Source organism: Trichomycterus rosablanca, chromosome 8 (genome assembly GCF_030014385.1).
Source record: "Trichomycterus rosablanca isolate fTriRos1 chromosome 8, fTriRos1.hap1, whole genome shotgun sequence".
NCBI classification, from domain to species: Eukaryota; Metazoa; Chordata; class Actinopteri; order Siluriformes; family Trichomycteridae; genus Trichomycterus; species Trichomycterus rosablanca.
The window spans coordinates 34,205,013-34,332,409 of record NC_085995.1 but is presented as its reverse complement, the minus strand read 5'-3'; the positions used below and the strand labels follow the sequence as shown (position 1 = coordinate 34,332,409).

Sequence of the window (127,397 nt, the reverse complement as noted above, 5' to 3'; positions counted from 1 at the left end):
ATACTTGCATAAGAATGTGTGTGCAATCAAAACTGTGTGTGCGGGGGTGCCCATGCCAAGATCAACATATCTTTGGACCTCTGAAACCTTCAAAAAGTCTCTTCTACCTCTGCTAATTGTTCTAAGAAAGCAGAAACTTATGAGTTTAATGCAAATAACTAATAAAATATAAAATTTCCAGTCACACGCTATACTATGGACATTAGCAAAACCAGGGGTTTTCAAAATCAGTCCTCGATGCCGTTTGCTTTGCAAAGACTTACGTTTCTGATAACCACAGAATCAAAAATCTGTTTGTTTTTTTCTTAAACAAAGAAAATCACAATTACTAATATTTTTTCACTGCAGGGAATGAACTTAATATGGCATTTGTGCTCATTTTAAGACAAATTATAGTTGTCTATTAATATCAGTGTTTTATAACAATCCAGATCACAGTGCTGTGAATTCTGTGGCTATTTTATGCCAATTTGCCTGACAAATCTTTACATGATGGAGCTTTGCAGGGTAGTTTAGTAGGTAATTTTATTTTATAGTATTTTGCACTTAAATTGTTAAAAGGGAAACGTTATGTTTGGCTGTTTTAAAAAGGCTGTGGAATACAAGAGCTTTGACAAAATTGTAATGTTGTTCTTTAACAACAACCCATAACCCTTTCCAGGGGGTGGTATCATGTTTTTGTAACTGAGAAAAAATTTTTCTTTAGTATTGCACCCCAAGAGTGCCTGGTGCCACAGCAGGTAATGTTCCTGGGAACCTGGGCTCGAACCTTATTTCTGAAAAGTTATTAAGTTAAGTTTTAATTTGGTATGTTCTCCTTATGAACAGGAAACAAAGTCAAATATGCCATTTCCTATGCACAAAACATATATATACATAAGTGCATCCAGATTTCTCTAAGACTGCAAGGGAAGCTCAGCTTCCCCTAAAATGTCAAAAATTAAATGCTCAAATATGTACAGTTGTGTTAACATTTCATTATATATATATACAGTGTATCACAAAAGTGAGTACACCCCTCACATTTCTGCAGATATTTAAGTATATCTTTTCATGGGACAACACTGACAAAATGACACTTTGACACAATGAAAAGTAGTCTGTGTGCAGCTTATATAACAGTGTAAATTTATTCTTCCCTCAAAATAACTCAATATACAGCCATTAATGTCTAAACCACCGGCAACAAAAGTGAGTACACCCCTTAGTGAAAGTTCCTGAAGTGTCAATATTTTGTGTGGCCACCATTATTTCCCAGAACTGCCTTAACTCTCCTGGGCATGGAGTTTACCAGAGCTTCACAGGTTGCCACTGGAATGCTTTTCCACTTCTCCATGACGACATCACGGAGCTGGCGGATATTCGAGACTTTGCGCTCCTCCACCTTCCGCTTGAGGATGCCCCAAAGATGTTCTATTGGGTTTAGGTCTGGAGACATGCTTGGCCAGTCCATCACCTTTACCCTCAGCCTCTTCAATAAAGCAGTGGTCGTCTTAGAGGTGTGTTTGGGGTCATTATCATGCTGGAACACTGCCCTGCGACCCAGTTTCCGGAGGGAGGGGATCATGCTCTGCTTCAGTATTTCACAGTACATATTGGAGTTCATGTGTCCCTCAATGAAATGTAACTCCCCAACACCTGCTGCATTCATGCAGCCCCAGACCATGGCATTCCCACCACCATGCTTGACTGTAGGCATGACACACTTATCTTTGTACTCCTCACCTGATTGCCGCCACACATGCTTGAGACCATCTGAACCAAACAAATTAATCTTGGTCTCATCAGACCATAGGACATGGTTCCAGTAATCCATGTCCTTTGTTGACATGTCTTCAGCAAACTGTTTGCGGGCTTTCTTGTGTAGAGACTTCAGAAGAGGCTTCCTTCTGGGGTGACAGCCATGCAGACCAATTTGATGTAGTGTGCGGCGTATGGTCTGAGCACTGACAGGCTGACCCCCCCACCTTTTCAATCTCTGCAGCAATGCTGACAGCACTCCTGCGCCTATCTTTCAAAGACAGCAGTTGGATGTGACGCTGAGCACGTGCACTCAGCTTCTTTGGACGACCAACGCGAGGTCTGTTCTGAGTGGACCCTGCTCTTTTAAAACGCTGGATGATCTTGGCCACTGTGCTGCAGCTCAGTTTCAGGGTGTTGACAATCTTCTTGTAGCCTTGGCCATCTTCATGTAGCGCAACAATTCGTCTTTTAAGATCCTCAGAGAGTTCTTTGCCATGAGGTGCCATGTTGGAACTTTCAGTGACCAGTATGAGAGAGTGTGAGAGCTGTACTACTAAATTGAACACACCTGCTCCCTATGCACACCTGAGACCTAGTAACACTAACGAGTCACATGACATTTTGGAGGGAAAATGACAAGCAGTGCTCAATTTGGACATTCAGGGGTGTAGTCTCTTAGGGGTGTACTCACTTTTGTTGCCGGTGGTTTAGACATTAATGGCTGTATATTGAGTTATTTTGAGGGAAGAATAAATTTACACTTATATAAGCTGCACACAGACTACTTTTCATTGTGTCAAAGTGTCATTTTGTCGGTGTTGTCCCATGAAAAGATATACTTAAATATCTGCAGAAATGTGAGGGGTGTACTCACTTTTGTGATACACTGTATATATTACACGTGCAAGAACTTTGCACATATTTTTCCCCAAATATGTTAAATTTAGCTATTCAGTAGTAATTGTGCATGATGTGCAGATGTTTGTTCCCTGTAGCAGATATAAGATTTATTTTTACATATAAAAAATAAACAAACCGGGCCACTCAGGTGGCGCAGCGGTAAAAACACACGCTGGAACCAGAGCTGGGATCTCAAATACATCGTATCAAGTCTCAGCTCTGCCTGCCGGCTGGGCTGAGCAGCCACATGAACGATTGGCCAGTTGTTCAGATATGGATGGGATTAAGCCGGATAGAGTCTCTCTCTCATAACTAATGCAGTTACGACCTCTGCTGGCTGATTGATGGCGCCTGCACAGATATGAGAAAAGAGTGCTCTCAGGGTGTGTCTCTCTGTACACAGTGCTGAGCTGCACTGCACTTGTCAAAGTGTAGGCGATAAGATGCATACGACATGCTGCCCACATGTCGGAGGGGACATGGGTTAGCTTCGTTCTCCTCAATCAGAGCATCGGCATTGGTGGAGAGGAAGCATGACGCAATCAGGCAATTGGACTCACTAAAGGGGAGAAAAATGCATAAACAAAAATAAATAAATAAAATAAACAAATCGTGGAATTTCACCATGCGTGTCCTCACAGTTGCTTATGATTGTAGATGGTTTGGCCACTATTATTATGAGTAATTCAATTGGACCCCTGTCCTGGATTTATTCCCTCTGTGGTACTGGTGTTTCAGGGTAGGACCTTCAGTAGCCCTGATCAAGTGAATGCAATTACTGAAAGTGCATTTTAAAACTCAGTTTAGAGTACGAAGTATTCCTAATGTGGTGCATGGAGTAGAATTTTGGCTCTAGTGGTTACATTGAGCTACAGCAGCAACTTCCGAGGCTAGGTCTTCAACAAGAAAAGCGGTAAGATTTATTATGCATCCAATTACCCACCCCTGGCAATCGATTGTATTTAATTTGCATTTGAATCAATACAAGTAAACACAGAACATTGAAATGCCTGGTAATGAATAGTGCATTATGCAATGTGCCATCCTGAACTTCAGCCCATAAATCAGTGTTTACTGTTGAAGCTGTTAAGTTTGTGCTCTTACAGACATTACACGATAATTAAATAGCTGTTATAATAGCAGCTCCATTATAGTTTACCAAGAGTGCTCTGCACAGCCAGTGGAAACTCCTTCTACTTACTGAGGTAAGCTGTGTCATACTGTGTATGTTAGTTGCTTCAGTAATCAAGCATACAACAGCATGCAGTTTTTATAGACCAACAATGACTTTAAAATTGATGCCATTAAAAAGTTAGTTACTTAAGTTCACTAACTGTCAAACACAGATGTCCAACAAGTCAGTACATCACGCTCAGCTTTGCTAGAGCTGCTCCAATGTGCTGCTGTTATGATGTTAAACCTCTAGAAGCAATAACAGCTCAGCTGTGAAGTTACAGGCTGCACAAGTGCACAGAGGAGGACTCGCACACAATTTTCTTAAAAATGTACTTAAACATGCATTGGAAGTTAATTCAAAACCTTGTAATGTGAATAAATGGTTTATTAATTTGGAAATGACACCATAAATTTCTTTCTAATGAATCTACTGTAATTAATCCTTAGTACATTTACATTACATTTCATTACAAGGGCCCAACAGCAGCAATCTGGCAGTGGTGGTGCTTGAACCAGTGACCTTACTAGTCCAGTACCTTAACCAGCAGGCTACAACGTCCCTAAATTAGTAAATGATGAATGAGCTGTTAAATACCTTAAATGCAAAATGAAGACGAGACTTGCTCACTACTGAGGGGTGGCACGATGGCCTAGTGGGTAGCACTGTCACCTCGCAGCAAGGAGGTCCGAAGATTTGATTCCCATGTGGAACGGTCTGGGCCCTTTCTGTGTGGAGTTTGCATGTTCTCCCACAGTCCAAAGAACTGTAAGTCAGGTTAATTGGAGATACGAAATTGCCTGTGACTGTGTTTGACATTGAACTTGAACTGATCATGTGTAAGTCTGTCCTGTCATGAATGTAACCAAAGTATAAAACAATGTTAAAATAACTCACACTACTGAGTCCCAAACTAACAAACTTGAGGCACAGGTGTTCCATGTGGTTATGTCTCTTTTACACCATTACTGGTCTTAAATTACCTTTGGTCTAACTTTTTAACATGTTTCTGGCATTAAACTAGTACTAGCATACACTGACCAGGCATAACATTATGACCACCTTCCTAATATTGTGTTGGTCACCCTTTTGCTGCCAAAACAGCCCTGCAACTGTGATGCACTGTGTATTCTGACACCTTTCTATCAGAACCAGCATTAACTTCTTCAGCAATCTGAGATACAGTAGCTCGTCTGTTGGATCGGACCACACGGGCCAGCCTTCGCTCCCCACTTGCATTCATGAGCCTTGGCCGTCCATGACCCTGTCGCTGTTTTACCACTGTTCCTTCCTTGGACCACTTTTGATAGATACTGACCACTGCAGACCGGGAACACCTCACATGAGCTGCTCTGACCCAGTTGTCTAGCCATCACAGTTTGGCCCTTGTCGAACTCTCTCAAATCCTCACACTTGTCCATTTTTCCTGCTTCTAACACATCAACTTTGAGGATAAAATGTTCACTTGCTGCCTAATATATCCCACCCACTAACAGGTGCCGTGATGAAGAGATAATCAGTGTTATTCACTTCACCTGTCAGTGGTTATAATGTTATGCCTAGCCAGTGTATATTTACAAATAATAATGAAGTTAATAAGAAAAAAACTATGATAATGACTTGTTTTGAGCTGTTGTAATTAACTACTTATAAAGGACATTTCCCAAACCACTGCTTTCTGGTATTATTTGCATTAATTTGCATTTGTTCCAACATTGGAATTGGGTTTGGATTAGAGAGGAAACTTGAGATCTGGTTTCTAAAAGACGAAACCGTCTGCATTTTGAAACTGCGACTCGATCAGAGGAAGCCATTAAAACGTTTACATTTTAAAGACAGTAAAGGTAGAGGAACTGTTAAAAACTGAACCACAGAGCTGCAAACAGCAACAACGAGCTAATGTGAACATTGTGAGGTATGTAAATACTTTCTTCCTCTGATAATTAGGTTTTTAAACATGTTGTTCATTTATAATGACGAAATTAGAAAACAGTGTGTGTAAACTGTGGTAATATGCAGTAAATACATTAAATATGAGCATACTAAATTAATGTTTGTTTCACACCACTGTGGAGCTTCACTGCCTTCCAGACCGAACTGATGAGCATCGCATTAACCACGTGATGCAGCGCCATCTGCTGGAGATCTGACCACATCAGCGACACATGTACAGTACAGTACAGGTCATTTATTTATTTATACACTGATCAGCCATAACATTAAAACCATCTCCTTGTTTCTACACTCAGTCTATTTTATCAGCTCCACTTACCATATAGAAGCACTTTGTACTTCTACAATTACTGACTGTAGTCCATCTGTTTCTCTGCATATCTTTTTAGCCTGCTTTTACCCTGTTCTTCAATGGTCAGGACCACCACAGAGCAGGTATTATTTAAATAGTGGATCATTCTCAGCACTGCAGTGACACTGACATGGTGGTGGTGTGTTAGTGTGTGTTGTGCTGGTATGAGTGGATCAGACACAGCAGCGCTGCTGGAGTTTTTACTAACTCAATGTACATACATTTTTGCATTTTGAGCATCCAATTCATCCTTTTTGTTTTTGGGAAGTGTAAGGAAACCAGAAAACTCACAAGGACAAGAACAAGAAACTCACAAGGACATGGGGAGAACATGTGAAACACCTCACAGACAGTGCCCAAAGGTAAGAATTAAACCCAGGTATCCAGGACCTATGTTACTGTGCGAAACCCCCATCGCTGCACCACCACCAGTACAGAGTAAATACAGTTAGAGAAAGCAATCACTATTTTTATTTTATTTTAATACTTTTTATGTAGTGGCAATTACTGTTATACAGTAGTATGACAAATTGCAACTATATATGAAAACACTGTATAAACTATATATTTACATTTACAGCATTTAGCAGATGCTTTTTATCCAAAGCGACTTCCAGTACTGTGACAGTATATTGTCTAAGCAGATGAGGATAAAGGACCTTGCTCAAGGGCCCAACAGTGGCAACCTGGAAATGGTGGGGCTTGAACCAGCAATCTTTCGATTACTAGTCCAGTACCTTACCCACTAGGCTACAACTGCCCTATATATATTTATGTGTTTGTAATATGTAATGTAAAGTCTAGTGCAGGAAAAAAGTAAAAGGAAAAAGGTGGGGGAGAAAGACCTTAGAGATATTGGGGAAGGGGTATACACAGGCAGTATACACAGCCTGTGTATACTGCTATTTTTATGAGATTTAAAATATTTCAATAAATTAGACCAATAAATGCAACTAATAATCTAAAACCCTTATTTAAAAACATTTAAAACCTAATAGTGATTATACCTCAAAGATGTTTGTTGATTCAATCCAAAGCTGTAGTTTATAGGTGTGCATTGGTGTACTAAAAATGTATAGAGGTGCACTGTCGGGATAAAAAAGGTACTGTACATTTTGTTCTTCAGAGTACAAATTATGTAAATGCACCCTTGAAGGTAAACAGTGGCCCCTAATACCCTATTATCTAGCTGAATAAAGTTTGAAGGCACAAGGTATTTACTTTCTCACCAAATTAAACATACATGATGTACCCTGACTGATCTGTAATGATTGGTTCATTTACTTATGCATGATATGTGGTGGGTAGTGCAGCACTAGGGTTCTGGGTACTTTGGGAGATTTATGGAGATTGATCCTTATTTCCAGTCTCTGTCTGGGAGAAGTGTGACATGTTCTTTCTGTGACTTTTGATATTCAAGGTTTCTTCCACATCTTAAAAAAAAAAAAAAAAGTATAAATGTTAAAAAGGTGCTCTGAAATAATAGTTTGGGCGGCACAGTGGATAAGTGGGTAGCACTGTCGCCTCACAGCAAGAAGCATCCCCAGGTGGAGCGGTCCAGGTCCTTTCTGTGTGGAGTTTACATGTTCTCCCCATGTCTGTGTGGGTTTACTCCGGGTGCTCCGGTTTCCTCCCACAGTCCAAAGACATGCAAGGTTAATTGGTTAAAGACAGGTGAGGTTAATTGGAGACACTAAATTGTCCAAGACTGTGTTCAATATAACCTTGTGTATTGATGAACCTTGTGAAATGAGTAGCTGAAATGACAATAAAGCCTCTCTTGAACTCTTGAACTCTTGAACTACCGTTCCTGTCATGAATGTAACAAAGTGTAAAACATAACGTTAATTGGAGATTTGGTGACCACAGAATGTTGCCACTTTCTGCAAATCTCTTGATTGATGCTTGGAGCAAATGTTTGCCTCTCTAACCATCCCCCTTATAGTGTGTAGGTGCAAAATACACGTACAGTGTATCACAAAAGTGAGTACACCCCTCACATTTCTGCAGATATTTAAGTATATCTTTTCATGGGACAACACTGACAAAATGACACTTTGACACAATGAAAAGTAGTCTGTGTGCAGCTTATATAACAGTGTAAATTTATTCTTCCCTCAAAATAACTCAATGTACAGCCATTAATGTCTAAACCACCGGCAACAAAAGTGAGTACACCCCTTAGTGAAAGTTCCTGAAGTGTCAATATTTTGTGTGGCCACCATTATTTCCCAAAACTGCCTTAACTCTGCTGGGCATGGAGTTTACCAGAGCTTCACAGGTTGCCACTGGAATGCTTTTCCACTCCTCCATGACGACATCACGGAGCTGGCGGATATTCGAGACTTTGTGCTCCTCCACCTTCCGCTTGAGGATGCCCCAAAGATGTTCTATTGGGTTTAGGTCTGGAGACATGCTTGGCCAGTCCATCACCTTTACCCTCAGCCTCTTCAATAAAGCAGTGGTCGTCTTAGAGGTGTGTTTGGGGTCATTATCATGCTGGAACACTGCCCTGCGACCCAGTTTCCGGAGGGAGGGGATCATGCTCTGCTTCAGTATTTCACAGTACATATTGGAGTTCATGTGTCCCTCAATGAAATGTAACTCCCCAACACCTGCTGCACTCATGCAGCCCCAGACCATGGCATTCCCACCACCATGCTTGACTGTAGGCATGACACACTTATCTTTGTACTCCTCACCTGATTGCCGCCACACATGCTTGAGACCATCTGAACCAAACAAATTAATCTTGGTCTCATCAGACCATAGGACATGGTTCCAGTAATCCATGTCCTTTTTTGACATGTCTTCAGCAAACTGTTTGCGGGCTTTCTTGTGTAGAGACTTCAGAAGAGGCTTCCTTCTGGGGTGACAGCCATGCAGACCAATTTGATGTAGTGTGCGGCGTATGGTCTGAGCACTGACAGGCTGACCCCCCACCTTTTCAATCTCTGCAGCAATGCTGACAGCACTCCTGCGCCTATCTTTCAAAGACAGCAGTTGGATGTGACGCTGAGCACGTGCACTCAGCTTCTTTGGATGACCAACGCGAGGTCTGTTCTGAGTGGACCCTGCTCTTTTAAAACGCTGGATGATCTTGGCCACTGTGCTGCAGCTCAGTTTCAGGGTGTTGGCAATCTTCTTGTAGCCTTGGCCATCTTCATGTAGCGCAACAATTCGTCTTTTAAGATCCTCAGAGAGTTCTTTGCCATGAGGTGCCATGTTGGAACTTTCAGTGACCAGTATGAGAGAGTGTGAGAGCTGTACTACTAAATTGAACACACCTGCTCCCTATGCACACCTGAGACCTAGTAACACTAACAAATCACATGACATTTTGGAGGGAAAATGACAAGCAGTGCTCAATTTGGACATTTAGGGGTGCAGTCTCTTAGGGGTGTACTCACTTTTGTTGCAGGTGGTTTAGACATTAATGGCTGTATATTGAGTTATTTTGAGGGAAGAATAAATTTACACTGTTATATAAGCTGCACACAGACTACTTTTCATTGTGTCAAAGTGTCATTTTGTCAGTGTTGTCCCATGAAAAGATATACTTAAATATCTGCAGAAATGTGAGGGGTGTACTCACTTTTGTGATACACTGTATGTCCAGTTCCAGTAGTGAAAGTGTTGCTGGATTTAAATTTGACTCTTGTGATAGTTCTAAATTTCCTTTGGGATCAATAAAGTATCTATCTGTCTGTCTGTCTAAACAAACTCAACCAATTGCAAGTTGTTTAAGTGCCAACTGAATTCACTGCAAATATAGACACTGCTTTGTTAATTCCATCTGATCAACTGTCTATAAATTTATTTATATGATTGTCAATGAAAGTTGATGTGTAATAAATCAATTATTTTAAGAACATTATGGTTCCAACTTTGCAGCAACAGTTTAGGGAAACATGAAGAGATGAAGAAAAGCTTGGTTTAAAGAAACTCCAGTGGTCTGCACAGAGCCCTGACCTCAGCCTGGCTCAACAGCTTTGGAATAAATTGGAACGTCATACAAATGCCATTCAAATGCTTTTTTGATTGGATAGGCACAAAGTCCCACAGACATACTTCAAAGTCTTGTCAGTAGCCTTTTCAGAGTTGCCATTATAGCTACAAAGAACACACAGAATATTTGTTTCTACACTCACTGTCCATTTGATCAGATCCACTTACCATATAGAAGCACTTTGTAGTTCTACAATTACTGACTGTAGTCCATCTGTTTCTCTACATACCTTTTTAGCCTGCTTTCACGCTGTTCTTCCATGGTCAGGACCCCCACAGGACCACCACAGAGCAGGTATTATTTAGGTGGTGGATCATTCTCAGCACTGCAGTGACACTGACATGGTGGTGGTGTGTTAGTGTGTGTTGTGCTGGTATGAGTGGATCAGACACAGCAGCGCTGCTGGAGTTTTTAAATACCGTGTCCACTCACTGTCCACTCTATTAGACACTACTACCTAGTTGGTCCACCTTGTAGATGTAAAGTCAGAGACGATCGCTCATCTATTGCTGATGTTTGAGTTGGTCATCTTCAAGACCTTCATAAATGGTCACAGGATGCTGCCCATGGGGCGCTGTTGGCTCTATTTATATTTTTGGTTGGTGGACTATTCTAGCAGTGACAGTGAGGTGTTTAAAAACTCCATCAGCGCTACTGTGTCTTATCCACTCATACCAGCACAACACACACTAACACACCACCACCATGTCAGTGTCACTGCAGTGCTGAGAATGATCCACCACCTAAATAATACCTACTCTGTGGTGGTCCTGACCATTGAAGAACAGGGTGAAAGCAGGCTAAAAAAGTATGTAGAGAAGTAGATGGACTACCGTCAGTAAATGTAGAACTGCAAAGTGCTTCTATGTGGTAAGTGGAGCTGATAAAATGGACAGTGAGTGTAAAAACAAGGAGGTGGTTTTAATGTTATGGCTGATTGGTGTATATATACAGTTTAATGAGACCACACAGCTGTTATTAGCTATAGGCAGTAAAGGTCGTAGCCTAGTGGTTAAGGTACTGGACTAGTAATCAAAAGGTCACTGGTTCAAGCCCCACCACTGGTTCAAGCCAGTTTGTCACTGTTGGACCCTTGAGCAAGGCCATTAACCCTCAATTGCTTAGATTGTATACTGTGACAGTTCTGTAAGTCGCTTTGGATAAAGGCTTCTTCTAAATGCCGTAAATGTAAATTAGGCTTTAAGTCAGTGGTGGTTTCCTTTGTTTCCTTTGTATTGAAGAACATGTGGAAATCCTTGTCCGTGGTAATCACATATCTATTACAGTTACAGTAGACAGCGGTCAGACTGAAAACCTCAGGAGTATAACTCTTCTCCATTTGACGTAGGCCTATTTATTAGGTAGGGCAGTATGTGCTTTTGGACGTAGCCCTTGCTCTCTCTCCCCCACACCGTCGTTATCTGTCTACAGAGGCGCAGAGAAGCAAAACATGGTCATCATCATCATTACCAAGATCAGCAGCAGCACGATCAGCTCGATCTCCGGCGCGCCCGAAGCCCCCGACCCGCCTTCCAAAAATAAGCAGCTGCCGCCATGCGCGCCAAGGAAGCGAAACAAGACGGGGGGTATTTTTAGGGCCGTTCGCGTTGACCACGTGCGCCGACGGTAAACCGGGGAAGGCCGGTGCGCAGTAGCGGCGCCTCGGCGGCATGACCCGGCGCCACAGCACGAGCACCACTACGGCGCGGACAATCATCGTCCTGCTGGGCTTTCTGCTCGGGGTCGCGTCCTCCCGTAGCACCAACGCGACCGCGCTCGAGAGGTGGGAAGCTCTGTTCGCGCGCTCCATGCTCGGGATCTCGGGGGACACCGAATATTTACTGGGCGTCAAGCGAGTGCGGAGGCTGTACTGCAACGTGGGCATCGGGTTTCACCTGCAGGTGCTGCCAGACGGGAGGATAAACGGTGTACATGACGAGAACCCTTACAGTGAGTTTCACCAAGACTATATCCACCTAACAGTGGGGTGCGAATGATTGGGAAATCCTTCTGCACGCTATGTTCGCTTTATAATGCATCATTAATTATTGAAGTTGATTATTTACCGCAATTAAACGCTAATGCGAATGCTGTAGATGACAGGAGTATGGCTATTTGGATGCTCCTGACTGGAGGATGCACCCGCATCCCATTTTGTTGCAACATATGTATCCAGATTTACATATTTCAGATATGCATGTGCTTTAATTTTATTGCATTATTTTTACACACAAAGCGCAAAGCGAATGCAGTAGATGAACTGGAAGTGCGCAAAATTAAAAGATCAATTTTGTCGCAACACTTGCATTTACAAACGTAATGCAACTGACGACGCAGTATAAATCATGAAAGTGCACGCACACACACACATATATGTATATGTATATATATATATATATATATATATATATATATGTGTGTGTGTGTGTGTAGTGTATATATATATATATATGTATATATATATGTATATATATGTCCCTTGCTTCTTGCAATAAATAAACATTCATATATATATACACATATATATACAAACATATATATATATATATATATATACGAATGTTTATTTATTGCAAGATGCAGGCTGTGTGCAAATCACATACCATAAATATGTCCCAACTGCAAATATACATCTATTAAAAAAGAAACCCGAGTGTCAATCATGCCTAAATGTTTTCCAAGCTTTCCAGCATGACACGGATGCTCGGACGAATTTAGATGCGAACTAATTTTATACTGCGTCCATCAAAAAACGACTGAACTAGTCATGCACATCAGAAATGCAGCACTGACAGCATTTATCCATGTGATACAATAACACCAACCACCATCAAAATGCAGGACTAAGTTATTCACAAGCTGCATGTAGTTTCATAAAGCCTGCAGTAGCAATACAGTACTGAACAAATCATTTTAGTACTGATCTGACTCTGGGCCTATCACGTGTGACAGAGCATGCTGTGTTCAATCAGGTCTGATAGAGATCTCAGCGGTGGAGAGAGGAGTGGTGACTCTGTATGGGATAAAAAGTGAGCTGTTTGTCGCAATGAACCATCGGGGAAGGTTATACGGAACGGTAGGTATGCACTTTATATATAACCCTTGACTCCTGACTGCTCATGCATTCATTAAAATGTGGTTTTGCATATATCTTAATCCCAAGTGTTGCAATAATGTTTAAAGATTATTCAAGAGGAATATTATATATATATATACAGTATATATATATATATATATATATATATATATATATATATATATATATATATATATACAGTGTATCACAAAAGTGAGTACACCCCTCACATTTCTGCAAATATTTCATTATATCTTTTCATGGGACAACACTATAGAAATAAAACTTGGATATAAGTTAGAGTAGTCAGTGTACAACTTGTATAGCAGTGTAGATTTACTGTCTTCTGAAAATAACTCAACACACAGCCATTAATGTCTAACTAGCTGGCAACATAAGTGAGTACACCCCACAGTGAACATGTCCAAATTGTGCCCAAAGTGTCAATATTTTGTGTGACCACCATTATTATCCAGCACTGCCTTAACCCTCCTGGGCATGGAATTCACCAGAGCTGCACAGGTTGCTACTGGAATCCTCTTCCACACCTCCATGATGACATCACGGAGCTGGTGGATGTTAGACACCTTGAACTCCTCCACCTTCCACTTGAGGATGCGCCACAGGTGCTCAATTGGGTTTAGTCCATCACCTTTACCTTCAGCTTCCTCAGCAAGGCAGTTGTCATCTTGGAGGTTGTGTTTGGGGTCGTTATCCTGTTGGAAAACTGCCATGAGGCCCAGTTTTCAAAGGGAGGGGATCATGCTCTGTTTCAGAATGTCACAGTACATGTTGGAATTCATGTTTCCCTCAATAAACTGCAGCTCCCCAGTGCCAGCAACACTCATGCAGCCCAAGACCATGATGCTACCACCACCATGCTTGACTGTAGGCAAGATACAGTTGTCTTGGTACTTCTCACCAGGGCGCCGCCACACATGCTGGACACCATCTGAGCCAAACAAGTTTATCTTGGTCTCGTCAGACCACAGGGCATTCCAGGAATCCATGTTCTTGGACTGCTTGTCTTCAGCAAACTGTTTGCGGGCTTTCTTGTGCGTCAGCTTCCTTCTGGGATGACGACCATGCAGACCGAGTTGATGCAGTGTGCGTCGTATGGTCTGAGCACTGACAGGCTGACCTCCCATGTCTTCAACCTCTGCAGCAATGCTGGCAGCACTCATGTGTCTATTTTTTAAAGCCAACCTCTGGATATGACGCCGAACACATGGACTCAACTTCTTTGGTCGACCCTGGCGAAGCCTGTTCCGAGTGGAACCTGTCCTGGAAAACCGCTGTATGACCTTGGCCACCATGCTGTAGCTCAGTTTCAGGGTGTTAGCAATCTTCTTATAGCCCAGGCCATCTTTGTGGAGAGCAACAATTCTATTTCTCACATCCTCAGAGAGTTCTTTGCCATGAGGTGCCATGTTGAATATCCAGTGGCCAGTATGAGAGAATTGTACCCAAAACACCAAATTTAACAGCCCTGCTCCCCATTTACACCTGGGACCTTGACACATGACACCAGGGAGGGACAACGACACATTTGGGCACAATTTGGACATGTTCACTGTGGGGTGTACTCACTTATGTTGCCAGCTATTTAGACATTAATGGCTGTGTGTTGAGTTATTTTCAGAAGACAGTAAATCTACACTGCTATACAAGCTGTACACTGACTACTCTAACTTATATCCAAGTTTCATGTCTATAGTGTTGTCCCATGAAAAGATATAATGAAATATTTGCAGAAATGTGAGGGGTGTACTCACTTTTGTGATACACTGTATATACTGTATATATATCACAGTCAATTAAAGGTCAGGAATCAGCCTGTCCAGTTAGGAATCATAAATGATGGTGCAACGTGGCATGAGGACCCGATGTCCTCTACTGGGATCTGTGCTCTGCTCACAACCCAACCTTGCAGCTTGGCAGCTTGATTGGCATTCACCAGAGAACACCAGAATTGGCATATGTGCAATTGGTGCCCTGTTCTCTTTACAGATTAGAGTACACACACTGTCACACTGTCTCACTGAGCACATGTAACAGAAGTGAAAGAGTCTAAAGATGCTGTGGTGAACGTACCTGATACCTGCAACTTCATCCACTATAAAGGTGGGGGGTCAGTGATGGTCTGGGAAGGCATATCCTTGGAAGGTTGCACAAGCCCTGACAGGATGAAATCCTAAAAGCCATTGTCGGACCTTATGCTGGTGTGGTTGTCCACATGTCTGTCTTATCAGAATTACTCAGGTTTTTATACTGCCCTTATCTGCTGCATCCAGCATGCTAGATGTAACTTGTATCCGCCCAACATTTAATATATCCCCACTTACAACATGCACAATTATTATTAAACAGATATTGCCATGGTCATGAGTCATGGTTCTAATGTTTTGGCTGATCTGTGTATATTTTCATCATTCATTCATTTTCACATTTTATGGCTAACATTAATTACAACTTATTTATTTGCCAGCTTTATTTGGCTTAGTGAAGTTAAAATGAAAAACAGTACTATGTAAAATCCGTTGTTGCAGACCTTTATGTAAGCAGGTAATTAAAAATACAAGTAGATTGTAGTTGCCTAGTCAGCATTATTGTGAGCATGAATAAATATAATAATTATTAACCCTAACCCTAGTCAACAAACTTATGGATTAACTGTTTTTAATTAATTAAGAAGGATTAACAAAGTGTATTTTGGTTAGGTTTGTTAGGTTTGTTCAAATGTCAAACTTAAGCCATTTATAAAAGAGAAAGAAATCGCATTTGGGACATTTATTCTATGCACTGTCCTGACAAAGTTGTACTCACCCTGTGTTCTGTGACGTAAGGACGCAGACAATTATTTCTATACAGTTACACAGGTAAAGTCAAGGTCAAAAGTTTATATAAACGGGCCGCTCAGGTGGCGCAGCAGTAAAAACACATGCTGGAACCAGAGCTGGATCTCGAATACATCGTATCGAATCTCAGCTCTGCCTGCCGGCTGAGGCTGAGCAGCCACATGAACAATGATTGGCCTGTTGTTCAGATATGGGCGGGACTAAGCCGGATGGGGTCTCTCTCCCATGACTGGTGCAATTACGACCTCTGCTGGCTGATTGATGGGGCCTGCACAGAGATGAGAAAAGAGTGCTCTCGGGGTGTGTCTCTCCGTACACAACGCTGAGCTGCACTGCACTCGTCAAAGTGTAGGTGATAAGATGCATGCGGCATGCTGTCCACGTGTCGGAGGGGGCGTGGGTTAGCTTCGTTCTCCTCAATCAGAGCAGGGATCGGCATTGGTGGAGAGGAAGCCTGATGCAATCGGGCAATTGGACGCGCTAAAAGGGAGAAAAAGGGGAGAAAATGCATAAAACAAACAAAAAAAAGTTTACATAAACTAGGGGTAACAGTGGTAAAATGCAATCTGTAAGACCCCGTCCCTAGAAGGTGAAAAGAAGCGATCTGCTCATAAGTTGGAGGGGGCGTGTGGCCTACGTAAACATTTCATTTGTCCAAACAGTTAAAATTTCCATGGATTATGCAACTGTCTTCTTTGACTAAATGAACATTCATTGCTTCTTTGTGCAAAAAACTTTTTGGTCTCAAATATTTGTATTTTTAAATACATTATTTTGACTTTCCAAAAATATGACATATCAGATTGGCCATAATATACATGCAACACATCTAATAATTGGTTATATGAACCATATGAACCATATGTCTCTTGGTTCTCCTTATCCTAATCAGATGCTTTTAATAGCTATCAATACGTTTTCGGTGGGATAATCAAAGTTTTGGATGGGTCAGCTTTCACCAGTGTCTCCAATGTTCTCCAATGTCTCACGTAACTTGTGGGATTTAATGTGGTTCAGTAGCTTATTTTCTGTTCTGGCTTTCTCAACACTTGTTCTTCATGGATGTTAAACAGACATGGTGAGACCTTACATCCTTGTTGGACTAAATTACAACTCTTACCCTGAACCAGGCTGATGTGTGATTGGCTGTTCTTACAGCAGAATGTTGTTGGCTATACAGATGCCCAGTTTGTTCATTTTCTCCCAATTTAGAGTAGCCAATTAGCCTTCTCTTGCTCCGAGGAGGGTATATTTGCCTGACACACACTCCCTCTGTTGCATGCACAGTCCACCAACCTCTTCCTATTCGCCCATACATCGGTGGATTCGTGCATGAGGCTTCTGTCCACTTCTGTTCAGACACAGAGTTGAAGCCTTTTTTTAGTCCGGTCTTTTCCCACACAGCAGACTAGTGGCCAGTTCTGACTACAGCAGGCACTACCCATTGTGCGTGCTAGGGGTACCCTGCTGATCGACAGCAGAACTGAGACAAACTGGTGTGCTAGTGGAATCCCAGCGCTGGTGTGCTAGCGGAATATCCTGCTCAGCCACCTGGGAGCCTACAGATTCCCATGTAATCATTCAGTTGTGTACAGGGTTTGGAGACTTTAGCTAATTCTCAATCTTCTTTGTTCATTCCACTTGCTGCAATGCACCAGCTCTTGAGTATAACACTACCACAACATTGGCTTTCTCTTTTCCCCCATACATACTACTGGTCACTGTGGGCAAATAAAGTGTTTTGTTTTATTTGGCCACAAAACTTCAGTGAAGCTTAAAGTTCCAGAACCTTTAAATTCATTGCAGACCTGTATTTTGCTGCTTCAGTATGAAATGACAGTTTAGGTTTCCAGCCTGACTGTGTTTTATATACTTTGTACTTATGGACACTACTTGTTTGTATAGATCCTCAGACCTGAACTTGCTTAGTGACTCCAAGTATACACCGATCAGCCATAACATTAAAACCACCTCCTTGTTTCTACACTCACTGACCATTTTATCAGCTCCACTTACCATATAAAAGCACTTTGGAGTTCTACAATTACTTACTGTAGTCCATCTGTTTCTCTGCATGCTTTGTTAGCCCCCTTTCATGCTGTTCTTCAATGGTCAGGACCCCCACAGCACCACCACAGAGCAGGTATTATTTAGGTGGTGGATCATTCTCAGAACTGCAGTGACAATGACATGGTGGTGGTGTGTTAGTGTGTGTTGTGCTGGTATGAGTGGATCAGACACAGCAGCGCTGCTGGAGTTTTTAAATACCGTGTCCACTCACTGTCCACTCTATTAGACACTCCTACCTGGTTGGTTCACCTTGTAGATGTAAAGTCAGAGACGATCGCTCATCTATTGCTGCTGTTTGAGTTAGTCATCTTCTAGACCTTCATCAGTGGACGCTGCCTACGGGTGTTGTTGGCTGGATATTTTTGGTTGGTGGACTATTCTCAGTCCAGCAGGGATAGTGAGGTGTTTAAAAACTCCAGCAGCGCTGCTGTGTCTTATCCACTCATACCAGCACAACACACACTAGCACACCACCACCATGTCAGTGTCACTGCAGTGCTGCGAATGATCCACCACCTAAATAATACCTGCTCTGTGGTGGTCCTGGGAGAGTCCCAGTGCTTCTAAAGTGCTTCTATATGGTAAGTGGAGCTGATAACAATGGACAGTGAGTGTAGAAACAAGGAGGTGGTTTTAATGTTATGGCTGATCTGTGTATATGCTCTCTGAGATACAGCGCTTTCTAGACTTTCCCATGCTTTCGTCTCAAACCAGTTAAACTATTCAGTCGAACTAGCCCTGTTTATATAGGCACAGAAAAGTCAGCAGGTAATCATTACCACCAAATACATACTCTACATTGCTGTATGTATATTTTAAACAGACTTTTAGCAGTTTTTTTGTAGAAAAACCTGTAATATATGTTTAAAATAATGTACATTTGTTATTGGACACAGCAGCATGTCTTCCAATCATTACTGAAGAAAAAAACATACAGAACTAGTTGATATATTGAAATAAATAATCTGAAGATTTTAATTATATTTAAATTAAAATTTAAAAAATGAACCTCAAGACATGCAAATTCCTACATGTATGTTATGTTTTACTTGTAAAAACACAGTTTATTATTTCTATACTTTAAATCATGTATGTAGCTCATGGGACATTTTATTGTAGTTAATCTCTTTTTTATTCATTTTTTCTTTCAGAAAGTCTTCCAGAATGAGTGCAAGTTTAAAGAAATGCTGCTTCCAAACAACTACAATGCTTATGAGTCTTCCATGTATAAGGGCTCCTATATTGCCCTTAGCAAACACGGCCGCCTGAAGAGAGGCTACAAGGCCACGCCGGCTATGACTGTCACGCACTTCCTTCCTCGAATATGAGCGAAACTGGCAATAACTCACTCATTTTGCACATGTTGGACATTATCACAGGTAACTTCTATATAAGTACAAGGCACGAAATGAACTGCAAACAAAAGATAGAGAACACTTATTACACTATTTATTCTTGTTAAATATATGTATATTTGGGTAGCTGTGTGTCTGACTTTTGTGTTAATGCTGTTACTTGCTGCTTTAATTCTGTTTTAATTCTATGAGGGACGAGGAGCTTTTTTTACCCCCTCTTGATTTTTATGGGTGCTTGCCATAAGTTAAGTGTAAACCTTTCCCTGTTATTGGAATGACTAGCATCTCCCGCTTTCAGAAGTGAAACGGATATGTTTTATTACCTCAAAGAGCCACGTCCGAACTGGGGAGGGGTGCATGAGTTTGCTTTGATTTTGACCTGTCACCATTTTGCAAGAGGGATGAGGACATTCAGACTGCTGCTTCTCTTTTTTCACAGTAGTGTCTTAGATTTCTAAAATATGGCATCTTTTAAATCTGCATGTTTGCATCCTGAAACAGAAACAGCCCTCTCTTGGGGCCTCAACCCAATTCCTAGAGGGCTGCGAGTAGCTTCATGTCATATTGCTGCCATACTTAGATCAGCTAAGTACCTGAGAATCTGGGACTTCCCGGAGATTGAAGAAGCTTGTATGCATGTTTACTGGGAGCTTAAGCTAAGGAAGATCTATTGATACTCCAAAGCAAAGAGAGTTCAGGACTCCGGCTTTTTATAATAACTGACCTTTCTAATAATCCCAAATGAAAGGTTAGGGTGCTTTTGTTTGAAGCTTGAAATGTTACATGGCCAATGACTTCAGAACAGAGCTGTTCTGTTTATGAGGTATCGAGTGAAAGCAAGGGTATCGAGTTGACCTTGGCATTTGCACCTTATGAGCCATAATTAGGTTCTAGTGTAGCTATTTTTCTTAATGATAAAAACATGTTACTTATTTAACTGTTCTGAGAAAAGTAAGCAACAGATAGAAGTACAAACCCATATATGTTTATTGTGGTTTATGTTTGTTGGAGGTTATATTTGTTGGCATCCACTTAGCTTGCTTTTATGTTGGGCAGTATAGGCCTCAGATGAATATGGGTGCAACCCAGATACACTTGCCACTTTTAACATAGACAAGGCTAAAAAAACTTTGAATATAAAGTTGTTAACACTTTTACCAGCTCTTACCCAAATTGTTGTGTAGCCTATTTAGAAAACAGCACTTGAAACCTCAATCACTGTCCTTTTTAGAGATTAAAATTAAAGAAGTTACTAGGTACCAGAAATTACTGGGTAGAAAAATAGCATCAAGTAAAGGAAATGTTGTTAGTTTACCTATAAGGTCAAACTCATATTTGAACCATGTGCAATGTGATCCAATATCATTTTCATTGTGATTCCACTGAGTGTGTTTACATACAGACTAACAATCCAAAACCTGCATTTTATCATATTAATCAACTGGCCATGTGCCGCTCAGGTGGCACAGCGGTAAAAACACACGCTTGAACCAGAGCTGGGATCTTGAATACATCGTATCGAATCTCAGCTCTGCCTGCCAGCTAAGGCTGAGCGGCCACATGAACAACGATTGGCCTGTTGTTCAGATATGGGCGGAACTAAGCCGGATGGGGTCTCTCTCCCATGACTGGTGCAATTACGACCTCTGCTGGCTGATTGATGGCTCCTGCACAGAGATGAGAAAAGAGTGCTGTCGGGGTATGTCTCTCCGTTCACAACGCTAAGTTGCACTGCACTCGTCAAAGTGGAGGTAATAAAATGCATACGGCATGCTCAATATGGCCCTCAATCAGAGCAGGGAATGGCATTGGTGGAGAGGAAGCCTGACGCAATCGGGCAATTGGACGTCCTAAAAAGAGAGAAAAAGAGGAGAAAATGCATTAAAAAAAATCAACTGGCCATGTGAAGATCTTACTATGGCTGTTCTGTTTTTTTTTTTTTCCAATTAAGTTAGTTGGTTTTCAGCCCAGTATTTAGGTTCTGCATGGTCACAGCATGGAAATTTATTCAACTGTACACGTGTGAGGAATCACTGATTGCTTGAATCTGACTGCAGTCGTTTGCAAAAAGAATGAGAACACTTGGCCAAATTGCTCATATTTTTGAATAGGCACAGTCTCTGAAGCAAAGTATTATGTATTTATTATTGTCAATTCATTTTTACAAATGACTTTATATTTGATTAAACATAGAAAGAATTTAGACAGTACTAGTATAGTAAGTGACTACATCTTAACATCACCAGTAGATGCAACTTCTGAGATCTGAGCTCATTATTTGAAATATACCTTTGCTGATTGTGGGCAAAGAGTTCCACGATTACTACAGAGCATTTTTCCATGATGACTTTGGCTTATCTAAAGATTGTTTTGCATACTTTGTGTTGAGACCACAGTAAGGTTCATGATCTACCAATCAGCTTGTGTAACCAATGCTATCAAGTAAAACAGTGCAGCACAGAATTTGGTTTAAGTGAATCCTCCTGCAGATCCTTTGCTAAAAGATTTCTGTTCTGTTTAGCATCTAAATAGTTCTATCTAAGGATTTATTGTATCTGAGTCTTCTAGAGCTTGCCCTGACCTCCACAGTCCCCCTTAACTGACATTTCTTTATGATCTCATATCATCTCATATCTTACAACAAATATAGGTAATTGTGTGCAACATTTGCAGAAAATTATTATTGCATAAATCATTAGAGGCACATTATGTTGTGTTTCCTTTTACATGACAAAAGATGTCATTGGCCAGGGGTGCACAATACTTTGCAGAAGTTGTAATAATAATGTTACTGAAGTGCGTACAGACGCTGGTTTCTTGTACTTATTTTATTAATCTGAAAGTAAACACACTCATTATGATTTAACTGGACAATCCACTCAAAACAAATGTGTTTTATTGTGGTTTGTTTGATGTATGAGTGTGTTGACATGCACGCTAATATTCTAATCATTGGATTTTAGCAATTAAGTGGCCATTCAAGTTAGGACTGTGCGATATGACGGCGATATACGATACGATATAATGTAAACTTAAAGTACAGTGGCAGACCACTGCTCATATTTTAGCTTATATTGTTTATAAGTTATCTTAAAAACACAAAACATTGTAGTTCTGATCAATTCTGACAGAATTACAGTGTTTATATTTTGTATTATTACAGGCTGTATTTGTATTCATATTGACAACATTTATATCAAACAAACCAGCAGAATCTCACATTAATGCTGTCCATTTTACTTCAAATAAATGAGCATCAAAAAAATCCAGAAAAAGTTCTGGACAATATTTAATAATGCATTGCTATCACTGCAAAGTAAAAGCGCACGTTAAACAACAGAACCACGACCCAGATCAACCACACAGCAGCATAAAATCATAACCGCTGTGTACCTGCGTGTTGTTCCATTGGGGATATAATTACCTTGTTTTTCTTCATGAAGGCCACCTTAAATGTTTCCAGAATATTTCCAGAATATATAAAATTGTTTCCAACTGTGTGATTGAAACCAATCAAGAGAAAGCTTGAAATTCAGCCCAAAATCTGATTGGTTTATACAGCCGTTTTTCAAGGCTTGAACCACGAATGAATCTCTTTCACAAATGAACCGATTCATTTGTGTGAGCAAAACGAATTAATCTTTACCATAGTCAAGAGCACAGCTCCCTGATTCGATTCCAATGAATAATTCATTTGAAAAGAGTCGTTTCTGACTCTTTACTCAGTGATTCAGTTTGCATGTGTGTGCGTGCACGTGCCCACCCGCTCATGCGCTAGAGAAAGCTTTTTAAATGCTCTCAAAAGGTTACCTGTGTATCCTAGACATACTCGATATATCGAATATGGCCATTTTTAACATCATGTAAAAAGTAATATCAAATATATCGATATTCGCGATATACCGCCCAGCCCTAATTCAAGTGGTCAACTGCATACATTTACTATTTGAAGTACCTATTTACTATAGTAAATAGTATCAAATTACTTTCACTTTACTATCAGAAGGCACTTGGATTTTGGTTAGTATTTTAAAGTGTTGTTGGATTTCTTTGAATTTCTATTAAAACATTTTAACATTACAGCCCAAAAACCCAACAAAGCATAAAATAGTGTATAACATTGGAAAATCGCCTATAGGTACATAACAAAAAAAGAACTCAAAAGAACACAACATGATGGATTTAAATCTGAATTAAAGGAAATACAGAAATCAAGGCTAAACATAAAACATCCTTGCTTACCAAACCTTCACTTTATGTATTTTCTGTTTATGCATGTTTCCCCCAATTTTCATTGTATCCAATTACCCGATCATAAATTGCCTCTACTGCTGCAGACCTCCACTCTTGACTAAGGAGGGTCACACATCCCTCTGACATGTGTACTGTACTGACCGCATCTTTCCACCTGCACAAGGCAGGTTCATATGGAGACCTGTTTTGTACACAGAGAGTCACACACTTTTCTCCATTATCCCCCGTCTCTGTGCAGACGCCACTGATCAGCCAGCAGAGGCCACAGTTGTAGCAGTTATTTAGCCATTGTGCCGCCCCTTACAGCCACACAGCCAATCATGTGTCTGATAAGTGCCCGGCCGACTGATAGCCGAGCTGAGATTTAAACTTAAGAGCTTGAGATCTCTGCGTTGATGGTCTAGCAAATTTTACGCTGTGCCACCCGAACTTTTACTTTAATACAAACTCTATTTCCAGAAAAGTTGGGACATTGACGAATTTGTCTGTTAAATTAAGGCTCAAAAGGATTAACAGCTCACAGATTCTTGTTTTTATTGCATTGTACCAAATGTCCCAGGTTTACTAGAAATGTGGTTTGTAGGCTTTATCATGATATCCACATAAAATAAAGTGCACCATACCAGAAAATGCTGATATCTTCATTCTAAAAGCCTCCTACCTACCAGTTCCTTGATTTCTTCGAGACCATTTGGAGAATTGAGACATTCTCGAAGATAAACAACTCTAATACATTTCTGGGTCATGGCCCAGAATCTATGAATCAAGAAAGCATCAGTTATTATTCTGAGATGCACCCTGTAAGGTTTGACATGATTAGATTACTGAATTGCTGCCAAACTCAGATATCTTGCAGTTTTCAGCATTTTTGTGTATGTAAAAGCCCTTGTTTTTTTCAGTGCGACAATACGAAAATCCATTTGCAGATGAAATGCAAAACATGGCTTCTTACCGATCCTTAGATGTAAAAACTATAGTACTGTCTTTAAAATGGATCTGTTGGAACACTGGGCTCTTATACAAAGATGTGAGCAGAAAGCTGACTCAGCTATAAAAATCAGTCAGCAAAATTCATGCACTGTTAAATCCAATCGTTTTAATGGCCTGGGGGTCAGGATACTTCAACTTGGATTATATTTTTAGAACAGCCACCTCCCCAGAGTCACACACACGTTACTCAATCTACCTAAAATAGAAGCCTATCATCTTCTGCTACTTTCCCAAGAACACTGGATGAATAGAATTGAGGTTAAAGTTTAAATAGGGAAAACTAACACTTTTAATTTTGAATAAGCTGCTGGCTTTGCATAATCTGTTGTGACTGCAGTAAATGTGATTATTATCAGTTTGCTGCAATATCCTTCCCACAAAGAAAAAGGCTGCAGGGACCAGTGATGGCTTTCTGCAAATCATCTGCAGTGTGTTAGAACTCTGCTGAGAACAGATTGACTTAATGGCATGAGGAACCACATTTTGTTCTTTCTTAGCACTAATCAGCAAGCACTAGGTAAATCAGCAGAACTAGTGTAGCAGCAAGATGAACAATATAGCAAAACACACTATATAGGCAAAAGTTTGTGGACACCCTTCTGAATAATTGACGCACAGTGTTTCACTTACACCTGTTACTTACTAATGTATAAAATCAATTATATCAAATAAATTACATGCTTTCAACATTGTGGCAGCAATTTGGCGAAGGCCTGTCTTATCAGACCCCTACATCAGACAGAGAATAGCAGATAGAGAAGCATGATTTTTCACTCCACAAAACACATTTCCACTGCTCCAGTTTTCTAGTATATTTGCCACCTGATTAATAAACTGTTAAAAATGTATAACCAGCATCATTGTTAGTAAAATTGTTTGTAAGTAAGCTAGCTGTTAAGTAGGATTAGGACACATCCAAAATGGATGTTTTGGCTATTTGAATCAATCACTCTTGACTGCATGTGACAAATGCTTGCCAACCTTCTCTTATCATGACAGGAGGACATGGGGGTGCTTTCCCTGTAAATCTTGCCATTTTTGAACACGGTTAAGATAATTTATGCCATTTTGGTATCTTCTTGGGCATCATAAATCATATTAAAGTATTTATTACTTTCCCCCAGAAATGCCATGTTCAGAGGCACTTTAAAACCACGCTGCTTCAACATAGCTCTAGCCCCTTTTACCCTTATATTAAATTCTGGTCATGATGGATTACTATGATTTTTTTTAATTTTGTACCTTAATGTAGGCATACAATACATTTGCTCGTGATAAAGTAAATATACTCTCCATTTTCATGGGTCTGTTCAATTACCAGCTTCCTTTTTGTTCCTGGAATGTAAGGAACTGCATTAAGGGCAAGTCTGGTGTTGTATTCAAGGTATGAAAGGCTTTTTGCATGGTCTTTGTGTGCTACAGTGAAGAAAAAATGTTGCATATGGAATAATGAGCCACTGAGCTACAGAAATGGCTTTGTCTACTGGTTTTCCTGTACTGTCCTGGCTGTATGAGCAATTTTAGAATGGTGACCCGAGTGGCGTGTGTGATGGTAGCGAAAGGTGAAGGGTCGTGCATGTGTGTGCAGCCTCTTGTAGCATTTTCTTCTAGTTTTGTATTCCTGCACTGAGGGGACTGTGCTTCCTTCAAACCCCCCTCCTCTTTTTTAACATATACCTCACCTTCTGCCTTAGTTTTGATCTGTTGAAACGATTGTAAGAGGAAAAACTGTTTTTTCGCCAGTCATTTTGTTTCTGAAAAAAAAAAAAGTCAGAGTTCTAATATATTAAGAAATATGTTTTCCTTTTATTTTTGTACGTATGTGCTGTGCACAGCAGTCAACTGTATAACTGAGGAGATAATAAAAGTTTGGGTTTTTTAAGATGTTGTGTCTGTTCTTACTGAGTTTTTTAATAGGTCAAGGTTGCATAAAGATTATAGTCACTTGAGGGAAAAATACAGTTGCTGCGCCATCAGCTGGCTGAAGTGAGAGAGACAAGAGCTGGTATCATTATATAATAAGAGTGGAGGACATGTGACATCATAGGACCGAATTCCAAATAAGTCTATATATAAAATATGTTCTAAAAAGCATATATATTTTACATAATAAATATAAACTAGAAGACACCACTGTCAAGAAAAATCAGCTGCTTTTATCAACATTTTATCTGCTCCAGTCTACTAATTGTCAAAATGGAAATGCCACTTACTGTTTTTAAATATCACATATCATTTGATGTTTTCCAGTTAAATTGTGACGCAGTTTTACAAATGAAACACACAACTGTCACATCACAAATACAAATCTGATACAGAATTCTCAACATTCCAACACAACATTTCAAACAGAACTCTTTAAAGGTTATTTTTGTCTATATTTTCTTTTTGTTTATATATTTTTCTCCACAATCAAATAAAAACTGCAAGACGTGGTGATTCCACGAATATCATTACCCAATTAAAAAGGTAAAGAAGCACCGACATATCATAGATACGATTTGTGATGGTCTCAGTTATATAACTCTTACCTTAATGTTGTCCCAAACATTAATGTACAAAGAAAGAAATTTGACATTATGTGATCAATAGCCATGTTAAATATGTGTACTTTGTTTCCTAATGTCCTTTTATCCCTGTATCACAGTGTCTAACACAATCTATTATTTATTGTGACAAATACACAACCGTTAAGCCAATCAGAAGGGGACAAATATTCCTTTGAAAGGCTGTATATGGAATGCTCAGACTTGTAACATTTAAAACAGAACTTTTTCTGCTGGGGGATCCCTGATTGCAGTGGAGGTGGGTATATTGCTGCCCATGCCTCCTCTGACCCGCGCGCAGCCCTTTGCGAATCCCTTTTTCACCTATGCACTCTGCACAGGCACCTCTCTATCTGCCAATCAGGGTCCTTACACAGTGTTTGAAGACCCCACCCACATAGTCCGATCATCCCGCCCTAGCAGAACCGTGTCTGCTGCAGGCACTGCCAATTATGCCCGCTAGTTGGGGCCCAGCCGACCGGTGGCAAAGCCGAGTTTCGAACCGAGGAGTTCAGAATCTCGGCACTGGTGTGCTAGGGATATCCCGCTGCACCACCTGGGCACCTTAAACAGAAATTTTAAAGGGGATTTCTATTCATATAAATGCGATTTAACACTGTGTGACCAAAGTTCCTAAAATATTCAGAAATCTGATGTTTCTTTATATCACATAATATAAGATTCTTTCTGAAAACAGCATATAAAAGCTTAAAACCACCAACATACTGCAACAAAAAGGTTGGTTTGCAAACAAACTAACAAAATAACCAACAACTGCAATAATTTAAATGAAATTAAAAAAATAAAATAAAATATACACAACTTTCTTTCAGAACTTACAAAGTTCTAATGTATATTTTACCTGCTGCCATTTTAAATACAGCCAAGCAGCAGTGGAATATTGCACACTTAAAATAATTCTACTGAAAGGATTTAATCAGAAAACATTTTATCATTTTAAGGTGACTTAAAAGCTTTTTATGTTTTTGACATTGTGCCTCTCATTACAACAATTTCAAATAAAAATTTAAAAGCTTTAGAAACTATGAAAACTTCTGAAATTAAATTGTCAGTCATGTAACATTTAAAACAGAACCAATAAACATGTCCATTCATAATGAAAATTTCACACTACTGTTTAACTGTTTAATCTATCAGTTAAAACAGCAACATGTTTTGAAAATTATTTATTTTTAACTGGTGACAGATACAGGAAAGCACATGTTTGACACTCAACAAACACTTACCTCTTCTTGCCCTAGTAAGCCAGTGTTTGCCTGTAAATTGCATATTATATTTTACTATCCAGAACATCTGGACACATCTCAGATAAATAATTAAGTCCTATTCTCCGTACACCAGTCCATACACCATTACAACAGTTCAGCTTTTTGGTCAGTTCGTACAATCAGATTCATTAAGAAAACAATCAAAACAAGTTTTTTGGTTTTGGGTTTAAAGTACATTTAAACCATTGAATAAGACTTAAGATTGGACTTCACGCTTTAAGAGCTGTCCGCAGCATGTCAGTCTACATTTTGGCTAAATGACAGATCAATGCCTTCTATTAAACTTTTATACCAGGTATGGCTGAATAATCTGAAGGACAACATAAAGTGTTCTCTCTGTTTCCTTTGATAAATTATAAACTCTAACTTTACCTGTACAACCCTACATACCTTTTGATGACATAACATAATGACATTGCATCAGGACACAGTTGGAGTTACATCAGCTTCAGTTCCCGCCTTCAATCTGAAATTGGCCAATTACTGGCCACTTCTCCCATTTCAGTATACAAATAAGAACGTTGGACTTTTTTTTTACCCAAATAAAAACAGACATACAAGGCTAACCCAAGTTGGTTATCATTCAGAGTGACAATGTTCTCACTCCTTCTGCTCTGCTGGGCTTTTCTTAAACTACACACTTCAGGCACATGCCACCCTTTGCAGCGGGCAACCTCATCCTTTCTTGTCATGGCACAGAACCCTAAAATGCACAGACAGGATAAAACTAAAACCTCTGGGCACAACTACTTTGGGGAGGAAAAAGGCAGTGAAGAGGCTGAAAAACAAGTACACCAAGGATTTAAAGGTAAGTCTGTAGTTCCATCAGATTTATTTTATTTGAAGTGCCTTTTAAGAAAACCATGGGCACTGTACAATAAAATTAACATGTACAGACATGCAAACACAATACACATATTTTAATTTCGGCTCATCCAGAATGTCAGATATGATGATAGATAAACTTTTGAATTATGTGATGATTACATTATTACATTACAAAATGTCTGTGAATTCATGTAGGAAACATCATCTACTGGAAGATCATGAAAAGTCAAGTCAAGTTTTTATTCATGAACTCCAAAGAAAGGTTTTACACCTTGGTAAGTATGTAAATACAATTTATAATAATGAAAGGCATCATCCAGTGTTTTTGGATTGTAGGATAGGAGTTAGTACAGTAGATAGTACAGTAGTTTTGATCACCTGCTAGAGCTAACTAGTAAAACAAAGTAGTCAAAGGAAAATCTTGGGAAGAATTTTTAGTTTCTATAAGCCTCAACAGTTTCAGTAGGCTGAATAGATTTGTCTGTTGGACTAATATCAACCTTGTAGTGACAATCCAGTAACAGTGCTGCATTTAAAACTCCAGCATAATTTACTACAATGTTACCATTTTGTATTATTGATGTGCTAAAACAGTGAATAATCCACAACCCTAATATCTGTTTAGTAGAGGTTCTATGGTGGCCCCTTTCCATGGATGTTTGCATGATGTAGATGACAAATTGTAGCAACAAATAGGCTACACTTAGGGACAGTATACTAAGATAGTATACCAAGTGTGTTAAACTGACATACTTGGAAAAAAGGCCATGGTATTAATACCAAACAATGGTATTAAAATGTATTGTTGGGTGGAACTCAAAGGGTACATATTTTGTACCTTAAGTGTTTACTCTTGGAAAATGATTGGCATGTACAGATGACCCGTTTAACCCAATTTTCCTCAAGATTTAGTCCTTGTCAGGCCCTGCTTAATTCATAATCCACTCCCCATACACAAGACAATTGTGTTTGAATAAGGGCTAGCATAGAAGTTCCATGCTTCCTATTGAAAGTCAATCAGCATTCAGGTTTTAACCATGGAGAGCTATGACATGATCATTCACATTGTTCTGTTTCCTGCTGACATCATTCACAAGTAACAGTTGGATTTCCTATGTCAAAAATATACATAGAGTAACTGAATTGAGTACATCACCTGTTTAACAAAACAGACCACATGTTGACATACTGTAGTAGTGTGTGTTGTTCTGGAATGAAGTGCAGGTATCAGGTGCAGCAGTGTTGGTAATTTTTAAATACTATTTAAACATATTGGCCTCTGTATTAGGAACACAAGCCCTCTTAGCATTCATTGTAGGTGTACTGTTAGAGACTAGAACTGTTTTCTTTTTGAATGCACTGTGTGTGTTAATCTTTCTGGACACTTTTTGATCTCAGGATACTGTTGCCTTTATGTTTTTGGTTGGCCATTGTCTTTACTGCAATTTCACTGGGGTGCTGCACCTGATATACACCAGAACAACACACACTATCATGCCATTACTATGTTACTGTGTCACTGCAATGCTGAAAATGGTCCACCACCAAAAAAAATCTGGTCTTTATGGGTCCTATGGGGGTTCCTTTTGACTAATATATAGGGTGCAGGGGGTCACAAAGTATTCAAAGAGATGGGCTACAGTCAGTGACTGTATAATCGTAAAATTCAAAAATTCATGTTCAAAGGGGGGGGGGGGGGGGGGGGTGTAAAGTGTTGGCTGATCAGTGCATATAATACATACCTTTTGATGACATAACATTATATGACATTGCATCAGGACACAGTTGGATTTACATCAGCTTCAGTTCCCGCCTTCAATCTGAAATTTGCCTGAAGTATTGGCGCTGGGTGGCTAAGTGGGTAGCACTGTCGCCTTACATCAAAAAGGTCCTGGGTTCGATTCCCAGGTGGGGGGGTCCGGGTCCTTTCTGTGTAGTTTGCATGTTCTCCCCGTGTCTGCGTGGGTTTACTCCGAGTGCTCCGGTCTCCTCCCACAGTCCAAAGACATGTAAGTAAGGTGAATTGGAGATACAAAATTGTCCAGGACTGTGTTTGATATATAACCTTGTAAACTGATGAATCTTGTGTAATGAGTAACTACCGTTCCTGTCATGAATGTAACCAAAGTGTAAAACATTACATTAAAATTCTAATAAACAAACAAAACAAACAAGTATTGGCGCTGTGAAAATGAAGTACTTAATGAAGCATGTGTACTTTTTTTTAGGTAAAGAAGCACAGTAAGGATTGCTGGTTTCACTATGTCAAACAACATAAACATCATGATGTGTTTCACCTTTGCTGGTGCAATACGCTGGTCAGACTTCAACACATCAAAACCAATCTTCAGTTATCTGAACTGTCCAGCTTTTTCTTTGCAAAACGACACAAAAAAGACAAACACCACAGGAGTAGACGAAGTCAGCACACTGATCCATCTGATCCTTTAGGATCTGAACATCCAAAAGTGAGAGCAATCAGCAACCGAAGGAACGAACAGGAGTACCACAGTAATGTATCAAAGGAAACTATTATTTCAGTAGATGATCCTTTAGAAGTGCTACTTTCACATACTCCACTAAGCCCAACAATAGAAAAGCACAGAATAAACAGAAAAGTCTGGTTCGGTTTTTAACGGTTTTTAACTATTTACTAATTACATTGTGGTATGTACCAGACTACAGTATATAGTAACTGTATATATTTACCTAAGCACTGCCAAAGTCTGTAATGAGAAATGTTCAGAGTATGTTAAGGACAGTGTAGTTTTTACACACCTTAAGAACAATGGTCATGGGTTACATCACTAAACCTATACACATTTATCTTAAAAATATAGATGCTTCTTGAACTAAGGTGCCTGTGTGTTTTGTTTAAAGGTAAAGATTTCCTACATGTAATTGTACATGTGATTGTAACTGACAAGTATGCCATAATTTTCATTATTTATACAACTTGAGTAAATACACTATATGGACGAAAGTATTGGGACACCTATACATTATACATCCAGAAGCTATTATTATTCTGTTTTTATTCTAAGGCCTATTTAAATTCTACTGCTATTCTAATTTTTAAGCACTTTTTTTAGAGAATTAATACACTGTATGGACGAAAGTATTGGGACACCTATACATTGTACATCCTGAAGCTATTATGGCACCCCATTGTAAATCCATAGGCATTATTATTATCTGGTTTTTATCTTAAGGCCTATTTGAAGCACTATCAATCACTGGCTGTATTTTTTTTAAAGAAAGCAATACTGTTTGTATTTGTTTTAAAGTAATTTTATTTAAAGTATTGTGTTTTTTTTTTATATATCAGATTTGTAATAAACAATTTGTACATCAAACTGCTGTCCTTCACAATTACTAGCAGAGTGCCTGTGGATCTTTATGAAGTTTCTTTTGTGCTGAAATGTATCAGCACTGGTGTGCTTCATTTCCTTCTGTTAAAAATGAACTGAATTTAAATTCACACAAATTCCACAGTAAAATATATTACAATACATAATCTGGAATGACATACACCAATCCACCATAACATTAAAACCACCTCCTTGTTTCTACACACATTGTCCATATTATCAGCTTACTTACCATATAGAAGCACTTTGTAGTTTTACAATTACTAACTGTAGTCCATCTATGTCTTTACATAACTTAGCCTGCTTTCATGCTGTTCTTCAATGGTCAGGACCCCCACAGAGCAGGTATTAATTAGGTGGTGGATGATTCTCAGCACTGCAGTGACAATCACATGGTGGTGGTGTGTTGTGCTGTTATGATGGAGTGTTTAAATACCGTGTTCACTCACTGTCCACTCTATTAGACACCCCTACCTAGTTGGTCCACCTTATAGGTGTAAAGTCAGAGACGATCGCTCATCTATTGCTGCTGTTTGAGTTGGTCATCTTTAAGATCTTCATTAGTGGTCATAGGACGCTTCCTACGGGGCGCTGTTGGCTGGATATTTTTAGTTGGTGGACTATTCTCAGTCCAGCAGTGACAGTGAGGTGTTTAAAAACTCCATCAGCATTGCTGTCTTTTATCCACTCATACCAGCACAACACACACTAACACACCACCACCATGTCAGTGTCACTGCAGTGCTGAGAATGATCCACCACCCAAATAATACCCACTCTGTAGTGGGAGAGTACTGACCATTGAAGAACAGCATGAAAGGGGGCTAAAAAACATGCAGAGAAACAGATGGACTACAGTCAGTAATTGTAGAACTACAAAGTGCTTCTATATGGTAAGTGGAGCTGATAAAATGGACAGTGAGTGTAGAAACAAGCAGGTGGTTTAATGTTATGGTTATGTAATGACATCCTAATAGCTTGAATAATAGTAGGGATTATTTATTTATTCAGAGAACACTAGTTCAAACCCTTCACTTGGATAAAATGCTTAAAACTGTATCAGGTAATCATACCTTGTATTGCATTTTTATAAAGAAAAAATGTTTATTTAATAGAAAAAGAACATTTTACTGTTTTTATGTTTTGGCTCTTTACTTAGTTGTTCTCAGTCTTAATATGGTCTCTTCGATTGACAAATACACAATTCATGCAAGACAGCAGAATGCCAGAGTCAGAAAGTTTTAAAGTCACAATAAATCGACACATTCCAGTGTTGGGGCAGGCTGAAAACACCTGAAACATGTTTGCCCCAGGAGGCACAGTGCACCCTAGGTCCTCTATAAAATACCGCATAGCCACTCGCATGTAAGCACCATGGCTCACCACAAGAGCATGAGCAGGCACATTTGAGACTCCATCATCTGGGCAACCTGCAATAGATCCGTCTGTGTCTCCTAGCTGGGCTTCTTCATATGGCAGTATTTTGTCTCTATGATTTACAACCATCTGCTGAAACATGGATTTAAGGAACTTGCTGATTCGTACCTTTACCTAAGAAAAAAATAGCAGTTGTAAAAATTCTGGATAGTAGATGCCAGTCTTGTGCTCAGAGTGCCACCTATACCACCTTTAAACTACTGATCAAGATAGGATATTGAAATCATGCTACAGATATTGAGAAATTGTTTCTAAGAATAAATAATTTAATCACCCTTCTTTTCAGAGTAGAATCGGAGACAAATGGGTAGAGCTAGAAATAGTTTAGACTATTGATTCTCCTCTTTATGATGCACCATACATTTTCAATAGCAGAAAAATCTATACACAAAATCACACTGTTCTAGTACCTGCAGAATGAGGTCAGGCATTGTCTTGCTGAAATAAACATGGACTTCACAGGAAAAGTCATTGTGGGCAACTGCTTGTGGGCAACTGCTTGATGGCAGCCTTTGTCTCTCTATTATCCCAATATATGCCTCTTGTGTAAATGATACCCTAACATAAATCATCAATGCCCTAGGCACTGATGCACCCCCATAGCCAGAAAGATTAGGGCTTTTGCACCTTTCACAATCAATTTTTGGCCGGAGAACCTGATGTCTCTTACACCTAAAACAAGTTGAAAAATCGACAGCATTTCTGCATAAAATCATATATGGCTTTATCTTTGCCTAATAAAGTTCCAGGTTGCATTTCTTGATGCACCAACAGCCTATGTTAAATGAAAACAGTTTTCTGAAGTACTCCAGAGTATGCCAAAGGTAAGGGCTCAAAAGTAATGAACATTTAAGAGCGTTTTTTTAGGACCTACACAGACTTTGTGTTAAACCCTTTTTCAGACAAAGTACAAGGAGAATTCTCTAGCTCTAGTCCTGGAAAATCAGGTTCCAGACCATTCTGGTAATGTTTCTGCGATGGACTGGCACCCTGATATGCCTACATTGCACCCAGTCTTTCTTGGTAGCCCATTTAAAGCCTTGTAGTTAGAAATAAGAATTTAAAAGAAAGATATGCAGTATTAAACTGGTAGCCAGTGAAGATTAAAAAGGATGAGAGTATCGTGGTCTCCGAAATTGAACACAAATTAAGACTCTTGCTGTTGAAATCTGTATGTACTGAAGTCTATCAACAGATTTATCTGGAAGGCCAAACAAAAGAACATTGCAATAATCTAATCGAGAAAAAACAACTGCTTGTATTAGCATTACAGCTGCAGGAGTGGTTATTGTGGGATAACAACTTAGATGGGCAACTGCTGTTGGGGGCTTGTTATTCGGCTTGGAATTAATGTAGATATGAATAGTAGCATAAAATAATAACCAAGACCATGCTTATTAAATTTATTGCCAAGAAGTAACATATAAACAGAAATGGGTAAGGGTCCCAGAACAGATCCTTGAGAAACCCCTTAAGCAAATTGCTGCCGATCAGAAAGGTAAGAATACAATTACTTTAAGGCCAGTTTAGCTTTACGAGTAAAGTTAAAGCTGCTTTAAGTGGATAAATAAGGAAAGTAAAATGGCATACTGTATGAAATGCAAATCTTATGAATAACTATCCACCTTAAGACCTTAAAAGATATTACTTTCTATAGGTTCCAGTTGCAATACATTTACATTTTCAGCATTTAGCAGACACTTTTATCCAAAGCAACTTACAGTACTGTGACAGTATACAGTCTAAGCAATTGAGGGTTAAGGGCCTTGCTCAAGGGCCCAACAGTGGCAACCTGGCAGTGGTGAGGCTTGAACCGGCAACCTTATGATTACTGGACCAGTACCTTAACCACTAGGCTACAACTGCAATAAACTAACTACTTTTATCACTGTATTTATTTTTGGCAGTTACTGTCTTATGTGTGCACTATGTTGCTCTTTTTTTACAATTTTATTTAGGTTTTAAAAAGCTAATAACTTGTCTGGAATATCAACGGCAAAGTGAAGATAATCTCTTTATCATACACACACCTGATCCACTGTTTCTCCACCTGGAGGTGTGAACTCTGGGATTGGCTGGCCAGCTTCTTTAGCCATGTTCTTCATGTTCTCTACTAGGCCTCCTTCCGCAACACCAAAGCTCTAAAAAACACTTCTGCTCAGACCTTTTACCATACAATTACTGCAGATTTAATGGGCAAAATACCTGGGAATCAAAGTGTCAAGTCATGCAAAACTATAGCGCTGCACAGTATCTGCCGATTCACATTAAAGTCAGACATATGATGCTGGAATTACAAAGGTGTCTGATCAAATTATGCTGTCTGAAAAGTAAACTATATATAAAAGGTGAAAGGGTGCAAAAAGTTTGAATAGAAAGACAAAGATGAGAGACTGTTTGAGAAGTCATGGGGATTACATACCCTGTAGTCTAAAACAAAACATCTAAAAATAAAAGTACCAGGAGTATAAAACTAGTATTTTTGCTTTTGGCTGCCTATAAGCCAACAAAGACTACACCCCAAATCTCATACCATCTGTGTAACATTGTAATGTAACACTCTATAAATATGTAACCTCATATGTAATATGTATTTAAATTCTACCTGCTAATAATGCTATTAAAGCTATTAGTTGCAATACAGTATGTATGATCAATAATTAGAAACATGGTCTTGATACAAACATTGGGCTTACAGTTACAGTGTGCATTAAGCATTAACACTTTACCTTTCTCAAAAAACAACATGTTTTTGCAGTCTCTAGACTTAATGTTTAAGATTTAGAGCACTTTTGCACTTACCCTCTCTTTAAGTAATGGATCAATCACAATGTCTAGATTGCCGCATGTCTTGTTTTTCCTCAAAATAATTTCAGCAGTCTGAAACGTGGATACCACACAAAGTAAATTATCTTGTTATTTGAATCTTAAGACTTAGCAGTGTTGATAAGGAATATCAGCAAGCAAACGTAAAATATTTAATCACATATGTATTTGTTCCAACACCCTTGGAGGAAGTTTTGGTAATATGCTTTATTCAGGGTCACAATGACTGCAGTCACAAGACAGGGATAAAGAGTTTTAGACCATTATATTTTGCGGTCAGTATTGTTAGAAAGGCCATGTAGTTACATTAGATATTTTTGGTCTCTAAATATTAAGCAGGGTTGATTACTGCTTTCAGTCATTTACATAATGTACCCTCTTTGGGTCTTCCTCAAAACCACTGGTGTATGACAAAACCCTTTGGTGCAAAACTCATATTGGTGACAATATATTTCACATTCACTTATTAATAAGTATTTTAGGTCTTTTAAAGTTTGCAGCATAAACTTTGTCTCTACTGCAGACCATTTTTTCTTCGCTCCCATCATGTCAAATTTTGTAAACTTTACTGTAATATAAATGCACATTCACAGAACACTTTCCGACTGGGAACATATTTGGATACAGGTGTTAATATGTTGATTATTCTACTATTTAACAGATTATTTTATTAACGGATTACCCACCTCGTCCAATCAGACAAATAGGTTATTAACAGATTATTGGAATGCATGTTAATGTGTCTACTGTAGCTTTGGTATCAGTTCCATAAGCCATAAGTCTGTCATAAACCTATCCTGCAACACTTGATCTCTGTTGACGCAGCTCACCTGCCTGGCACGCTTCATATCACTGGCAAAGACATTAGTGAAGTGGACATCTTGCAGATACTGGCCAGCAGCTTCGCCTTGCTGCACTCCGATGTCAGACAAAGACGAGTCTATTCCCTGGCCTAAAAAAGTGAAAAGAAATATTCAGCCTAGTAGAAGGTGGAAATGACAAAGCCAGTGCAGTTATATTTAAACAAACATATTTACCTTGTAGTAGTCCATCCTTGTTGTACTGCGTCTCACCACTAGCAAAGTCAGAGATTAAAAAAAAATACTTCATTTTAATTGTTTGAGCTAACAGAAGTTAATCTGGTTTTATAAACTTACATTTGTATGCACTGGCAAACACGTATTCCCTTATAAATAGTATAATTTAGTCAAATCGCTGTAACATTTGTAATTAACTGGCTTTTCATTAAACAATGTTTAATGTTTAACCTATTTATTTGTGTATATCAGTAAATTCAGAGTCTGAATGTAGGCCAGACTCTAAATTGGGACAGACGTGAGAGTACAAGCCCAGCTATAATAATGAAAACGTGATTTAAGTCCAAATGTATAACTTAAGCACAGAAAGCACTACCTACAATTCACCCTCAAATCGCAAAAGAAATCATTAATTTATTGTCTCTTTTACCACCACTTTCCAATTCACTGGGCAAAATGCAGGAAACACCCTGAACAGGTCGGCAGTCCTTTAGAGGTCAAACACACACACACACACACTAATAACTAGGACTATTTTGTATCTCCAATTAACCTGACTGCATGTCTTTGGACTGTGGGAGGAAACCAAAGGAAACCCATGCAGACACAGAGAGAACATGCAAATTCCACAAAGAAAGAACTCTCCACCTGGGAATCAAACCCAGGATCTTCTTGCTGTGAGGCGACAGTGCTACCCACCAAGCCTCTAAAAGAAATCAATAAACCAAACTTAGGAAAGACAGCTAATTAGTCTTAACTAGTTTTGGATCTTCATGTCATTCTTTAAATCCCTTTCATAATTAGGTTTTACTAATTACCATAATTAGGTGTGACTAACAAAAAATGTGAAAAAAGGTCCCCAGAATCCATGGCACTATGCAACATCCACCCAACCCCTGAGGGGCCACAGTGTTCGAAATATTTGATGTTAACCTGAAAAGGTTCAGATAGGCAAATATATTTATACAACAGGTATACCTGTTATACCTATAACTATAGTTCCGACCTTACAATCTGATTGGTTGAGAAGCGTTCTAACCGTGCTGATATTCGTGATAACAGCACGGCCTTTTCACACCACAGCTGTATTACTCCGCTGATGTGTTGCCAGTAACGACATGCTTCATGCACACAAACGCGCTCGCAGGCGACACAGACTTGTTTCCCGATCGCGTTTTAAATCCGTTATCTGATATACAATCTAGAACACTGTGTAGGAAACATAAATCCGCGATCTGATACACAATCTAGTGCACTATGTAGGGAACATTAATGTGTTTGTGACGCGAACAGTTAGCTTAATAGCCCAGTTAGCAGCTCATAAGAGTTCTGTTATCCTTTGGTGTGTGCAAGAGGTTTTTTATTTCCTTTTTTCCCTTCGGAGGTTCTTGCCTTCTTCTTCTTGTTGTGCTTCTTACCTCCCTGAAATGAGTTTTTGCAACTTGGGATGTCTGCTTTGTAGTGTTAAACTTTATATTCGTTGTGGAACTACTTTTTGGCGGAAGGTATTGTCAATATTAAAGCATATTTAATATGAAATTCAGGGCTTCTTTGATTTATTTTCTTTCTTTATTTTGTAAAAACTGTTGTATAAAAGCAATAGAACACTTGAGGTCGTGTGTTATTCGCGATAACACACTCCCTCTCGTGTTCTATTGCTTAAATATATATATATACAGTGTATCACAAAAGTGAGTACACCCCTCACATTTCTGCAGATATTTAGGTATATCTTTTCATGGGACAACACTGACAAAATGACACTTTGACACAATGAAAAGTAGTCTGTGTGCAGCTTATATAACAGTGTAAATTTATTCTTCCCTCAAAATAACTCAATATACAGCCATTAATGTCTAAACCACCGGCAACAAAAGTGAGTACACCCCTTAGTGAAAGTTCCTGAAGTGTCAATATTTTGTGTGGCCACCATTATTTCCCAGAACTGCCTTAACTCTCCTGGGCATGGAGTTTACCAGAGCTTCACAGGTTGCCACTGGAATGCTTTTCCACTCCTCCATGACGACATCACGGAGCTGGCGGATATTCGAGACTTTGCGCTCCTCCACCTTCCGCTTGAGGATGCCCCAAAGATGTTCTATTGGGTTTAGGTCTGGAGACATGCTTGGCCAGTCCATCACCTTTACCCTCAGCCTCTTCAATAAAGCAGTGGTCGTCTTAGAGGTGTGTTTGGGGTCATTATCATGCTGGAACACTGCCCTGCGACCCAGTTTCCGGAGGGAGGGGATCATGCTCTGCTTCAGTATTTCACAGTACATATTGGAGTTCATGCGTCCCTCAATGAAATGTAACTCCCCAACACCTGCTGCACTCATGCAGCCCCAGACCATGGCATTCCCACCACCATGCTTGACTGTAGGCATGACACACTTATCTTTGTACTCCTCACCTGATTGCCGCCACACATGCTTGAGACCATCTGAACCAAACAAATTAATCTTGGTCTCATCAGACCATAGGACATGGTTCCAGTAATCCATGTCCTTTGTTGACATGTCTTCAGCAAACTGTTTGGGGGCTTTCTTGTGTAGAGACTTCAGAAGAGGCTTCCTTCTGGGGTGACAGCCATGCAGACCAATTTGATGTAGTGTGCGGCGTATGGTCTGAGCACTGACAGGCTGACCCCCCACCTTTTCAATCTCTGCAGCAATGCTGACAGCACTCCTGCGCCTATCTTTCAAAGACAGCAGTTGGATGTGACGCTGAGCACGTGCACTCAGCTTCTTTGGACGACCAACGCGAGGTCTTTTCTGAGTGGACCCTGCTCTTTTAAAACGCTGGATGATCTTGGCCACTGTGCTGCAGCTCAGTTTCAGGGTGTTGGCAATCTTCTTGTAGCCTTGGCCATCTTCATGTAGCGCAACAATTCGTCTTTTAAGATCCTCAGAGAGTTCTTTGCCATGAGGTGCCATGTTGGAACTTTCAGTGACCAGTATGAGAGAGTGTGAGAGCTGTACTACTAAATTGAACACACCTGCTCCCTATGCACACCTGAGACCTAGTAACACTAACAAATCACATGACATTTTGGAGGGAAAATGACAAGCAGTGCTCAATTTGGACATTTAGGGGTGTAGTCTCTTAGGGGTGTACTCACTTTTGTTGCCGGTGGTTTAGACATTAATGGCTGTATATTGAGTTATTTTGAGGGAAGAATAAATTTACACTGTTATATAAGCTGCACACAGACTACTTTTCATTGTGTCAAAGTGTCATTTTGTCAGTGTTGTCCCATGAAAAGATATACTTAAATATCTGCAGAAATGTGAGGGGTGTACTCACTTTTGTGATACACTGTATATATATATATATATATATATATATATATATATATATATATATATATATATATATATATAAACTTCAAATTCTGCAGAATGAAAATACATCTCTGTAGTGTAAGGTTCTAATGTTAAAGGCAACAAAGCACAAGCACATACCTATTCACACATACTAAAACTTACCAGGGCCAAACTTCTGGGGAACTTTCATTAATTTATTTTTAAAAATAGTTTTCAAAGTTCTCTATAACTTGTGGTTGACTTGCAACATTGACCTTTAAGTAAGGCTGAGGGCTTTTACACAGCAGCCATAGAGCAGTAAACTGATACTATTTTAGCAGTACACATTCAGCAGCCTAAATATAAATATTGGTATGATCTAATAAATTATCGTATAAATATCATGAATTATTAATAAAAAAAACTAAACATAGAAAACGACAAGTAGAAACTTAAAAGCTTGTTGTTAATTCTTACACAGAAATAGCCAGGATAATTGTAATACAAATAATTTCAACTTACTGTCGGACTATTGTTAAACCGAACGACAGCATCAGGGTGTTAAATAAAAATAAAAATAAATAGTAAAAGGAGAAAATGAATACACTCAACAAGTCTCATCGGCTCGACCGTCTCTTGGATTCTGTTTAAAATAACACCCTGCTCCACTGCCCTGCTCCCTGTTCCCTAGAATTTGCAGAGTGCAGGAGTGGTGCACTGCTTCCCCTTGGCTAAATTGTTTGGACAGTCGGTTACTGCAATGCATTGTGTGATTTCATTTCTGGAATACACTAGATATCATACATTAGGCAACCTGTATAACTTATTAACAGACAGAGCTTATTTGCTTAACTTAATAACGCACTACGTGTAGAACTAGTTGTGAATGTGATTTCGGACTAGAGCTGGGCGGTTCCTGAATCACCCGGGTTAATGATTCGAATCTTTGCACTGAATCAGGAATCGCGAGTCCGAAATCTCAATTAACCCGGATCAGTTCTCTGACTGGCTGCTGATTTTTGGCCGGATTTCGCTCGGAGACTGGTCGGCGATTGATTTTCCGGGTCGGAAGCAACTCAGCGTTCGCTCGGCGATCAAAACTCGGCTCTCAGTCGCTAAGTGTGAACTATCCAACAACTCGACCCGACCGGCTCGCCGACCGCTCGGCGACTGGATCGAGTTTTCTAGCAAGCCAGATATCTGATCTCAGATGTACGACTGGAAATGAGTGACATGTCGAACAGCCAATGAGAACGCAGGATACAGCGTGAGGGGAAATGCAGGAGAGGATATAGTTTATATCAGGATACACCGGCACACACACGTTTTACAGTATTTCTGATTTGGTCCTCTACAAAACATAACACCCACGCTGCATTACAAAATTATTAATTAACCTCCAACTTACTACAGAACCATCTATACTGTTTGTGTTGCCAAATCCACTCAGATTCATTTATTTTCCTCTTTGATTTTACGCTGCACATCAGCTCACAAACTTTGATCACTCGCTACTTGTTGACGTGCATTTTTGGACGTGGTATCATTAAACCATTGGTCACTTCTCGTGTTTGTTCTCGTGACTAAACGTAGAGAAGCTCACCTGCGATTCCAGTTGGTGATGGATCGTGTAGTGTGAAACCCCCGATCGCCGATCAGTCGTGTAGTGTGAAATATACACTGACTGAAAGACTCCCGAGTGCAAGAGATTCAGTCGTGTAGTGTGAACTGTACAGCGACCTGACGACTGGGAAAGTCGTGTAGTGTGAACTTGGCATAAGTATACAAAGCGAGTGAGCAGGCTCACCAAAACACCACAGACTCAGATGATTTGGCTGAACCGACTTCACTCCAGTCCGTGAATCTAAGTAATAAGTTAAATATTCCAATAAACAAGCGGTTAAACACACTGGTGTTCGTTATGTGGCTGAAGTGTAAACTTGTCACTGACAAGAGAAGTGTGAGGTGCCAAGAGAATTAAGAGAGAAGGATTTATTTACAGAAGATGCGTGCATGTAAGAAGTGATATTTGGATGCATTTTCATGCAGTAAACCAATCGCAATCAGAATGTCAGTACAAGTGACTCAACTGACCCAAGTGAACCGGATCACATTACTGAGTGACTCAGATTAACCCGAGTCCCTAAAATGAACCGAATTTACCGCCACTATTTCGGACAAACAGTTGCTTAGTTTAGTGCGCTGTTCTGCCGTGACGTCAGATTTTCGCTATGAAATGTGATTGGTCGCGAGTGAACGCCCGTGCCGGTCTGCTCAGTTCTGCCTGACTACAGATTTTGTTCTGCTTTCTGATTGGCTCCTAGAGTGCGCTCGTGCACGTTTGGCGCGAACACTCGGTGTCGAGCTTCAAAAATCAGTTAAGATTTGAAATTGTTTAACGTTTGTGGTAAATATGAAGCGCCTGTGGAGAACTTTATGGTGAGTATATTTATATAGAAAGTATAGAATTAATTAATAAAACATATGACTTACCTCTCAAACACTATTTTAAGTGTAGAGTAGGGGTGAACAATTACATTTAAATCCTTTATCTAGATATATAGCGGGGCCGAATGTCGAGTACCACCAGTAAATATGCTTCTAGTGTACATTTTTCCCTCAAATTTAGTACAGTGTAAACATAACTTTTTAATGAACTATACGTATTTTTCAAATGAGCTTTTAAAAATACATTTTGCAACCTTGTATTCTTCTGAAAAGCAAGTAAGCATGGTAAAGTTTACCATATCAAATTCTTTTTACAAAAGCTTAGATTTTTGAGTGTTATACTTTCCACAATTTTTAACATCTGGATTTGATTTACTTATCAATCCCTTATAGTCCCTTAGTCTTGTTCAAGTCAATTAAGTTAACATTTTCAGCAATTGTAGGCACTCAGGTGGCACAGCTGGGTGGGGGATGATGCCAAGGCACTGTGATGGTTTGGCGTCAAGTCCAGGGTGTGTTACTGCATTGCGCCCAGTGATTCTGAAGAGACCAGGCCAACCGTGACCCTGAACAGGATAAAACGTTGGTAAAACATTAAAATGAAATGAAAATTTCCAGCAATTGTGCACCTGTTATAAATATAACCATAAAAAGTTTACTTTAGAAACTTTTCTTACAGCATTTGAACTAACAATCAAACCCCATCAAACTTTCCATGCATTTCCTCATGTAAACAATGTAAAGAAACTGACTCAACCTTGGTTCCTCATCTCTCACAAATGCTATAAATGTAAATGTACTTGGGTTTGCTCTAGGTGCTCTGGTTTCTTCATGTCAGCCAAAACATGCCAGAAATGGCTACTCTAAATTGCCCCTTTATGTGGCTGAGTAAATGAATAGGTGTTTGAAGTAGGGCTGCACCTAACGATTTTTTTCTTATCGATTAATCTAACGATTATTGTTTCGATTAATCGATTAGTCTAAACTTATTTACTGCTTATTTTAAAGGGGTTTATGTGTGCGCTTACATAAAATAATGAAAAACACAATTTATCTTAATGTTTCAATATTTTCTTTAATCTTCTCTTAACACAATATGCACTTCGGGGCAGTATTCTGCAAAAAAAATACCTGCAGTAATAGGTACTGTGGAGATTTTTGTTGGAACAACTTGACCTTTGGAACAACTTGACCTTGTATTCTTAATAATCAATAGGCCTTAGAATGAACGTGTAAGATCTGCACGTACACAGAAATATTAGCATAAGAAAGCGGAAGCTGCAACTGCACAAACTAGAGAAAAAAGATGAACAGGGTCAAGTAGAGTTTGCGGAGGTCAGCAGCCGGCCTAAGTGTTAGACAACAGACTGAACAAAGCATGTAAAAACAAGAAGTGTATGCTAATTCAGACAAACAACTTGAGTTAACTTTAAAATCTGCGCAGAGATAGAATGATTCTAGAAATCGCCATATAAGGTAACAACTAAAACTTCGACCAAGCATCCCGGTGGGGATAGCTTAAAAAGGGTCGGATTCTAACAATCGTAGTATTAGAGATAGACGGAGAGAGACAGAGAGAAACTTGCAGTGATCGATCACTTCAGAGCTCAGAGACTTCCTTTCTTCTTTTCTAAAATAAATAATTATATTTTAATTGCTAATTCTGAGGTTCCTAGTCTTCATTCAACAAAAGATTTCATCGGGATTCCCAACAGTACCTTTATTGTGATGTCAAACATTAAATCTCCCATAATATTAAAGGAAGAGCTTGTAAAATTCAAGTAAAGGAATATAGAATGCCTTTATTTGTCGTATATACATATACAGATGTACAGTACAACAGGAATTATTTCTTTACATATTCCAGCTTGTTTAAAAAGTCCTCCACACTTCTTTGCTTGACCCTTAAAAAGAGAAACATAAAGCTTATCAAAATTACACTGATAGTGGCATAATCACTATTGTATTGTCAGATCAGAAAAACACTAGACCTCAAATTTAAATTGCTGTGACAATTTTATTTTATCACTGCATGTCACAGCAACTCATTACCTGAAATATAGAATTCTACTTAAAAACTAGACTTCAAACTTAAATGGTTATAACAGGGAATTACTTTATTCTGGTGTTAAATGTAGTTACGGTAATCACTGGTAAACGTATTTTTACATCGATGAAGTGCAAATAAATAAATAAACTGATTTACAGGCTGTAGCGACAGGCTGTAATGTTAGTTTAAACTTTTCTCTTCCTCCAGCGCAACATTAAAGTAAACAGAAAAATATAAAATGGGTAAATAACAATCTTACATAACGCCCGGTGCTACATTACGTTACCGCTACAGCATGGTGCAGAAATGACTTTAATTGGTCAATTTATTTTACTAACATGGGGCGATGAAGACAGAGAATCTACTACTAACATTAGCACCGTAGCTACGTGTTAATAACACTAATATATAACGCTAGGGTGAAAACGTAAATGTAAACAAACTTGCCGGGGTGTTTTGCTGCCGTCTTGAAAATGCACTCCGGGATGCCTGCGCTTCGTGTGCTCATGCATAGCGATCGTACTGCTGCGATAAACCATCTTCACTTTGCGAAGTGTACAGAACACCACATTGTTGTATCTTTGTGAAAAACACTCCTAAACTTTAGATGCTCGTGTGCAAGTTTCCCTAGAGAAATCCATGTTTTTAGTGGGGTGGCCATCTTTGCGACGCGTCGACGCGTGTTCTTGCAAATCGACGTATTTTCGTAATCGATTACGGCGACGCGTCGCCCCACCCCTAGTTTGAAGTCTTGCAATGCTTTGGCATGCATAAAATTAGACAAAAGTTAGAACACCTTTCTGATAAATGACTAACAAATGTTAGTTTTCCACTACTACTTTACTGTCACCGTTGGGTCCCTGAGCAAGGCCCCTAAGCCTACATTGCCTGCATTGTATTCAGTTACAACTCTTGGATAACTTTGGAAATAAGCGTCTGCCAAAATCTACTCTTTACATGAAGAATCACTGTTGTAACACAACAAAAATGCACCAATTAGCATATATGAAGCATACAAGTACAGTAACTAAGTATTTCTACTGCATTACATCACTTAAAAGCTTGAGCATTTAGTTGAGACACTTTTGAAAGTAGATCTGTCATGATATTAAAATTTTAGCAGATTCTAAATCATACCCTACTAATAAAGATAAACTCTGTTTTTTTATTATGCATTGCATTACACATCATATTGTAATTGTAATCCTCAGTCAACAAAACTGATAAGTTAAATATTTAAAAGCTATCACTGTTGGACACAAAATTGCACATTAAACAGTACCAAAATTACAACAATAAATTACAAATTGTCTATAGTTTATGATAATGGATAGCAATAAGGATAAAACAGCACATTAATGTTATTAATTTTTAATTAACCTGATGTTTGCCAGCAGATGAAAATAAGGCTTTGTGTCATGTGTGAAACAGTAACCTTAAATAATCATAATTAAGTAATGGCAAATTGTTGTTCTTCAACAGGTCTAATATTAACCCCTTTATTCATTCAAGATCACCATAATGGTAGAATGACTGGTTTATTTCCCTTTGCAAACTTGCCTTACTGCATTTGAAAGCTAAGCCCATGTGCAGTGGATCTATTAACCAGTTATTTAATAAAAAAAAGACAGAAAAAGCACACATTGAAGCAAATATTTATTGAAGAGAGGTTGTGCAACAGACATAATTGAGGTACGTGACATGGTCATAGTGGAGGGATGAGATAGAATACATACTGTAAAATTTGACATTTAAATGTTTATTGGGTAACTTGCAGGCAGTGATGTGCTGGTGAGGCTGTCTTATTGGCAGTATGTCACAGTTAATACTAGAGACTGATGTAACTTTGGCATACCTGAAATATGTCTTGTATGGAGACTGGGATAAAGCAAGATGTGAACTGGTAGTTTATTAGTATGATTAACTACCATGTTTATTCAGATTTTGACTTTATCCACAAATGTACCCACAAAGATGCAAATGTCTGTTTAAATTGGCATTTACAGCTTAATGTAAATTATTGGTGAATTTTGTTCTCCTCCATCCACTACAAAGTCCAGGTGGGAGCCTTATGCCTTTCTTGGTCCATTTATTAAAGACTATTTAAAGTACATCCATCATAATATCCTCTGTATGTGGTCTTGTTGGCTCCCAAAAAACTGTGATGCTTTATGAGGTACTGAGAGATGTGTTTGTCCAGTAAACCTGAGGTACAGATATACCGTACATACAGACTGTGTGAGAAAAAGGAAAGCAGGAGAACATATAAAAAAGAGAAAAGAATCATGCTTTCAGAGCATACTGTACAAAGAGCATTTCCAGTCAACACTCATTACATTTGAAGATCTTCCATCACCCTTCTGCATTCTCAAAATATTTTGTAAGCAGTAAAATAATTATAATACAATAGTTTATAAAATAGCAGCACACTCAAGTGACATCACAACTATGTTATTTTTGTGTATAAGATGAAACAAAAATCATAGCTTTTTTAGCAGCGGAAAAACAACAATGAAAAATATTGACACTTGATTGATGTCTTCACAACCACTTCTACCTCTGTTCACTTTGGAATATCAACCCTTAAGAAGCAAAATTTTAGGCACAGTCAAAACTTGAACCAATTCAAATTTTATAAAGAGTATTAAAATTTGTTTTAGAGCTGAGCTGGGCAAACTAAGAAAGTCGGAAAATGCAGCACAATCAGATAATAAAGGGTCAAAGAAATGTGGACTATTTATGGAAAACAACTATTGTTTGTTTAACCCACGTATACAATAGGCTCAACAAAAAGACTGACTTCACCAGCTGCCCCCTACCTTAATGCTAGCTAAGAGACTAGTGCACAAGTATTTGTGTTGTGCTGTTAATGCACACTGCCTAAATCTTGGTCAGAGAGCTATGAATCATGTGAAACTTAGTAAATCCCATGCCAGCCCAACTTTTAAAGCAGCAGGTTTTAAGATGACTGGATAGTGGACATTCGGGTTACTTCTGTAGTCTGACCAATGCACAAAGGCACACAAAAATCACTTGTCACAAAGATTAAGGCACCATATTAAACAAGGCATTTTAACAGTGATAAAGCAGCTTTTACCAGTTCATTTTATATAAATAAAAAAACCCTACAGTGGGCAAATTACTGATGTTATGAAACCAATCAACATTTAAATGAACAGCAAACAAAATTTCAAGTAAAGAAAAGAGGATAAAAAAATCTATGGCATTTCCCTCCATATCTGGAAATGTTATTATGCTTGTTGTTGGAATGTCCACATTGGTATTACAATTTACTTTGTACAAAACACTACACCAACCCTCTTTTTTGGTAGGGAAGTATTTGCTCAAAGTGCTTTGCCGTTGAAACTGAGGAACTGCAGATACACAGATCAACAAATGTCCCCTCATCACTTCAGCTTCCCTGTGTATTACCTTCCCCTAAAATTAGCTGGCAGTGTCAATTAAACTGGTTCAGATACTGGTCTGATTTATTAATTTAAAAAAACTAGAACGACACAAACTTAACAGTAAAACAAGCAAATACATAAAAAAAACTTAAATTATCATGTGATCTCTGGAACCACATCTGATCTTCTCCTTTGGCCTCCTTTCCTGTATGCCAATGTATGTTCATCTCAGCAGCAGCTTATGTCTCTCCTTAAACTCACACAGCTTTATCATTCCCCTCATCTAAGCACAAATCTCATGCTGTTTTGCACTTTGACTTACTGCATGCAGAATCCACTTTCGCTAATCCTTACTAGCACCTTTTTGCAAAATACTCAAAAAAGTCTTCAGCTTTTTAAACCTATAACCACAACAAGCCAAAATGCACCTCACAACTGACAATTTAAAATAAGGTGTATTTCATGCAAGCTACTTTGTAATAGCCTCTATAGTGAAACCGTTTTACCTTAAAAACACCTTAACTAGGGTGGTCTTTTGCCTCCTCCCTCTGTTCCCTGTCTTGCCTCCTCTCAGAACTAAGCACTGGGCTGGGCACTGCCCCATGACCCAGGCCAGAAAGTAAAAGCGCATGTATAGAAGGCAATAATACAGGTGGCCAGTGGCCCTTCAAAGCAAACAAAAGCGCTGCAGACTTATTCACTACCTTCTGTTAAGTCCTTTAACTCTGTGTCCATCTCCATCTCAAACAACATCCAAGCGGATCTTTAACCAAAGCATTTACGCGTTTCTCTTCAAACACATCCATGTAACCACATACAGAAACACACACGCACACACACACAAGCAGCTTGACAAAAGCTTATTAAAATTGTATATTTTGATAATTCAGACAATAAATTGATGATCTGATAATAATAATAATAATATTACTAATAATAATAACAATAACAATAACATGTTCTCAAAACATGCTACTCCCACTGGGCAAGCTAATGCACTGTTCAGTTTCAATGCATGTATGAATTTGGTTGATACATTCAAAACTTCAAGCAATTATCAACAATGAAATCACCTTGAAAATTAGTTCTGCATGACTTCATGCCATTTAAACTTTTTAAAACACCGTCATGTGACTCATTGACAAGTGAAGTAAATTTAAAACATATCAAACCAAATTATATCCAGAGGGCCCTTTGGCCTAACAAAAACTGCTCACAGTTTTTGTGTAGGGCTTTGACACACCTGTCCCACTACACATTTCTGGGCCTTTTATCTTTACCACAACACCAAAATGGGGAATCCACAAAACAGTATCATGACAGCCCTGTGTGTGTTTAAGCTCAGGCTTTTCAAACATGAACCAAAACATAAAACAGAAAAAAAACATAGCCCTGCTTGTGTACCTTTACATACCAGTCTTTAGAAGTTGACTGTTCTAAAAAGCCTTTCAAACTCTTTAAAAACCTTCTTAATATAACGTTTTATGCAATCAAAAATAGTTTGCAAAATGCTATAGGCTTCCCTTATATTAATCTGGGGCACCATAAGGATTTTTGCATTAATATTAATCATTTAAAAAACTAATTTGCATTTAAAATATCTTTAAATTCTTTTGTAATGTTCTTTTTCTTCCATAATGTTTTTACTTTAAAAAAAGAATAAAAAACCTACAAAGACTAGCAAGCACTTTATGATGGGCTGTTTTTTGTCATTTTTGTTTTTTGTTTTTTTTTTCCTTTAAATCCAGGTGCCGCTCCTTCTGCAAGCTCACAAGTTGATGTCTCGCACATCGGTTGGGGTGCTGGACTGGTCCTGGTCTTCCAAGGTTTTGTTGCGAGGATTGCTCTGATCCTGCTGTTGCTGCTTGTGCTGCTGCCGATGTCCCTCTCTTAGACTGGTAATCAGCACACGTTCAATCTGCTCCTGACATTCCTTCAGAACATCCTGTAACCAGAACAGTTCTTGGATTATCTCACCAAAATCTATTATAGCATTGCTTGTTTAGTGCAAAGACATCACATGTTAATGCAAACATACATTATGTTTTTATTTCAGCGTTTCCCATGACAGCAGCAACAAGACTATGGAATAAAGCTATTGCTGTAATTTTAAGTATATCTAGATAAAATAAAAGGTGAAGTGCAAAAAAATGTAAATGTTGTTTGGGTAATACTATAGAAGAATAGTAAGTTTTATTGTTATGACAAAGCCTGCACAATGAATCATGTTTAATAATACATTACCTGTCCTAGGTAAATTAACTGAACCTTTTATGCTACTTTCTTGTTATCTGATTCTGCCATAGCAGTATTTACAAAAAATCCATTATACAAACATAAGCATTATATATATTATATATATAGTGTTGCAAATCTATATATGATCACACAGATCCATTTATGCTGACACAAAACAGCTTTCCTATTTGTGATTTTAATGCATAATGGTTTTGTTGTTCATAATCTAATTAATACAAATGCATAAAAATGTTTTTCTGTTTGGTTTAGAACTGCAGCGCACTCTCAACATCTATAAACAGGAGTGGCACATTTTCACTGAGGGTGAGTCACAATTCAACACTCATGTGTACCGCTAATGCATGTAAGGTAGATCTGCTTTCATTTGCTTAGCTCTCAATTAAAATCAGCAACCAGTTTTTGCAAATTAATTTCTGCCATTCTTCACTGAACAATGACTGTTTTCAATGTAAAACTACATGCAATAGACAGGAAGGTAAGTGCAATATCATTCATGTCATTACACCTGAGCCGAGAACCATACCTACGTACATACAGACAGAACGCCATACCAACCTTGGAAAATAAAGGCTGTGCAAAAACAGAGGATCCTACTCAAGCTTTTCAAAGAGCCAATTTTATATTGTCATTCATATTTAAAATGAATCAAAAACTATATTGCTTAACACTAAAGCAAATTTGCATGCCTACAAAAGTCACGTGTTCTTAAGGTGGATCTAATATTTTTAAAACATTCATTCTGAATGACAGCAATAATTGTTCTTCATGTAAGACATGTGTTTTGAATTAAGTCATGTCAGGAAAGAAGACCAATATGATTTTAGTAGTTGAACTTCCTGTCTGCAACTATTTAAAATATGAGCACTGGATGACACCCAGCAGCACAGGGTACCCATTTTACAATCTAACAGAAAGGTCAACGCCCTCTAGTGGAATAAAGGAAAATGACAGTATTGGCAGCTCTCAGCTCCTAGGTCATTGTGGGTCTGAATTACACCCGACATCTGGAAAAGGTTCTGTGTGTAGCCCCAAAAGCAAGGCTTGTAAAATATGTGTTGCATGTAAAAAGGCTGCATTCCTTTGACAATTACTTCTAATTAAAACTGATGTGCAGCATTGTAAAAACACATTATCCAACCAGGTCTTCCTTAAAGATATGCCATTTATATTTATCTTTAGATTTCTTTAAGAGCTGTTTTTTTTTTTTTTTTTTTTTTTTTAATGGTTACAAGTAGCCCAAACTTTAAACTGGGCGACTGAGGGATTTTGGTTCCAACATTATTTTCAGTAGGTTAATGTGATTTTTGTGTAGGAACAGCCCTGGTGCTGCTATTAAGCACACTTATCTCACTCTAGGAAAGCAAACACATTCTTTTTTTAAAGAGGCATCTGGCTTTTCATCACAATGTGATGTTATTAGTCATATAAATAAATTCCTCAGAGAAGATTAACTTAAGCATAAAACATGTAAAGGAACTGCCCTCGTCTTACCGCAAGAATGCCAGGCCTGACTTCTTAAAAGAAATTCCCCTCTGTGCCGCTGCTCTTTATAGAGGCATAGGCAAGTCTGCACCAAACCCCACAAGCTAAATCCAAGCAACTTTAATGACTTCAATGTGGGACTACTGGTCCCACTACTGGGACTATTGGAGACTGTGACTTGCACTAAAAGTAGGTAGGTTCCGCTGAAGAGTACTGCATTTTAGCTAGTTAGAAAGTTGACTGGATACCTAAGTTTCTTTTGTTTTACTATTTTTAGATACACTATATGGACAAAAATATTGGGACACCTACACATAACACCTATAGGCGATTTTATGACATCCCATTCTAAATCCATAAGCATGAATATGAAGTTGGGTTCCTCTTTGCAACTAACATCTTCCAGGGGTAGCAAAGTGAGTACAGCTTTGGGCTATCGAACGGAAGGTTATTATCATTTAATAAAGTAATTGATTACTTTCAACCTTTCTTGGTAAGCTTTCTAAGCTTTTTGCCTTCTAAGGAGCCATGCAATTAGCATCAGTTGCTAAAGCTAAACTTTCAGCCATCTTCTTTCAACAGGGAGTCCACTGATGTACACAACATACCTCACCAGATGTGCTTGAGGCTACACTCACATTACCGTTGGCTTGTTGGCCCTTTCACATGTCTGGATGCAAAAACCACAGGCATTGGAAACCACAAATGTCAGTATGATGCCTGGCTAGGAGATTGGCAGAGTATTTTAGCTGTTGAGGTTTTCTCATTTCTTCTGAATGTAAATCAATGGGCTTGAAGCAGATGTTGCCCATTTGCTGGAGTGTTTCTTTCAAAATCCCTGTTTGCATGGTAAGTGACTAGTAACACACTCATGGAACGGCAGTCATCACATGTGAAGACTTGTGCGTATGTCAACGTAAATTGGGGACCTTTGTATTCTGGGGGAAGATTGAAGAAAAAGAAGACAGCATCTTCTTACAACCTTTAACAGTCTTTCATTATGTAGGGAAAATTCCTGGCTGCTAGACACCTACTGCCTTCCCTCTGCCTGCATGTTTTTTAAAAGGTATGGTTTGTTGGCATCTATGAGTGTGAAGAGTTGATCATGGAGAGGGCAGTTCATTTCTGCTGGCAAAGACCTCACATTCACACAGTGAAAGGCTTCAGTTTAGAAGAACTGTTTGTTTTTCCTCTGCTACAGTGCACAACTTCACAAGCTGGCACTGCAGCCATCCACCAACTGATGGTACAATCTTGGTAGAAAAACTAACTTCACTAAGTCATGGTTGACACCTATGGTGACAGTTTATAGCCTCTACTTACAACTGATTGAGAGCTCTCTCTCTTTATTGCTAGCCCTTACTTTAGCTAGCTATTTCTTTTCCAATAAGAAAACTAATTTGCTGTCTTTTTGGCAATGTATCTTTGAGACTTTATAGGTCATTTGCATAAATCCATGTATCTGTGCCACTGCACCCCAGTTCTGTATACTCACACTCTCTCAGTCGGGGTCAATCCAATTTCATTTCCAGTAATTCAGCATCTGAATGTGACATTCAATTGGAGCTGGGCGCATGCCCACTGAGAAGGAGAGTGCAAGCATCTTACACAGTACTATAGAACCACACAGCTGCACACCCCCAGCACTGTATTGATGTTTTTAAAGGGATGGGGTCCCCACACAAAAGGGGTACCTTGTGATCTCAGAGCTCTAGTTTCAAAAAACACCACTGTGACTGGCAATGCTATTAGCCATCCAAATGTACCCCCTTTAAAAGCCTTTTTCCCTGGTTTGAAACAGACAACCACCCTGACAAAAGCCAGTCCACCCCTACTCCCCCTTTCATTGCAGTTGAAGCATAGGCACTGTTTGGACTGTGCGCCCTTCCTCAGGGCCACATAGCTGCCTGGCTACATTCTGTCTGCATCAAACTATTATGTCAGCAATTTCAAGAACATACACAAGACTAACCAAAACCCCTCATTCAAACAACCACCACTACTAAAGTTAGCTTAACATTTAATGTGACCTTGCAGGGTGAGGAGTACTAAAGAAAAGTGACAAATGCAGATAAGTGGATTAAGGAAAGGCATAAGGGCAAATGGTTTGATGCTTTGCAAGTTTAAACTGAGTCTTAATTTTAAATGACACAAATACCTAGCTTTGACCAATCATATATGCTAGAATTTTTATAGCCATTTAAACAATTTTATTTGACTTCCACTCATTTAACATTTTTGCAAGAAATTTACTATAAACTGCAAAACACACTTTTCCAATTTAGTTAAGAAACAGTTTTTCCAATTTGGTCTAGTTTAAGAAGGACTATATTAGTTGTGGTTGACTTCAGGCAATTCCATTATAAATATGTGTATCTAATTAAAAACTCGATTTCTTTACATATTTAAGGTAGACACTGTCATACTCACAACTTCTGTGTTTGTGATCTTGGCAAGCAATTCTGTAAGGTTGTTTCCCCAAAGTGCACGGTCAGTACTGTTGAGTTGCAGTCCACAGATTGCTGCTCCGACGCTGCCTGTGGCAATCATGGATGGAGGGAGCATGGCAAAAGTAAAATCTGTATAAGAGTAAAACAAATTAGCATTATAATCTATAACTACAATGACTGGTCATGAGCAACTATGCTCCAGTTTTTACAAATGTAATATATCTACCTGATGTGTCACTGCTTAAGGAAACAAAGACTTATACTGCATGTAAACAAAGACAATTTCCATCTGTGCCCTAGTCCTTTCGCAATAACCCTGTCATGGTCTTATCTCATTAATTGAGAGGGAGAATGGAGTAAGTGACAGATTTGAGCCACCAAAGTTGTGGGGGTTAACATCTTTTTTTAAGTCTGTGTCCAGAAGGTTTTGGCAGAAGAAAAGAATCCCCCACTGGCACCATTTCTTTGATGCCAGGCCACCTCTGAGCTCACAGAGCAGACCCTGGCAGCCACTGCTTTACTGTGCTGCCGCATTCAAAGCCAACCTTAAGATGCCTTCGAGAGCAAATTTTTTTTTTATTGGCTATGATGTGGGTCCTTTGACAGCTAATGAAGCACCACTTCATTGCATTTTTAACATTTAAAAACAGATAAAACATTTCTTAGTTGAGAAGTAAATCCACTATCTTTTTGTGGTACATAGGGATTTTGGAACGGGCAAAGAGCAAATTAAATTTAGAAATGCATAACATTCTTTGTATTCTGTTTCTGTTGAATACGTATGATATGGTACACTTTATGCGGAAAATACAATTTGGACTGGTTTGTTTCAACAAAAGGGATCTCCAGTTATGTTATAGATGTTTATTTTCTGATTTGGATAGAAAAATAAGTCAAACCTAGCAGGTTTAGGCTAGTAGTGGCTTTTATACAGATACTCGGAAATTGATCTGGATATAACTATTCACAAATAGTAGTGGCACAAATCGACAGTCTGGTGTGTTTGAGAAGGCTTCTTGTAAATAGTGGATAGCTGGCTTGCTCTCCCAGCACCTAACCTCCTTCAATGAACCATTTTCTTTTCCCCTCCAGTACCACGCCAGCGTAGCCAACTTCTGGGTGGGTACATTGAAATGCATATGCATGTAACTTGTAAATGAGCTAAACAGACAGAAAGTTGAGAATCAGCCAAATAGACTAATGATATTTAGGGCAATAAATCATCTAACTGAAATCCATTTAGATGGATACCTCAATAAACGAAGGGTTTACAAAAAGTCTAAGTTTGAACAGTCTCCACTGCTTTTTGTCATAATTTTCTGGCAACACTTAACAAATGTCCTGACATTTGCACTATAAGTCAAAACAGCTCTTTTAAAACTGTTATGTGACCATTGACATGAATGTGCAGAATCTAATTGCCAACTTAATTTTTTATACAGTTTATTTGGTTGTCTCTACATTTATTATACAGTTTATTTAGTTGTCTTTACATTTATTATACAGTTTATTTAGTTGTCTTTACATTTATTATACAGTTTATTTGGTTGTCTTTACATTTATTATACAGTTTATTTGGTTGTCTTGACATTTATGCCAAGTCACAAACATACATTTGGACAAATCCCAAAACAGTTGTTTCCACCTTACACTGGCATTTATAGTATTTATTTTGCAGCAAAGACACCATAACTTCAATGAAATGAAAACAGGAATTCTTAACTGATGAAATCTTGTAATAACTTGCTTGTCTTGCACCATGGCAAAGATACTTGAGCAACAGTACACAACTTACCAAGGGCGGTAACTGGGCCTCTCAAAACAGGAATATCAGAATTAGTTTTATAACCATACTGACCTTTTTTTACAAACACATACTCGACACTATTTGACCTTTTTACAAGTTAATGATTAAGATAAACATTTCATTAAGGAATTGTCATTTTTGTTAGAACAGACAATGTAGTTGAATTTGTAGTTATTGTAGCTTATATAACATGTATAATTAGTAGCATATGTGATGGTAGTCAGACTTTAGAAATACTAAGTACTATATGTGTGAGCATGATGAACAGAAAAGAGGGCAGTAGTTTTGGTTCTTACTGCTGCAGGAAATTATTCAAGACATACAAAAGAAGAAGATTCGCAAATAGCTCTGATATTACATAGGTCAGCAAAAATCAGCATTAGCAAATATACCAACTTTCAGAACAGGTCCATTTTGAAACAGAAGGTCTGACAAACAATGTGTTGTACTAAACAAAAATGTGCCCTGAAATTTACTATAACATCTTCAAATCCTAAATGTTTATTTTAATTTTTTTCTTTTCATTTATTTTTCTGGTGTTTTTGCAGTTTTTTTTTTCTAAAGAGTAATTCTGGATTCCAGGAACAGGTTGTTAAGTATACCTTCTTCTTTTAGTATCTAATCAGATGCATTTTTCAAAGATGAGCTCTGTTGCTTTTTCTCCACCCTGACAATCTTTTTTCATTTAGACAAAGTGTTTGATTTATAGATGTCATTAAAAAAAAAGGTGGGCTAGTGCATTCTCTGCAAAAATACAAAGTGCCAGTAAAATATTATCTGATCTAAAGTCATTAAAAACAACAAATAGTCACAACTTGTTTTCAAAACGGACAAAATGATTAGAAAGTACAGCATCACACATACAACACCAACTACCTTATCCATATTAAAATGACATCAGCAATACTATTATTTGTGTAAGACACAAGTTTTTTAAATACTTGTTTAAATGATTAACTTTTATGTTTTAATATACACTCGGGGACAAATCTATGCTCAGAGATTTGCGCAATAGCACTGTCACAATGGATCTAAAGTTGACAAGAGGATTCCAGTATCCAGAACAGGTGGTGTCAGTGTGTTTAATGGGATTCTAGCCACTTTCACAAGATCCACAAGATCTTCGAGGTAAGACCAACATCAAAAGTGCTATGCTTAAAGACCTATGCTTACTATTCCTTTCAAAAAGCCTTTCTCTAATTACATCCAGATTTTAAGAAAAATTCAGGGGATTCTCCTGGGTAGATGAGCCACCCCAGGGAGACATGTGTGAGCCAAGGGGTGAGCATTATTACCTTTTGCAGCATTTAGAGTGTAAAGTCGGCTAGCAGAACCAGCTCCACAAAGACTCCTAAACATGGGAAAGCAGTCATGCCCTAGAGCAACTAGGAGGCGTGAGAAGTGGGGATGAGATATGAAAACATGACATGCTTGCTATTTGGATATACTGGGACTCTCCCACCACCTTTCTCACACTTACTCTCCACCCCAAAACATAATCCGCCACCAAGAACTGAGACGATACATTTACCCATAACTCATATAGAATACAACTGGATCAGCAGCATATACGAATGTCCTTATCCGCACAGCTGTCCTTTGAAATGTCACTCTAAAGCTTGCCCACATCCACTTTCGCTTACTTATATATGGACACCAAACCTTTTAAAAAATCTACAGGAAACACACTTGTGCACATTTTAATGCACAACTGCTTATTTGCTAAATGTAACATACTGGAAAAACAATGTGCAAAGGTTATACCACATTTACTATGTGGTAAATTCAGCAAATTTTACCATTTGCATTTGAGGATGTCAGACATAATATTAATTTTCTTGATGATAGCATGCCTGCTAAAGCAACAAGGATGTTATCATAGTTATTCCTTAGTAAATTTTTATTTTAGATCTTGTCTTTGTCTAGTATTGTTGCAAAATTCTGACACCTGGTTCTCTTGGTAAGTGCAAATAAGCTACAAAGGGTGTGCCAATTGTGGTAGTTTTCAAACAGAATTTGTTTCAAAACATTCAGTTTGGCATGTCGAACATGAAAAGAGAGAATCTTGTTTTTAAGGCCTGAAATACACCTCAGGGATTGAAATGGGGAAGAGCAAAATGGAATTTAACTTTCGTTCCTGTGAGTTATGATAGCAAACATTTAAATCGCTTGAAACAAAAAATAAAATGCTGATAAAAACAGCACCCTATTTTGAAAAAGATTAGAACTAGTCAGCATGATGTGATGTACTATTACCTGTTGCACAAAGAGCAATGAAGGTCTGCACATGCTTGCGGATCAGGTCCAGCTTATCCACAGGCAGTGGCAGTCTCTTTACAATGTGTTCAATAAAATCATTAGGAGTAACTGCTGCCAGGTTCCACTTCAATTTACCAAGAACTACCAGTTCCCATTCCTGAAAAAGATACAGATAAATGAGGAAGGTAAAGTTAGCAAAAAATATATCACATTGTAACCTAGTATAAATAAATTCATCTGTCCTGTCTGCAAATACAGATTGAGAATCACTGCTCCAGAGCCTCTGAAAAAGCAGACCCAGTGCTGGATAGTGGGTGAATGGGCAAATGCAGAATCTATGTAAAGTATTTTAGGTATTTTAAGTTCTGCTAAAATTGGAATGTAAATGGATGAAATACAAGTTGGCCTTCATGCCTATTGGCTCAGGGGATTCTGTAAAAAATTTAAAAATTGCCTCATATTTCTCTATTGCCATTTTCCTCACCAGTATGTGTAAATTTGAACTTTAAATAATATCATTATGAATATAATTAATAAGAACAATTTACATGTTACATCATATGACAGTTAATACATACAATAGTATGAGTATCTTCTTACTACCACATGTGGTTTAAACACTAATAAATGCAGCTACATTAATGTCTTTGACTATTTAAAAATCTAGTTTATAAATATGAGCTATTTAGTTCTCAGCCTATTATTCTCAGCTAATTATTGCCGGTAGTCACTTCAGGTGTGCGGATGTGTTAAGGTGGCAATCTCTTTCACAATCAAGCAGTGAATGGTAGTTAATATATTAAGCAATCCAAATAGGAGTGACAAACATTTAGATGCTGACTAATGACTGGCCTAATATACAGCAACACCACTAAATGTACAATGTTTAGCATTTGGTATTTGTGTTTTATTAAATCAATTGTGTGTGTTTGTGTATTTGTGGTAGAACCAACATGAGAGTCGCATTTAGGGGAATTGGCAATGAGAAAAATTAACACAAAAAGACCAAATGTATTGAATTGAGTGTCCAAATTAACATGGGTATAAAACTACAGTGCAATCGCAAAAACACTGAATAATTTTCAGAGCACTGACTTTTTTGTGCAGTGGACAAATGAAATTCTGAATGAGTGTACAATGAAAAAAAAAAAAACAGTTACTGATGCATTATTTCCTTGCCACATCTGAATGCTTGGTTTTAGCAACAGAATGACTCAGCCACATGTTCAAACAGCTCAGATTTTTTAGGGTTGACACACGGCTCGGAAATTCCAAACATACTGCCGTACCTAGGTCATCAGAATACAGTAGACATTTTTTTTTTTTAAATAGTGCAGTTTTTGCACTCAAGGTTGACCTTTATTAAAACTGGCAGGATGTAAAAGCATTAAGTATTGAGATACTGTTGAGTATTGTATTGAGATAAGTTGTGGGACAGCAGCCTATAAAGCCAGCCCACCACCTTTGAGACACAGGTCGCGGCTTTGAAGAGCTCAAAAGAGCTCGGTATGGCAGAACATATAGTTCATATAGTATGAAAGAAAGTATAATTCAAGAACTAAACAACTACACCCTGATTAAACTTGGGTTTTGTCATTTTGTCATCTAAACCAGAATACAGTTACACTTAGTCTTTGCATTTCAGGGAAGCAATATAAAAATTAATAGTTAATATAGACATTATAACACAATCAGAGAGCAATTTAAGATTGGCCATCTGGATCTTATGTCACTGTTCTGATTGAAGCCAAACCAAGAACTAACTCCAGTTATGCTTGCAACACAGTTTAGATACCCACTTCCTCTTTTTGGTGCTGCTGCCACAAAAGAGGTTTAATTTACAAGAAGTTTGTACTAGTCAGCGGAGACAAAATTGAAGATGAGACTGTTACAGCCAATCTCCGGTTTCCTGCATCTGCTGCACACTGCAGGCCAGAGTCAGACTGACTTTTAGAAAAGTTGTTCTTAGCATGCTTTTGCTGACAGCTGCCTAGCAGTGTGATCTTTAACAAGTACCACTACGATTTTGTCATTTATCATCACCAAAAAGAAAAACTGATGAGCTAGTGGTGAGAACAGTGCTAACACGCACCCAAAAGTATTCAATACTTGACAGATAACACTCTACAGTCTTAGCAAGGACTACAGGCCACAGTGAACAAACTCCAAAATGGTAATGTGGAATGGTAATTATATCATACATAGTGTAAGGTAAAAAAAAAATTGTTACGCTAGCCCACAACCGCATGGATCCAGGGTGCTACATACAACCATGACTGGCTATGTTTGGGAAGTGCCCTGTGCAGAATGTTTTACTGCAATAGTGGTAAAACACAAAAAAAGAAATACTTTTGTCTGTATAATATTTTATATTGTGTCTGTTTCTGTAGTCTCTTTAGATGCTTTGGCTATGTGAGCATACAGTCCAGCCTACTTACAGCTTACTTTCACAATGGTAACATTTTTATTTATATTTAGTAAGTGCTTCATCTGAATCAGGACAAGACACCAAAGCACATCCAACACTCAGAATTGAGAGTATGAGGAATTTAAACAACTGGTGTACCAAAAAACGTTATAACGTACTTTATAACCCAAAGCTATATGGAACCCGCAATAGTTGCTGTAGCCTTAGAATATGAGGAATTTAAACAACTATATATATATATATATATATAAAATTTTGATATTTTATTCTCGTTTTATCTGCTAAGCCGGAACTGGAAAAATAGACATTACTTCCCATCTTAAACCAGTAATACAGCTGGCATATTCGCATATTTGCCACTAGATGACGATAAAGACCAGTTGTTAGTATAAGCGTCCATGCATCTGCAGAGCTACCCCTCCGAATTTGGTCTACAGCGTCTGAATTCACCATTCGCCACAATGCTGCTCAGCAAAGCTTCTTTATTCCCTTTTCCTAACCACAAGTCCTCATATTTGGTCATAATCATAACATTTACTTTAAAATGCATTTAAAAACAATGCATTTGCAGAACTACTTAGCAATCAAGGAACAGTAAAATAGATTAAAATACTTACAATATTTGCTTTATTTTAATAGAAGTGTGTTACTAGACTTAAATGTATATTAAAATTTAAGCAACTACTGACTGCGGTAAACAACTGAATTTATGTGCTTACCAGAAGCTCTTGCGGTCTCATGGAGTTATCAGTATAGATACACAGCTTTTCTGCAGTTAGAGGACGCGTCTCCTTCAGTTTGGACGCCAGAAACATGCACACCGCGCCGAGCAACTGCAGGTTACACTTTCTGGTGGGCACAACCGCTAAAAATCTGTCCAAGTAGTTCATAGCCAGTGGGAAAACTTCCTCCTCGCATTTTTGTTCCTCACATACCTGCAAAAGGCAGGAGAGCGACGAGCATGAGTTCACTAGAGGAAAAAACACGTGGTGCACAATTGATCTTTTTTAGTCAAAATTATTTCCTAAAGAGAAAATAATTACGAATTAAATTAGTATGGGATCTGTGCAAAATAAATGTAAATTCCACCGTAGATCGATAGGAAATATTCACCTAAAACAACATATCGAACATTTGATGCTTCTGTGTTACAAAGACGTTATAAATTTACGTTATTTAAAAAAAATGGAAAATACTTTTCAACATTTACAATAAACAGACTTAAATTCCCTTGGTTAACTGAGTAATAAATAAATTCAAGTCACAATCAGTAGAGCCAAAATCCGACCATGCAGCACAGTAGGCTACGGAAAAGCCTTCGCTTTTTTTGATTCGTCATATTTTCATAAAATATTTAAAAATAGAAAAAAATTGTTTAAACCCACAATTAATACATGAAAATGTTCATCGGTTCATTCTACATCATTCCCGACAATTGTCAAATACTACAATCGATGTTTTCTGTGATAAAAACATCATTTTCCGAAGAAGGTAGCAGACAGTGCCTGACCAGTGCGTCGACATCCCACCGAAATAATACCTTGATAAATTTATATAAATTCGCCAGTTACTTTTAGCTTAACATTACATACATGAAAATAAAGAACAACTTCTTAGCTAACTTTTCCGACAAAGAGTGACAACATCTATACATGCGATTAAATATAAATTAACACAATTCCAGAGCTACAACGATTTAGGTTAGGTTCAGAGAGATAGCATTGGGCCCTCGCCCTTCCGCAAACACATATTTGGAAAAAATATATAAAATATTTACAAAATTATTGACAGAATTTTAAATCCTATCGAAGTACTTTGAACCCACATCTTTCAAACTTTTAACATTATATAAGCTGTCGTGATGTTTCGGAACATAAAATACTATAAAATTCAACCCGACCAACTCTGAAAAACATGGCGTTTAGATTGCGCTACTTTGGTTAAGCATTGACTGCATACGTGTGCACGGAAATATTTATTAATTTATATTTTTTATATAAATAAATTAATAAAATTGTGAATCAAGGAACTCCCTTCTTTACTAACGATAGCCAATATCGGCAGATTTTTCATAAAGTAACTTAATTCTTGTCCTTATTTTAACCATGTCGTGCTCTGCAAGAAATCATAAAAAGTGGTGTTCTCGATCTAAAACTGGTTTTGCACAAAACGCCCTTACAAACTCAGATCTGTCCTTTCGGAAATAAAAAAAAACAGCCTGTTGGGTTTCATTTACCGGTGCAGGACATACAGGCTAACCGAGAAACGGGTTTAATCACGTCAAAAATGATCCAAAGGCTCAAGTTCACACACAACAAACCTCTAACATCCAGGTGGCCACCATCCTTCTCATGAAAGGCTGGATATCTTTCTGTACGCATTTAAAATACGAGCACTGAGGCAAAAACCTCTCCTCGATAGTCAACAGGCTCTGCAACACTCTGTCATCGCCGAGGAGGTTCGGGTCGGGACGGGCTCGCACCACCGCGTCCGCTTCCAAGCAGTACAGCTCCATAGATGTCTGTATTCACCGTGCTTTCCGGTATTTAAAATGAGAACCACAGCTCACAAAGCACCAGAAAAGTGGAGCCGAAAAAGATACTTCGTAGAAGGGCATATAAAAGGAATAAGCGAGACTATATCCTGTGGTTATTTCCAGGAGAACTTTTAGGTCTTTCCTTCCCTGGTGGCTGCACTGCTCTGTTCTCGCCTCTCTAGCAGGGTTGCCAGATTGATGGTTCCAGCCCATTTGCGACTTAAGACCCGCCTCCAACTCAGCATAAACCTCAAACTCCAACTTTGATGAATAATAAACTCTGTACCATTCATCAATAATGTGCATATCGAATATAATGTATTTTTATTTATAATGTATTGATCACACACAGCAAGCAATCTAAACAACCTCACCAACACATGGCCTATCAACACGCTCTGTAAATGAACAAATGTGGTAGCTTAGGTGTTCAGCTACTGGAGTACTAATGCAAAGATTGCTGGTTCAAGCCCTGCTTCTGCCAGGTTGCCATTGTTGGGCCCCTAAACAAGGCTGTTAACCCTAAATTGCTTGCAATTTTAATAGTCACAACTGTAAGCCACTTCAAATAAAAGCATTGTCAAATAATGTAAATGTTGTTTTAGCTGAAATGTAAACAAATTTCCAAATTTGTTTTACTCATTCCTCCATGAAAGCATGGTGGAACATTTTATTTGTATAAAGTACTGCAACAATCTGCCCATATACAGGTGCTATCTAACAGTTTAAATGGGAAATTAATGAATGTGACAATCTAAATAAAAAGTCTTATCCTCACAAATATAAAATACGGCAACAAGGTCAGCTTATAGGTTTAAATAAAGTTAATAAGTTGATTAAATAAATAAAAAAGACATTTGCTGGTGAATTTTAGTCATCTGGAAAGAGTACTTTTAGTATGCTTTTGGGAACAATTGAGCAGGGTATTACCATTAAGAAGACTCAGTTAGGTCAGTATCTAGTTTACAAGTATTGGTGAAAAATTCAGTCAGGTTTACACTGGATTGATTCTTAACATTAGGTTAATACAAACACCACACAAATAAGTGTAAGTAAGTTTTATTAGTATAGTTATAGTCTAAACATACTTGCATTTGAATGTATTAATGTGGGTTTATGCCAACAGACATGTTCTGGGTGACAACATTGATTACTATGTTTAAAACCTATATAAGCTAACATTATTATGTTACAGTATAAATGCTGATACAAAAAATACACATCATAATAATCTTAATAGGTTTAAATAGTCTTTAATTCTTATTTGTCACTGACTCCAGTTGGTGGATATTTTCTATTTAAAGCTGCAGCATTAACATCTGAAATAATCATAATTAAATAAAAAATCAAAGCTGTAAAAGTTAGCATTTTTAGGAGTTTACATAAGCCAGTTTACATTCTCAGAGGTCCAACAAAAAGTGACTTTTTAAATGGAAAAATAGTCTAAGTGCATGTCAACTAAACGTCTAACTAAAGCTGGCTTTATAAAGACTAGTGTGCTGCAAGGCTTGTGGTAAGATAGCTTTCTAGGAAATGCATGTGTGAGGGTTGTTGCTTCAGATAAAGTGTGATGCCACTGCATAGTCTAAGAACTTAAAAAGGCACAAGAGTCTAGTCTGAAATACATCTAGTCTGAAACTATATATATATAATATATATATATATATATATATATATTATATATAGATGTAATGTAGGTACAATATATTCGACTATAGATATTAGATGTATTCTAGGTTTATTTGTATTGTAACTATAGAAACTGTAAACCAAACCTTTGGTTTTCACACCTATAGGAACAACTTGTATTTCAACACTAACAATTCATAAAAGTCTGTAGATGTAAATTAAACATTGTATGACTCAAATGGAACAATACTCAAGTATAGTTTATAGCATTTATCATATCAAGGAAGTGTACTGGTCAAGTTAAAGTCTGTCGTGAACAGAGAACCGCAGCAGAGAGACATGAACATTTTACCACTTTAAATTGTTACAGGATTTTTTCTTTAAACTTTCTGTTGTCGAGTCGCTTCCTTCCTTCCTAGTCACGATTTAACCAGCCAATAGGATGTTCGGATTTTGTTACCGGGCAGAATTCTCACTCAGGCAAGAAGCTCGATCATCTCCTGTTGCTTTTACCAGCGATGATGAGATTGCTGATCATTATATCTGAATCCATTCTACTTTATTTCATCCTGACTAAATGACAGATGAACCTAAAACTGTACAAGAGTAACTGTACTGACACGCTCTATCAATCTTGCTTAAATCAAATAAAATAAATAACAAACTAAATAAAATTTAGTGCATTTTAAGTAATTGTTACTCATTGATTTAAATAACTTATAATTAAAATATTTGCAAACATACAGAATTGACATTGTAATAATCACCTGCGCGAAAAATACTTAAAATGATGACAAAATGATGACACGTAAAATGTAGCCTAAAAGAAAAAGAGGGACGATCAGTCACAAACCAAAAGTCGAGAAGGGGTTTTCATACAGATCTATTTCACATCAGTCAGATATCTCACAATAAACCCGATTATACTTAACAAATGATACTCACCGTTGATGGGAGTATTTTCCAGTTATCAAATATCAAACAACAGATCAATTTATTAAAATATGTAACATATAATTTGTGCTATTAAATGTTTAATATCACGAAACGATCTGGTCGGGATTTAAAGTCGGGTTTTTCCGTTTAACTCATATACTGCACATTCTGCACATATTCATATCAGTAGCGTTTTGTTATTACGCTTTAAGATGAGAAAAAATATATATTTATGAGCTCTGGTCGCGTTTTGAGTTTCTCAATCCTTCCTTTATAGAAACGTCATTCCAGGCAGTTTATAGCCGTCAGCAACTTATTACGTCTGCGGTCCTCTGATTAAATATATATATTTAATTAGATAACAGACACGTCTCTAACAATAACTGATTTAATACTGTTAAAGTCGTCTTTACTGTGTAAAAAAAAACCTAAATTTCTAACACAAACAATAATAATAATAATAATAAAACACCTTTCTATGAACAATCCCGACAAATGCGGGAAAAAAACTTGTAAATAAAGAGAACTTATTGCTATCATGTCATTTAAACCCATAACTGCGTCCAAACCGAAAACTCTCCAACTACACAGTATTAGTAATCATTAGGAAAAGCAGTGAGGCGGCTTTACATCAGAGTCTGCGCACTGACGCATTTTCACCCCCCCCCCGGTGACGTCACACATGGATGCACATTTAGGCAACTCTGTTTTTATCTCTGCACCATAAAGACACACAGAGAAGTTCTGAACGAGATTCTTTTTAACAGTTATTGCACCCAAACCGTTAAAATTGTATATTATATATATATATATATATATATATATATATATATATATATATATATATATATATATATATATATATATATATATATATAATCTTTCCTTTAAGATTACATATTATTTTATATATTATTTTATTATATAAAAATACATATTATTGTATCCAGATGTGTATTGCCTTACTATAATACACCGTTTATATATATATATATATATATATATATATATATATATATATAATTTTATTATATAAAAATATAAAAAATAAATATTTTATTTTATATAAATATATATGCTGTGCAATAAAATGTGATGAGCAGGGACAAGTCTGAATACACTACATTACACACATTACTGTCAAACAAGTATCAATACTTTTAGCTGCAAATTTCATGTAATTAAAAGTAATTTTAATAACCCTTACCTAATTAACCCTCTTTCCTTTTTATATTTCTGCTGTTACTGTTTGCTGTAAATATCACCTGCAGACAAATTTTAAAATCTGCTGCAAATAAAAACTAATAAATTATTTACCTATTAAAATTTTTTCAAAAATGCATTCTGTTGGTGGTCCTTTGGGTAGAGTAAAAATGTAATAAAAATGTAAATATAATGCAAAATTATTCAGTATTAACCCAAATACAAACATTTTAAAATGTACTTTTATGGGTTCTATAAACCCATAAAACCTTTAAAAAGCTTTAAAAGTTTTTTTCCATTTTATAAGAAATTATATTTACACTTTACAAAAACAACATAACCTAACATTACTCTGTTACTACTACAACTAATAATAATAATTATCATGATAATAACTAGGTCAATAAATAGGTCAATAATTGCAGTTGGAGTAATTTGAATGCTTGGTAACTTTTCTTTAAAAAATGTACTAACAAAATATTTATGACAAATATGTCAGCGACCAGAATGTATTTTGAAACACCTTTTAAACAAATTATGTTTTACAACAATTAAATACACAGTATGATACAATTAAAAAATCTAATTATGCATCATATTGCAACAATTAAAAAGCACATTTTACCAGTTGACATGTCACATAGACAAGCAAAAAAAGCTTGATTTATAATTTACCTCAACAGCCCATCAAACCTATAAACCAAACCTTTAAGATTTTATCCCATAAATTCCTTTTTCTCACAATATTTTTCTTGTTATTTTTGTGGTTAAGCAACCACAGATGTTCATAGAAAAACAACTTAACCATCCATTACAGAAAAGCATGTGACATGCTTCAATGATTTACCTCCAGTTTTTGTCCCTCAATTCATAGCAAACTGAACGTTAGACATACAGGTGTTCATTACAAACACAGTGAAAAAGTCTAAATGAAACATGTACTTATTAAAACATTCTGCAGGCTTACCAATAACATTGCCATGTGTGTTTTTCCTCATTAAGACAAGTCATAATTACGTAGCATTTGCTTTTTAAAAAATATACATCTAATGCATACATCTGCTTGAAATTTACACGTCTTTTGACTGCACGAAGATATATGAACAAAATATGAATTTATTAGCATAAAATATTTAGTTATGGGAAAATGTATTCAGTGATTATATTAAATTGTATAAGTTGTAGATTACTGATGCTATTGTTTTATTTATTTTTTATTTGTTGTATATAAATTGCACTTTTATAAAACAGGAAGGTGTTTTGCAACAGAAGACCATCATACAAAAGGTAAAGGAGTTTCCAGGGACCAAAAAAACACAGATAATAGAATCACAAATAGGTCTTAGACAAATGAGTCTAAAAGCCAATTACATCTTACTGTAGACATCTATTAAGCTGTAGTTTCTAAGAAAAACTTTGCATTCACTATATATTTTTTTATAACTGGTGTCTAAATATTTTTTGCCTCATTCACAATTTTAAACAAATCCTATTAATGTTATTAATTAAAAAAAATAAATGAGTGGATACAAATTAAAAAACAGCACTATCCAGTGATCATCATTGCCATCTACATCTGTGCACCTCTGCAGATTTTTGGGTGCAAGACAAAAGTCAATATTTTAGACAAGATGAGAAGAGACAGCATATGTTAAAACAGTTATATCAGCATTTCTCACAAATTAAAGCTAAACATAATTAAATTCTTAAGTGTAACTAACTACAGCATCAGATTAATTATTATTAATTACTCTACTTATACAATCTTTCCTGAAGCTTCAGAAACATTATACATTTTTAATAATCTCTAATTATTTGATGCATGGTGCTTGAAAAAATTAGTCAAACCATTTCTCAACTTGATTACATAAGAAGAATTTGACTGGTTAGATATAACTATTATATCTATTACATAACTAAGCAAATTCAAAGAAATAGTAAAAGTAAATAATAACCAATGCTACTTGCTCATTTTTATATTATACAGTATATTGTCTCCTGCATAACAGGAAAAATGTCACTATACATTATAATTTGAGGAGCTTTACTAACTAAAAACTCTGTTGAGGCAAATCTTGTACCATTCTTAGAACAGGGGTGCTACATTTATTTCAAGGCACAAATGCATGATACATAATTATAAAAAGTGTCTTTTTTTTTTTTACTCTACATTGATGCGTGGGTATTAGATGCAGCAGTGTTGTTGGGAATTTAAATACTATACTATGTAAACTTGTCACTTTATTAGGGAATAAGAGACTACAGCCATTTTCATCTGTATGGTAGGTGTAGCTTATAAAATAATAAATGATTGTATACACCACATAATTGTTTGTTTGTTTATTAGGATTTTAACGTCATGTTTTACACTTTGGTTACATTCATGACAGGAACGATAATTACTCATTACACAAGATTCATCAGTTCACAAGGTTATATCGAACACAGTCTTGGACAATTTTGTGTCTCCAATTTACCTCACTTGCACGTCTTTGGACTGTGAGAGGAAACTGGAGGATCGAACCCAGGACCTTCTTGCTGTGAGGCGACAGTGCTACCCACTTAGCCACTGTGCCGCCCCATAGGTGTATGTAACATAGAAATAAGTTCATAGTGAGTGTATATACAGTGGATTAAGAAAGTATTTAGACCCCTTTGGGTTTTGGCATCTTTATCATGTTGTGAATTTGACTTTGAATGGTCATAATTGCCATCATTAATCAACACTTAATTACCTGTAATGACCAACTAAAACATCCACAACACAAGAAAGTATGCAAAAATTCAAAGCGTCTGTATACTTTCTGAATCCCTTTTCTTTTTCCCATGTTCATATCTCCAGCCCTTGAATTTGTCACTCACGCAACAGCTGCTGGCTGATACAATTCTTTTCCTTTTTTTCCTCCTGTGCACAAAAACCATGCAGTAACAAAAGCATCGTTGGGAGGAAACCTTGGTGGAGAATGCAAGGACTTATTGGGGGCAGGTTGTGTCCCTCAGGAATTTGTCAGCATGAAATGTCTGCTTTGCTCCTTGGCTTGGCTAATTTTCAAGCTGCCAGGAGAAAAAAACATCCTGAAGACTTCCACCTGGAAGTGCGGGAGATGAGCAGACGAGGAGAGATCAAACATGTGCTGAGCACTAACACCGAATATTTCTGCCCCTTTCGTCTGGGTCACTTTGTCCTGTTGAAACTTAAATAGGTTTTTAAAATAATTTCTAAGAGCCATAACAGCAACACTGTCAGTTAAATAGCACCTGCCATCAGTGCAGAGGCAAAAAAACACAGCGTGAAAGCACTCATGTGGATCTGTTTCTGCATATTCGGTTACCCTGAGAGAGTAAATACAATTATTTTTTAATAAAGTTAATTCATGCATAACTGACTGAGCACCAAGGAGGGAATAATTTAATCTGGTGTGGTGTTAATACATCTGAAGTCAGCACAGTTCTGTGTCAAAAAAAATTTCACAAATATACAACATTTCTTTAAAAAATGACTGGGTCAAAGACATACATATAACCCAAAAGCATACTGCTGCTACCAACATACCTGACAGTAGGTACAGTGCTGTTGGGTTTTACATTTACATTTTCAGCATTTCGCAGACGCCTTTATCCAAAGTGACTTACAACTGAGAGTATACATTGCGAGCAATTGAGGGTTAAGGGCCTTGCTCAAGGGCCCAACAGTGGCAAGCTGGCAGAGGTGAGGCTTGAACCAGCAACCTTCTGATTGCTAGATAGATAGATAGATAGATAGATAGATAGATAGATAGATACTTTATTGATCCCAAAGGAAATTAAAGCCCCAGTAGCATAATACAACAAATAATTAACAGTACAAAACAAAAGCAAACAGAAAAACTAGAACTGAGTATTTTCTTGTATTTTACATAAAATGGATAAATGGTAACTGTAATGACTATGCATGAGGTATAGTTTCAGTATAAAGTTAGATTGAATAGTAATTCAATTATTAAATAGTAAAGTGACATGATGCCAATATAGCCATATACAGTGTATCACAAAAGTGAGTAAACCCCTCACATTTCTGCAGATATTTAAGTATATCTTTTCATGGGACAACACTGACAAAATGACACTTTGACACAATGAAAAGTAGTCTGTGTGCAGCTTATATAACAGTGTAAATTTATTCTTCCCTCAAAATAACTCAATATACAGCCATTAATGTCTAAACCACCGGCAACAAAAGTGAGTACACCCCTAAGAGACTACACCCCTAAATGTCCAAATTGAGCACTGCTTGTCATTTTCCCTCCAAAATGTCATGTGATTTGTTAGTGTTACTAGGTCTCAGGTGTGCATAGGGAGCAGGTGTGTTCAATTTAGTAGTACAGCTCTCACACTCTCTCATACTGGTCACTGAAAGTTCCAACTTGGCACCTCATGGCAAAGAACTCTGTGAGGATCTTAAAAGACGAATTGTTGCGCTACATGAAGATGGCCAAGGCTACAAGAAGATTGCCAACACCCTGAAACTGAGCTGCAGCACAGTGGCCAAGATCATCCAGCGTTTTAAAAGAGCAGGGTCCACTCAGAACAGACCTCGCGTTGGTCGTCCAAAGAAGCTGAGTGCACGTGCTCAGCGTCACATCCAACTGCTGTCTTTGAAAGATAGGCGCAGGAGTGCTGTCAGCATTGCTGCAGAGATTGAAAAGGTGGGGGGTCAGCCTGTCAGTGCTCAGACCATACGCCGCACACTACATCAAATTGGTCTGCATGGCTGTCACCCCAGAAGGAAGCCTCTTCTGAAGTCTCTACACAAGAAAGCCCACAAACAGTTTGCTGAAGACATGTCAACAAAGGACATGGATTACTGGAACCATGTCCTATGGTCTGATGAGACCAAGATTAATTTGTTTGGTTCAGATGGTCTCAAGCATGTGTGGCGGCAATCAGGTGAGGAGTACAAAGATAAGTGTGTCATGCCTACAGTCAAGCATGGTGGTGGGAATGCCATGGTCTGGGGCTGCATGGGTGCAGCAGGTGTTGGGGAGTTACATTTCATTGAGGGACACATGAACTCCAATATGTACTGTGAAATACTGAAGCAGAGCATGATCCCCTCCCTCCGGAAACTGGGTCGCAGGGCAGTGTTCCAGCATGATAATGACCCCAAACACACCTCTAAGACGACCACTGCTTTATTGAAGAGGCTGAGGGTAAAGGTGATGGACTGGCCAAGCATGTCTCCAGACCTAAACCAAATAGAACATCTTTGGGGCATCCTCAAGCGGAAGGTGGAGGAGTGCAAAGTCTCAAATATCCGCCAGCTCCATGATTTCGTCATGGAGGAGTGGAAAAGCATTCCAGTGGCAACCTGTGAAGCTCTGGTAAACTCCATGCCCAGGAGAGTTAAGGCAGTTCTGGGAAATAATGGTGGCCACACAAAATATTGACACTTCAGGAACTTTCACTAAGGGGTGTACTCACTTTTGTTGCCGGTGGTTTAGACATTAATGGCTGTATATTGAGTTATTTTGAGGGAAGAATAAATTTACACTGTTATATAAGCTGCACACAGACTACTTTTCATTGTGTCAAAGTGTCATTTTGTCAGTGTTGTCCCATGAAAAGATATACTTAAATATCTGCAGAAATGTGAGGGGTGTACTCACTTTTGTGATACACTGTATATACATACACATATATACACATATACATACATATACACATATGCAAATACATACACATATACACATACACACATATACACCTGTACCCTAACCACTGAGCTACCCCTGGTTTTAATGCCTCACCTGTTCTTCTTCAAACACAATACTAGTTATTGTGGCCAAATAACTTATTCTAATTATAAAACTCTCTAGAAGTCTTTTTTTGGTCCTGATCATCAAGAAACTTCAGACGAGCTTTTAAGTAATACATTTGGAGCAGAGATGTATTTCTTTGCCACACCAGCCTCTACGTTCATGACAATGTAAAGCTTGCTTCACTGTAAACAGTGACACGTGTTCTAGCAGCTTCTAATTCATGGCAGACCTGTTTTGGTGTTTTGTGAGTTGCATGTGAGTTCTATCAGCAAAAGATGACAGTGCCTTCGGATATTTGTACTTAAATATAATTGTTTGAAAAATTATGGGATTAAGGGACCTGAAGTTGCTTAGAAAGCGGAGCTCCCGGAGGAAACCCATGCAGACACAGGGAGAACATGCAAACTTCGCACAGAAAGGACCCGGACCATTTTTAAACACCTCACTGTCCCTGCCGGACTGAGAATAGTCCACCAACCAAAAATATCCGGCAAACAGTGCCCCGTGGGCAGCGTCCTGTGACCACTGATGAAGGTCTAGAAGATGACCAACTCAAACAGCAGCAATAGATGAGCAATCGTCTGACTTTACATCTACAAGGTGGACCGACTAGGTAGGAGTGTCTAATAGAGTGGACAGTGAGTGGACACGGTGTTTAAAAATTCCAGCAGTGCTGCTGTGTCTGATCCACTCATACCAGCACAACACACACTAACACACCACCACCATGTCATTGTCACTGCAGTGCTGAGAACGATCCACCATCTAAATAATACCTGCTCTGTGGTGGTCCTGACCATTCAAGACCAGGGTGAAAGCAGGCTAAAAAAGCATGTAGAGAAACAGATGGACTACAGTCAGTAATTATAGAGCTATAAAATGCTTCTATATGGTAAGTGGAGCTGATAACATGGACAGTGAGTGTAGAAACAAGGAGGTGGTTTTAATGTTATGGCTGATCGGAGTATATGCACTTTTGATCACTTTTGAAGTGTATGTTCATCAAATGGATTATCTGCAGATGGAAAATATTCAGTTTATCTGTACAATTTAAAATAATTATTTTAGCATACAGAATGGGCACTGTAAAAATGTTCTCTCAACGGAGGTGTGTTTTCTCATTGTACATGCATATGTCATTTATTGGCAGTGAGTCTATTTGCTTTACATGTGGATTAATCATACAAAGAATATCAATACTACTACTACTACTACAAATACTACTACTACTAATAATAATAATAGGCATTGTTGGGGTCTTACAGCTACAGGTGCGACTCTAATCTCTGTCTTTACTGTCTTTGTAAAGTTTCTTCAGTTGGTTTATGTAAAGTGAATGAAGTAATCTTATTTTAACGTTCGGCTACTTTCTCACAAACAAGTGCGCTACACCCAATACACACAAATTTGGCAGCTTTAATTTAATTTTATCTCAAAAGGTTTTTTCCTGTGAACCAAAACCATATTCAGTGTGCTTGTATTATATCTAACCATAGATTGGGGATCCCACATTTACACCTGCTAATCACAAACACAGATGCATGTTTGTCACCTCAGTTTGCTGGCGTTGAATAAGCTAGTCACCCAGTTGTGCTCTTGGTTTAGAGCTTTTGGGGAACTAAAAGAAACAGATGCAGAGTTTAGAGATAGAAGAGGTAGATTAGTGTAACAATTAAAGCTCTATATGTTCTACATATATCAGGTGTTGCCTCATTCTTGCTTTCTTAAATAGCTTTAAATAGATTTAACCTAACAATAGACTGAAAGCTTGCATGGGTCACAAATAATGTAACATACTGATGTATGACAAAGAATTCTCTGCTTTTTAGTGTGATAATTTTTAAAATGATCAAATCGTATTGCTTTTTCTCATATATCCCATAACAGGGTGGACATGTTATGGTTGACCATATAAGATGTTTAGGATAAAATTTGCAAAAAACATTACAATTTGGAGTTTAATAAGCCATTCATCTTCCACAGTTGTTTTCCCTCCAAAAAGATCATGTGAGCTCCAGGAAATGATGTCAGTATGCAAAACAGCTCTTCATTTTAAGAGACAGTAGTAAGAAATAACAGGATGGACAGCAACTTGAGGGACGTGTGAAAAACCCTTATAATCACTCTGTTAAGGGACAATGGTAGCCTAGTGGGTAGAGCTTTGGGCTATCAGCCAGAGGATTGGTGGTTCAAATCCAGCACAGCTCTGCTATGTAGCCACTGTAGGGTCCTTGAGCAAGGCCCTTAACCCTGTCTGCTCTGACCCCAGCTTCCAAACAAGCTGGGATATGCAAAAAAAGAATTTCATTGTACTGTAGGAATGACCCTTTTGTGTGATTTTGCACATGCATAATTTGCCATTGAACTTTGTTTAGGCAAATATCAATGCGGTATTCATACTTGTGTACAAATAATATAATCTGAGACCACTTGTTCCTAGAAAACCCTGGTCTGGATTTGACTGCAGTGAGAAAGTAAGTCATCTTTAAAACAACCCAAAAGCCTAACGTAAAACTAAATTGCTATTTACTAATTAAAGCAGGCTGGCATTTTTTGACATTCATCTAAGTTTGCAAAGAGTCATAGAAGATCTGGTACACTGCAGTGTGAGCCGGGTATTTGAACTGAACACTAGGTACACCAAGTAAAATATGTTTTAATGAATGATTTTGGGTTTGCAATTATTTAGTGTTGGCTTAAGGTGTTTTGTGTTCGTCATCATAACTCCATCATCGTAATTCTAACCAGTGAATTCCAGATCAGCAAGTACATTTCCAAGATGTTTATTTATAATCAAATTTGTGATCATGTGAACTCCATTTCTAGACATTGCAAATTCTAAGGCACCTGCACTTTAATTTAGTTAATTTAGTTAAGTGTATAATCCGATTTCTTTAATACTACAACTACGTGTGAAACTCTGTGTAAGTCAGGCTTCATACTAAATGACACACAGGGCTATTAGCAGTGTGTCAAATTAGTAAACAAACACTGGAGGTACATCTGTGGTGGCATACAGTTCACTGTGGTAGAATGTGGTGTGGGACGCTGCATCAATCATCTGATCAACCTGAATAGAAGCTTATATAAGAGCAAAAGCTATTTTCCATTACATATAAATGAATAAAATCATGAAACAATCCAGTGTTTATCAGCATGACTATTCTACTTGGTACTTGATTCGAATGACCTCTGCTTTTGCATAATTATCATTGAATGATTTTAAATAATAAAACAAAACATGACACTACACAAACACTGGAAGTATAAACACATTTTGTATATTAATTATCCTTTACTTGATACACAACTTATAGTACCACCTTAAGCAGCAATGAGTGCAACTGAACACCAACAATTTAATATTATTTTTATGTCATTATAAAGAAAGCTTAACCCACTTGTCTTTGCTGTACTGCTTTGAATCAGACACACTGCTAGTTTCCGACATCAATTTTAGGTTTTGCTATGGTGTCTGTACTTGGTTCAAGTCAGGACAAGCATTTGACCATTATAATATCTAATGCATATTCATTTTCGATTCACAAAACACAGTGTATTGACTTTGTACTCAACAATACATAAGAAAATATGCACTTACATACATAAATATATGTCAAGAAAAAATGCAATACTGGCTTAGATGTTGGACAGTACCCACTGTGAGAGACAGGGTGGGCATCGAGAAGTGTACTACTATAGGAGCTAGTCTGCTTCAAGCAAGACAGAGGGCATTGGAAAAAGCTGACCCATCTGTGTAGCCAACCATCGCAAAGCGATGACGGCATAGTGACGTAAACTGATAGTGACGTAATATAACTAACACTATATTAAAAAATTTATAGTTATTTATACTGCCAAAATATTTTATGAGTTATTAGAAAAGATCCTGCGACTGAAACCTCATTTCGGTAAAATGTGTTTGATAATCCACAAGTTAAAAGTGAATGGACCACAAATCATCTCTGCACTGGTGAAAAAAAGAACTCTTAGGCAAAAATGCAGCTTGACATGACTGGAGAAAGTAGGATTGCATATATGATCTCAAGAACACCATACACACAGTCAAGTATGAAGGTGGGAGCATCATGATATAGGCTTCTTCTCTATAAATAGTGCTGATAAATTATGCATAATTGAAGGAAACATGAATGGATCAATGTACTGGAACATATAAAAGAACAGTGTAATTTTATTGGCCAAGAAACAAAAACATGAAACTTAAGGATGGTTTGTGGGGTGTTTGCAAGGTCCTACCAATAATCAGTATACAGTGGGGATGTGTGTGTGTGTGTGGAGAGGCAAAAAATGACCAAAACGAACAACAATGCTACAACAATACTCCTGCACTCTTGACTCAAAGGTATGATTCAAACAACAGCTCTGCAACATAATAATGTTATTAATTTGTAGTGTATGAAAATAATTTTTTTTTATTAATTATGAATTCAAAGTAAAAAATGTGTGTAAATATAAACATGACATGTACAGGAAGTACAGGGTGTCCCAAAATGAACTGACATTTTAAATTTGCTGCCATTTTTTCAAGGCAAAACCAGAGTCATTAGTAAACGTTGAGGTTAAATCATGAAGGTACACAATCGAACAACACATAAAAATGTTAAAAATGCACTTTTAAAATGGTGATGTGAATTGGCCACCAAGATCATGTGACTTGACGCCGTTAGACTTCTTTCTTTGGGGTTATCTTAAGGATAAAGTGTACACCAGCAAACCACAATCCATTGAGGACCTCAAAGAAGAAATTCGACACAACATTGCTGAAATTTCTACGCAATTATGTCAACGTGTCATGGAAAATTTCATCAAAAGAGTGAACATGTGCTGCCACGGTCGAGGCGGTCATTTGTCAGATGTTTTGTTTCATACATAACCTCCATGTCTTTACTTTTAAATAAAGCAAAAACATTATTAATGTTCAAATAAAAAATTTCTTTTATTAAAAAATTTAAATGTCAGTTCATTTTGGGACATTCTGTATATCCAGGAAACTTTATCAGATTTTTTTTCTATTTTATTTATGCATTTTAACCCAATTTAGCGTAGTCAGTTTGTCTTCTGCTGCTGGGGGATCCCTGACTGCAGTCGAGGACGGTATATTGCTGCTCACGCCTCCTCTGACCCATGCGCAGCCCTTAACGGAACCATTTTCACCCATGCATTCTGCACAGGTGCACCCACATCAAGAGTCAAGAGAGGTTTTATTGTCATTTCAGCTACATACGAGTACATATTGAAACGAAATAACGGTACTCCAGGACCAGAAGCAACATAGAACAAACAGTGCAGGTAGACAACATTACAATAAATACAAGAAGGCCTAAAATAAATACAAAAAGACATTCACAGTCTAAAGAGTAATTAAGGAAGACAAGACTAGAGACAAGTGTTGGTCAGTACATGGTACTGAGTAAATAATAGGTGAGGTAGAAAAACATATTCTGATATGCAAAAGTAAATGTTTCAAGTATTATTCCGGCGTATAACGTTTCAGTTTGGAATTAGAATAATTTTATAATGTCCAGATGTGCAGGTATTGCACAGCAAAAGTTATGTGTATCATTCAAGTCAAGTCAGACTCATTATATAACGCTTCTTACAATGAACATTGTCTCAAATCAACCTTGCCCCTGTTGAGCAAGCCGAGGGCGACAGTGGCAAGTAAAATCTCCCTTAAAAATTACAGGAAGAAACCTTGAAAGGAACCAGACTCAGCAGGGACCCATCCTTCTTGGGTGGCCTGGAGGAGTTCTTTATTGTTCAATCCAGTCTTTGAAGAATACCTGGACATTATAAGTTCTGGACATTTTTGGTGCAACATGCCAGGTTCCCGTCCCATCTAGTAAGGGCACGCCAGGTTCCCATCCCATCTAGTATGAGCACGCCAGGTTCCCGTCCCATCCTGTAGGAGCAGCATTGTTGGCCCTGCAGTGTCAACTTGCAGTAATTAACCTCGGGAGGGTAAACAGGTTTCAGTCAGATCCACCTCGGAGTAAAAGAACATAGTCCGGTCATACCGCCCTGCAGGCACTGCCAATTATGCCCGCTAGGTGGCGCCCAACCGACGAGGAGTTCAGAATCTGCACCACCTGGGCGCATACTTGATCAGATTCTGTATAATTTCATAATAGCCATACTCTGATAACTGCTTTTTGCAGCTAAATATAACATTTCACTTTCAAGCAGTAAAGTAAAAAAAACTGCTTATTTCTGCTTTGCAGCTTTAAATTTAAAACTATATTAAAGTTAAACCTGCAGTATGAGATCCTTAATAAAAACCCCATTTGGGCCTCCTAACCAAAACCTAGCACCGCAAATCAAATCCTCTACCCCATCATGATTACACCACATGCATGAATTCACAGTGCAGTACCACGCTTGGATCAGGCTACAATAATCTGATCCTTTCGGGGAAACTCAACTGTTGGGGCTTAATTTACGATGCGTATCTTTTAAGTTCACCAAGCCGGTTCCTCCTTGGAGTCTACTGCGAAGGCCGCTGTGTGTGTGGAACATTTGTTGCTCGCTATCTCACTCACGAAGGTAAAGGGAAGCTTTACATCCTGGGAAAATCTCAAACAGTGTGAAATTACCTTGATCCAAAGATTCCTGGTGCATACCAGCTCAATGAACCCATAACAGTGCTGTAGAGCGGCAGACAGCCCACTGCTGAACAGCTGGTACAGATAGAGGAGAGAGAGAGAGAGAGAGAGACTTGTTCTGAACAACTGTTACCAAAACAGTAGAGAGTTAGAGGAAAAACCACTGTCTGTAAAGAGTTTGGCATGTTCTTCTGCATTCATGTGTGCTTGCTTCCACCACACAAAAACATGTAAAATTACTCGGTGGGTATGAGTGACTGACTGAGTAAACAGGTTTGCTATGGTTTGCTGTGTGATGAACGACAGTCCTATAGAGGGTTTGTTCCAGCCTTGCACCCTGTACATTTGTGTAGTGTCTAATGAGAATTAGCCACTTATTAAAGATAAAATATATATACTAATCAACCATAACATTAAAACCACCTCCTTGTTTCTACACTCACTGTACACTCACTTTGTCACTTTGTAGTTCTACAATTACTGACTGTAGTCCATTTGTTTCTCTGCATGCTTTTTTAGCCTCCTTTCATGCTGTTCTTCAGTGGTCAGGACTCTCCCAGTACCACCACAGAGCAGGTATTATTTGGGTGGTGGATCATTCTCAGCACTGCAGTGACACTGACATGGTGGTGGTGTGTTAGTGTATGTTGTGCTGGTATGAGTGGATCAGACAGAGCAGCACTGCTGGAGTTTTTAAATACCGTGTCCACTCACTGTCCACTCTATTAGACACTCCTACCTAGTTGGTCCACCTTGTAGATGTAAAGTCAGAGACGATCGCTCATCTATTGCTGCTGTTTGAGTTGGTCATCTTCAAGACCTTCATCAGTGGTCACAGGACGCTTCCTAAGGGGCGCTGTTGGCTGGATATTTTTGGTTGGTGGACCAATCTAGCAGTGACAGTGAGGTGTTTAAAAACTTCAGCAGCATTGCTGTGTCTGATCCACTCATACCAGCACAACACACACTAACACACCACCACCATGTCAGTGTCACTGCATTGCTGAGAATGATCCACCACCTAAATAATACCTGCTCTGTGGGGGTCCTGACCATTGAAGAACAGGGTAAAAGCAGGCTAAAAAAAGTATATAGAGAAACAGATGAACTACAGTCAGTAAGTGGAGCTGATAAAATGGACAGTGAGTGTAAAAACAAGGAGATGGTTTTACATGGTTTTAATGTTATGGCTGATCAATGTACAGCATAACATGTTCAGATATACAAGGCTCATAATTAATGTTGACTGTGTTTCGTCTATGAGCTTTAAAATGTAGTTATGTTTTTTAGAAGATCAAATGGTAGTGGTAGCTCAGTGGTTAAGATGCCTCCAACAAATTGTTACTGCTGAGCCCTCGAACAAGGCCCTTAATCTTCAATTGCTTGCACTGTATTCAGTCACAATTGTAAGTCACAAGGGATAAAGACGTCTGCTAAATTCCATAAATGTAAAATATTTAGGATTGCATTCATGCTGTGTGCTGTCACCCATAAGAATAAATGGGAACAGGACAGGAGGGCATTTATTTTAAATGATACCCCTGTGTTTGATTAAACATATTAAAAGCTTGTTTAATTTTGAGATGTTGTTTTACTTAGATTAGTGAATATAATCCTTCAAAGGTGTTTTTTTAAAGCCTGGGGTGCATGCTACTTTGAGTATTCGTTGCCCTGGTACAGTAAAATTTCCTTATGAGATTTCCTCTACCCTGTTATAATAATATAATATAATATCATTTGCATATGGCAGCTGGTTGTGTGGGAGCCACACAACAGTTAAATCCAGTCACCGTGTGAGAAGTTTCCTCTGGGTATTCCAGGTTCCTTTAGCCTCCAGAAGGTGAAACGACTACTCTAAATTTCCTAGTTATAGGTTTGTTTGTTTGTTTGTTTGTTTATTAGGATTTTAACGTCATGTTTTACACTTTGGTTACATTTATGACAGGAACGGTAGTTACTCACTACACAAGATTCATCAGTTCACAAGTTTAATGTCAAACACAGTCATGGATAATTTTGTATCTCCAATTCACCTCACTTGCATGTCTTTGGGACTGTGGGAGAAAACCGGAGCACCCGGAGTAAACCCACACAGACACAGGGAGAACATGCAAACTCCACACAGAGAAAGGACCCGGACCGCCCCGTCTGGGGATCGAACCCAGGACCTTCTTGCTGTGAGGCGACAGTGCCCAGGGTTGTATTTTTGCCTTGCATTAAATGCGTCCCGGCAAGTTTTGAGCTTTGCGTATAATAATGATGTTTGATTCTTTGAACTTGGTCATCTCAACTGGTCATTAAGAGAACTGGTAACACAAACTCTGTTCTGGCAATTGATGCCAGAAGAATCAGGATCTAAATAATTAAATTGAAAATTATTATTAAGACTTGAAGTATTAGAATTGAAATAAGTAGACATTGCTTGGGTGCTACAAGCACTGACGTCAGTAGGGATTAGGCATTCCTTCTGCACAGGACTGTCCTGTGACTTTGTTTGGGTTTATTTAGAGAGGTGGAGGCCATCTTGGTTGGAATGCTGTTGTTATGGACATAAATCTGGTGAAAGCTCTCAGCAGTTTGTGTAACTGCTGCTTTTATCCTCAGACACAACAGTGAGGAGGAAACATCCCATGCTGTGAGAAGAGAAAGTTGAGTGCCCGTGCGTTCTTTCTATGTCTGACGAAGGCTGAAAACATTGAGCTTTAGCAAACTGTGTTTTACAACAGACTACAGTGAGATGCAGTAACTTTCATGGCAAGGTAAAAAACAAACAAACAAAAAAAAAAACCTTACTAACATTTAAGATATAAGATCGTCTCGGAAATGTTTGATTGTATCAACTGGCTTTGGGGTCAAATTATTCATTATATTGCATAAGAAGCAGAAAGTTACATACCAAAACATTGATGAGGTAGAAGTTTAAGGCAACATCACTATCCAAACTCCGAAAATATAAACAAATTACATCAGACAGACAAACCATTGTTAATGGATGGGAATCCCTGTAAACAGCAAAGCTAATGCTCGAGCTAGTGTTCGAGCTACCTCAGTGAATTTGCAACCGTAATTTGCACAAGCTATAAAGACACAAATGCTTCACTAAAGCTTGGATTTAGTTTGATCTGTCTGAGCACGTCTTTGGATCTGTGGAAGGAAACCAGAGCACCCAGAGAAAACCCTTGCTGACACTAGAGCTGGGCGGTTCCTGGAATCTTCGTACTGAATCAGGAATCACGAGTCCGAGGTCTCAGTTGACCCGGATCCTATGAGTCCTCTGACTGGCTGCTGCTAAGTACACAAGGCGAGTGAGCAGACTCACTGGAAACACCGCGGACTGTGATTTGGCTGAACCGACTTCCCTCCAGTCCATGCATCCAAGTAATAAGTTAAATATTCCAAAAAACAAGCGGTTAAACACACGGGTGTTTGTTATGTGGCTGATTTTATGCACATGCTATTATTATTATTATTATTATTATTATTATTATTATTATCAGTAGTAGTGGTATAGATGAGTAATGCAGCATATGTTCTTGTAAACAAAACAACAACAAAATATAGTTATATTATTATTAAAATGCAAATGCTTACAGGCTACTTTAGTACTGTACCACTTAATGAGTATCATAGCCCTTCCCCATGGTAATTTATTGACTGTTTGTTTTGGTGCCACTGTGGCTGCCTGATTGGGTCAAGTTACCAACCCTTTCAAACACCTTTGGGATGGATTAAATGCTGATTGCGAGAAAGGCTTTTTATCCAACATCAGTAGCTGACCACACAAATGATCTTTTGACAGGATGGACACCGATTCCCTCAGAGACACAACAAAATCTTGTGGAAATCTTGTGCCTTTCCAGAAGAGACGTTTTGATCTAAACATGAAGCAGTGCGGTTGATGTAGGATGGTCTTTTTACTGTGTGCTTGTACTTCATGGCGAAATACATACAGGTAATTTCTTAAGGTTGTCCTGTAGAGCTTTTATGTAAAAGATTGATTATCAAACTCTTGACATGATTAGACTATTAACTACTGTGCTTACTTCACCATGTAAAGAGGGTACAATGTATAAAAAATTGTGTTGGTTTACAATTTTTAAATAAGATGCTATTTAATTCTTTCAAATGTTAAGACTTCCCTAAAGATAATAACTAATTCAGTGCATTGCATAAAAGAGATGAAATAAAGTAGAATGGATTCAGATATAATGATCAGCAATCTCATCATCGCTGGTAAAAGCAACAGGAGATGATCGAGCTTCTTGCCTGAGTGAGAATTCTGCCCGGTAACAAAATCCGAACATCCTATTGGCTGGTTAAATCGTGACTAGGAAGGAAGGAAGCGACTCGACAACAGAAAGTTTAAAGAAAAAATCCTGTAACAATTTAAAGTGGTAAAATGTTCATGTCTCTCTGCTGCGGTTCTCTGTTCACGACAGACTTTAACTTGACCAGTACACTTCCTTGATATGATAAATGCTATAAACTATACAGTGTTGTGAACTCAAGCCTCTAAACAGAAAGTGAAGCACTGCATTCTTGGAAAACCCGTGACTAAAAATGGTCAAGTAAAGACACCGTCAGTTACTTGATTTTGTTAGGCGGTGATGACTTCATTAAAGGACATGTGTATGGGTCATTCTACAAAAAAGGAGAAAACTGGGTGACACAAATTGTAATCTTAATCTATTTTAATTATTTTTATAAAGAATCTATGAGCTGTTGATTTGTCATTGGTGTTACCAAATATTCAACCAACATTGATATTAATTTTCTAAAAGACCTTCTTTTAAAAGACAACCTCAGGATTTATTAAAGGTAGAGTGGTGGAATGATGACACCAAGAAAAAATATTTGATTGTTTATAATTTTAATGTAATTGTACTTGTTTGCACATCATTGCATGAAATAATTTGATTTGAATTGTATTTCTTTCTTTAAAAAACACAAAAACCAAAAAGGAGTAGCCAAACAAAGAGGCTTTGATACAAACTCTGAAATATGGACTAATTTATACAACACATATCAACAAACTATTGCTAGGAAGTTTTTTAAAATAAATTTATAATGCCAAAATCCTGGAAAAACTTGGCATAACACCAAGTACACAATGTAACACCAATGACGCAACGGCAGCAAAAGTTTGATTCAAACATTTTTAGAATACAGTTCAACCTATTATTATTATTATTATTATTATTATTATTATTATTTGTAAATAATGTAATTAATTCATAATTCTCCTTCTTGTTTTTTTTTAAGCTTTTATGTGGCTCATTTACTGGAATGTTGCTCCTAGGAGAAGTAACACCAGGGACAGTAACACCAATGACAATTTTGGAAAAAAAAAAAAAATGAAATTTTAACAAAATGGCCACCATTTTTCAGACCACATGTCATCATAAATATTACAATTACTAAAATAATTCAATATAATGCGTTTTTATGTGAAAATTCTCACACCCTCAGCTATAAAATGAGTAACTCCAATGACCTTTAAATCTTCGCTAAAAATTCTACAACATATCATGTTATTTTAAACAAGTGTCCACTGCACTTCTTCCACTGACCTCTTAACCCAGGAAAAACCTCAAAGAGTATGTGCATGTTTCGAAAATAAAAGTCTTTTGTGTGGGGTAACACCAATGACATAGTTTGTGGGGACAAATGTTTATTTGAAATTATATATATTATAATATTTTTTTTTTTACCAATTTTCCCAATATTCTATGTATTTTATGTACCGTTAACGGTAAATATAAATGAGATTTTATTTAATAAAAAATATATTTAAATAAAAAGTACAAAGCTCATCACCCATGTATGATCTAAGGGACAAGGTACTTTCTTGATCTAGGCATTTTAAATAAAAGGTTACAATTAAAACAATGAAGATTATATAAATAAACTTTGTTTCATTACTACAGGGACAGTCCATATTTATTGAATATATACAATTAATGTGATTACTCGGTCTAATCATATGCAGGCTGAAAAAGTAAGGGACATGCATTTCCACCATTTTTGTAGAATGACCCGTATAGCACTGCTTTAGGTTAAAAGCACTACAAATCCAGAGAACTGAGAGTAAAGCTAGATATTAAATTGATTGTTAGTTAAATAAAGACGCTGTATGTTTTTTGTGGTTGCCATGCAACTTTGAAAAACATAACCGAGCTCTGAGTCATTTTATTCGCAACAGATTATGTAGTTGTGTGAGGCACCGTTAAAATTCACAATTTATTCTGTCAGAATTTGTGCATAAGACTTCACTGCAATGAGACACAAAGTAAATCATTTTTTTTTTTCAGACAGCACAAATGTGGACCATCAGCTGCACAAATGTAGAGCATCAGCTTTGTTAAAAAACCCACATTATCCTCCCCAAAAGTAATGTGATAAAGCGTGTGAGAAACAGAGAAAGCATGTGGCTTCTTGGCATCATTTGAAAGGCAGTTTGTGTAACTAAACGCACCTGCGTTCTCAATGCCATTTTGTAACGAGTTATCTGCCACATCTTGACCTCAGCATACTTATAATGCCTCAGCATGAGAGAACGAAAAAGTGCTTTTAGTTCTTACACGGCGGGAAAACTTTTGCATGCAACTTTTGCACCCAAAGAACAGGGACTCTTCAAGCTAGTGGTGGTAAATTCGGTTCATTTTATGGACTCTGGTTAATCTGAGTCACTCAGTAATGTGATCTGGTTCACTTAAGTCACTTATACTGATATCTTGATTGTGATTGATTTGCTGCATGAAAATGCATCCAAATATCACTTGTCTTCTGTCCACTCATCTTCTGTAATTAAATAATTCTCTCTTAATTCTCTTGGCACCTCACACTTCTCTTGTCAGTGACAAGTTGACACTTTTTTCTAAGTGGAATCTTGATCATAGGGGAGAGGGGGGTGGACTCACCTACCAATCAGATGGGTATGTTAATGGATCAAGGGTTCAAGGAAGATGGTCAACAACAAATTGCCATGGTAACATGACCCAGTCAGGCAGCCACAGTGGCACCAAAACAAATAGTCAATAAATTACCATGGGGAAGGGCTATGATAAGTGGTACAGTCCTAAAGTAGCTTGTAAGCATTTGCATTTTAATAATAATATAACTATATTTTGTTGTTGTTTTGTTTACAAGAACATATGCTGCATTACAAATCTATACCACTACTGATAATAATAATAATGATAATGATAACAATAATAATAGCATGTGCATAAAATCAGCCACATAATGAACAACTTATTACTTAGTTTCACGGACTGGATGGCCAATCAGAGGACTCATAAGATCCGGGTTAAATGAGACCTCAGACTCGTGATTCCTGATTCAGTACGAAGAATCGAATCATTAACCCGGGTGATTCAGGAACCGCCCAGATCTACTACAAGCAAACCGAGCCTCCCCTTAACACACACACACACACACACACACACATACATACACACACACACACATTTGAATGCTCCTTTATCAAAGCTTAAAGTGATTCTATTGTGGCCTGGAAAGGTTTGTTGTCTTTGGTTCCTAGCCAAGTAGATATTTATCAATTGATACCTACATTCACAGGGATTCAGTTCCGCCTTTGCACGGGCTCATTTTCTGCTGGATGCCTTGTGGATATGCCAGTAGCCTGTATGAAAAGCAGCATGAGCAAACAAGGTCTTCACACCTGCTCTAGCCTTGTGGGACAGCTGGGTCATTAACAGCAGAATATCGTTTAGCTGAAAAGGTCTTTAGCCAAGTTCAATAACAAAAGCAGGACATTAGTCAAGATGAGGCAGAAATACCCTTTTAGACTTGGAGAGGAATGACACAACACTCTAGGAAGGTTCAAATACTGATTCTGAGTAACAGTGATACTGCTGCTTACTGATCTAATACTGATAACATCAATATAATGGATAAAAGCATGTTGTGTCGTTTTAATTTACTCAACAGTACACTACTATTTATTCATTTTAAAGTGACTGCTTTATCTTGTGGGTGGATTGGTGGGTAGCACTGTCACCTCACATCAAGAAGATCCTGGGTTTGATTCCCAGGTGGAGCAGTCAGTGTGGGTTTCCTCCAGGGCCTCTGGTTTCGTCCCACAGTCCAAAGACGTGCAGTCAGGTTTATTGGAGAAACCCCCCTAGGATTAAGTGACAGTGTGTTTGCCTTGTGATGGACCAGCAACCTGTCCGAGATGCTTCCTGCTTATCGACCAGTGAATTGGACCCACAGTGACCCTGAATAGGATAAAGCGGGGGTAAAACAGACAATGACTGAATGAATGCTTCATCTTGTTAGGAATGTGGTGGATCTGATGCAAACAAGGCATCAACCCACAGATGGGCTTTAAAGTTTCACACCTTTGTTCAATCACTAACTTACACCTAGGGGTAATTATTAGCAGCCAAGTTACCTTCTGATTGTTTTTGTAAAGTGGGGGAAATCACAGTACCCAACGAAAACAAAATGCCACTCTATAAGCAATGATGGAACCCGGGTCCTCAGGACCATGTTGCTATGTTTTAGCCACTTCACTGCAGAGATGTTCACAAGTCACAAAATACGAGTCAGAGTCACAAGTCTTTAGACTAGAGTCCGAGTCAAGTCAAGAAACAATATAATATACACAAAACATATATTGGAAATAAACGTAAATAGTGTCGAAATAAGCCGCTCACCTGGCACTGCCTTCTGTCTGGGCTGGGCGGCTGCATGAACAACGATTGGCTGTTGTTCATAGGGTTAAGGGCAAGTTGGATCATGGGTCCTCATAACTGGTGCAGTTACGACCCCTGCTGGCTGATTGATGGCGCCTGCACAGGGCTGAGGAATAATGCTGATCAGGGTGTGGCTCTCCGTGCACAGTGCTGATCGGTATATATGAACTCGACTCGTGCAGGTGAAAAATGCAGTCTGTACTGAGCACGTGTCGGAGGGGGCGTGTGTCAGGGTTGAATCAGTGGAGGATGCAATCAGGGTAATTGGACACGACTAGATTAGAGGAGAAAATTGGGGGGAAAAATAGAAAATTAAAAAAATATATCGAGCCGCTCAGGTGGCGCAGCAGTAAAAGCAGAGCGCTGCAACCAGAGCTGGAACCAGAGCTGGATCTCGAAGGTGCGTCGTTTCGAATCCAGCTCTGCCTTCACCGGTCGAGGCTGGGCGGCTATATGAACAACGATTGGCATGTTGTTCAGGTGGGGGGGGCGGGATTTGAAGACCGGAGGGAATACTCTCTCAGGACTGGGGCGGTTGCGCCCTCTGCTGGATGGTGCTCTGCCGCGCTGCACTCGTCAAATGTGGGTGATAAGACGGTCGATTGGCTGTGCACGTGTCGGAGGAGGCGTGGAACGGCCTCGTCAGCCCCAATCAGGAGCAGGGGCCGGCATTAGTGAGAGGATGATTGATGGGGTGAAATTGGACGCGCTAAATTATAAAAAAATATATATATATATATCGTAGAAATATCGTAGAAATAAAAAAACAACAACAGATTAGCGACTGTATTTTGCCGTTTTACTTCGTGCCTTTACTTTCCTAGTCATTGTGCAAATGAATGTAATTTCCGTAACAAGAAGGTACCAGTTAAAAACTTAAACTGATACGTTTTGTTTTCATTGCAAAACAAAAGCGCACAATAAATCAGGGCACAGTGGCAAAAATCCAAAACACAGCAAAAAAATCATAACCACTGCTTACCTTGGCTTATGTTCTTCCAGATGCTATTACATTAATAACCGAGTGTCCCATTAGGAATATAATCCATTATTTTGTAAATGTGCTTATAATTAACAACCTCCAACTTTTCCCGGTTGATCGTTGGAAAGCCAATCAAGCGTTTCATTGACACATCATCTGTGTGACGCAAACTGAATAAATGCAAATAACAGCATTTCTTACTAAAAATTACAATCAGAAAGTCTGATTGGTTCTTTCTACCATTAGCGCCAATTCTGTAGGAGTGTTCCATTCACCCCAGTTGTTCCTGTGAAGTGCACTACGTAAAGTATTCCACCATTTTAAGTGAGATTCCAATTCGATTTTACTTTCTTTATCACACTCATGCGTTCCAAATGTTGTGATGCGTCACAAGAAGAGGCTGTGTCCCAAATCAAAATATCATGCTGATGCTAGGGACTCTTGTTGTTTACAAGTTATGAGTCGAGTTCAAGTCATTTGAAACGAGTCGCTGAAGTCGCTGTGTGTGCGACTTATGACTCGAGCCCCCATCTCTGCTTCACTGGCTGTGCCACTCTTGGAGAACTAGTCACATTTGGCAAGATTAATCACTATTCTGTGTTCTTCATTGAGAGATAATGGATCTTACTCTGGTACAGTGGAGTCTCAGAGGCTTGGAATTGCTTTGCAACCCTTTTCAGACAAATATATTTAAATAAACCTTTCCAATCTGTTTCAGAGTATTTTTATTCCTGAAGTAGTGTGCTGCGTGTTGAGACCTTTTAGGCTGTTTCCACTGCAGGAAAGGTTTTATTTTAGTGATGTTTAAATTAAACACAGCTGGCAGTAATTAAACATGAGTACATCTAGTCAAAATGAAAACTCAAGAAGGCAAATATCGTTTCCACCACTTTAAATTACCCCTAGATGATGAGGACTGGTAAGTGAATGTGTAAATACACCGATCAGCCATAACATTAAACCACCTCCTTGTTTCTACACTCACTGTCGATTTTATCAGCTCCACTTAGAAGCACTTTGTAGTTCTACAATTACTGACTGTAGTCCATCTGTTTCTCTACATGCTTTGTTAGCCCCCTTTCATGCTGTTCTTCAGTGGTCAGGACCCCCACAGGACCACTACAGAGCAGGTATTATTTAGGTGGTGGATCATTCTCAGCACTGCAGTGACACTGACATGGTGGTGGTGTGTTAGTGTGTGTTGTGCTGGTATGAGTGGATCAGACACAGCAGCTCTGCTGGAGTTTTTAAATACCGTGTCCACTCACTGTCCACTCTACTACCTGGTTGGTTGACTTTGTAGATGTAAAGTCAGAGACGATCGCTCATCTATTGCTGCTGTTTGAGTTGGTCATCTTCTAGACATTCATCAGTGGTCACAGGACGCTGCCCACAGGGCGCTGTTGGCTGGATATATTTTTGGTTGGTGGACGATTCTCTGTCCAGCAGTGACCATGAGGTGTTTAAAAACTCCATCAGCCGCTAAGGTGGCGCAGCAGTAAAAAAGTACGCTAGCACACCAGAGTTGGGGTTTCGAATACATTGTATCGAATCTCAGCTCTGCCTTCCGACTGGGCTTGGCGGCATGAACAACGATTGGCTGTTCTTCATAGGAGTAAAAAGGTCGGCTCATAGGTCCTCATGCGGCCCCTGCTGGCTGACTGATGGCGCCTGCACAGGGCTGAGGAATCAAGTGCCCGTCAGTGTATGAACTTGACTCGTGCAAGTGAAAAATGCAGTCTGTACTGACTGTACGTGCCGGAGGGGGCGTATGTCAGTTGAGAGGCGTCCTCAGTCAGCGGTGAAGAGTCGAATCAGTATAGAGGTAAATGGACATGACTAGATTAGGGGGGAGAAAAATTGGGGAAAAAAATAAAATAAACTCCATCAGCATTGTTGTGTCTTATCCACTCATACCAGCACAACACACACTAACACACCACCACCATGTCAGTGTCACTGCAGTGCTGAGAATGACCCACCACCCAAATAATACCTACTTTGTAGTGGTCCTGGGAGAGTCCTGACCATTGAAGAACAGCATGAAAGGGGGCTAACAAAGCATGCAGAGAAACAGATGGACTACAGTCAGTGATTGTAGAACTTCATAGTGCTTCTATATGGTAAGTGGAGTGTAAAATCAAAAAGGTGGTTTTAATGTTATGGCTGATCGGTGTACATGTTGATCTAAGATGAATTTAGGGGGCACAGTGGTGCAGCTGGTAAAATGAGTGCTACACAACAACACGAGTCCTGGCCCCTAACTGTAAGTTTCACAAATTGTCTCTTGGGTTCATTGTGGGTTCGTCAGGTACTCCAGTTCCCTTCCATCTCCCAAAAACAAACAGAAGATACATTGTCTGCTCTGGTGAGGTGTGAGTGAGTGGCTAAGTGATTTAATGTGTGATGCCTTGAGATGAATTGGCCCTCTGTCAAGGGTGTTTTCCTGTCTTGTGCCTAGTGTTTCAAATTGGCAACAGACTCACCGTGACAATTAACAAGATGAAGCAGTCGGTGAAAATAAATGAATTGATAAATTGCCACCTGAAGCTTTTTTCACACTGGTGAACATTAGTTTACTTTTGAAAATTTATGGAAAAATGAAAATGCAAAAACATGAGAATCATGATGCAGCACAGAAGTAAGTACAGAAAATCTTAACGTCATGTTTTATACACCTTGGTTACATTCATGACGGGGCAGGTAAATACTGGTTACACAAGATTCATCAGTTCAAGTCTTTAATGTCAAACAGTCATGGACAATTTACTATCTCCAGTTCACCTCACTTGCATGTCTTTGGACTGTGGGAGGAAACCGGAGCTCCCGGAGGAAACCCACACAGACACGGGGAGAACATGCAAACTCCACACAGAAAGGACCCAGAGCGCCCCACCTGGGGATCGAACCCAGGACCTTGACATTTCAGAGAGGTATCATGAATGCTTTTTTTTTGTCGCCAATGTGATTTTTGCTTGATTAGTTAATATTTGCCATGATGTTCAAAATGATTAGTCATTAATTATGAGCCCTTAGCAATAAACAAAAGCCAGTGAGATACAATTAAAAAAAAAATTATAATAAAAACAATACAGTAATAGCCAGCATGAAACAAAATAATTGCATTGTAAACTTCTTACTATAGAGTACAGTGGTACCTTGAAACTCAATGTTAATCGGTTTTGGGAGTGATGTTAAGTTTAAAAGCCGTTGAGTTTCAAGGTATTTTTTTCCCATAAGGATGTATAACATGCTTTGTTAGCCCCCTTTCATGCTGTTCTTCAATGGTCAGGACTCTCCCAGGACCACTACAGAGCAGGTATTATTTAGGTGGTGGATCATTCTCAGCACTGCAGTGACACTGACATGGTGGTGGTGTGTTAGTGTGTGTTGTGCTGGACTTTTTAAATACAGTGTCCACTCACTGTCCACTCACTGTCCACTCTATTAGACACTCCTACCTACTTGGTCCACCTAGTAGATGTAAAGTCAGAGACGATCGCTCATCTATTGCTGCTGTTTGAGTTGGTCATCTTCAAGACCTTCATCAGCGGTCACAGGATGCTGCCCACGGGGCACTGTTGGCTGGATGTCTTTGGTTCGTGGACTGTTCTCAGACCAGCAGTGACAGTGAGGTGTTTTAAAACTCCATCAGCGCTGCTGTGTCTGATCCACTCATACCAGCACAACACACACTAACACACCACCACCATGTCAGTGTCACTGCAGTGCTGAGAATCATCCACCACCCAAATAATACCTGCTCTGTGGTGGTCCTGTAGGGGTCCTGACCATTGAAGAACAGGGATGGACTACAGTCAGTAATTGTAGACAGTGAGTGTAGAAGCAAGGAGGTGGTTTTAATGTTATGGCTGATCGGTGTACGTATCATTTAAACACAGGAGAGAGGAATGACGTCTAGGAGGTTTAAACCACAGTCCACTTTAATCACGGTTGTTTATTTGCTCTCTGCTTTCATAAGGCATTAACTGGCCTATAAAATATAGACTACTACCTAATTTAGACTTACTATAAAAAAGACTTTGTTAAAGATAAAGTTTGGCTCTATTAGACCAACTGTTACAACACAAATGGCTGCCAAAGGTAAACACAGTAAAACAGATCAGCTACTGGTCAACCATGCAGGTCAAACTAATTTAAATTCATGTATTTCAGCCACAAAAATTGCTAACAGGTGTCATAAATCAACTATATAAGAAATGATATGCTTCCAACTTGGCAGCAACAGTTTAGGGAAGGCACTTTCCTGTTCCGGCATGACTGTACCTCCTAGACAAAGCATGCTCTATAAGGATATGAAGAAAAGCTCTGTTTAGAGTCCTGACCTTAGCCATACTGAACAGCTCTGGAATGAACCGGAGCTCTGGAATCAAATGAGGCTTTCTTGACCAACATCAGTGCCCACCATACTAATCTTACTAAGAGGACTGGCTGTTGTTACGTCCAACAAGCTGATTGTCAGGTGTCCAAATACTTTTGGCCATATGTGTATTTTACATGAATGCTGCAGTTAGCTATTTAGCCATGCTTTAGTATTTAGCAATGGCCATTGCTAAAATACTAAAGCATGGCTAAATAGCTAACTGCATCAGGTAGCTTTCACAAGAAAACGAAACCCCTGACCTATAAGCCCAGGAATTTAAGAGGATGCCAACATCACAGGACCAACCATAATCACGTTAACTCATCCATAACTGAATTTCAAATGCTAACACAAGATCGCACTTCCTATCCTAATCGAATAAAGGTGTCACAGATGACGTGAGGAAAAAGTTCGAAGTAAAGAGGGGAAACAAACACGGCATCAACATGCTCGGTCATGCCGAGGCTAAAAAAACAAAAGGGATGCAGTCCTTTTTCCTGAATCAGCCTGAAAAGTAAGCTATTTTTAGAGGCTGGACTAGGCAGGGGAAGCGTAAACAGCACTACATGGCTGGAGGCAGACGTGTGGATGACAAACGGTCCACGGCTCCTCTGATATATTCGGCCACGACGAGGACTCCGGGGGTCAACCGCAAAGAATGTGGCTGTAGGCATTGAGCTAAACCACTGGCATTGTTTCACGGCTTCACACTTCTCCTGCACCCCCCTCTCCCTCTCGCCGTTTCTCTTGGAAGGTAATCTCCCCTAGCCTCTGGTTCTTAACTATGCGATTCAAGTCTTTCGGCCTGGGAAGAGAATCCCATTCATTCAGGAAGATGGCTTTCGCGGGGATTTCGGGATAGTCCTAAACCCCCCTGACACAAACGCTCACCAGGATCGCCGAGGCTTGACTTCCACTCTCTTGAGCTTCCCGGCATGTCAAGGGTCAGACTTCGGGCCTCCTCGATGATGGATCAAACCTCTTCCGCCACCTTCCACTCTTCACCCTCTTGTTGTTTTTCAGTTGGGACTCCGTTTTAGAACTTTTCAAGTCTTATCTATAGGGCTGTCGTTAATTGCGTTTTATTAACTCGATTAACGTGTTAAAATTTTAATTGCGCTAAAAAAATGTATCAAACGATTTTTATTGGGCTGTGTTTGTGCCACTTTAAACATACGTCACTGTGGTATTTTGCACTGCTTTAACACAGCAACATTGTGTTTATACTGTATAGCGATAACACGGGTCTTTTTCCAGTTTGCGGTCTTGAGTTACTGTACAAATGACTCGAGCTGCTGCTGCTACATATTGTGAAATATAGGGTATTTTAAATAGTAATTTTTGTTTTCAAAAAGCGTGAGAAATCATAACTAGACAAAATTACAGTTATTAATATTATCTTTGGTCAAAGCACGGATTTGTCTCGTCAGGTGTCTGCGCACACGGATACGCGTTACAGGCAAAATGAGCTCAGACAACTTTATTTCAGAGGAATTTGGATGGAAAGTCCATGAACTTTAGACGTCGTGGGAACATTACAAACACTGGTGTTAAATGGATCGCAATGGACTGTATACGCTTTAACATAGTTCACAATGTGCATCATACATGTTGCATCTGAAAATGGTTCATTGTAGTACCCTGAGTGCCTGTTTTCAGTGGCAGGGTTATGAACAGGAAAAGATCCTCACTTTTGCCATATAATGTGAACAGACTTGTCATTTTAAATAACTGGCTAAACTGTTCAAATTTTGCTTAGTTATTTTTGCAGTCAATTAATCGCGATAAATTTGGTTCTGTAATCACGATGAATCCCGATTAAAAATTTTAATCGTGTGACAGCCCTACTTATCTAGAGAAAGGGCATCTAGAAATCTTTAATGAAGGGACCCATAAACAAATGAATCAAACCAGAACATTTACACTTTCAGCATTCAGCAGACGCCTTTATCTAAAGCGACTTACATTACTGTGATAGTAAACGTTCTGAGCAATTAACGGGTTAAGGGCCTTGCTCAAGGGCCCAACGGCAGCAACCTGGAAGTGGTGTGGCTTGAACCAGTGAACTTCCGATTACTAGTCCAGTACCAAAATGTTTTTCACAGAATTTTGAGTATTGATATTTTGCACAGCTAATGCCTAGTTCACACTACACGATTTTTGCCCTGATTTTCGCACGGCGACTGGTCGGCGCTAGATTTGCCGGCTCGGGAGCAACTCGGCGTTCGCTCGGCGATCGAAACTCTGCTCTCAATCACTATGTGTGAACTACTCAACAACTCGATCCGAACGGCTCGCCGAGTGATCGTTGAGCTCTCGGCGACCGAAGCGAGATTTCTAGCATGTCAGATATCTGAATCTGAGTTGCCCGACTGGCAATGAGTGCTATGTCAAACAGCCAATGAAAACACAAGATACGGGGTGAGGGGAAACGCAGGGGAGGAGTTGTAAAAAGGTGGAATAGGGGCATAATTTAGAATACTTGTTGACGTGCATTTTTGGATGTGGTATCATTAAACCCCTCGTCACTTCTTACATGTGTTTTCGTGACAAAACGTAGTTTGGGAGACCAGAGAAGCTCGTCTGCGATTCTAGTTGGTGATAGATCGTGCAGTGTGAAACCCCCTATCGCCGATCAGTCGTGTAGTGTGAAAACCACACCAACTTGAAAGACTCCTGATTACAAGAGATCCAGTTGTGTAGTGTGGACTGTACAGCGACCTGACGACTTGGAAAGTCATGTAGTGTGAACTTGGCATAAGTCACCGTGTACAGCAAGGCTCCTAGGTGCTGATTAAAAGGATGTGAATAATAATGCCACTCCAGCACATTCACAAACTCTGCAGTCGCCCAAAGTCACCCAAAATCATGCAAAATTGTGAATTAGATCAGTTAAAACTGACATACAATGGTAATGTATTATCCAATGATAATAGCTTGTAGCTTGGGTAGGGAAATGTACAACCGTAATTTAAAACAAACAAATGTCTGTCTGTCCCAGCATCAACGGTTCTATGGTAATATAAAATAGAGCCTCATTGAAGGATTCATTCATTCATTCATTGCTTTACTACAGCTTTATCCTATTCAGGGTCATGGTGGGTCCGATTCAAAAGCACCGGGTGCAGGAAGGAAATACATTCTTAATAGTGTGCAAGTCCATCACACACTCATCCATTCATTTCATCACATGGCAAAGAGATCTAGAATAGCTGTAAGGGTAAGAGGAAACAAGAGTACCAAAAATTATATACAGACATACACCGATCAGCCATAACATTAAAACCACCTCCTTGTTTCTACACTCACTGTCCATTTTATCAGCTCCACTTACCATATAGAAGCACTTTGTAGTTCTACAATTACTGACTGTAGTCCATCTGTTTCTCTGCATGCTTTGTTAGCCCCCTTTCATGCTGTTTTTCAATGGTCAGGACCCCCACAGGACCACTACAGAGCAGATATTATTTGAGTGGTGGATCATTCTTAGCACTGCAGTGACACTGACATGGTGGTGGTGTGTTAGTGTGTGTTGTGCTGGTATTAGTGGATCAGACACAGTAATGCCGATGGAGTTTTTAAACACCTCACTGTCACTGCCGGACTGAGAATAGTCCACCAACCAAAAATATTCAGCCAACAGCGCCCTGTGGGCAGCATCCTGTGACCACTGATGAAGGTCTAGAAGATGACCAACTCAAACAGCAGCAATAGATGAGCGATCGTCTCTGACTTTACATCTACAAGGTGGACCAACTAGGTAGGAGTGTCTAACAGAGTGGACAGTGAGTGGACACGGTATTTAAAAACTCCAGCAGCGCTGCTGTGTCTGATCCACTCATACCAGCACAACACACACTAACACACCACCATCAAGTCATTGTCACTGCAGTGTTGAGAATGATCCACGACCTAGATAATACCTGCTCTGTGGTGGTCCTGACCATTGAAAAACAGCATGAAAGGGGGCTAACAAAGCATGCAGAGAAACAGATGGACTATAGTCAGTAATTGTAGAACTACAAAGTACAAAATGGACAGTGAGTGTAGAAACAAGGAGGTGGTTTTAATGTTATGGCTGATCAGTGTATAGAGAATATGAGGAACTGTCTCAAAACCTAGTGAGCTCTCTACATAGTTAGAATTTTACAACATCACGAGTCATCCGGAGAAGAAACCTGCCTTAATTCTTAGATGCCCCAAAATGCTGCCTAATGAAATGACTTATTCTGACCGATATTCTGACCAAATAACAATAGAGAATAAACTGTTTCTCCAACAACAAAGGCAATCCCAGCATTCAGTGTGGCACACCTTTTCTCACAAAAAAACATTTTATACAGGTGTACATGTGTCATTTATTTACAGTTATAAGTTTGTCTGTGACAATTTAACAGCTTTCGGTACATGTAGGGAGATGTTAGCTGGCATGCAAACAGGGTGTGTGGCCTGGCCTGAGGCTAACTGTGTTAGCTTAGTAAGCTAAAACTGTGGCAGTGGGTGGGGAAAGACTATGACACAATAATCTGTGTTTTAAAGGTTGACGTCAGTTAGCATCCTCTCCACTTAGGCAGTGTGCAGCAAGGCAACTCACTGGTTTTTAAAACAGACACACTGAGTACTGTGAGATGAGGACTGAACCCAGGTCAAGAGAATAGTACAGCTGTGCTGCACCAAGTTGCTTCCCATAGTAACTGGAATTTGTCTACATAAAAAAACTACACTAAATCCACTTCTTTAAATCTGGACATGTCTGAAAAACAACACAAAAGGAAGAAATATACACCGATCAGGCATAACATTATGACCACCTCCTTGTTTCTACACTCACTGTCCACTTTATCAGCTCCACTTACCATATAGAAGCACTTTGTAGTTCTACAATTACTGGCTGTAGTCTATCTGTTTCTCTACATTTCTATTTAGCCTGCTGTCACCTTGTTCTTCAATGGTCAGGACCCCCACATGACCACCACAGAGCAGGTATTATTTAGGTGGTGGATCATTCTCAGCACTGCAGTGACACTGACATGGTGGTGGTGTGTTAGTGTGTGTTGTGCTGGTATGAGTGGATCAGACACAGTAGCGCTGCTGGAGTTTTTAAATACCGTGTCCACTCACTGTCCACTCTATTAGACACTCCTACCTAGTTGGTCCACCTTGTAGATGTAAAGTCAGAGACGATCGCTCATCTATTGCTGCTGTTTGAGTTGGTCATCTTCTAGACCTTCATCAGTGGTCACAGGACGCTGCCCACGGGGCACTGTTGGCTGGTTATTTTTAGTTGGTGGACTATTCTCGGTCCAGCAGTAACAGTGAGGTGTTTAAAAACTCCACCAGCACTGCTGTGTCTTATCCACTCATATCAGCATAACACACACTTACACACCACCACCATGTCAGTGTCACTGCAGTGCTGAGAATGATCCACAACCTAAATAATACCTGCTCTGTAGTGGTCCTGGAAGAGTCCTGACCATTGAAGAACAGCATGAAAGGGGGCTAACAAAGCATGCAGAGAAACAGATGGACAACAGTCAGTTATTGTGGAACTACAAAGTGCTTCTATATGGTAAGTGGAGCTGATAAAATGGACAGTGAGTGTAGAAACAAGGAGGTGGTTTTAATGTTATGGCTGATCAGTGTATGTAATATTTAAAATACTATTTTAATAAAATCACGCCTACAATGTCTCAGAGCAGTTGTTTGTTTTTTATACAAGCTGTCTTATTTTTTTCAGTTCTTTTATTGTCCTTTAGAAAATATGTTGATCTACTAATCTTTACAGAGGTGCAAGAGCACATTTTCCAGCCTCTGTTTCCTTGCTTCTCTAAGCATGTGACTGACTTCTCTTGCCAAAAGAGCGGGCATGAAAGGCTAAGATAACCTGAGAAAATAGTGTACCAACAGGTTAGGTTTCCACACCCCGTAAGAAAATAAATACTTCATAATGACTGCTTATAAAAACATGAAATGTGACCGAAAAGGAAAGTGTACATTCCATTGGAAATCGGTAACAAGTAAATACATGTTCTCCCTTTAGATGTGAGATGTGACGTTGTGGGGGCAAAGAGAAAAGATAAACTACATCAGCAACCTCAATAAAAAGAGGAAGAAGCAAATGATCCTCCCATTAACAAAACTCATCAAATAAAAACTCTTTTATTGGTTTATCTTCAGCTGCTGCTTCTACCTGGATACACTGGGTACAAGGTGGGAATAAACCCTAAACACACTGCTAATCTAATGTAAGTCTCACCTATTCATTAAGTTTAAAGCTGCCATTCCAACTACACGCATGGTTTTTGGAGGTGTGAGAAAATCACTCACTCACTCACTTTCTTTTTTTTTAATGCATTTTGTCCCCCTTTTCTCCCCCTTTAGCACGTCCAATTGCCCAATTGCATCAAGCTTCCTCTCCGCCTATGCTGATCCCTGCTCTGACCGAGGAGAACGAAGCTAACCCACGCCCCCTCCGACACGTGGGCAGCAAGCCGTATGCATCTTATCACCTACACATTGACGAGTGTTGTGCCACCTAGCGTTGTGTACAGAGAGACACACCCTAAGAGCACTCTTTCCTTATCTCTGTGTAGGCACCTCTAATCAGCCAGCAGTGGTCGTAATTGCACCAGTCTGACAGAGAGAGACCAATATCCGGCTTAGTCCCGCCCATCTGAACAACAGGCCAATCGTTGTTTATGTGACCGCTCAGCCTCAGCCGGCAGGCAGAGCTGAGATTCGATACGATGTATTCAAGATCCCAGCTATGGTTGCAGCGTGTGTTTTTACCGCTGCGCCGCCTGAGCGGCCCTCACTCACTTTTTTAACTGCTTATCCAATTATGGTCTGGGGGGCTGGTGGTTGCTGGAGCCTATCCCAGCTTTTCAATGGGCGCAAGGCACACAGTACCACCCTGGACGGGGCGCCAGTCCATCGCAGGGCAGACACACACACACACACATTCACCTATAGGGCAATTCAGTGTCTCCAGTTAACCTGACTACATATTTTTGAGAACGTGGGAGAAAACTGGAGCTCCCGGAGGAAACCCACATAGACACAAGGAGAACATGCAAACTCCACACAGAAAGGACCCGGACTGCCCCGACCTTCTTTCTGTGAGGTGACAGTGCTACCCACTGAGCCACCGTGCCGCCCGTGAGAAAATCACAAATCAGAAAATCAGGAGATGCCGTACTCTTTATAGACAGTGACCCGAGGTGACGCTCAAACCCAGGTTCCCAAGACTCTGGATATGTGCCACAACCCCACTAGCTATACACTGGGCCACTGTACTGTCACCAGAGATTTGATTTAAAAAACAGAATAAATTAAATGTATTTATTCTCTAAACAATTAATGTTGTAAGTTAACCGTTGAGTGAGGTTGTGTGGTAAACCACTTTGCTGTTGAGCTGTTGATTCTCCTAAATGCTCCTGTTTAAAAAACATAGCACTTAAACCTGACTGGGGAGTCGTAGCAAATGCAGAATCCTACGACAGTGCCACAGTCACTGAGCTCTTTATTACAACCCATTTAACTGCCATTGTTTGTCTACGAAGACTTTTAACACCTAAGCATGGCTAAAACATGTGAACTTACACCGATCAGCTCTAACATTAAAACCACCTCCTTGGTTCTACACTCACTGTCCATTTTATCAGCTCCACTTACCATATAGAAGCACTTTGTAGTTCTACAATTACTGACTGTAGTCCATCTGTTTCTCTGCATGCTTTGTTAGCCCCCTTTCATGCTGTTCTTCAATGGTCAGGACGCCCACAGGACCACCACAGAGCAGGTATTATTTAGGTGGTGGATCATTCTCAGCACTGCAGTGACACTGACATGGTGGTGGTGTGTTAGTGTGTGTTGTGCTGGTATGAGTGGATGAGACACAGCAATGCTGATGGAGTTTTTAAACACCTCACTGTCACTGCTGGACTGAGAATAGTCCACCAACCAAAAATATCCAGCCAACAGCGCCCCGTGGGCAGCGTCCTGTGACCACTGATGAAGGTCTAGAAGATGACCAACTCAAACAGCAGCAATAGATGAGCGATCGTCTCTGACTTTACATCTACAAGGTGGACCAACTAGGTTGGAGTGTCTAATAGAGTGGACAGTGAGTGGACACGTCTGATCCATTCATACCAGCACAACACACACTAACACACCACCACCATGTCAGTGTCACTGCAGTGTTGAGAATGATCCGCCACCTAAATAATAACTGCTCTGTGGTGGTCCTGGGAGAGTCCTGACCATTGAAGAACAGGTTGAAAGCAGGTTAAAACGGTATGTAGAGAAACAGATGGACTACAGTCAGTAATTGTAGAACTACAAAGTGCTTCTATATGGTAAGTGGAGCTGATAAAATGGACAGTGAGTGTAGAAACAAGGAGGTGGTTTTAATGTTATGGCTGATACGTACTTGAATTAGTCTTGTCATTGACATCCTAATAAATGAATAATAAACTTTACCCTGTAAACGGACAGTAAAGAGTGGACTGTTGTCTAGGTCTGGAACAAAACCTTGTCCATCATCTGTCATCTTATGCTGAGGAGGAATTAGTTCAAATGGTCAGATGTAATCCAAGAACCACCAAAAAAAAACAGGTATGCCATGAATTATAAGCGACTGGAACACAGGTGAGACTGTTCAGTCAAGCAAGATTTATACAGGCGTAGACTTAAAGGCAGTTGTGCAAGAATGAACTCCTGCTCTTCTTTTGTTATCAGTATCGAACATCAGTCAAGCTTTAAGGTGCCGATTTTGAATCATGATCTAGTGTGTAGACAGGATGCATTTTCCAGATGTGTGTCTGTTTCCAGACGTGTCCGTTATGTTAGCAGGGTCCATCTGTTTTGTTTAGAAGTAACTGGACATAATACGAGTATACATTACAAGGGTGTGTATTAATTAAAGGGATGTGCTGTATAATATACAGTTTTACAACTTACACCGACAGTAACTCCACTTCTCACACAATGAAACTACAATGAACTTTTATTATGAGCTGTCATGAAAGTGACTTTACTAACCATAGGTTAATCCTGTACAGACACATACCTTAAATACAAATGGTTATTGTGGCTTTTATTATAAGCTTGTGTTGTAGGACGTGTGTCTGTGGGGGTTTGATAATTAAAAGGCTACATGCCTATAAGTGCTGCTCCTCTGACAAGCTCTTTTGAATCATTACAGCTTTGCTGGTGCACGGTTTCAGTTCGGTTTGGGTAGGGCTGCAGTACCAACTGGAGGTTTTTCTGTTGTCTCTAACTTGTCTTAAATAGAATGAGAATTTTGACTTGGAATTGTCCTGACCTCCATCATTTTTCTTCCCAGTTATTGTTTTTGGTAAGATAACAACAATTTTTTTCACAAATTGCACAACGACCAAATACTAACCGTTTAATTTAAAATTGCATTTATTTATTTATTTATTTATATATTTTATGCATTTTCTTCCTTATCTTTTGTCTCCCGACTTTTAGCACATCCAATTGCCCGATTGCGTCATGCTTCCTCTCCACTAATGCTGGCCCCTGCTCCGACTGAGGAGAACGAAGCCACGCCCCCTCCGACACGTGGGCAGCAGCCGTATGCATTTTGTCACCTACACCAGACGAGATCAGATGTGGACCAGCTCCGTGTACAGAGAGACACAACCTGATCCGCACTCTCTCCCCATCTCTGTGCAGGCGCCATCAATGAGCCAGCAGAGGTCGTAGTTGCATCAGTCATGAGAGAATCCCTATCCGACTCAATACCCCACCCCTATATGAACAACAGGCCAGTCGTTGTTCATGTGGCCGCTCAGCCCAGCTGGCAGGCAGAGCTGAGACTTGATACGATGTATTGGAGATTCCAGCTCTGGTGTGCTAGCGTGTGTTTTTACCGCTGCGGCCACCTTAATTTTTTTAAATAAAGTGTGACGTTTGTACTGTATGCTAACCATAAATAATGCTCTGTCACCTGTTAATACTGTTTTCAGCACTAAACAGATTGGATAAAAAAAAATTTCAATCATTTCTAAACTAATTACTCTAAACAATTATTTTAATAACACATGCAAATCAATGTCCCCAAAAGATTTAACCTGAAACCAGTTCTGTTCTAATTGTGATTTAATCTTGATCTTGCCTTTATTTGGACTAGGCTTTACACAGGCTTAATGCCTTTAGACTTGATCTTGACTTGATCCCAGCTATTTATTGTCCTGGACTTAACTTGAGCTGTACTTGACAAGGGTTTTTACCATTTGTTATTTGTGTGGGAGAGGTAACAAAAGAACACCTCATGGAGTGTCTTAACGTAATCAGCACCAAAATATCAATGGATGTGTCTTTTTTCTAAAAGTCATCTAATTTTGATTCCTATAAAACATCTACTAAATCACTGACATAATAAAAACAGCTTATGTAAGTAAAAATAATATCAACCTATGGAAAACTAATTTTATTTACATATGGTTTATATATAAACTCCAATTCCAGTTCACTAAAGTCTAAGTTACTTAACTCACCCTAACTTAAATAGGCAGTAATTCTCTGCACATGAGGGGTAGTCATTACTCTTAAACTGTCAGCTGGTCTGGCAGTGACACCTATACAACACCCAGTGTTGCTCACAATCATTTGAACTCAAAAACACATAAGTGAAGGTGCTCTGGATAAGAGCATCCTAATAAAGAAGTTAAAGTAACAGACTAGAAATCAAAAAGACTGTGGTTCCATCCCCATCAACACAAGGTTGCCAATTCTGGGCCCATAAAAAGGCCCTCAAGCCCAAGCCATTGCTTATATTAAACTGTGTAGTATATCTGTAACATTACATTAGCAAAAAAGTCTTTTTTTATATCGATTTCATCACATCAACCAAAGTCTGTATGTTAAAGAAAACCTAGTGAGCTGCCTTGCTGTCTTTCTGCCTACATAGGCAGCGTCCTAAGTAGAGAGGATTCTAATAAGTCATTAACTTATAAGTCAGGTTATACAAACGCGCTACTCAGACAGCGATAACATCAGGTTTTGCTAACTAAGCTAACACAGTTAGCCTCATGCCTTTCAAACCAATGGGATGGGGTGGCACAATGCGTTAGCATGTCAACTAACATTTCCCTCTGACAAGCCCGAATTTGAAAATAAATGACACTTGTGCATGTTTATACAAATTAAAAATCAATTATCATTTATTTACGTTTGAAAATAACTCAGTTTGTTTCTCTCCGTTCGTCTGCCATATTTTTTATTTTTTGTGAGAAAAGTCGTGCAGCACTGAATGCTGGAATTGCCTTCACCACAGCATCGGATGCTCCCTCGTTCTTGAGTCAAAATAGCGTTGAAATTTTAAGATACCTTAGTAGTGAGCATATTAAGGCATCTAGGATTTCAAACAGCCTACTTCTCGGGAGAGCGCACAGGATGACATAAAATGCTGTCTATGTAGAGAACTGACTAGGTTTTTGAACACACCCAATCAATTGCCCAAACATCATAAACAAAAGTGTTTTTGATGCACAAAACTCCATGACATGTCCAAAGGGAAGAACCAACACGTGCTATGAGCAATCAGGCATTATTTTAAAGTTTTCCTTATACCTAACAAACATGCATGCAGGTTCTAAACACAAAAAAGCTCATTTATAAGTCTGTGTAATAAGCCAGACTGGCTTGAGCCTATCGGAACTTCATTGTAACTAGTCAGAACTAGTCATCAGCCAAAGAAGCTTAACAATAGACTGCGGGGTTTTATACTAATATATTTAATTGGCCACTAGAACTAGTCGCACGCCACCCATAGCTTGCACCCTATTTGACACCTGGTCCAGATGAGCTCTGAGCAGCAGTATATCAAATATATGGCTTGTAATGGAGCTGGATTGGGAACCTCTGTTCTAGACAGATCTGCTCCCCATTTATCCATCATTACTAAAGCTACAGCCCATCGTCCACCCCCTCCAACAACCCACTCAATTACACTGACTCAGGCTCGGCATGGCCCAGCAGTGGAGAGGATTGTGTTACAGCTGTGAGCTAGCATTAGCCGTGCCAGAATGACAGGGGTGGAAATTTCAAAGCAAGAAAAGACTGCGAAGAAAAGAAAGGGCTGTTTCAAATGCTGAGTATGGGAGTTTGGTTATTATTGGAAAAAAAAGGAGTCATTCATGCGCCCGAGCCAAGCTATGAGGAAACTGCTCTCTTGCCTCAAACAGTTGGGGGGATTCTGGGCAAGTCCTGCCTCAGCTGTTCTTCCAGGCCTTGCATTTATTACAGAGGCATTTCACAGTAAAACAGAGAGATTCGTAGAAGCAGTGGAGGTGGGGAGTGTAGCGAAAAATGTTACTCAAGTTAAATTCATCCAAAAAATGACTAGTAGGAAATGTCTAGGCAAAAATTACTCAAGTAATGTGTTATTAATTACACAGAACTGATTAGATACAAAATCAATCAATGGAAACTAAAGTAGTTTCAGTTTATATCAGCATATATGCAACAACAAGAAGCTTTTTTGTACAACTCCAAATTAGAAAAAAATGGGACGGCATGGAAAAAGCAACTAATACAAAAACACACAGTTTCTTACATTTACTTTGACTTTTAATTCATTGCAGACAGGATGAACCTGAAATATTTCATGTTTTATCTGCTCAACGTCATTTCATTTATTAATAAACACCCACTCCTGCATTTCAGACCTGCAACATATTCCAAAAAAAACGGTAAAGCATTTAATACTTTGTAATGTTGCCATTCCTTTTCATCACACTTAAAAGAGGTTTTGGCACCGAGGATACCAAGTGATTTAGTGTTCCAGCTTTTATTTTGTCCCATTCTTCCTGTGCAACACATCTTAAGATATGCAACAGTACGGGGACGTCGTTGTCGCATTTTTCCTTTCAAAATTCTCTATTGAGGACAGGTCAGGACTGCAGGCAGGCCAGTCCAGTACCCGTACCCTCTTCTTCCACAGCCATGCCTTTGTAATGTGTGCAGCAGGTGGTTTTGCATCGTTTTGTTGAGAAATGCATGAACGTCCCTGGAAAAGATGATGTCTTAAAGGCAGTGTATGTTGCTCTAAGATCTCAATGTACTTTTCTGCATTAATGCTGCCATCACAAAAGTGTAAATGACCTTTGCCAAGGGTACTGACACGACCCCATACCATGACAGACTCTGGCTTTTGAACTTGCTCATCTGTTTCTCTAAATACTTTTTTAACCTGCTTTCACCCTGTTCTTCAATGGTCAGGACCCCTACAGGACCACTACAGAGTAGGTATTATTTAGGTGGTGGATGATTCTCAGCACTGCAGTGACACTGACATGGTGGTGGTGTGTTAGTGTGTGTTGTGCTGGTATGAGCGGATAAGACACAGCAGCGCTGCTGGAGGTTTTTAATACCATGTCCACTCACTGTCCACTCTATTAGACACTCCTACCTAGTTGGACCACCTTGTAGATGTAAAGTCAGAGACGATCGCTCATCTATTGCTGCTGTTTGAGTTGGTCATCTTTTAGACCATCAGTGGTCACAGGACGCTGCCCACCAGCAGTGACAGTGAGGTGTTTAAAAACTCCATCAGCGCTGCTGTGTCTGATCCACTCATACCAGCACAACACACACTAACACACCACCACCATGTCAGTGTCACTGCAGTGCTGAAAATGATCCACCACCTAAATAATACCTGCTCTGTAGTGGTCATGTGGGGGTCCTGACCATTGAAGAACAGCATGAAAGCAGGCTAAAAACTTATGCAGAGAAACAGATGGACTACAGTGGTGCTTCTATATGGTGCAACTACAAAGTGCTTCTATATGGTAAGTGGAGCTGATAAAATGGACAGTGAGTGTAGAAACAAGGAGGTGGTTTTAATGTTATGGTTATATACCCATCACTAACCTATTACTAAAAAGGAATTAGAAGGCCATGCCACAAACATAAGTGACACACACCAGCAAATTCATTATCTGAGTTGCTCTATGTATATTTTGACCCAGAAACTTTATTTATGTAATTGAAATCTCAAAACTGCAATTACATCCATGCCTCTGACATGTGTCTGTAAACTGCATCTGCACTAGTTTTTGACATCCAAGCCGGATCACAAATGACGTCCTTTGAAACTCCATTACCCTGTACTCATGTTCTACAATTCAGCTATGCAAAAAGTAGCAGAATGAACATTTAATTCCCTTCATTTCAGAAGTGGTGAGCTAGCGATATAGACTTCTGTACCATCCAAGATGTTTAAAAAATTACTTTAGTAAATGTAAGAGAGTAAATTTAGCACATAAACATCACTGAATGCACATGAAAGGCAGCTTTAAGTGAAATACTATTTTTCATAACGTACTGTAAAATGCTCATTTTGCTTGTGTTCAGCGGCTGGTAACAAAATCTATGTGTGTAGAAAATGTACAGCATAGAGCTGATTGAGAAAATAACCTTTACATTAGAGCAGTTTGCCTTTAAGCTACTGCACATAATTTCCATGCAGTAAGTGCGGAAAGTTTTATATTGGACAAGCGAGAGACCAGTGATTATAGGAGAAAAAATCCCGTCTTAGTAGGTTTCTGCCATTTATCAGTTTAGGAACAGCCTGAGAAGAAAACTGACTTCTTAAAAGTTTGGCTGGAGAATAATGAGCCAGTGAAATAGATTGTTACAGATGACCTTAGAACCATTCTCGTATGGACCCAATTCAGCTGCACAGGGCTAACTTCAAACAATCAGGGATAATTTAGGCTAATGTTATGAGGAGAGAGAGAAGTAAAGAACTGGAGCCAGGCTAGGAAACTGGCTAATGACATCCGTTTTTGCTCCGGTGCAAAGGTGCTGGGAATACTTTACCAAGCCGAACATAAGGGTTATGGTGCAGGGAAGGCTGTGGTCGTCTGCAGACAATTATCATTGACAGGGCTCGGCCTGCTTTCAGCACACACGGATCGAGGAGTGTGTGTGTTTTAGGGTTGGGGGAGTGGAGGGGGTGGTGTAGCTGAATGGTCCTCAGACAAAACAGAAGATAGCTTTTGAAAGGTAGCAGAAGAGCTAGGTGCATTCTACAGAGGAAAATATAGACATAAACTCTATAAGAATGTGTGTTGTTAACTCACTTTCTTGTCAGGTGATCAACAACATACATCGATCAGCCATAACATTAAAACCACCTCCTTGTTTCTACACTCACTGTCCATTTTATCAGCTCCACTTACCATATAGAAGCACTTTGTAGTTCTACAATTACAGACTGTAGTCCATCTGTTTCTCTAAATACCTTTTTAGCCTGCTTTCACTGCAGTGCTGAGAATGATCCAACACCAAAATAATACCTGCTCTGTAGTGGTCCTGGGAGAGTCCTGACCACTGAAGAACAGCATGAAAGGTGGCTAACAAAGTACAGTGGGGCCAAAAAGTATTTAGTCAGCCACTGATTGTGCAGGTTCTCCTACTTAGAAAGATGAGAGAGGTCTGTAATTTTCATCATAGGTACACTTCAACTATGAGAGACAAAATGAGAAAAAAAAATCCAGGAAATCACATTGTAGGATTTTTAAAGAATTTATTTGTAAATTATGGTGGAAAATAAGTATTTGGTCAATAACAAAAGTTCAACTCAATACTTTGTAACATAACCTTTGTTGGCAATGACAGAGGTCAAACGTTTCCTGTAAGTCTTCACCAGGTTTGCACACACTGTAGCTGGTATTTTGGCCCATTCCTCCATGCAGATCTCTTCTAGAGCAGTGATGTTTTGGGGCTGTCGCTGGGCAACACAGACTCCACAAATTTTCTATGGGGTTGAGGTCTGGAGACTGGCTAGGCCACTCCAGGACCTTGAAATGCTTTTTACGGAGCCACTCCTTCGTTGCCCGAGTGGTGTGTTTGGGATCCTTGTCATGCTGGAAGACCCAGCCACGTTCCATCTTCAATGCTCTTACTGATGGAAAGAGGTTTTGGCTTAAAATCTCACGATACATGGCCCCGTTCATTCTTCCCTTAACACGGATCAGTCGTCCTGTCCCCTTTGCAGAAAAACAGCCCCAAAGCATGATGTTTCCACCCCCATGCTTCACAGTAGGTATGGTGTTCTTGGGATGTAACTCAGCATTCTTCTTCCTCCAAACACGACGAGTTGAGTTTTTACCAAAAAGTTCCATTTTGGTTTCATCTGACCACATGATATTCTCCCAATCCTCTTCTGGATCATCCATATGCTCTCTGGCAAACTTCAGACGGGCCTGGACATGTACTGGCTTAAGCAGGGGGACACGCCTGGCACTGCAGGATTTGAGTCCCTCTCGGCGTAGTGTGTTACTGATGGTAGCCTTTGTTACTTTGGTCCCAGCTCTCTGCAGGTAATTCATCAGGTCCCTCCGTGTAGTTCTGAGATTTTTGCCCCCACGGGATGAGATCTTGCGTGGGGCCCCAGATCGAGGGAGATTATCAATGGCCTTGTATGTCTTCCATTTTCTTACAATTGCTCCCACAGTTGATTTATTCACACCAACCTGCTTGCCTATTGTAGATTCACTCTTCCCAGCCTGGTGCAGGTCTACAATTTTCTTCCTGGTGTCCTTCGACAGCTCTTTGGTCTTGGCCATGGTTGAGTTTGGAGTCTGACTGTTTGAGGCTGTGGACAAATAACGAGGTAAAACAGGTGCCATTAATACAGGTAACGAGTGGAGGACAGAAGAGCTTCTTAAAGAAGAAGTTACAGGTCTGTAAGAGCCAGAAATCTTGCTTGTTTGTTATTGACCAAATACTTATTTTCCACCATAATTTACAAATAAATTCTTTAAAAATCCTACAATGTGATTTCCTGGATTTTTTTTCTCATTTTGTCTCTCATAGTTGAAGTGTACCTATGATGAAAATTACAGACCTCTCTCATCTTTCTAAGTAGGAGAACCTGCACAATCAGTGGCTGACTAAATACTTTTTGGCCCCACTGTATGTAGAGAAACAGATGGACTAAAGTCGGTAATTGTAGAACTACAAAGTGCTTCTAGAAACAAACATTGAGGTGGTTTTAATGTTATGGCTGATCGGTGTATATCTTTCGTAAAGAGATGTCAGTTTGTCCCAAGGCACTCATTAGTGTTTCCTAAACAGTTTGGGAACAGATCAATCTCTACACGACGAACAGATTAAGATAAGAGTGGTATGTGTGTCGGGTGTTGGTCAGTACAATAGAGCAGGATTGTTTGATAAACTGCAATATAAGGGAAACCTTCAGGTCATTTTTTTTTGCCAGGGATTATCCATTACCATCCAACTTAGAGATTTACTAAGATCTAGATGAACCATCAATAAGATCCATCAATTGTGGATACCCTACTAAGAAAAAGTAAGTGGATACCCCTACTAATTATCGAGCTTAAGTGATATAAAATAAATAATATTCTTTGTACTACTGTAATTTATTTGTATTCTTGTACATAAAGAAACCTTTATAAGTAGCTAACTACTGTAAATATTCTAGATTTTGCTTACCTATTCATTCATTTATTGTCTGTTTTACCACAGCTCCATCCTACTAAGGTTCGCAGTGGGTCTGATTCAATTGGTGAAAGGTAGGAAACACCCCGTACAGGTCGCTAGTTCATCACAAACACACTCACACACACACATTCACACACACTCACTCACTCATACTTAGGGGGATATAAGTATTTCCAGTTAACCTGACTGCATGTTATTGGACTGTGGGAGGAAACCAAAGCTTCCAGAGAAAAAACACACAGACATGGGGAGAACATGCAAACTCTACACAGAAAGCACCCGGAATGCTTGACCTGAGAATCGAACCCAGGACCTTCTTGCTGTGAGGTAACAGTGCTACCCATCGTGCCACCATATAAGTAGTATTTAAAATAAGGAATCTTTGGTGTGAGAGGGAGGCTTGCTTTTAGTAAACTTGTAAACGGCTGGTGTTTACTGCAGTTAATCACTACACTGGGCAGTTGTAGCCTAACGGTTAAAGTGCTGGACTAGTAATCGAAAGGTCGCTGGTTCAAGCCCCACCACTGTCAGGCTGCCACTGTTGGGCCCTCGAGCAAGGCCCTTTACCCTCAATTGCTTAGATAATATACTGTCAAAGTACTGTAAGTCGTGTCTGCTAAATTTCGTCTGCTAAATGTCGAAAATGTAAATGTACTGTGTTTAGAATTCTGTTTACTTCAATACACAATCACCGTGTTTAGGTGATTTGAGTATGAGGGCTGGAATGTCTGCAAGAGATGCTTTTACAAACATTTACCATTTCCATTCTTGCAGGTGTGTTGATTCACCTCATGCTTCAGTAGCGAGGCGTGGGCTTTTTACAGTTAAATTAGCTTAGCACAAGAAGCAAACGGTCATTTTCATGAACTGTACATCCCGCTGGAATAACTGCATGTTGTTTTTGTTTGTCCTGGTGAACTAACACAGGTATGATGTAGCCATAGCTACCGTTAGTACTGTATGAATAACCTGAGCCTTTCTTTTACTTTTGTTTTTATGCTTGTAATGTAGCGATAAAATTATGGCTGCGTCCCAATCGCGTACTTCATTACTAAATAGAACACTTAATTAGCATCCCAATTACTCGTAATATGTGTCGGCTCGTCATCTAGGTTAAATATAAACAGTACATTTTGCCCAAACTGTTTATTCTGTTAAATGAACCGTAATTAATTGTGTGTTCCTGATCAGTCCTGTACAATGTTGACAGTGGTAGCCTAGTGGGTAGGGCTTTGGGCTATCAACTGAAAGGGTTGAGAGTTCGAATCCCAGCTTTGCCATGCAGCCACTGTTGGGCCCTTAAACAAGGCCCTTAACCCTCTCTGCTCTAACAGCTGATGCTGCGCTCTTTCAAACAAGCTGGGACATGCTAGTGGTTAAGGTACTGGACTGGTAATCAGAAAGTAGCGGGTTCTAAGCCCACCACTGCCAGGTTGCTGCTGCTGGGCCCCTTTAGCAAGGCCCTTAACCCTCAGTTGCTCAGACTGTCTGTATACTGTAACTGTAATGTAAGTCGCTTTGGATAAAGGCATCTGATAAATGCTGTAAATGTAATTTGCACCGTTACACCAATTGTTTTTTGACAGTTAGCTTAGTGGAAGATAAGAAAAAGTGGCACGATCAGTTATGAAGTAATCAAATGTATTTTTTATTAATGTACTTTTTCAGCTTTCCTCTTATTATTTCTACAGAAAATAACCCTTACAGCAGATTTATTTCTGTTAAATTATACAGCCCATGAGGGGTGGTGGTGGTGGGAACCAGGGTCTCCTGGCTCCCTGCAACGCTTACGGCCAAAAGTTGTAGCATCGACAATGAAAAAAGCGAACATGGACCAAGCACTAAGCCCCATGAGTATAGAGTTTAAGGGCCATATGTGACTCCATATATCTTGTGCTTATGCAAAGACAGAGGCCCTTTGCCCTAAGACAGGAAGCTTAGGCTGCACTCGCCTCATTGCTAACACATCTCACAACGGCCTGAGTTATGAAGCGGCCCCATCATCTGCCGAGGCTCAACAGCTGGACTGACAATTGTTGAACAAAAAAGACAGCGGTGGGGAACGCTGGAGGTCTCTGGAAGCGAGAACATCACATCAGCATGATGTAACCTAGCATGCTAGCTCGGATTAGCATGGCGAGGGTTTAATTACTGACAAGCAGTGCAGTCTTTTGGGTTTTAACTCTCAATGTGAGACAGTGCATTCTAGCTAATACTTATTATTCTTTACCTATTGTTTTATTCATTAATACAGTCACTATAAGGAAATACTGATCAGTCTAATTGAGAGTCTAATAAATAAACTGGAAACACACATTGAGAATGCAAAATGAGAACACACCCTGGACTGGACAAAAGTCCACCTCTGGGAAGTAACTAGTCCACCTACTAGCATGTCAAACTTCACACTAACTCCACACCACGAAGCTTTGGATCCATCTAGCGTGCACCAACATGTTAACCTAATTGTATTTGTAACAGGACATTGAGAAGCTGTGATTCATTTATTCATTCGTTCGTTCGTTCATTCAATCATCTTAAGTAACCACCTTATCCTGATCAGTGGGTTCTATAAATACACTCTGGACAGGGTGCCAGTCCATTTCAGGGCAACAGACATGCATTACTTTACATCCAGGGGAATTACACACCATATAGATAGTAACCAGAGGTAAGGAACAAACCCATGTCCCCAAGACATTGGAGCTATGCTGCACAAACAATTGTCCATCATGTTAATCATATAATCTGTAAAAATCCCCCCCCCCCCCCATTCTCTGTATTAGTTAAGGTTATTTTACTAATTCATACACATACTTTGTCACCCATTTGTATGTTAAAATAAAAACAGTATTAATTCAGTAAATGGATAAAGGCGTATCGACACATTTTGCTTTTCTTTCCAGTATCAGCCTTAAATTATGTGTGTATTTGAGGAATAGGAAGCCAGAGGAAAGGGAAGAAAAAAGTGGGTGGGAATCTGAAGAGGAGGACGCTCGACACAAAGAAAAAGTCTGGGTTAAGTCATGAGCAGCAGACAACATAAGTTGAATTTTTAACCGATGAGATCACATCCTCTTCCCTGAGAAGCTGAGTGTATCATCCTCGGGTGGACAGCTGAGCACACTCAGCACCAGCAGGACAGCTGTTAGTACAGCAGCCATACATACTACACATGCACTTTCTATACATACTACACATACATACTTTCTATACATACTACACATGCACACTTTATATACATACTACACACGCACACATTATATAGATACTACACATGCATACTTTACATACATACTGTACATGCACACTTTATATACATACTACACATGAACGCTTTATGTACGTACTACACATACGTACTTTATAAACATACTGAACATGCATACTTTATATACATACTGCCCATGAACGCTTTATATACATACTACACACGCACACTTTATATACATACTACACACTACTTTTTTTATATTACTCTTTTTCTGTAGCACTTTGAGATTTGTTTTCAAATGTAAAGTGCGTTATAAATAAAATTTATAATTATTATTATTACACATGCACACTGTATATACATACTACACATGCACACTTTATATACATACTACACATGAACGCTTTATGTACGTACTACACATACGTACTTTATATACATACTGCACATGCATACTTTATATACATACTGCACATTAAAGCTTTATGTACGTACTACACATACACACTTTATATACATACTACACATGCACACTTTATATACCTACTACACATGCACACTTTATATACCTACTACACATGCACACTTTATATACATACTACACATGCACACTTTATATACATACTACACATGTATACTTTACATACATACTATACATGCATACTTTATATACATACTACACATGCATACTTTGTATACATACTGTACATGCATACTTTATATACATACTACACATGTATACTTTATATACATACTACACATGCACACTTTATATACATACTGTACATGCATACTTTATATACATACTACACATGCATACTTTATATACATACTACACATGCATACTTTATATACATACTACACATGCATACTTTGTATACATACTGTACATGCATACTTTGTATACATACTACACATGCATACTTTATATACATACTACACATGCATACTTTGTATACATACTGTACATGCATACTTTGTATACATACTACACATGCATACTTTATATACATACTACACATACATACTACATACTACAAAAGCACACTTTATATACATACTACACATGCACACTTTATATACATACTACACATGTATACTTTACATACATACTATACATGCATACTTTATATACATACTACACATGCACACTTTATATACATACTGTACATGCATACTTTGTATACATACTACACATGCATACTTTATATACATACTACACATGCATACTTTGTATACATACTGTACATGCATACTTTGTATACATACTACACATGCATACTTTATATACATACTACACATGCACACTTTATATACATACTACACATGTATACTTTACATACATACTATACATGCATACTTTATATACATACTACACATGCACACTTTATATACATACTGTACATGCATACTTTGTATACATACTACACATGCATACTTTATATACATACTACACATGCATACTTTGTATACATACTGTACATGCATACTTTGTATACATACTACACATGCATACTTTATATACATACTACACATGCATACTTTGTATACATACTGTACATGCATACTTTGTATACATACTACACATGCATACTTTATATACATACTACACATACATACTTTCTATACATACTACACATGCACACTTTATATACATACTACACATGTATACTTTACATACATACTATACATGCATACTTTATATACATACTACACACGCATACTATATATACATACTACACATGCATACTTTATATACAGTGTATCACAAAAGTGAGTACACCCCTCACATTTCTGCAGATATTTAAGTATATCTTTTCATGGGACAACATTGACAAAATGACACTTTGACACAATGAAAAGTAGTCTGTGTGCAGCTTATATAACAGTGTAAATTTATTCTTCCCTCAAAATAACTCAATATACAGCCATTAATGTCTAAACCACCGGCAACAAAAGTGAGTACACCCCTTAGTGAAAGTTCCTGAAGTGTCAATATTTTGTGTGGCCACCATTATTTCCCAGAACTGCCTTAACTCTCCTGGGCATGGAGTTTACCAGAGCTTCACAGGTTGCCACTGGAATGCTTTTCCACTCCTCCATGACGACATCACGGAGCTGGCGGATATTCGAGACTTTGCGCTCCTCCACCTTCCGCTTGAGGATGCCCCAAAGATGTTCTATTGGGTTTAGGTCTGGAGACATGCTTGGCCAGTCCATCACCTTTACCCTCAGCCTCTTCAATAAAGCAGTGGTCGTCTTAGAGGTGTGTTTGGGGTCATTATCATGCTGGAACACTGCCCTGCGACCCAGTTTCCGGAGGGAGGGGATCATGCTCTGCTTCAGTATTTCACAGTACATATTGGAGTTCATGTGTCCCTCAATGAAATGTAACTCCCCAACACCTGCTGCACTCATGCAGCCCCAGACCATGGCATTCCCACCACCATGCTTGACTGTAGGCATGACACACTTATCTTTGTACTCCTCACCTGATTGCTGCCACACATGCTTGAGACCATCTGAACCAAACAAATTAATCTTGGTCTCATCAGACCATAGGACATGGTTCCAGTAATCCATGTCCTTTGTTGACATGTCTTCAGCAAACTGTTTGCGGGCTTTCTTGTGTAGAGACTTCAGAAGAGGCTTCCTTCTGGGGTGACAGCCATGCAGACCAATTTGATGTAGTGTGCGGCGTATGATCTGAGCACTGACAGGCTGACCCCCCACCTTTTCAATCTCTGCAGCAATGCTGACAGCACTCCTGCACCTATCTTTCAAAGACAGCAGTTGGATGTGACGCTGAGCACATGCACTCAGCTTCTTTGGACGACCAACGCGAGGTCTGTTCTGAGTGGACCCTGCTCTTTTAAAACGCTGGATGATCTTGGCCACTGTGCTGCAGCTCAGTTTCAGGGTGTTGGCAATCTTCTTGTAGCCTTGGCCATCTTCATGTAGCGCAACAATTCGTCTTTTAAGATCCTCAGAGAGTTCTTTGCCATGAGGTGCCATGTTGGAACTTTCAGTGACCAGTATGAGAGAGTGTGAGAGCTGTACTACTAAATTGAACACACCTGCTCCCTATGCACACCTGAGACCTAGTAACACTAACAAATCACATGACATTTTGGAGGGAAAATGACAAGCAGTGCTCAATTTGGACATTTAGGGGTGTAGTCTCTTAGGGGTGTACTCACTTTTGTTGCCGGTGGTTTAGACATTAATGGCTGTATATTGAGTTATTTTGAGGGAAGAATAAATTTACACTGTTATATAAGCTGCACACAGACTACTTTTCATTGTGTCAAAGTGTCATTTTGTCAGTGTTGTCCCATGAAAAGATATACTTAAATATCTGCAGAAATGTGAGGGGTGTACTCACTTTTGTGATACACTGTACATACTGTACTTGCATACTATATATAATACTGTACATGCACACTTTATATACATAACATTGACATTTGATTTTTTCGGCATTTAGCAGACGCCTTTATCCAAAGTGACACAGTAATGTGACAGTTTACAGTCTAAGCAATTGAGGGTTAAGGGCCTTGCTCAAGAGCCCAACAGCAGCAACCTGGCAGTGGTGGGGCTTGAACCAGCAACCTTCTGACTACTAGCTCGGTACCTTAACCACTAGGCTACAACTGTACTTGCATACTATATATAATACTGTACATTCACACTATATACATACTGTACTTGCATACTATTTTTAATACTGTGCATGCACTTTATATACATACTGTACTTGCATATTATTTATATTACTGTACATGCACACCAGTGGCGATTTCTCTAAGACTGCAAGGGAAGCTCAGCTTCCCCTAAAATACATATACACATACATACTTTCTATACATACTATACATTTGCCCGTAGAAGCTGAGCGTCTATTCACTTCAATGGGACTGCATGGAACGTTTTTTTTTCAATTTTGACCCTCCGGTCTGGACGCGGAGCTTCTGCAAGATGATTGGAGGATCAGTCGAAAGGCTGAATCCCATTTTGATTGACAGCTATTTCACTGGGAGCTTCAGTCCCATCGCGGATTTTGCGAGTGAAGTCGAAAGACAAACTGCAACCCATTTCAGGCCATTTTCTTGAAAAGGAACGGAGGGCAGAATTTATGTATAAATAAATTGACAAATTTTATGATATAAGCCGACAATGAGCTTCCCCTCTTTGAAAGACCAGCAGCCGCCACTGATGCACACTGTTATCACTGGTATACATTAGCAATAGGCTCATGTTTTTACAGTTTGTCAGATCAAGGCATGCAGCAGTTGCACAGTTGCAACAAATGTGGGTGTTTTACCACCTACAGTCCATAACATTATTAAAAGCGGCACTGCAATTAAAAGGCAACGTGTTTCTGTACTGAATATAGCCACATGGGTTCTGCAATACTTAAATACAGAGTAAATACAGATTGTTGCTGCATCTGCAAATGCAAGTTAAGACTCGACTGCACAATGAATGGAAGTCGTACATCTACATCCAGATACGCTGCTTAAGCTCATCTGTAACACACTGACACAAAGTGCAAACCTGTGTGCTGCATATGTTGGTTGCACATCTGTAAAAGCACCAACGTGGTTAAACAACGGCGGTAAACACGCCCCTGTCCCAACTTTGTTGAAAGTGTTGAGCTATCAAAGTATTTATAAATACAAATGAATGAAAAGTTGACGTATTAAATATTTGAATAGATTTTTAATTGAATATACAGCAAAAAGAATTCCCAAATCATTGCTCTCAGCTTAAATTTATTTGTCCTATTGTCTAATCTTTTCTGGGATTGAAGTTGTACCTGCTGTGCCGGGTACATTGGTACATTTCCACCTTTCAAACACGTGATTGGTTATACAGCCCCCAGGTGTAAGTTACTAAGTGAGAGAGTAAATATGTTATTGGGTAGTGTTCTGTGATGTATTGGTTTCCTGTCCAGGTTTTATTTCTGGCTCTCTACTAGTATATTCAGGAGTCTGAACCCATTCTGACCCTCAAGATGAAGTGGCTACTTATGATGAATTAATATTACATTTGTCTTTTCAATTTAAACACAATAAATGCAGTAATTGTGCATATTGTGCACCAGATTATTATCTACCTTATTATTTTTTTATTTTTTACATTCCTTAATCTCCTGGGTTTGTTCCCCAGGTGGGGTGGTCCGGGTCCTTTCTGTGTAGAGTTTGCATGTTCTCCCCGTGTCTGCGTGGGTTTCCTCCCACAGTCCAAAAACCAGAGATGTTCACAAGTCACAAAATACGAGTCTGAGTCAAGTCACAAATCAACATAATCTACACAAAACATATATTCGAAATGTAGCGTAGAAATAAATAATATGTAAGTTCAGATAAAAAACAACAACAGATTATTGACTGTATTTTGACATTTTACTTCGTGCCTTTACTTTCCTAGGTACCAGTTAAAAGCTTAAACTGATATGTTTTGTTGTCATTGCAAAACTAAAGTGCGCGATAAATCAGGCACAGTGGCCAAAATCCAAAACACAGCATAAAAAAATCATAACCACTGCTTACCTTAGCTTATGTTCTTCCATATGGTATTAAATGTATAACCGTGTGTCCCATTAAAAATAGAATCCGTTATTTTGTAAACGTGCTTAAAATTAAAAACCTCCAAACTTTTCCCGGTTGTGAAGTAAAACACGAACTCGTTAGAAAGCCAATCAAGCGTTTCATTGACACATCATCTGTGTGACACAAACTGAATAAATGCAGATAACAGCATTTCTTACTAAAAATTACAATCAGAAGGTCTGATTGGTTCAGAAAGCGGTTCTTCCAACCATTAGCACCAATTCTGTAAAGTCTTTCATTCACACCTGCTGTTCCAGTGAAGTGCACTACGTAGGGTATTCCACCATTTTAAGTGAGATTCCAATCCAAAAGAGGGAGTAGGGAGCAACGCTTCATCACTACGCCGGAAGCTGGCTGGAACATTTACCCATTGCGTGCATTGCGGGTTAAAACGGCAGGAGCGTTATTAGAGAGCAGAAAATGACACGATCAGAATGATGTCGGATCATATATATACAGTATATATATATATATATATATATAATTGTCACACGTAACTAATGTTAACACATGCTGCTGACTTTTGTTGTCTGCAAGTAATTTTTTGCGAGTCCGAAGTCTGAAGTCGCTGTGTGTGCGACTTACGTGCGACTCGGACTCGGAGTCCCCATCTCTGCAAAAAACATGCAAGTGAGGTGAATTGGAGATACTAAATTGTCCATGACTGTGTTTGACATTAAACTTGTGAACTGAGGAATCTTGTGAAACGAATAACTACAGTCTCTGTCATGAATAGGCAGTGGTGGCTCAGTGGATAAGGTACAGGACTAGCAAGCAGAAGGTTGCTGGTTCGAAGATTACCACTGCCAAATGTGCCACTGTTTGGCCCCTGATCAACCATCAATTGCTCAAATTGTACTTAGTCATAATTGTAAGTCGCTTTGGATAAAAGCATCTGCTAAATAATGAAAATGTAAATTAATGTAACCAAAGTGTAAAACATGATGTTAAAATTCAATAGACAAACAAAAACATTCCTTTATCTTTATTAATTAAAAGGTATGCAAAGCAGACAAGCTGGACAAGGATTGTTATACTCATGTGAAACATTCAGTTTCTTGTAAATCCTTTCAGTTGCACAAACACGGCACATTTTTTGCCTGAACAGACGAGAGACTATGTAAATCATACATGAGTAAGCAGAAGTTTAGGTAGGTAAAATCCCTCTTTTCTCACAGTCCATCTAACGCTGGCCTTGCTCTAGAGGGCAAGCGTGGAGCTGCCAAGGCTTGAAAGTTGAAGAGCTGAAAGAAGAGATCGCACAGATGGAGATATTCTCTTCTTACATATTCAACACAGTTGAGAAATTTAAGATGGGAAAAGAAAGGAAGTGTTTTAAAATTAAAGAGACGGTAAAAAATAAGTGAAAATAAGTGATGTGAGCAGTAGACAGCAAGCAAGAACAAAAACAATGCTTGTGCTATGCTCTGACAAACCTGAAATATTTCCTGCATGTCTTAAGCCAGGTTGCCCATCTTGATCGGTAGCCCACCCCCATTCCTTCTTCATTCTCGCCCTCTTCCCCCTTCCAGAATGCCTTTCACTCTGAGAACTCTTGTACCTCCTCGACTGAGCGGGGAGCTTTTAGGGTATCCTGATGGATGCTAATGGGAGACTCTTTCAGATTGTTTTACAGGGTTGAGCTTTGAAATACCACCGACCTCACTAAACACAGGCTGAGGCCCCAACCCGCACTGGCCTACGACCCCAATCACCAGCACCTGGGAAAAGAACAAGGGAATTTCAGCTGAAGGACCGTAAAATATATGCGTAGACTGAGAAGTGAAATCAAGAAGGAGAATCTGCGTTTAGGGAAACTTGCTGTAATGTACCATAAAGAAAAGAGAATAAGCAAAGCCGAGGTTGGTTGTCGGAGGGGGATGTGGCGGGTGTGTCTGCACAGTTGAGAATTTAGGAAGGAAGAAGTGAGAAAGAAAAGCCAGCTGAAGGAACTGCTGTCACTAGCGAACAGCAGCCACCCTCGTGAATGCTTTCTGAGAGCGGGACAGCTGGAGGCAGCTGATTGGCTAAGAAGCCACCGAGCCCAAGCATTCCGCGTCCAGTTGCTGTCGCTGTGCCTGCAGCTCTAAATGAGAAGAGCTAAAATTGATGGTTATGCTGGCGGTTCATAAAGAGTGTGGCCATTTACAGCTGGCTTCTCCAAAAAGAAGGGAAAAAAATGGCCGTTCCTTTCAGTTTCTGATTCCTTGCAACTTTCTTTTTGCGACCCCCTGCAGCCCCCTACCTCGCCTTGTCTGAGTGAGGCATGTGGTTTGATACTCTGTAGCTTTCTTTGGGACCTTTGAGTCATTCAACTCGTCCCTGCTTTACTTAGCCTCCCCTACAGCCTCCCCTACAGCCGTCCTACAGCCGAGACAAAAGTGCACAAAAAGCACTTCAAAGCCACGTGCAAATCGTATCGGTTTAATTTGCACGCAGGTACTAAACAGCCGAGCAGAGCAGCGCTTTTGAATTGCTAAAGCCCTTCCTGTGAGATAGAGGGGGGGAAAAGCCCTAGGCCCTGGAGAAATGTTAAAAGAGGCCTTGTGCTGCATCATCCGAGCTCATGCCCTAATTTACTCTATTAGAGTCTTATATTAGATTTTATACAAGAGGAAGAGAGACAGAGAGACAGAAATGCATGTTTTTCTGAAATGGAACTGATATTTTCGTGGCCTATTAAACGCAAAGAAGCTCATTTCATCTGTCATACCAATACCACTTTTTTATGTCCGATACCGATACTGCAAATTGAGTATTGGGTATCTGCTGATACCAATACCAATCCGATACCGTCATTTCTCCTAAGCAGTAATAATACATGTCTCAATGCACCATGGTTAAATAAAGCAATAAGCCACGAGAGACCGTGCATTACTGTGATTTTATCACGGGGAAGGTTGTCTTTCCCTGTGATAAAATCATAGCAGTAACGCACGGTCACGAGTGGCTTATTGCTTTTATAAAACGGCGGTCAACATAAAATATAATAAAATAAAACAATGTTCAATTTATAAATGTTTTGATTTACAAAAACCCTTACAAAAAGCATTCTTCCGCGAAATCAGGTAGTCCGTTAACAGTGTTGCTAGACAACATGAGGGCGAACATAACATTCGCAGTAAACATTCCTCCACAAACACTATTACACTATTTTCTGGACTAATGATTAGAATTACTGTTTATATTAATCTGGACATTTCCATGTATAGTACATGACTTAAAATAGTGTTCAACCAAGTTTGTACTTATTCTTTTCAGTGGCGTATTGATATGGAAGGTGTGCGTATATCGGGGATACCGGGGATAACGCGGCTCAGCCAATCAGATTTTAGGACCGGAACTATCCGTTTTATAACTAGCTATCTAAATAACAATGCTCAGACTGTGAAACAAATATTCTAAAGCAGGGGTGTCAAACTCATTTTCACCGAGGGCCACATCAGCATTATGGTGGCCCTCAAAGGGCCGATTGTAACGTATCCTGCTGTGATTGCAGTCACATTGCTGTTTTTCTTGGAGGCTGAATTCTGCATTTATATTGTTCTACTTTACCACAGACACGGCCTCATAACACAAGAGACGCACCGGTTTCTCTTCCTGAAGCACAAACTTGTTTTCACTTTCATTAAATTTCCTCCTTATGCTTAATTTTCTTAATTATCTTCTTGTACATTTTAGGATCATGTGTAAATATGTGTAACATCATCTACTGGCGGGATGTGTCACTTTGCAGGTCACAAAATCAGCATGCATTTTGAAAGATGCAGTTTATTTAGGATTTTACAGTGTATTTTTAAGACAATCATTCTGCCCTCACTAATAGTTTATCCCCCTTTCTCAGCTAGACAGACAGACAGACAGACAGACAGACAGCTCCCTTCAGAATACAGTCGGTTTATTTGCTTCCCAGCTGTGTGATACACTGTGTGCACCAGAATGAAGTAAAAATACAAACAATAAAAACAATAAAGAACCTAATACAGTAAAAGCACACAGCTGTAGTCAAGTGTTACATCTGGTACAATATGAGATTTAACCAAACGTAAAATAACGAGTTAAAATTGTGTGTAAATATACTAATTGCTGTAGTAACGTAACAATAGTATTTAATTACTTTGTAACTTAAAATTTGTAACTAAAACGCTGTGATATACTCAGTAAACATTTACTAACAACTGAGAATATAAACGCCACTACTTACAGACGATGCTTGGGTATTATATTGCAATATAATTATTTGTATTTATTTATTATTGTTTACATTACTGACTACACTACCCCCGTGTTCTTTTGCCGTAAGTCCACATGGCTTCTTAGCGAAGGTTAAAGTTAGTTGCCATGACTACGATGTCACGTTGTCTCTTAAAGGCGCAGGAGCGCATTAAATTATAAGCGCGTCTCTGTAACGACTCGAACCAAAACAACAATCATACAGTCGTTTAAGCTCTCGCGGGCCGGATCAAATGACGCGGCGGGCCGGATCTGGCCCGCGGGCCTTGAGTTTGACACCCCTGTTCTAAAGGAATAAATACAGAACCTACAACATCACACTTGCAAAACTGCTGTTTTTATTTTAATACAGAACATTTAGCAGCATCTTTGGCTTGTTTGACAGCACCATACAAGCATTTAAAATAAAATTTAAAGTGCAACTTTATCTGTATTTAACAAATAAATTATAATTTTAATATAAAATTCTAGATCTGTCAACTCTCAAGTCTACACCTTGAAGAGGCAGTGAAAAAATTATAAAATAAATAATAAAAAATACCACTGTGGTGGTCCTGGGAGAGTCCTGACCAGTAATTGTAGAACTACAAAGTGCTTTTATATGGTAAGTGGAGATGATAAAATGGACAATGTGTGTAGAAACAAGGAGGTGGTTTTAATGTTATGGCTGATCGGTGTACTTCATAGCATAATCTAAAGGTGTTACGTTTTGTTCTGGTCAAAACTTGTATTGTTAGAGGGTTTGAGGACTAAACAATCATTCCAAATTGATTAGGATGATATAAGTCTTGCAGTGTGTCCAGTGCGAGTCCAAACTCTGACTTCTAGGAACCGATACCTGGACCAGTCCCCTCAGTTAGGCGTATGATGTCATAATAACATGGCTGCTCACACAGTCAACTATTAGGTAGCATTCTTTGACTTTTAAATGAGATTGCTGTAGAATTTACTCAAAACAAATCAACTTATTTTCCCACACACAGAGGTCTTAAATGACTTTAATGCAAGCTAAGTCGAATGCAGCATTACTCTAAGTGTATCATTCCTTTCTCTAAGAAGCTCTCTCTCCCTCTCTGACTCTGCCTTTGGTTCTCTTCATCCTCCTCCCGTGTCTTCCTTTTCTGCTCCAAACTCATGATGTCATGTCCAGGGTTCTCAAAGGAAGGAAGGATGAGGGGAAATATTTGGGCAGTTCTTTTGTGGTCGTGGGTGGAAGGCCCTCCTCAGAAGACATCCGCCTCCATGGCCTCGCTGTGTCCAGCACCAGGAAGCTGCTTCAGGATAATGGTGGACAGGAAGAGTGTGAGAATCGTCTTCACTAGAGTCGATCGGAACGCTGTAAAATTGCTCAGGCCAGTAAGAAGCTGTGAGACGCTTTGCAAGGCACAGTATGTTTGGAAAGAAAAGAGACGCTATTCATACAGTGGACTAAGTGAGACACTGTTCGGCTCAAAGAATCAAGTCCATATGTGAGACCGAGCTTTTTCTAGGATTTTGGGAGTAAAGAATATTTGTTTTTGCATTCTAAAGATAAAAATTCTGTTAATTGTTATAAATGTTTAGAATGCCTTTATTTGTCATATATACATACTCAGACGTACAGTACAATGAAATTCTTTCTTTGCATATTTCAGCTTGTTTGGGAGCTGGAGTCAGAGCGCAGGGTCAGCCCATGTATGGCACACCTGGAGCAGAGAGGGTTAAGGGCCTTGCTCAAGGGCGCAACAGTGGCTGCATGGCAGAGCTGGGATTTGAACTCTCAACCTTTCAGTTGCTAGCCCAAAACTTTACCCACTAGGCTACCACTGTCCTTGTTTAGTTAGTCATTGCATATTTATTTAGCACTTTTTTGGCTGATGGTAATTAAATGGTGATTACAAGTAAAGCCTTCCAAAGGTGCCCATTCAATAATATTTCAACGTCTATATGACCTGACTTTCCAAGTCGTCAGGTCACTGTACTGTTCACACTACACAACTGGATCTCTTGTAATCGGGAGTCTTTCAAGTCGGTGTGGCTTTCACACTACACGACTGATCGGCGATAG

The 127,397-nt window shown here is 39.0% G+C and overlaps 4 protein-coding genes and 1 long non-coding RNA gene across 9 annotated transcripts; 3 read left to right on the top strand and 2 right to left on the bottom strand.

Moving 5' to 3' along the window:
* The first annotated feature begins 11,464 nt into the window (after window positions 1-11,464).
* fgf6a (fibroblast growth factor 6a) lies at window positions 11,465-19,575 on the top strand. Its single transcript, XM_063000771.1, has 3 exons — window positions 11,465-12,081; window positions 13,104-13,207; window positions 19,287-19,575. Exons 1-3 carry the CDS (start codon window positions 11,802-11,804, stop codon window positions 19,461-19,463), a joined length of 561 nt encoding a protein of 186 aa, XP_062856841.1. The 5' UTR covers window positions 11,465-11,801; the 3' UTR covers window positions 19,464-19,575.
* A 9,692-nt stretch (window positions 19,576-29,267) lies between these two features.
* Window positions 29,268-32,701, top strand: LOC134319106 (uncharacterized). Its single transcript, XM_063000104.1, has 3 exons — window positions 29,268-29,377; window positions 29,593-29,672; window positions 31,626-32,701. Exons 1-3 carry the CDS (start codon window positions 29,278-29,280, stop codon window positions 32,031-32,033), a joined length of 588 nt encoding a protein of 195 aa, XP_062856174.1. The 5' UTR covers window positions 29,268-29,277; the 3' UTR covers window positions 32,034-32,701.
* Window positions 32,702-33,912: 1,211 nt separating this feature from the next.
* Window positions 33,913-41,977, bottom strand: tigara (TP53 induced glycolysis regulatory phosphatase a). Its single transcript, XM_063000102.1, has 6 exons — window positions 41,893-41,977; window positions 38,069-38,106; window positions 37,862-37,983; window positions 37,008-37,085; window positions 36,236-36,346; window positions 33,913-34,319 (listed from the first exon to the last, which is right to left on the bottom strand). Exons 1-6 carry the CDS (start codon window positions 41,922-41,924, stop codon window positions 33,924-33,926), a joined length of 777 nt encoding a protein of 258 aa, XP_062856172.1. The 5' UTR covers window positions 41,925-41,977; the 3' UTR covers window positions 33,913-33,923.
* Window positions 41,978-43,741: 1,764 nt separating this feature from the next.
* Window positions 43,742-126,843, top strand: LOC134319539 (uncharacterized). Of its 5 annotated transcripts, none has more exons than XR_010013529.1 (6): window positions 43,742-43,809; window positions 51,024-51,173; window positions 51,784-51,837; window positions 112,041-112,133; window positions 112,313-112,359; window positions 126,501-126,843. It is a non-coding gene; the product is annotated as an uncharacterized LOC134319539 (long non-coding RNA). The 5 variants fall into 5 exon arrangements; XR_010013525.1 differs by lacking the exons at window positions 112,041-112,133; window positions 112,313-112,359; window positions 126,501-126,843 and adding exons at window positions 83,290-83,444; window positions 84,485-84,637; window positions 104,276-104,729; XR_010013528.1 differs by lacking the exons at window positions 112,041-112,133; window positions 112,313-112,359; window positions 126,501-126,843 and adding exons at window positions 83,290-83,444; window positions 84,485-84,637; window positions 86,997-87,070.
* ccnd2a (cyclin D2, a) lies at window positions 47,512-64,644 on the bottom strand. The gene is made up of 5 exons (XM_063000770.1): window positions 64,281-64,644; window positions 62,680-62,895; window positions 59,530-59,689; window positions 55,447-55,595; window positions 47,512-51,220 (listed from the first exon to the last, which is right to left on the bottom strand). Exons 1-5 carry the CDS (start codon window positions 64,473-64,475, stop codon window positions 51,044-51,046), a joined length of 897 nt encoding a protein of 298 aa, XP_062856840.1. The 5' UTR covers window positions 64,476-64,644; the 3' UTR covers window positions 47,512-51,043.
* Window positions 126,844-127,397: the final 554 nt, after the last annotated feature.

What these genes read in the sequence shown, in the direction of transcription:
- LOC134319106 (XM_063000104.1), top strand. Translation starts at nt 29,278, where the DNA reads ATGCACAGACAGGATAAAACTAAAACCTCTGGGCACAACTACTTTGGG. An exon ending in AGTACACCAAGGATTTAAAG is followed by an intron (nt 29,378 to 29,592) that starts GTAAGTCTGTAG and finishes GAATTCATGTAG; the next exon opens with GAAACATCATCTACTGGAAG. An exon ending in AAGAAAGGTTTTACACCTTG is followed by an intron (nt 29,673 to 31,625) that starts GTAAGTATGTAA and finishes ACTTTTTTTTAG; the next exon opens with GTAAAGAAGCACAGTAAGGA.
- tigara (XM_063000102.1), bottom strand. Translation starts at nt 41,924, where the DNA reads ATGCTGTCGTTCGGTTTAACAATAGTCCGACA. An exon ending in ATATGAAGCGTGCCAGGCAG is followed by an intron (nt 37,086 to 37,861) that starts GTGAGCTGCGTC and finishes TCCACGTTTCAG; the next exon opens with ACTGCTGAAATTATTTTGAG. An exon ending in GTGGAGAAACAGTGGATCAG is followed by an intron (nt 34,320 to 36,235) that starts GTGTGTGTATGA and finishes TTTTTTTCTTAG; the next exon opens with GTAAAGGTACGAATCAGCAA.
- fgf6a (XM_063000771.1), top strand. Translation starts at nt 11,802, where the DNA reads ATGACCCGGCGCCACAGCACGAGCACCACTACGGCGCGGACAATCATC. An exon ending in ACATGACGAGAACCCTTACA is followed by an intron (nt 12,082 to 13,103) that starts GTGAGTTTCACC and finishes GTGTTCAATCAG; the next exon opens with GTCTGATAGAGATCTCAGCG. An exon ending in GGGGAAGGTTATACGGAACG is followed by an intron (nt 13,208 to 19,286) that starts GTAGGTATGCAC and finishes TTTTTCTTTCAG; the next exon opens with AAAGTCTTCCAGAATGAGTG.
- ccnd2a (XM_063000770.1), bottom strand. Translation starts at nt 64,475, where the DNA reads ATGGAGCTGTACTGCTTGGAAGCGGACGCGGTGGTGCGAGCCCGTCCC. An exon ending in CATTGCTCTTTGTGCAACAG is followed by an intron (nt 55,596 to 59,529) that starts GTAATAGTACAT and finishes ACTCTTATACAG; the next exon opens with ATTTTACTTTTGCCATGCTC. An exon ending in AGATCACAAACACAGAAGTT is followed by an intron (nt 51,221 to 55,446) that starts GTGAGTATGACA and finishes TTCTGGTTACAG; the next exon opens with GATGTTCTGAAGGAATGTCA.